Source organism: Oncorhynchus clarkii, chromosome 32 (genome assembly GCF_045791955.1).
Source record: "Oncorhynchus clarkii lewisi isolate Uvic-CL-2024 chromosome 32, UVic_Ocla_1.0, whole genome shotgun sequence".
Lineage (NCBI taxonomy): Eukaryota > Metazoa > Chordata > Actinopteri > Salmoniformes > Salmonidae > Oncorhynchus > Oncorhynchus clarkii.
This window is the reverse complement of record NC_092178.1, coordinates 12,108-156,286: the sequence shown is the minus strand read 5'-3', so window position 1 is coordinate 156,286 and position 144,179 is coordinate 12,108. Positions and strand designations below refer to the sequence as shown.

Here is a 144,179-nt window from a genome sequence, read left to right as displayed (position 1 = left end):
GACTGTCTCTATTATATTATGACAGACCAGCTACATCTACTGTCTCTATTATATTATGACAGACCAGCTAGAGCTACTGTCTCTATTATAATATGACAGACCAGCTAGATCTACCATCTCTATTATAATTTGACAGACCAGCTAGATCGACTGTCTCTATTATATTATAACAGACCAGGTAGATCTACTGTCTCTATTAAATTATGATAGACCAGCTAGATCTACTGTCTCTGTGTCTCTATTATATTATGACAGACCACCTAGATCGACTGTCTCTATTATATTATGACAGACCAGCTAGATATACTGTGTATATTATATTATGACAGACCAGCTAGATCTACTGCCCCTATTATAATATGACAAACCAGCTAGATCTACTGTCTCTGTATCTCTATTAAATTATGACAGACCAGCTAGATCTACTGTCTCTATTGAATTATGATAGAACAGCTAGATCTACTGTCTCTATTATAGTATGACAGACCAGGTAGATCTACAATCTCTAGTATATTATGACAGACCATCTAGATATACTGTCTCTATTATATTTTGACAGACCAGCTAGATCTATTGTCTCTATTATATGACAGACGAGATAGATCTACTGTCTCTATTATATTATGACAGACCATCTCGATCTGCTGTCTCTATTATATTATGACAGACCAGCTAGATCGACTGTTTCTATTATATTATGACAGACCAGCTAGATCTACCGTGTCTATTATAATATGACAGACCAGCTAGATCTACTGTGTCTAATATTTTTTTACAGACCAGATAGATCTACTGTGTCTATTATATTCTGACTGACCAGCTCGATCTGCTGTGTCTATTATATTATGACAGACCAGCTAGATCTACTGTCTCTATTGTATTATGATAGACCAGCTAGATCTACTGTCTCTATTATAGTATGACAGACCAGGTAGATCTACTGTCTCTAGTATATTATAACAGACAATCTAGATATACTGTCTCAATTATATTATGACAGACCAGCTCGATCTGCTGTCTCTATTATATTATGACAGACCAGCTAGATCGATTGTTTCTATTATATTATGACAGACCAGCTAGATATACTGTGTATATTATATTATGACAGACCAGCTAGATCTACTGTCTCTGTATCTCTATTATATTATGACAGACGAGCTAGATCTACTGTCTCTATTGTATTATGATAGACCAGCTAGATCTACTGTCTCTATTATATTATGACAGACCAGGTAGATCTACTATCTCTAGTATATTATGTCAGACCAGCTAGATCTACTGTCTCTATTATAGTATGACAGACCAGGTAGATCTACTATCTCTAGTATATTATGACAGACCATCTAGATCTACTGTCTCTATTAAATTTTGACAGACCAGCTAGATCTATTGTCTCTATTATATAATGACAGACGAGATAGATTTACTGTCTCTATTATATTATGACAGACCAGCTCGATCTGCTGTCTCTATTATATTATGACAGACCAGCTAGATCGATTGTTTCTATTATATTATGACAGACCAGCTAGATATACTGTCTATATTATATTATGACAGAAGAGCTAGATCTACTGTCTCTGTATCTCTATTATATTATGACAGACGAGCTAGATCTACTGTCTCTATTGTATTATGATAGACCAGCTAGGTCTACTGTCTCTATTATATTATGACAGACCAGGTCGATCTACTATCTCTAGTATATTATGTCAGACCAGCTAGATCTACTGTCTCTATTATATTATGACAGACAAGCTAGATCTAGTGTCTGTATTAAATTATGACAGACCAGCCAGGTCTACTGTTTCTATTATATTAAGACAGACCAGCTAGATCTATTGTCTCTATTACGATTTGTCAGACCAGCTAGATCTACTGTCTCTATTATATTATGAAAGACCAGCTAGATCTACTCTCTCTATTATATTATGACAGACAAGCAAGATCTACTGTCTATATTACAACATGATATTCCAGCTAGATCTACTGTCTCTATTATAATATGACAATCCAGCTCGATCTGCTGTCTCTATTATATTATGAAAGACCAGCTTGATCGACTGTTTCTATTATATTATGACAGACCAGCTAGATATACTGTGTATATTATATTATGACAGACCAGCTAGATCTACTGTCCCTATTATAATATGACAAACCAGCTAGATCTACTGTCTCTGTACCTCTATTAAATTATGACAGACCAGCTAGATCTACTGTCTCTATTGAATTATGATAGACCAGCTAGATCTACTGTCTCTATTATAGTATGACAGACCAGGTAGATCTACAATCTCTAGTATATTATGACAGACCATTTAGATATAATGTCTCTATTATATTATGACAGACCAGCTAGATCTACCGTGTCTATTATAATATGACAGACCAGCTAGATCTACTGTGTCTAATATTTTTTTACAGACCAGATGGATCTACTGTGTCTATTATATTCTGACAGACCAGCTCGATCTTCTGTCTCTATTATATTATGACAGACCAGCTAGATCGACTGTTTCTATTATGTTATGACAGACCAGCTAGATATACTGTGTATATTATATTATGACAGAACAGATAGATCTACTGTCCCTGTATCTCTATTATATTATGACAGACGAGCTAAATCTACTGTCTCTATTGTATTATGATAGACCAGCTAGATTTACTGTCTCTATTATATTATGACAGACCAGGTAAATCTACTATCTCTAGTATATTATGTCAGACCAGCTAGATCTACTGTCTCTATTATATTATGACAGACAAGCTAGATCTAGTGGCTGTATTAAATTATGACAGACCAGCCAGGTCTACTGTTTCTATTATATTAAGACAGACCAGCTAGATCTACTGTCTCTATTACGATTTGTCAGACCAGCTAGATCTACTGTACCTATTATATTATGAAAGACCAGCTAGATCTACTCTCTCTATAATATTATGACAGACAAGCAAGATCTACTGTCTATATTACAACATGATATTCCAGCTAGATCTACTGTCTCTATTATAATATGACAATCCAGCTAGATCTACTGTCTCTATTATAATATGACAGACCAGGTAGATCTACTGGCTCTATTATAATTTGACAGACCAGCTAGATCTACTGGCTCTATTATATTATGACAGACCAGCTAGATCTGCTGTCTCTATTATATTATGACAGACCAGCTAGAACTACTGTCTCTGTTACAATATGACAGACCAGCTAGATCTACTGTCTCTATTATATTATGACAGACCAGCTAGATCTACTGTCTCTGTGTCTCTATTATTTTATGACAGACCACCTAGATCGACTGTCTCTATTATATTATGACAGACCAGCTAGATCTACTGTCTCTATTATGTTATGACAGACCAGCTAGATCTACTGTGTCTATTATAATATGACAGACCAACTAGATCTACTGTCTATATTATAACATGATATTCCAGCTAGATCTACTGTCTCTATTATAATATGTCAATCCAGCTAGATCTACTGTCTCTATTATAATATGACAGACCAGCTCGATCTACTGTCCCTATTATAATATGACAGACCAGCTAGATCTACTATCTCTGTATCTCTATTATATTATGACAGACCAGCTAGATCGACTGTCTCTATTATATTATGACAGACCAGCTACATCTACTGTCTCTATTATATTATGACAGACCAGCTAAAGCTACTGTCTCTATTATATTATGACAGACCAGCTCGATCTGCTGTCTCTATTATATTATGACAGACCAGCTAGATCGATTGTTTCTATTATATTATGACAGACCAGCTAGATATACAGTCTATATTATATTATGACAGAAGAGCTAGATCTACTGTCTCTGTATCTCTATTATATTATGACAGACGAGCTAGATCTACAGTCTCTATTGTATTATGATAGACCAGCTAGATCTACTGTCTCTATTATATTATGACAGACCAGGTCGATCTACTATCTCTAGTATATTATGTCAGACCAGCTAGATCTACTGTCTCTATTATATTATGACAGACAAGCTAGATCTAGTGTCTGTATTAAATTATGACAGACCAGCCAGGTCTACTGTTTCTATTATATTAAGACAGACCAGCTAGATCTATTGTCTCTATTACGATTTGTCAGACCAGCTAGATCTACTGTCTCTATTATATTATGAAAGACCAGCTAGATCTACTCTCTCTATTATATTATGACAGACAAGCAAGATCTACTGTCTATATTACAACATGATATTCAAGCTAGATCTACTGTCTCTATTATAATATGACAATCCAGCTCGATCTGCTGTCTCTATTATATTATGAAAGACCAGCTTGATCGACTGTTTCTATTATATTATGACAGACCAGCTAGATATACTGTGTATATTATATTATGACAGACCAGCTAGATCTACTGTCCCTATTATAATATGACAAACCAGCTAGATCTACTGTCTCTGTACCTCTATTAAATTATGACAGACCAGCTAGATCTACTGTCTCAATTGAATTATGATAGACCAGCTAGATCTACTGTCTCTATTATATTATGACAGACCAGGTAGATCTACAATCTCTAGTATATTATGACAGACCATTTAGATATACTGTCTCTATTATATTATGACAGACCAGCTAGATCTACCGTGTCTATTATAATATGACAGACCAGCTAGATCTACTGTGTCTAATATTTTTTTACAGACCAGCTAGATCTACTGTGTCTATTATATTCTGACAGACCAGCTCGATCTGCTGTCTCTATTATATTATGACAGAACAGATAGATCTACTGTCTCTGTATCTCTATTATATTATGACAGACGATCTAAATCTACTGTCTCTATTGTATTATGATAGACCAGCTAGATTTACTGTCTCTATTATATTATGACAGACCAGGTAGATCTACTATCTCTAGTATATTATGTCAGACCAGCTAGATCTACTGTCTCTATTATATTATGACAGACAAGCTAGATCTAGTGTCTGTATTAAATTATGACAGACCAGCCAGGTCTACTGTTTCTATTATATTAAGACAGACCAGCTAGATCTACTGTCTCTATTACGATTTGTCAGACCAGCTAGAACTACTGTACCTATTATATTATGAAAGACCAGCTAGATCTACTCTCTCTATTATATTATGACAGACAAGCAAGATCTACTGTCTATATTACAACATGATATTCCAGCTAGATCTACTGTCTCTATTATAATATGACAATCCAGCTAGATCTACTGTCTCTATTATAATATGACAGACCAGGTAGATCTACTGGCTCTATTATAATTTGACAGACCAGCTAGATCTACTGGCTCTATTATATTATGACAGACCAGCTAGATCTGCTGTCTCTATTATATTATGACAGACCAGCTAGAACTACTGTCTCTGTTACAATATGACAGACCAGCTAGATCTACTGTCTCTATTATATTATGACAGACCAGCTAGATCTACTGTCTCTGTGTCTCTATTATTTTATGACAGACCACCTAGATCGACTGTCTCTATTATATTATGACAGACCAGCTAGATCTACTGTCTCTATTATGTTATGACAGACCAGCTAGATCTACTGTGTCTATTATAATATGACAGACCAACTAGATCTACTGTCTATATTATAACATGATATTCCAGCTAGATCTACTGTCTCTATTATAATATGTCAATCCAGCTAGATCTACTGTCTCTATTATAATATGACAGACCAGCTCGATCTACTGTCCCTATTATAATATGACAGACCAGCTAGATCTACTATCTCTGTATCTCTATTATATTATGACAGACCAGCTAGATCGACTGTCTCTATTATATTATGACAGACCAGCTACATCTACTGTCTCTATTATATTATGACAGACCAGCTAGAGCTACTGTCTCTATTATAATATGACAGACCAGCTAGATCTACCATCTCTATTATAATTTGACAGACCAGCTAGATCGACTGTCTCTATGATATTATAACAGACCAGGTAGATCGACTGTTTCTATTATATTATGACAGACCAGCTAGATATACTGTGTATATTATATTATGACAGAACAGATAGATCTACTGTCTCTGTATCTCTATTATATTATGACAGACGAGCTAGATCTACTGTCTCTATTGTATTATGATAGACCAGCTAGATTTACTGTCTCTATTATATTATGACAGACCAGGTAGATCTACTATCTCTAGTATATTATGTCAGACCAGCTAGATCTACTGTCTCTATTATATTATGACAGACAAGCTAGATCTAGTGTCTGTATTAAATTATGACAGACCAGCCAGTTCTACTGTTTCTATTATATTAAGACAGACCAGCTAGATCTACTGTCTCTATTACGATTTGTCAGACCAGCTAGATCTACTGTACCTATTATATTATGAAAGACCAACTAGATCTACTCTCTCTATTATATTATGACAGACAAGCAAGATCTACTGTCTATATTACAACATGATATTCCAGCTAGATCTACTGTCTCTATTATAATATGACAATCCAGCTAGATCTACTGTCTCTATTATAATATGACAGACCAGGTAGATCTACTGGCTCTATTATAATTTGACAGACCAGCTAGATCTACTGGCTCTATTATATTATGACAGACCAGCTAGATCTGCTGTCTCTATTATATTATGACAGACCAGCTAGAACTACTGTCTCTGTTACAATATGACAGACCAGCTAGATCTACTGTCTCTATTATATTATGACAGACCAGCTAGATCTACTGTCTCTGTGTCTCTATTATATTATGACAGACCACCTAGATCGACTGTCTCTATTATATTATGACAGACCAGCTAGATCTACTGTCTCTATTATGTTATGACAGACCAGCTAGATCTACTGTGTCTATTATAATATGACAGACCAACTAGATCTACTTTCTATATTATAACATGATATTCCAGCTAGATCTACTGTCTCTATTATAATATGTCAATCCAGCTAGATCTACTGTCTCTATTATAATATGACAGACCAGCTCGATCTACTGTCCCTATTATAATATGACAGACCAGCTAGATCTACTGTCTCTGTATCTCTATTATATTATGACAGACCAGCTAGATCGACTGTCTCTATTATATTATGACAGACCAGCTACATCTACTGTCTCTATTATATTATGACAGACCAGCTAGAGCTACTGTCTCTATTATAATATGACAGACCAGCTAGATCTACCATCTCTATTATAATTTGACAGACCAGCTAGATCGACTGTCTCTATTATATTATAACAGACCAGGTAGATCTACTGTCTCTATTAAATTATGATAGACCAGCTAGATCTACTGTCTCTGTGTCTCTATTATATTATGACAGACCACCTAGATCGACTGTATCTATTATATTATGACAGACCAGCTAGATATACTGTGTATATTATATTATGACAGACCAGCTAGATCTACCATCTATATTATAATTTGACAGACCAGCTAGATCGACTGTCTCTATTATATTATAACAGACCAGGTAGATCGACTGTTTCTATTATATTATGACAGACCAGCTAGATATACTGTGTATATTATATTATGACAGAACAGCTAGATCGACTGTCTCTATTATATTATAACAGACCAGGTAGATCGACTGTTTCTATTATATTATGACAGACCAGCTAGATCGACTGTCTCTATTATATTATGACAGACCAGCTACATCTACTGTCTCTATTATATTATGACAGACAAGCTAGATCTAGTGTCTGTATTAAATTATGACAGACCAGCCAGGTCTACTATTTCTATTATATTAAGACAGACCAGCTAGATCTACTGTCTCTATTACGATTTGTCAGACCAGCTAGATCTACTGTACCTATTATATTATGAAAGACCAGCTAGATCTACTCTCTCTATTATATTATGACAGACAAGCAAGATCTACTGTCTATATTACAACATGATATTCCAGCTAGATCTACTGTCTCTTTTATAATATGACAATCCAGCTAGATCTACTGTCTCTATTATAATATGACAGACCAGGTAGATCTACTGGCTCTATTATAATTTGACAGACCAGCTAGATCTACTGGCTCTATTATATTATGACAGACCAGCTAGATCTGCTGTCTCTATTATATTATGACAGACCAGCTAGAACTACTGTCTCTGTTACAATATGACAGACCAGCTAGATCTACTGTCTCTATTATATTATGACAGACCAGCTAGATCTACTGTCTCTGTGTCTCTATTATTTTATGACAGACCACCTAGATCGACTGTCTCTATTATATTATGACAGACCAGCTAGATCTACTGTCTCTATTATGTTATGACAGACCAGCTAGATCTACTGTGTCTATTATAATATGACAGACCAACTAGATCTACTGTCTATATTATAACATGATATTCCAGCTAGATCTACTGTCTCTATTATAATATGTCAATCCAGCTAGATCTACTGTCTCTATTATAATATGACAGACCAGCTCGATCTACTGTCCCTATTATAATATGACAGACCAGCTAGATCTACTATCTCTGTATCTCTATTATATTATGACAGACCAGCTAGATCGACTGTCTCTATTATATTATGACAGACCAGATACATCTACTGTCTCTATTATATTATGACAGACCAGCTAGAGCTACTGTCTCTATTATAATATGACAGACCAGCTAGATCTACCATCTCTATTATAATTTGACAGACCAGCTAGATCGACTGTCTCTATTATATTATAACAGACCAGGTAGATCGACTGTTTCTATTATATTATGACAGACCAGCTAGATATACTGTGTATATTATATTATGACAGAACAGATAGATCTACTGTCTCTGTATCTCTATTATATTATGACAGACAAGCTAGATCTACTGTCTCTATTATATTATGATAGACCAGCTAGATTTACTGTCTCTATTATATTATGACAGACCAGGTAGATCTACTATCTCTAGTATATTATGTCAGACCAGCTAGATCTACTGTCTCTATTATATTATGACAGACAAGCTAGATCTAGTGTCTGTATTAAATTATGACAGACCAGCCAGTTCTACTGTTTCTATTATATTAAGACAGACCAGCTAGATCTACTGTCTCTATTACGATTTGTCAGACCAGCTAGATCTACTGTACCTATTATATTATGAAAGACCAGCTAGATCTACTCTCTCTATTATATTATGACAGACAAGCAAGATCTACTGTCTATATTACAACATGATATTCCAGCTAGATCTACTGTCTCTATTATAATATGACAATCCAGCTAGATCTACTGTCTCTATTATAATATGACAGACCAGGTAGATCTACTGGCTCTATTATAATTTGACAGACCAGCTAGATCTACTGGCTCTATTATATTATGACAGACCAGCTAGATCTGCTGTCTCTATTATATTATGACAGACCAGCTAGAACTACTGTCTCTGTTACAATATGACAGACCAGCTAGATCTACTGTCTCTATTATTTTATGACAGACCAGCTAGATCTACTGTCTCTGTGTCTCTATTATATTATGACAGACCACCTAGATCGACTGTCTCTATTATATTATGACAGACCAGCTAGATATACTGTGTATATTATATTATGACAGACCAGCTAGATCTACTGTCCCTATTATAATATGACAAACCAGCTAGATCTACTGTCTCTGTATCTCTATTAAATTATGACAGACCAGCTAGATCTACTGTCTCTATTGAATTATGATAGACCAGCTAGATCTACTGTCTCTATTATAGTATGACAGACCAGGTAGATCTACAATCTCTAGTATATTATGACAGACCATTTAGATATACTGTCTCTATTATATTATGACAGACCAGCTAGATCTACCGTGTCTATTATAATATGACAGACCAGCTAGATCTACTGTGTCTAATATTTTTTTACAGACCAGATAGATCTACTGTGTCTATTATATTCTGACAGACCAGCTCGATCTGCTGTCTCTATTATATTATGACAGACCAGCTAGATCGACTGTTTCTATTATGTTATGACAGACCAGCTAGATATACTGTGTATATTATATTATGACAGAACAGATAGATCTACTGTCTCTGTATCTCTATTATATTATGACAGACGATCTAAATCTACTGTCTCTATTGTATTATGATAGACCAGCTAGATTTACTGTCTCTATTATATTATGACAGACCAGGTAGATCTACTATCTCTAGTATATTATGTCAGACCAGCTAGATCTACTGTCTCTATTATATTATGACAGACAAGCTAGATCTAGTGGCTGTATTAAATTATGACAGACCAGCCAGGTCTACTGTTTCTATTATATTAAGACAGACCAGCTAGATCTACTGTCTCTATTACGATTTGTCAGACCAGCTAGATCTACTGTACCTATTATATTATGAAAGACCAGCTAGATCTACTCTCTCTATTATATTATGACAGACAAGCAAGATCTACTGTCTATATTACAACATGATATTCCAGCTAGATCTACTGTCTCTATTATAATATGACAATCCAGCTAGATCTACTGTCTCTATTATAATATGACAGACCAGGTAGATCTACTGGCTCTATTATAATTTGACAGACCAGCTAGATCTACTGGCTCTATTATATTATGACAGACCAGCTAGATCTGCTGTCTCTATTATATTATGACAGACCAGCTAGAACTACTGTCTCTGTTACAATATGACAGACCAGCTAGATCTACTGTCTCTATTATATTATGACAGACCAGCTAGATCTACTGTCTCTGTGTCTCTATTATTTTATGACAGACCACCTAGATCGACTGTCTCTATTATATTATGACAGACCAGCTAGATCTACTGTCTCTATTATGTTATGACAGACCAGCTAGATCTACTGTGTCTATTATAATATGACAGACCAACTAGATCTACTGTCTATATTATAACATGATATTCCAGCTAGATCTACTGTCTCTATTATAATATGTCAATCCAGCTAGATCTACTGTCTCTATTATAATATGACAGACCAGCTCGATCTACTGTCCCTATTATAATATGACAGACCAGCTAGATCTACTATCTCTGTATCTCTATTATATTATGACAGACCAGCTAGATCGACTGTCTCTATTATATTATGACAGACCAGCTACATCTACTGTCTCTATTATATTATGACAGACCAGCTAGAGCTACTGTCTCTATTATAATATGACAGACCAGCTAGATCTACTGTCTCTGTATCTCTATTAAATTATGACAGACCAGCTAGATCTACTGTCTCTATTGAATTATGATAGACCAGCTAGATCTACTGTCTCTATTATAGTATGACAGACCAGGTAGATCTACTATCTCTAGTATATTATGACAGACCAGCTAGATCTACCGTGTCTATTATAATATGACAGACCAGCTAGATCTACTGTGTCTAATATTTTTTTACAGACCAGCTCGATCTACTGTGTCTATTATATTCTGACAGACCAGCTAGATCTGCTGTGTCTATTATAATATGACAGACCAGCTAGATCTACTGTGTCTATTATATTTTGACAGACCAGCTAGATCTACTGTCTCTATTATATAATGACAGACCAGCTAGATCTAATGTATCCATTATAATACGACATACCAGCTAGATCTACTGTCTATATTATATTATGACAGACCAGCTAAATCTACTGTCTCTATTATATTATGACAGACCAGCTAGATCTACTGTCTCTATTGTATTATGATAGACCAGCTAGATCTACTGTCTCTATTATAGTATGACAGACCAGGTAGATCTACTATCTCTAGTATATTATGTCAGACCAGCTAGATCTACTGTCTCTATTATATTATGACAGACAAGCTAGATCTAGTGTCTGTATTAAATTATGACAGACCAGCCAGGTCTACTGTTTCTATTATATTAAGACAGACCAGCTAGATCTACTGTCTCTATTACGATTTGTCAGACCAGCTAGATCTACTGTCTCTATTATATTATGAAAGACCAGCTAGATCTACTCTCGCTATTATATTATGACAGACAAGCAAGATCTACTGTCTATATTACAACATGATATTCCAGCTAGATCTACTGTCTCTATTATAATATGACAATCCAGCTAGATCTACTGTCTCTATTATAATATGACAGACCAGGTAGATCTACTGGCTCTATTATAATTTGACAGACCAGCTAGATCTACTGGCTCTATTATATTATGACAGACCAACTATATCTGCTGTCTCTATTATATTATGACAGACCAGCTAGAACTACTGTCTCTGTTACAATATGACAGACCAGCTAGATCTACTGTCTCTATTATATTATGACAGACCAGCTAGATCTACTGTCTCTGTGTCTCTATTATATTATGACAGACCACCTAGATCGACTGTCTCTATTATATTATGACAGACCAGCTAGATCTACTGTCTCTATTATGTTATGACAGACCAGCTAGATCTACTGTCTCTATTATATTTTGACAGACCAGCTAGAGCTACTGTCTCTATTATAATATGACAGACCAGCTAGATCTACCATCTCTATTATAATTTGACAGACCAGCTAGATCGACTGTCTCTATTATATTATGACAGACCAGGTAGATCTACTGTCTCTATTAAATTATGATAGACCAGCTAGATCTACTGTCTCTGTGTCTCTATTATATTATGACAGACCACCTAGATCGACTGTCTCTATTATATTATGACAGACCAGCTAGATATACTGTGTATATTATATTATGACAGACCAGCTAGATCTACTGTCTCTATTATATTATGACAGACCAGCTAGATCTACTGTCTCTATTATATTATTACAGACCAGCTGGAGCTACTGTCTTTATTATAATATGACAGACTGTTACGGTTTTCTTTCGGTGAAGGAGAGGCGGATCAAACGCAGCGTGGTTATTTTCATACATCTTTAATAATGATGAAAAACAAACAATACAAAAACAATAAACGTAACACGAAAACCTAACAGCCTATACTGGTGCAAAACAAACACAGAGACAGGAACAATCACCCACCAAACACTCAAAGAATATGGCTGCCTAAATATGGTTCCCAATCAGAGACAACGATAAACACCTGCCTCTGATTGAGAACCACTCCAGACAGCCAAAGACTATGCTAGAACACCCCACTAAGCCACAATCCCAATACCTACGAAAACCCCAAGACAAAACACACCACATAAATAAACCCATGTCACACCCTGGCCTGACCAAAATAATAAAGAAAACAAAAAATACTAAGACCAGGGCGTGACACAGACCAGCTAGATATACTGTCTCTATTATACAATGACAGACCAGCTAGATCTACTGTCTCTATTATATTATGACAGAACAGCTAGATCTACTGTCTCTATTGTATTATGATAGACCAGCTAGATCTACTGTCTCTATTATATTATGACAGACCAGCAAGATCTACTGTCTCTATTATATTATGACAGACCAGCTAGATCTACTGTCTCTATTATATTATGACAGACCAGCTAGATCTATTGTCTCTATTGTATTATGATAGACCAGCTAGATCTACTGTCTCTATTATAGTATGACAGACCAGGTAGATCTACTATCTCTAGTATCTTATGACAGACCATCTAGATATACTGTCTCTATTTTATTTTGACAGACCTGGTACTCCCTGTATATAGCCATGTTATTACCTGGTACTCCCTGTGTATAGCCAAGTTATTATCTGGTACTCCCTGTATATAGCCATGTTATTACCTGGGACTCCCTGTATATAGCCATGTTATTACCTGGTACTACCTGTAAATAACCATGTTATTACCTGGTACTCCCTGTATATAATCATGTTATTACCTGGTACTCCCTGTATATAACCATGTTATTACCTGGTACTCCCTGTATATAACCATGTTATTACCTCCCTGTATATAACCACGTTATTACCTCCCTGTATATAGCCATGTTATTACCTCCCTGTATATAACCATGTTATTACCTGGTACTCCCTGTATATAACCATGTTATTACCTGGTACTTCCTGTATATAGCCATGTTATTACCTGGTACTCCCTGTATATATCCATGTTATTACCTGGTACTCTCTGTATATAGCCATGTTATTACCCGCTACTCCCTGTATACAGCCATGTTATTACCTAGTAATCCCTGTATATAGTCATGTTATTACATCCCTGTATATAGCCATGGTATTACCTCCCTGTATATAGCCATGTTATTACCTCCCTGTATATAGCCATGTTATTACCTCCCTGTATATAGCCATGTCATTACCTGGTCCTCCCTGTATATGGCCATGTTATTACCTGGTACTCTCTGTATATAGCCATGTTTATACCCGGTACTGGTACTCCCTGTATATAGCCATGTTATTACCTGGTTCCTGAATATAACCATGTTATTACCTGGTACTCCCTGTATATAACCATGTTATTACCTCCCTGTATATAACCACATTATTACCTCCCTGTATATAGCCATGTTATTACCTCCCTGTATATAGTCATGTTATTACCTGGTACTCCCTGTATATAACCATGTTATTACCTGGTACTTCCTGTATATAGCCATGTTATTACCTGGTACTTCCTGTATATAGCCATGTTATTACCTGGTACTCCCTGTATATATCCATGTTATTACCTGGTACTCTCTGTATATAGCCATGTTATTACCCGCTACTCCCTGTATACAGCCATGTTATTACCTAGTAATACCTGTATATAGTCATGTTATTACCTCCCTGTATATAGCCATGTTATTACCTCCCTGTATATAGCCATGTTATTACCTCCCTGTATATAGCCATGTTATTACCTCCCTGTATATAGCCATGTTATTACCTCCCTGTATATAGCCATGTCATTACCTGGTCCTCCCTGTATATGGCCATGTTATTACCTGGTACTCTCTGTATATAGCCATGTTTATACCCGGTACTGGTACTCCCTGTATATAGCCATGTTATTACCTGGTACTCCCTGTATATAACCATGTTATTACCTGGTACTCCCTATATATAACCATGTTATTACCTCCCTGTATATAGCCATGTTATTACCTCCCTGTATATAGTCATGTTATTACCTGGTACTCCTGGTATATAACCATGTTATTACCTGGTACGCCATGTATATAGTCATGTTATTACCTGGTACTCCCTGTATGTAGCCATGTTATTATCTGGTACTCCCTGTATATAGCCATGTTATTACCTGGTACTCCCTGTATATAGCCATGTTATTACCTGGTACTTCCTGTATATTACCCTGTTATTACCTGGTACTCTCTGTATATAGCCATGTTATTACCTGGTACTCCCTGTATATAGCCATGTTATTACCCGGTACTCCCTGTATATAGCCATGTTATTACCCGCAACTCCCTGTATACAGCCATGTTATTACCTAGTAATCCCTGTATATAGTCATGTTATTACCTCCATGTATATAGCCATGTTATTACCTCCCTGTATATAGCCATGTTATTACCTCCCTGTATATAGCCATGTTATTACCTCCCTGTATATAGCCATGTTATTACCTCCCTGTATATAGCCATGTCATTACCTGGTACTCTCTGTATATAGCCATGTTTATACCCGGTACTGGTACTCCCTTTATATAGCCATGTTATTACCTGGTACTCCCTGTATATAACCATGTTATTACCTGGTACTCCCTATATATAACCATGTTATTACCTCCCTGTATATAGCCATGTTATTACCTCCCTGTATATAGTCATGTTATTACCTGGTACTCCCTGTATATAACCATGTTATTACCTGGTACGCCATGTATATAGCCATGTTATTACCTGGTACTCCCTGTATATAGTCATGTTATTACCTGGTACTCCCTGTATATAGCCATAGTATTACCTGGTACTCCCTGTATATAGCCATGTTATTACCTGGTACTTCCTGTATATTACCCTGTTATTACCTGGTACTTCCTGTATATAGCCATGTTATTACCTGGTACTCCCTGTATATAGCCATGTTATTACCCGGTACTCCCTGTATATAACTATGTTATTACCCGCAACTCCCTGTATACAGCCATGTTATTACCTAGTAATCCCTGTATATAGTCATGTTATTACCTCCATGTATATAGCCATGTTATTACCTCCCTGTATATAGCCATGTTATTACCTCCCTGTATATAGCCATGTTATTACCTCCCTGTATATAGCCATGTCATTACCTGGTACTCTCTGTATATAGCCATGTTTATACCCGGTACTGGTACTCCCTGTATATAGCCATGTTATTACCTGGTACTCCCTGTATATAACCATGTTATTACCTGGTACTCCCTGTATATAACCATGTTATTACCTGGTACGCCATGTATATAGCCATGTTATTACCTGGTACTCCCTGTATATAGTCATGTTATTACCTGGTACTCCCTGTATGTAGCCATGTTATTATCTGGTACTCCCTGTATATAGGCATGTTATTACCTGGTACTCCCTGTATATAGCCATGTTATTACCTGGTACTCCCTGTATATAGCCATGTTATTACCTGGTACTCCCTGTATATAGCCATGTTATTACCTGGTACTCCCTGTATATAGCCATGTTATTACCTGGTACTCCCTGTATATAACCATGTTATTACCTGGTACTCCCTGTATATAGTCATATTATTACCTGGTACTCCCTGTATATAACCATGTTATTACCTCCCTGTATATAGCCATGTTATTACCTACCTGTATATAGTCATGTTATTACCTGGTACTCCCTGTATATAGCCATGTTATTACCTGGTACTCCCTGTGTATAACCATGTTATTACCTGGTACTGCCTGTATATAACCATGTTATTACCTCCCTATATATAACCATGTTATTACCTGGTACTGCCTGTATATAACCATGTTATTACCTCCCTATATATAGCCATGTTATTACCTCCTTGTATATAGCCATGTTATTACCTGGTACTCCCTGTATATAACCATGTTATTACCTCCCTGTATATAGTCATGTTATTACCTGGTACTCCCTGTATATAACCATATAACCTCTTCTTCAAGAATGGATATTCTGTAGTGGTCATTTCCGAGCTTCATTGTGACTGAATGAAATCACTTCTCCTCTCCACTGGGATAAAGCCACATTTAAAATAGGTAATTTCATTCACAGACAGTCTGGTCATACTATATTTCTTTTTTTTTTACTTAACCTTTATTTAACTAGGCAAGTCAGTTAAGAACACATTTTTATTTTACAATGACGGCCAAACACTTCCTTAACCCGGACAAAGATGGGCCAATTGTGCGCCGCCCTATTGGACTCCCGATCACGGCCGATTGTGATTCATGTACAGTAGTCAAAGGAATTTCTCCTAATACCAACCAGTTATCACTCTGCATTATCTAAAGCCACATCAGTGGTATAAAATAACATAGACACTTATATACTGTTACAGAACGTTAATTCAGCCTGCAGGCTATGACTGGAAGCCCATCTATTTTACAATGACAATACCGCCCTCTGCTGATACAGTTTGGATATAACATTGACCCAGTCATACCAAACATTACTTACTATACAGTAGTGGTTTTCATTTAAGGGGCATTATGAGGTGTTTCGTAGTATGTTACTGGAATCTAATTTACAATTGACCAGTTGGTTTAGTTTTGATAGACTGTTAATCAGTCAGTGAATAAATCCGACCAACTGCTTGTGTCATACAGGATAGGTTGGAAAGCCATAGAAGGCTATTCTAATCTGGGGAATGATATTAATTCTAATAAATAATAATAAACTAATCGAATATATTATAATTATAATACAATTTATTCTCTTGTTTAGTAATGCCATGATACCCTACTGGGTTATATTGGACAAATAAATTGACCTTGAGAAAATATTTCATTAGAAACCAGATAAGTAGAAGATACTAATGTCAACACTGCTTAGATACTTATCTAATTAGATGATTAACCCCTGTCTGCATTATTATATGAACGCCTGCAGTACATTATTTATCGTAGAACATTCCTCAATATGGAAAACAGAGCATGAGCATGGAGGTACAGTGCCTTGCGAAAGTATTCGGCCCCCTTGAACTTTGCGACCTTTTGCCACATTTCAGGCTTCAAACATAAAGATATAAAACTGTATTTTTTTGTGAAGAATCAACAACAAGTGGGACACAATCATGAAGTGGAACGACATTTATTGGATATTTCAAACTTTTTTAACAAATCAAAAACTGAAAAATTGGGCGTGCAAAATGATTCAGCCCCCTTAAGTTAATACTTTGTAGCGCCACCTTTTGCTGCGATTACAGCTGTAAGTCGCTTGGGGTATGTCTCTATCAGTTTTGCACATTGAGAGACTGAAATGTTTTCCCATTCCTTCTTGCAAAACAGCTCGAGCTCAGTGAGGTTGGATGGAGAGCATTTGTGAACAGCAGTTTTCAGTTCGTTCCACAGATTCTCGATTGGATTCAGGTCTGGACTTTGACTTGGCCATTCTAACACCTGGATATGTTTATTTTTGAACCATTCCATTGTAGATTTTGCTTTATGTTTTGGATCATTGTCTTGTTGGAAGACAAATCTCCGTCCCAGTCTCAGGTCTTTTGCAGATTCCATCAGGTTTTCTTCCAGAATGGTCCTGTATTTGGCTCCATCCATCTTCCCATCAATTTTAACCATCTTCCCTGTCCCTGCTGAAGAAAAGCAGGCCCAAACCATGATGCTGCCACCACCATGTTTGACAGTGGGGATGGTGTGTTCAGAGTGATGAGCTGTGTTCCTTTTACGCCAAACATAACGTTTTGCATTGTTGCCAAAAAGTTCAATTTTGGTTTCATCTGACCAGAGCACCTTCTTCCACATGTTTGGTGTGTCTCCCAGGTGGCTTGTGGCAAACTTTAAACAACACTTTTTATGGATATCTTTAAGAAATGGCTTTCTTCTTGCCACTCTTCCATAAAGGCCAGATTTGTGCAATATACGACTGATTGTTGTCCTATGGACAGAGTCTCCCACCTCAGCTGTAGATCTCTGCAGTTCATCCAGAGTGATCATGGGCCTCTTGGCTGCATCTCTGATCAGTCTTCTCCTTGTATGAGCTGAAAGTTTAGAGGGACGGCCAGGTCTTGGTAGATTTGCAGTGGTCTGATACTCCTTAAATTTCAATATTATCGCTTGCACAGTGCTCCTTGGGATGTTTAAAGCTTGGGAAATCTTTTTGTATCCAAATCCGGCTTTAAACTTCTTCACAACAGTATCTCGGACCTGCCTGGTGTGTTCCTTGTTCTTCATGATGCTCTCTGCGCTTTTAACGGACCTCTGAGACTATCACAGTGCAGGTGCATTTATACGGAGACTTGATTACACACAGGTGGATTGTATTTATCATCATTAGTCATTTAGGTCAACATTGGATCATTCAGAGATCCTCACTGAACTTCTGGAGAGAGTTTGCTGCACTGAAAGTAAAGGGGCTGAATAATTTTGCACGCTCAGTTTTTGATTAGTTAAAAAAGTTTGAAATATCCAATAAATGTCATTCCACTTCATGATTGTGTCCCACTTGTTGTTGATTCTTCTCAAAAAAATACAGTTTTATATTTTTATGTTTGAAGCCTGAAATGTGGCAAAAGGTCGCAAAGTTCAAGGGGGACGAATACTTTCGCAAGGCACTGTATATTGTCTATCTGCCACCCAATCAAATCAAGATAGGGCTCTAGTGAGAGGATTCTAATAGATACAAGGACAACCATGCACACACGGCAGCAGGTAGCCTAGTGGTTAGAGTATTGGGCCGAAAGGTTGCTGGCTCGAATCCCCGAGCTGACAAGGTAAAAGTCTTGTTTCTGCCACTGAACAAGGTGGTCATGGTAAATAAGAATGTGTTCTTTATTTTTTTTCACCTTTATTTAAGCAGGTGAACAAGTTCTCATTTACAAATGCAACCTGGCCAAGATAAAGCAAAGCAGTTCGACACAGACAACAACACAGAGTTACACATGGAGTAAAACAAACATACAGTCAATAATACAATAGAAAAATAAGTCTATATACAATGTGAGCAAATGAGGTGAGATAAGGGAGGTAAAGGCAACAAATAGGTCATGGTGGCAAAGTAAATACAATATAGCAAGTAAAACACTGGAATGGTAGATTTGAAGAATGTGAAAAGTAGAAATAAAAATAATAGGTGCAAAGGAGCAAAATAAATAAATAAATACAGTAGGGGAAGGGGTAGTTGGGTTGGCTATTTATAAGATGAACTATGTACATGTGCAGTGGTCTGTGAGCTGCTCTGACAGCTGGTGCTTAAAGCTAGTGAGGGAGATAAGTGTTTCCAGTTTCAGAGATTTTTGTAGTTCGTTCTAGTCAATGGCAGCAGAGAACTGGAAGGAGAGGCGGCCAAAGGAGGAATTGGCTTCGGGGGTGACAAGTGAGATATGCCTGCTGGAACGCGTGCTACGGGTAGGTGCTGCTATGGTGACCAGTGAGCAGAGATAAGGCGGGACTTTACCTAGCAGGGTCTTGTAGATGACCTGGAGCCAGTGGGTTTGGCGACGAGTATGAAGCAAGGGCCAGCCAACGAGAGTGTACAGGTCGCAGTGGTGGGTAGTATATGGGGCATTGGTGACATAACGGATGGCACTGTGATAGACTGTATCCAATTTGTTGAGTAGGGTATTGGAGGCTATTTTGTAATTGACATCGCCGAAGTCGAGGATCGGTAAGATGGTCAATTTTACGAGGGTATGTTTGGCAGCATGGGTGAAGGATGCTTTGTTGCGAAATAGGAAGCCAATTCTAGATTTAACTTTGGATTGGAGATGTTTTATGTGAGTCTGGAAGGAGAGTTTACAGTCTAACCAGACACCTAGGTATTTGTAGTTGTCCACATATTCTAAGTCAGAACCGTCCAGAGTAGTGATGCTGGACGGGCGGGCAGGTGCAGGCAGAGATCGGTTGAAGAGCATGCATTTAGTTTTACTTGTATTTAAGAGCAGTTGGAGGCCACGGAGAAGGAGAGTTGTATGGCATTGAAGCTCGTCTGGAGGGTTGTTAACACAGTGTCCAAAGAAGGGCCAGAAGTATACAGAATGGTGTTGTCTGCGTAGAGGTGGATCAGAGACTCACCAGCAGCAAGAGCGACATCATTGATGTATACAGAGAAGAGAGTCGGCCCAAGAATTGAACCCTCTGGCACACCCATAGAGACTGCCAGAGGCCCGGACAACAGGCCTTCAGATTTGACACACTGAACTCTGTCGGAGAAGTAGTTGGTGAACCAGACGAGGCAATAATTTGAGAAACCAAGGCTGTTGAGTCTGCCAATGAGGATGTGGTGATTGACAGAGTCGAAAGCCTTGGCCAGGTCAATGAATACGGCTGCACAGTATTGTTTCTTACCGATGGCGGTTAAGATATCGTTTAGGACCTTGAGAGTGGCTGAGGTGCACCCATGACCAGCTCTGAAACCAGATTGTATAGCGGAGAAGGTGCGGTTGGATTCTAAATGGTCGGTGATCAGGCAGGGTAGGATAGAAAGGCAGGGTAGGATAGATATGTCTGTAGCAGTTTGTTTCTTAACTGACTTGCCTAGTTAAAAAAAAAAAAAAATTTTTTGATCAACCATGATTCATCGCTTTCACATTTTATTTGTTGATCATGAGAGTCTAAAGTTTTTCAACCAATCAGCATCGTAGTTGTTGAGACGCGGCAGTACAGAAACACCTCGACGTTTTTCTTAACCACATGTGACGTATGTAAGGGTATAAGTAAGACCATATTTCATATTTCCCTCCTCTAAACCCCAGCTGATAGTGCTGTGTGAACGCCAGCGCTTCCTCGCCACTTATTCCTAGAAAAAAATATATATCTAAAAAAATATATATATTTTTTAAACTTTAAAAACATATATTTTTTTTAACCAACTCGTTGAAGCAGGAGTTGATATTCGAACTGAAGTGGAACGACGAGAATGTTACGCTGCGTTTCTCTGGTTACTGTTACCATCTGCAACGGGAAAAGCAAGCAAGGACATGTTGATTTCAAGCTCTATTTTGTCAATTATATAGACATTTTAAACAACATATACGTAACGAACTGGTCGTATTTTAAACGTTTCAAATATTTATCTTCTAAATTTAAACTTCATTAGAACTTGTCAAGCTTGTTAAACTTTGCTAGCCAGCTGGTTTAGATTCAACCCTCGAGTTAGCGTAACCAGACCCTTTTTAAATTACGAACAATTTCGTCTGAAAGGTAACATTTTTTTTGTCGGATTTCGTTACGAAAATGAACCCCGGTGCTCCTACTTACCCCATGGCATCCCTGTATGTCGGTGATCTTCATCAAGATGTGACCGAAGCTCTGCTATACGAAAAATTCAGCCCCGCCGGGGCCATCCTTTCCATCCGGGTCTGCAGGGATATGATCACCCGTCGTTCCCTCGGGTACGCCTATGTCAACTTCCAACAGCCAGCTGATGGTATGTAGCGAACTGTCATGTAAATATTGTATCTATTTTAAAGGTTGTCAAAGCCAGGAAAGATGACACGGCTAGTCTGTTTCTCCTCCATGTGACAGTGAGACAGACATTGTACACGGGCATCGCTGGCTTGTCTAGTCACAAACAACTCGCTACCTACACACAGCTGTCTGTATGACTGTTCTACACTCTGATTCCACATACATTTATCACTAGTCATTGAATCATAATCGAGATGAATAGCTGCCATTCTAGAGACGGGACAATAGTTGGATTGTCTTGTTTGTTTTGGGTGGGGCATCGTGTGTAAACCATATCCCTGGATGGATTTAATATCTGACCAAATTAACTGAATTATCTTTAAATCTATCCAGGGATATGGTTTATACTACAGCCAGTTCATTTGGTCAGATATTAAATCCATCCAGGGATATGGTTTATACTACAGCCAGTTCATTTGGTCAGATATTAAATCCATCCAGGGATATGGTTTATACTACAGCCAGTTCATTTGGTCAGATATTAAATCCATCCAGGGATATGGTTTATACTACAGCCAGTTCATTTGGTCAGATATTAAATCCATCCAGGGATATGGTTTATACTACAGCCAGTTCATTTGGTCAGATATTAAATCCATCCAGGGATATGGTTTATACTACAGCCAGTTCATTTGGTCAGATATTAAATCCATCCAGGGATATGGTTTATACTACAGCCAGTTCATTTGGTCAGATATTAAATCCATCCAGGGATATGGTTTATACTACAGCCAGTTCATTTGGTCAGATATTAAATCCATCCAGGGATATGGTTTATACTACAGCCAGTTCATTTGGTCAGATATTAAATCCATCCAGGGATATGGTTTATACTACAGCCAGTTCATTTGGTCAGATCTAAACCAGTTATTTGAAGAAATAGGGAAGTAAATCTAGTATGGGGTTGAAATGTAGCGATCACTGGAGTGGGGGGGCTTATCACTGGAGTGGGGGGGCTTATCACTGGAGTGGGGGGGCTTATCACTGGAGTGGGGGGGCTTATCACTGGAGTGGGGGGGCTTATCACTGGAGTGGGGGGGCTTATCACTGGAGTGGGGGGGGGCTTTTCCCTGGGGGGGGGGGCTTTTCCCTGGAGTGGGGGGCTTATCACTGGAGTGGGGGGCTTATCACTGGAGTGGGGGGGCTTATCACTGGAGTGGGGGGGCTTATCACTGGAGTGGGGGGGCTTATCACTGGAGTGGGGGGGCTTATCACTGGAGTGGGGGGGGGCTTTTCCCTGGGGGGGGGGGCTTTTCCCTGGAGTGGGGGGCTTTTCCCTGGAGTGGGGGGCTTATCACTGGAGTGGGGGGCTTATCACTGGAGTGGGGGGGCTTATCACTGGAGTGGGGGGGGCTTATCACAGGAGGCATAATGTGTTAATATAATTCCTCTTCTCAGCTGAGAGGGCTCTAGACACCATGAACTTTGACGTGATCAAGGGTCGTCCTGTCCGCATCATGTGGTCTCAGCGTGACCCATCCCTGAGGAAGAGCGGGGTGGGCAACATCTTCATCAAGAACCTAGACAAATCTATTGACAACAAGGCCCTCTACGACACCTTTTCTGCCTTCGGCAACATCCTGTCCTGCAAGGTAATAACTCACACAACCTTTCAGCCCCAATGAGGGTGTTGTATTGGTTAGAAATGTGTTGCATGATGGGATAGTTTTTATCCTCAAGTTGACCTTAATTGTATTGCATATCTAAAACTTGTGCCAACCCTCCTTTCTCCAAGGTGGTTTGTGATGAGAATGGCTCAAAGGGCTATGGCTTTGTGCATTTTGAGACCCAGGAGGCTGCTGAAAGAGCCATTGAGAAAATGAACGGCATGCTGCTCAATGACAGGAAAGTGTAAGTGTGATCAGTAAAGGTTTCTTCTGTCGTGGCTCTTTAATGGTACTAATACAATTGTTTTAATAATAGTGTGGTTGTTTGATTTTTACAAGTTGCGTCTCTGACTGTGAACTTGGTTTCTTGCTGCAATGCCACAGTTCTACCTGGAAGTGTACATTCTGGTAACGAGGTTGTGTCGTACAGGGTTTCCCAAACTCTGTCCTGGGGCCCCTGTTTGGTGCACGTTTTGTTTTTTGCCTGATGATGAGATGGTTATTTGAATCATCTGTTTAGTGCTAGGGCAAAAAATGAAACGTGCACCCGGGTTGGGGGGGTGGGGGGATAGGACACGACTCAGTAACCAGCTCGTAGCCTACAGCTATGTGACTTGGTTGTAAATGTGTTTCTACGCCTGCATTGCTTGCTGTTTGTGGGTTTAGGCTGGGTTTCTGTACAGCACTTTGAGATATCAGCTGATGTAAGAAGGGCTTATAAATAAATTTGATTTGACAGAGTTTGGGAAAGGGGGGAGGGGTGGTAGGACAGTGTTTGGGAAGCAGGTGGGGGGGGGGGGGGGTTAGAACAGAGTTTGGGAAAGCCTTGTGTAGTAGGCTACGAGGAGCAGGTCTGGACATTTTGGTGAGGGTTTTGTCTGCCAGCTCCAACTAGTTTTTCTATCGCAGGTTTGTGGGACGATTCAAATCTCGCAAAGAACGTGAGGCTGAGCTTGGTGCCCGGGCCAAAGAGTTCACCAACGTTTACATCAAGAACTTTGGTGAAGATATGGATGATGAGAAACTGAGGGAGATCTTCAGCAAGTATGCCGAGTATGGTATGGTTATTACTTTCCACCCACACTCAGAAACCAAGTCACATAGCTGTAGGCTACGAGCTGGTTACTGGGTCGTGTCTCTAACATCTAGGCAGTGCCAGGAGTATCTGAACTGTCTCCTGTAACATCTAGGCAGTGCCAGGAGTATCTGAACTGTCTCCTGTAACATCTAGGCAGTGCCATGAGCATTTGAACTGTTTCCTCTAGAGGTCGACCGATTAATCGGAATGGCCGATTAATTGGGGCCGATTTCAAGTTTTCATAACAATCGGAAATTGGTATTTTTGGGCGCCGATTTCCATTTATTAAAAAAAAGAAAATTATACCTTTTTATTTAACTAGGCAAGTCAGTTAAGAACACAATCTTATTTTCAATGACTGCCTAGGAACAGTGGGTTAACTGCCTTGTTCAGGGGCAGAACGACAGATTTGTACCATGTCAGCCTAGGGTTTCAATCTTGCAACCGCACAGTTAACTAGTCCAACGCTCTAACCATTGCACTCCACGAGTAGCCTGCCTGTTAAGCGAATGCAGTAGAAGCCAAGGTATATTGCTAGCTAGCATTAAACTTATCTTATAAAAAAACAATCAATCATAATCACTAGTTATAACTACTAATCCAGTTTAGCAGGCAACATTAACCAGGTGAAATTGTGTCCTTTCTCTTGCGTTCATTGCACGCATAGTCAGGGTATATGCAACGTTTTGGGCCGCCTGGCTCATTGCGAACTAATTTGCCAGAATTTTACGTAATTATGACGTAACATTGAAGGTTGTGCAATGTAACAAGAATATTTAGACTTAGGGATGCCACCCGTTAGATAAAATACCAAACGGTTCCGTATTTCACTGAAATAATAAACGTTTTGTTTTCGAAATTATAGTTTCCGGATTCGATCATATTAATGACCAAAGGCTCGTATTTCTGTGTGTTAATATGTTATAATTAAGTCTGAATTGATAGAGCAGTCTGACTGAGCAGCAGCAGGCCCGTAATCATTCATTCAAACATCACTTTCGTGCGTTTTGCCAGCAGCTCTTCGCAAGCGCAGCGCTGTTTATGACTTCAAGCCTATCAGCCTAATGGCTGGTGTAACCAATGTGAAATGGCTAGCTAGTTAGCTGGGTGTGCGCTAATACGGTTTCAAACGTCACTCGCTTTTAGATTTGGAGTAGTTATTCCCCTTGCGCTGCAAGGGCTGTGGCTTTTGTGGGGCGATGGGTAACGATGCTTCGAGTGTGGCTGATGTCGATGTGTTCCTGGTTCGAGCCCAGGTAGGGGCGAGGAGAGGGACTGAAGCTATACTATAGTGCCTATAAGAACATCCAATAGTCAAAGGTATATGATATACAAATGGTATAGAGGGAAATAGTCCTATAAATACTATATTAACTACAACCTAAAACCTATTACCTGGGAATATTGAAGACTCATGTTAAAAGGAACCAACAACTTTCATATGTTCTCATGTTTTGAGCAAGGAACTGAAACGTTAGCTTTTTAACATGGCACACATTTTTACATGGCACACATTACTTTCTTCTCAACACTTTGTTTTTGCATTATTTAAACCAAATTGAACATGTTTATTTTTTTATTTGAGGCTAATTTATATTAAGTTAAAATAAGTGTTAATTCAGTATTGTTGTAATTGTCATTGTTACAAATAAATACATTTTTAAAAATTGGCCGATCAATCGGTATCGGCTTTTTTGGTCCTCCAATAATCGGTATCGGCGTTGAAAAATCAGAATCTGTCGACCTCTAGTCTCTAACATCTAGGCAGTGCCATGAGTATCTGAACTGTCTCCTCTAACATCTAGGCAGTGCCATGAGTATCTGAACTGGCTCCTGTAACATCTAGGCAGTGCCATGAGTATCTGAACTGTCTCATCTAACATCTAGGCAGTGCCATGAGTATCTGAACTGGCTCCTGTAACATGTAGGCAGTGCCATGAGTATCTGAACTGGCTCCTCTATCATCTAGGCAGTGCCATGAGTATCTGAACTGTCTCCTGTAACATCTAGGCAGTGCCATGAGTATCTGAACTGACTCCTCTATCATCTAGGCAGTGCCATGAGTATCTGAACTGTCTCCTCTATCATCTAGGCAGTGCCATGAGTATCTGAACTGTCTCCTGTAACATCTAGGCAGTGCCATGAGTATCTGAACTGACTCCTCTATCATCTAGGCAGTGCCATGAGTATCTGAACTGGCTCCTCTATCATCTAGACAGTGCCATGAGTATCTGAACTGGCTCCTGTAACATGTAGGCAGTGCCATGAGTATCTGAACTGCTCCTCTATCATCTAGGCAGTGCCATGAGTATCTGAACTTTCTCCTCTATCATCTAGGCAGTGCCATGAGTATCTGAACTGTCTCCTCTATCATCTAGGCAGTGCCATGAGTATCTGAACTGGCTCCTCTATCATCTAGGCAGTGCCATGAGTATCTGAACTGCCTCCTCTATCATCTAGGCAGTGCCATGAGTATCTGAACTGTCTCCTCTATCATCTAGGCAGTGCCATGAGTATCTGAACTGACTCCTCTATCATCTAGGCAGTGCCATGAGTATCTGAACTGGCTCCTCTATCATCTAGGCAGTGCCATGAGTATCTGAACTGCCTCCTCTATCATCTAGGCAGTGCCATGAGTATCTGAACTGTCTCCTCTATCATCTAGGCAGTGCCATGAGTATCTGAACTGGCTCCTGTAACATCTAGGCAGTGCCATGAGTATCTGAACTGGCTCTTGTAACATCTAGGCAGTGCCATGAGTATCTGAACTGCCTCCTCTATCATCTAGGCAGTGCCATGAGTATCTGAACTGTCTCTTGTAACATCTAGGCAGTGCCATGAGTATCTGAACTGTCTCTTGTAACATCTAGGCAGTGCCATGAGTATCTGAACTGTCTCCTCTATCATCTAGGCAGTGCCATGAGTATCTGAACTGGCTCTTGTAACATCTAGGCAGTGCCATGAGTATCTGAACTGCCTCCTCTATCATCTAGGCAGTGCCATGAGTATCTGAACTGTCTCTTGTAACATCTAGGCAGTGCCATGAGTATCTGAACTGTCTCCTCTATCATCTAGGCAGTGCCATGAGTATCCGCGTCATGACTGATGACAGTGGCAAATCCAGAGGCTTTGGCTTTGTGAGCTTCGAGAGGCACGAGGACGCCCAAAAGGTGAGTCATGTGTTTGAAATGGTTGGTGGCGTTTCATACGGAGGGTCTCAATCAAGGATGGGAAGGCTGATGGCCATATTGTAAAAGAGGATGTCTGTTCCAGGCTGTTGATGAGATGAATGGGAAGGAGCTGAATGGAAAGCTCATCTACGTGGGCCGCGCCCAGAAGAAGGTGGAGCGTCAGACGGAGCTGAAACGCAAGTTTGAACAGATGAAACAGGATCGCATGACGCGCTACCAGGTCACAGTGAATCAGCACTTTGTGATGTTGTGCAGTTTTTGTTGCAGCCTTGTCAAATTCCATGTTTTCTCTACAATGGACTGTACTGGCCAAAATGGCTGCCACAGTGAGTAATTCATGAGCCCCACATCCCTCTGGCATGATTGCTGGGGATAAATGTGTTCTACAGACAATTACCAGTTCATCGACGGTTAATATGTAGTCTATCAATGCAAGGTCAGAATCAAAAGGAATGTTGAATAGTATTGTTTTGTAAAAGTATGTTCTACATGTCTTCTCCAGGGTGTCAATCTCTACGTGAAGAATCTTGACGATGGAATTGATGACGAGCGCCTGCGTAAAGAATTCTCCCCATTCGGCACCATCACCAGTGCCAAGGTAAGGACCAACCTCCTGGCTGTTGGCGTGTTAAAGAGAACCAGCCTCCTGGCTGTTGGCGTGTTGAAGAGAACCAACCTCCTGGCTGTTGGCGTGTTAAAGAGAACCAGCCTCCTGGCTGTTGGCGTGTTGAAGAGAACCAACCTCCTGGCTGTTGGCGTGTTAAAGAGAACCAACCTCCTGGCTGTTGGCGTGTTAAAGAGAACCAGCCTCCTGGCTGTTGGCGTGTTGAAGAGAACCAACCTCCTGGCTGTTGGCGTGTTGAAGAGAACCAACCTCCTGGCTGTTGGCGTGTTAAAGAGAACCAGCCTGTTGGCTGTTGGCGTGTTAGAGAACCAACCTATTGGCTGTTGGCGTGTTAAAGAGAACCAGCCTGTTGGCGTGTTGAAGAGAACCAGCCTCCTGGCTGTTGGCGTGTTTAAGAGAACCAGCCTCCTGGCTGTTGGCGTGTTAAAGAGAACCAGCCTATTGGCTGTTGGCGTGTTGAAGAGAACCAGCCTGTTGGCGTGTTAAAGAGAACCAGCCTGTTGGCGTGTTAAAGAGAACCAGCCTGTTGGCGTGTTAAAGAGAACCAGCCTATTGGCGTGTTAAAGAGAACCAGCCTGTTGGCGTGTTAAAGAGAACCAGCCTGTTGGCTGTTGGCGTGTTGAAGAGAACCAGCCTGTTGGCTGTTGGCGTGTTAGAGAACCAGCCTGTTGGCGTGTTGAAGAGAACCAGCCTGTTGGCTGTTGGCTTGTTAAAGAGAACCAGCCTATTGGCTGTTGGCGTGTTAGAGAACCAGCCTGTTGGCTGTTGGCGTGTTGAAGAGAACCAGCCTGTTGGCTGTTGGCGTGTTAAAGAGAACCAGCCTGTTGGCTGTTGGCGTGTTAAAGAGAACCAGCCTATTGGCTGTTGGCGTGTTAAAGAGAACCAGCCTATTGGCTGTTGGCGTGTTAGAGAACCAACCTGTTGGCGTGTTGAAGAGAACCAGCCTCCTGGCTGTTGGCGTGTTGAAGAGAACCAGCCTGTTGGCGTGTTAAAGAGAACCAGCCTCCTGGCTGTTGGCGTGTTGAAGAGAACCAGCCTGTTGGCTGTTGGCGTGTTAAAGAGAACCAGCCTGTTGGCTGTTGGCGTGTTAAAGAGAACCAGCCTATTGGCTGTTGGCGTGTTAGAGAACCAACCTGTTGGCTGTTGGCGTGTTAAAGAGAACTGCTTTGTTCTGTTCAGCTGTGTGCTAAGAACCGTTTCCTCCCCCCTCTCCTCCATTAGGTGATGATGGAGGGTGGTCGCAGCAAGGGCTTCGGCTTTGTGTGCTTCTCCTCCCCGGAGGAGGCCACCAAGGCCGTGACGGAGATGAACGGGCGCATCGTGGCCACCAAGCCGCTGTACGTGGCGCTGGCTCAGAGGAAAGAGGAGCGTCAGGCTCACCTCACCAACCAGTACATGCAGAGGATGGCCACCGTCCGGCCCGTACCCAACCCAGTCCTCAACCCCTACCAGCCTACCCCTCCTTCTGGGTACTTCATGGCTGCCATCCCACAGGTCACCACTTGGTCAATTCAGTTCATGTCAATCAAACAATCACATTTGTCAATCAATCGATCTAGCCATTGATATTCATGGTGTTCACAGGATCACAGTTCAGTCCATGGACAAAGTGGAAGTGTGTCAGACTGGATGCTGTTGGATGTAGATAATACCTGCACTGTGTTCTCCATCCCTATAGGCTCATAACAGAGCTGCTTACTACCCTGCCAACCAGATAGCCCAGCTGAGACCCAGCCCTCGCTGGGCCACCCAGGGTGTGAGACCTCAACGTGAGTAGTACGCCCTCATAACCTCTACTACTTTACGATATGACCACTGACTTCTGCAATCATAGTTTAGTGTTAAAAGTATTCCTAAATGACATTGTTGGGACTTCAGACTTCCAGAACATGCCAGGCTCCATACGTCCTTCCACACCCAGACAGCCCAGCTTCAGCCCTATGAGGCCAACCAACCAGGTGCCTCGCATGATGTCCACGCGAAGCGTGGGTGAGTAACCTGGAGAGATACTCATTTGTGCCCCTGTCTTTGTTATATGTAGTAGTGCTTCTGCATTATGTACATGCTAATGCAGGATTTATATTGGATTTAGGTGCTTTATGACGTTACATTTGAAATAACGTCAAAATGATCTCTTCTTGCCCCTCTGCAGGCCCCCAGACCATGGGGCCCCGCGCCCCTTCGGCCCCAGTGAGTGGAGCCCCGGTGCGTGGCATGCCTCAGTATAAGTATTCCACAGGAGTCCGCAACCCACAGAACCACATTAACTCACAGCCCCAAGTCACTATGCAGCAGGTATGCCTCCTCTCTCCTATCAAATGTCAACTGAAGGCAGTATTAGAAAATAATGTGCCATTTATCAGATATTTTTATCCAAAGTTACTTACATATGTGCATACATTTTGTTTATGGGTGGTCCCGGGATTCGAACCCACTACAAGCACCATGATCTACCGTGTCAATATTACCTTGGTGTGTTCTCTCTAACCCTGTGTCTGTGTAGCCTGCTGTCCATGTGCAGGGCCAGGACCCTCTGACTGCCTCCATGCTGGCCGCTGCACCACCTCAGGAACAGAAGCAGATGTTGGGTGAGTGTAAACTCAACCCCAGACTATCTTTTAGTGGACTGAACACCAAACATTCAGATCAACACCACTGTTTCCACGGTCATGGGGCCTCAACAATGACGTGCTGAAACATAGTTGTCACTTTATGTAGCAAACGACTTTCATGACATGTTTATTTAACTAGGCAAGTCCAATTAGGAACAACGTTTTATTTACAATGACGGCCTACCGGGGAACAGTGGGTTAACTGCCTTGTTCAGGGGCAGAACCATTTTTACCTTGTTAGGTCAGGGATTCGATCCAGCAACCTTTCGGTTACTGTCCCAACGCTCTAACCACTAGGCTACCTGCCGCCCCTACATGCACCAGAAACAGGGTACGTTTTGTGACTTTCCAGAGAAATATCGGCAAACTAGGCTAGCTATTACTCAGTGGTAGAAAAAGTACCCAATTGTCATACTTGAGTATAAAAGTAAAGATGCCTTAATAGAAAATGACTCATTTAAAAGTGAGTCACCAAGGAAAATCTGACTTCAGTAAAATTATCTAAAGTAAATGTAATTGCTCAAATATACGTTATCAAAAGTAAAAGTATAAATCATTTCAAATTCCTTATATTAAGCAAACCAGACGTTTTGTTTTTTTATACATAGCCAGGGCACGCTCCAACACTCAGACGTCATTTAGAAACTAAATATCTGTTTAGTGAGTCCGCTAGATCAGAGGCAGTAGGGATGACCAGGGATGTTCTCTGTTTAGTGAGTCCTCCAGATTAGAGGCAGTAGGGATGACCAGGGATGTTCTCTGTTTAGTGAGTCCTCCAGATCAGAGGCAGTAGGGATGACCAGGGATGTTCTCTGTTTAGTGAGTCCTCCAGATCAGAGGCAGTAGGGATGACCAGGGATGTTATCTGTTTAGTGAGTCCTCCAGATTAGAGGAAGTAGGGATGACCAGGGATGTTCTCTGTTTAGTGAGTCCTCCAGATCAGAGGCAGTAGGGATGACCAGGGATGTTCTCTGTTTAGTGAGTCCTCCAGATCAGAGGCGGTAGAGATGACCAGGGATGTTCTCTGTTTAGTGAGTCCTCCAGATCAGAGGCAGTAGGGATGACCAGGGATGTTCTCTGTTTAGTGAGTCCTCCAGATCAGAGGCAGTAGGGATGACCAGGGATGTTCTCTGTTTAGTGAGTCTGTCAGATCAGAGGCAGTAGAGATGACCAGGGATCCCTACTGGGGGACAGATGTTCTCTGTTTAGTGAGTCTGTCAGATCAGAGGCAGTAGGGATGACCAGGGATGTTCTCTTAGGTGTGTGAATTAGACCATTTTCCTGTCCTGCTAAGCATTCAAAATGTACTTTTGAGTGTCATGGAAAAAGTATGGAGTAAAAAGTACATACTTTACTACATTCATAAAGAAAGTTCAAAGTTGTCAAAAATATAAATAGTAAAGTACAGATACCTCAAAACTACTTCAGTACTTACAAGTATTTTTACTTAACAACTTTACACCACTGCTATTACTGCAGCAAACACAGAACGTCAGCGCACTGTTCTCTTATTGGCTAACGGAATCCGTCTCGTCGCAAGTCTTTCACTAAGATTTGACATGCAGACATTTTTAAAGCCGTTCAGATCAAGCAAACTGCGTTATAAAACTGCATAAAATTGGGCTTAACATCCATTCAACCCACCACACTGTCAATCTTCCCTCCTGTTTCTGAGCCAGGACACTAAAACCCTGTTTGTCCCCAGGTGAGCGCTTGTTCCCGTGCATCCAGAACATGCACCCTAGCCTGGCTGGGAAGATCACTGGCATGCTGCTAGAGATAGACAACTCTGAACTGCTTCACATGCTGGAGTCTCCCGAGTCTCTCCGCTCTAAGGTCAGTTCTGCTCCCTGACCAGAATGTGTCATCAGGAGAAATTCCTTGAAGCCAGGCGAGCCCAAGTAGTCAGAGCATTTGAGGAAACTGTGTAACCCTCTGACGGATTTTAAATGTTGCAGTGTACAGATGAGTTTGTAGCTGTGGTAATAGGTGATGCTGTTATTAACCTGGTTGATGTTGCTGGTAGGTGGATGAGGCTGTGGCTGTGCTGCAGGCCCACCAGGCCAAGGAATTAGTCCAAAAGACTGTCCCCAACTCTGCTGGTGGTCCGAGTGTCTGAGCCCAGGTAGGCCTGTTTCAGGTCTAGCATTACACTCAGCATTATACATTGGTCATCTGATGCTCAGATACTTGTTGTATACCTACGATCATGACTGAATGCTTTTTCTGTCTTCACAGGGATGGGGAACCTTGGAACTTCATCTTTTAAAAAATGATAATTCTGATGAAACTTTGGAAAAAGTTAACGCCAAAACAATGCAAAAAGAGAACCTGTTCTAAAAAGGCAAGTCTTCTTTCAGCCAGGCCTAGAGAAGAGCACACTGGCTTTGGAAAAAGTTTCAAAATAAACATTTAAAGTGTTTTAGAAGAGAATTCCATATGATGGAATGAGGGCTTACAGAAAGCGTTCCCTTCTGGTGTTTTATTCCTTTTAGATGTATCAATGTTTGGGGTGTACGTGGCCAGGATGTTGAATAACCCAGCGTTGTGAAATGTACCTTTACCTTTGTTTGCTTGAATTAAACTTCTTAAAGGATTGGATGTTGTCATATTGGTTGAAGTTATAAACAATCTAAATAAAGTCACACACTCCGTGTGTAATCTTCCAGCAATGTAATGGGTACTTACCAACGTTTCCCCTGTGAGGAAGGCAACCCCCGTGATGCTGGGAGATGGCACATGGAGTGTGTGACTTTCTTTATTTTGATAGTTTATTGGATGATAGTCAGCACCTCCACCTAAACTACTATTCCGGGTGTGCGCCAGCTCATGTTTTTTTTTATCTAATATTGGTGGAAGTTGTCATTAACTGGTGGAAGACATGAAGCCTGCCAGCTGAGGTTGGCCCAATGTGTAGTCCCTAATTAGCACAGTAGGGAGCACCAAGTAGTGGTCAAGTTAAAACCATGTTTTTTCAAATGACCTGAGATGAGTGGAAATTGGTCTTAACTTTACAGAACGGCTAAATGTAACAAAGGCAGACATGAGTGTTCTATGGGATACATAGCATGTTAACCTCATATTTATAAATACAGTAAATAGTGCATTTTATTAAGGGAACAATGATCATCTGTTCCCCACAACATATAAGAGCATGAGAACGGGAACTTGCACTGTAATAAAAAAAAATGTGGAAACCCCTTCAAATTAGTGGATTCGGCTATTTCAGCCATACCTGTTGCTGACGGGTGTATAAATTTGAGCACACAGCCATACAATTTCCATAGACAAACATTGCCAGTAGAATGGCCTTACTGAAGAGCTCAGTGACTTTCAATGTTGCACCGTCATAGGATGCCACCTTTCCAACAAGTCAGTTTGTCAAATTTATGCCCTGCTAGAACTGCTCTTATTGTGCTGTTATTGTGAAGTGGAAATGTCTAGGAGAGCAACAGCTCAGCTGTGAAGTGGTAGGCCACACAAGCTCATAGAACGGGACTGCAGAGTGCTGAAGCTCGTAAAAACGCCTGTCCTCGATTGCAACACTCACTACAGAGTTCCAAACTGCCTCTGGAAGCAATGTCAGCACAAGAACTGTTCATCGGGAGCTTCATGATTTCCATGGCTGAGCAGCTGCACACAAGCCTAAGATCACCGCACAGATCCCTGACCTCAACCCCCATTGAACACCTTCGGGATGAATTGGAACGCCGACTGCGAGCCAGGCCTCATCGCCCAACATCAGTGCCCAAGTCCATGATTTTGGAATTAGATGTCCGTGCAGGTGTCCACATTATTTTGGCTGTGTAGTTTAGTGAACATGCTTGGGCACAGTGGAAGTTACCTGCTGCAGTATGTCTCCTAGTTCTGTGCTCAGTTCTTTTGCTGCCAGTTGTTCTCGGTGTATCAGCCAATGTGTCCATATGGCAGAAGGAAACACATTCATAACTAGTGCAGAGGCCTGCCCACCGCCCTGCCAAAGATGAGGCACATCTGTGCAAAAACCCACCATTTGATGGCATATGGATTCTGTTTTTCATCAATATAGCCACGCAGCACAAGGAACATCCCATATACCGTTTCATGCTCCCGAATCGTGAGACAGAACAATATGTCCTCATGAATATCATCCGGTGACCTGTTTAGCCAACAAAAGTCAATGCATGGTCATCTGGGCCCTCACAGCTAACGTCCATTTGGAGAGTATAAGCTGGGGAGTTTGAGTCGTTCCGTCCGTTTTCTCTTGATTGCTAGCAATAGCATACATTCTTTGTGTTTTCTGACAAAGGTATTGGTGTGAGTTTCTGTCCCTCTGCCTCCACACACATTGTTTTCACCATATCAATTGCAGCCGGTAATATCAAAGTCTCTGCAATAGTGTGTGGTTTCATAGTGTATCATGCCTAGTCATTCAATGATTCAACATTTCAAGTGCAATGGTCAAGTACAGCCGTTTCCCATGATCTAAGGGCGCTCATATTTTGGGGGATTTTGGAAATTCACCCGCGACTCCATTTTCATATTAAGCAATGCCACATGGGGCCGCGACCCCTAGCTGCAACAAACACTCAAACTGGACAGTTTTATCTCGTCTCTTCATTGAATGACTCAATCATGGATACGCTTACTGACAGTTGTGGCTGCTTTGCATGATGTATTGTTGTCTCTACCTTCTTGACCTTTGTGCTGTTGTCTGTGCCCAACAATGTTTAACCTGTGCTGCTACCATGTTGTTTTGCTGCCATGTTGTTGTCTTAGGTCTCTCTTTTATGTAGTGTTGTCTCTTGTTGTGATGTGTGTGTTGTCCTATATTTTTATTCAGGAGGCCTGAATAAATGTAGGAGTCCCCGCAGGAGGCCTTTTTGCCTTTTGGTAGGCCGTCACTGTAAATAAGAATTTGATCTTAACTGACTTGCATAGTTAAATAAAGGTGAAATACAATAAATTAATGAATGTCGTTAAGCCACGACTCGGTGAAACATCAGATGTTCCAGTTTTTAATGTCCCGTTGGTAGGATATACGTGATTGTAGTTTCTATTTTATTTTCCATTGATAGGTCCTATTAGCCAACGTACAATGGTAAAGGGAGATTACCCACTAGGCTTCCATGACAACCTGTTTGGATAATGGGAGATTTTGTTTTTTGCTAATCTGATGCTTCTCATGTTTTTTTGTAGAATTGCATTAATGCTTACATGGGGAATTTGTGTAATTTCCCGGGTTTCTTTTTTTGTAAAATGTGAAGTGTTCCCAACATCCCGGTTACCCATGTTAAACCCTAGCCCACACCGAGCCCAACACTTAGCCCAAAGCCAGTAGGGGGGTTTGCATGCATTCTCCACTGGCAAAAAAAAAGGAATTTCCACTGCAAAATGCATGAATTTGGAGCGCTTTGAGATGAACATTGAGAGATTAGATAATTTTCAGGTAACTTGCACCTTCCCACCTGTCACAGAAAACAGTACTCACTGTCAGATCCAACAGCAGATATCCTATTCTTCTGTCTTCTCTGGCGTGTCTCTTTAGTTTTGCAATCTGAAACGGTCAAGGGGATACTGGGGTAGCTTAACTTGTTTTGCACCTGTCTGGGTCAGTCATTCTACCAGTTGCTGCTGTTCTAAGTGCTCGACTGGCCTGCTGCTGTCACCTGTTCTCTTCATTCAGACAGGATTAGTTTTACTGGGGGAGGTCAGGTAATCAGACAGGATTAGTTTTACTGGGGGAGGTCAGGTAATCAGACAGGATTAGTTTTACTGGGGGAGGTCAGGTAATCAGACAGGATTAGTTTTACTGGGGGAGGTCAGGTAATCAGACAGGATTAGTTTTACTGGGGGAGATCAGGTAATGGAATTATGTGCACAAGCACAAAACACATCTGTAATTTTAGAATCTGACACATCAGTAGTTTTTACATGGAGAGTCACAATTCCAACCAGAATAATCTACTGTTTTTTGGCCAACTCCAAAGTCCTCTGATAATACTAGACCCGTGCAAATTGACATCCCTGTGTTTTGAGAGAGTGTCTGTGTTTGACAGGTGTTGCGCACGGTTTGAGCAAAAAAGCTAACTGATCCTGTGCTAATCGTCCTCTGGAATAACAGACATTCTGGAGTAATAATTCCATAACCAACTAGTCCTGTGCGAAATAGGGCTCCTGTCTAATCTGAAATGTAGCAAAGTAGAGCTGCAATATGTCATTAGTTAGTTTTAAAGGGCAACTACACTTCCTGATTTTGAAATGCTCGTAGCCATGACTACATTCAGACACGAGTTGATATCGGTGTGGTTTGATGTGGGTGTCTCCTGTATTTGCAGGTGGGAAGAGTTGGTCAAATTTATTTCGTCATTTAGCTTGAGCCTGGCTGGTTTGTGACCTGACTTTGAACCCTAGCTCAGGGGCTAGTTAGGGACTGTCAATAAATTACACAATGTAAATGTGACAATATTTTCATGTTGCACACCTTTTAGTTCTAATGCTTTCGATATCTGTGTATTAATTTTGGTTGGTTTGAGGTTTTTAAGTCATTGTAATTTGGAGCTATTGGATTTTTAACATATTGTCCCATATACATTGTGTAATTTACAGATGGTCCCTAAATCACGCCATAGGGATATCCAAAGTCAACCCAAGTAATGCCTGTAGTAAATTATCAGGTCATATGCAGCTGCACTCTGAATTGATGAATACTGTCCTGCCAGCTGTGGTCCTGTGGGCAGAATTTATGAATACTGTGCTGCCAGCTGTGACCATGTGGGCAGAATTGATGAATACTGTCCTGCCAGCTGTGACCATGTGGGCAGAATTGATGCCAGCTGTGGTCATGTGGGCAGAATTGATGAATACTGTCCTGCCAGCTGCGATCATGTGGGCAGAATTGATGAATACTGTCCTGCCAGCTGTGATCATGTGGGCAGAATTGATGAATACTGTCCTGCCAGCTGTGATCATGTGGGCAGAATTGATGAATACTGTGCTGCCAGCTGTGATCATGTGGGCAGAATTGATGAATACTGTCCTGCCAGCTGCAATCATGTGGGCAGAATTGATGAATACTGTCCTGCCAGCTGTGATCATGTGGGCAGAATTGATGAATACTGTCCTGCCAGCTGTGATCATGTGGGCAGAATTGATGAATACTGTGCTGCCAGCTGTGATCATGTGGGCAGAATTGATGAATACTGTCCTGCCATCTGTGATCACGTGGGCAGAATTGATGAATACTGTCCTGCCAGCTGTGGGCAGAATTGATGAATACTGTCCTGCCAGCTGTGGTCATGTGGGCATAATTGATGAATACTGTCCTGCCAGCTGTGGGCAGAATTGATGAATACTGTCCTGCCAGCTGTGGGCATAATTGATGAATACTGTCCTGCCAGCTGTGGTCATGTGGGCATAATTGATGAATACTGTCCTGCCAGCTGTGATGTGGGCAGAATTGCTGAATACTGTCCTGCCAGCTGTGATAATGTGGGCAGAATTGAAACAAACCCAACCTTCATTTACGTTATGATGCAGTCAAGGTCACACGTTTTGAACGAGACTGACTTTATTACCAAAATGATCCTATTTACACTTTGTAGGCAATTTTGACAGTAGAATAGATATTTCTGGTTCATATCGATGCCACATGGTCCATTTTCTAAATGAAAGTTGATTTTTAGGGGCAGTTGTTCTTTAAGGTTACTGTATACCGACACAAACAGGGCAACTCAACTGTAAAGAGAAATTCAAGTGTCCACATAACAGAGCAGCACAACTCCAAATATAACAGATGAGAAGCTACATAGCCCCGAGTCTATATGAATATAGAGACATGAGCCCAATAAAAATTACCTGTAGAATGTAATGATTCAATTCATCAGTTCTACCAGCTGTGAGATTTTTACATTACATAACATTTGAGGACATTTTTTAAATTTATTTTTTTCACCTTTATTTAACCAGGTAGGCTAGTTGAGAACAAGTTCTCATTTGCAACTGCGACTTGGCCAAGATAAAGCATAGCAGTGTGAACAGACAACACAGAGTTACACATGGAGTAAACAATTAACAAGTCAATAACACTGTAGGAAAAAAAATGATTTACTTATGATTTTTTTTACCTTCGATTTTTCAAAGTTTTGTTCACTTCCAATCTAAGTAGAAAGCTGACCCTTTTCCCCGGTCTTTCTGGCTGCCTTGTCCCTTCTAAGTTGAATTTGGTTTGTCATGTACACATGAAGTAGATAAATTAATACAAATAAAAGCTCAATTCAATAATTTAATCAATTTAATAATGGGCACGTTATTTTTTGTTTTTATACAAATAGTTTTAATATTGCCTATATGTAAATAACAGACATGATCCAAACATATTGACCTGCAGAATGGATTAGGTTATGACCTCTATAATTAATTGAATGTTGTCAGTTCTCCCACCTCAACACTGGTCATTTGAAACAGGGTTAAATATGTTGTAGTAAAGTTCAGTCCACAGGGGGGCACTGTGTCCCTGTCAGAAAAACTTCTCTCTTTTGGTGCCAGCCAGCCAGCCAGTAGCTACCTACAGAAACGAATCCCATCAAATACACTCGCTAGAAGTAAACACTTGACCTAATATCAACATCCTTAGCTTGCCAATTCACTAAATATATTGTTAAATAACTCTGACACCCAATAGCTTAAGGATGCTGATCGCTAACGCTAGTTTATTTGCGTTATGTTGAGGCAGGCTAGATAAAGTAGTTCTGCCCTCCACCGAATTCACTGCTGCCTCAACCAGCATGCATTTTTTTGTTGCCTTTCTTTCGTAAGAAGTTGCGTAAGAAATGTGTTTATTTGCTCTGTGCTATACTGCAGACGGAGTCACAGACGTTTTGTTGAGTGAGGACATTGACGTCTAAACGGTGGGAAGGGGTCAAGGGACGTGAGCGGTCCCGTGCGGTGTGAAATTACGACAAATCACAGCAGGCACCGGTCCCGCCAGGGGCTTCTTGCAGCACTGTCACGACTTCCGCCGAAGTAGGGTCCTCTCCTTGTTTGGGCGGTGGTCGGCGTCGCCGGTCTTCTAGCCATCATCGATCCACTTTTCATTTTCCATGTGTTTTGTCTCGTTTTTCTTCACACCTGGTTTCTATCCCCTCAATCACTTGTGTATTTAACCCCCGTCTCCCCCCATGTCTTTGTGTGGGATTGTTTATTGTACGTGATGGGTTTTTGTACCCAATATTTTGATATTTTTATGCCATTGGTTTTGCTATTAAACTGCTCCGGCTATTACCATGTTCTGCTCTCCAGCGTCTGACTTCCCTGCCACTGGTTACACACCCCTTACAGAATCCCACACCAAGACAGGGGGGTAACAGAGGGTTAAATACACAAGTGATTGAGGGAATTGAAACCAGGTGTGAGGAAAAACAAGACAAAACACATGGAAAATTAAAAGTGGATCGATGATGGCTAGAAGACTGGCGACGCCCGAACAAGGAGAGGACCCGACTTCAATGGAAGTCGTGACGAGCACGCTATATAGTATTGTACATTTTTTTTAAATACTGCATAGCTCAAGTGATGTGTGGTTATGGTAACTAATATTTGACCAACAAAACGTTCAGGGCTGGCCTAATGATGCCACTGTCCCACACCAAGCCCACGCCAGTCCAACACGGCTTAGCCCAAGCCAGTCCAACGCGGCTTAGCCCAAGCCAGTCCAACGCGGCTTAGCCCAAGCCAGTCCAACGTGGATATATGATAGTAACAACTTTGTATCAAAAAATATAATGTAACAGGCAGCTGATCCAAAAGAGTGGACTATATCAGGAGAAGTGAGGGCTGACCATATGGGGCCTGATGTACAAAGGCACATCGGCCCAATGTTGGCAGCCTACGTGGTGCCCGTGTGGACATGTTTACTGAGAAGATACACTCAACATAACATACACACTGAAGTCATGCTTCTGAGGTTTGATTAATGAAATAGAATCAGAAGTAGATGAGGATGCTATAATAATATAATAGTTAGGATTTAGAACATACTGCGTTACTGTAGTGGCCTACTGTGCCTTTAGCAGGAATGACATCATGTGAGTGGTCTTATGTCATAATAAAATAAACATTTCCTGTGTGCTTTGATAAAGTAGAGAGCTGACACGCATTATAGTGATGTCCATTGCATGCCTGTCATGGACTACTTCAAAACAACAGAAAATCAAGAGTCAAGGTTACTCAATATTTCTTCATAGCAAAAATTAGAATAGGTCAATTTGTTTTGAACCATAACGATAAGTTAGTTAAACAACACAGACCAGTCCAGTCCAGATTGTACTCAACAGCGAGCAGAAATTAGCTTTTAGTGCTTTCCACATGAGGGCCAAAATATTTGAGGCAAAACTGGTCCTGCCAAAGCTAGGGCCAGTCTGACATCTTGTAAATGTATTGGCTTAAAAATAGATCTTGGTTAAACAAAAGTCCCTTTTGAATGCCAGGTCAATCCAGGATAGTTAATCCACCGCCTGTGTTGTAACATTTGTAAATAAATGAAACAGGAATATATCTTGATTAGACAAGTTTTCAACCCCCTGACTCAATACATGTTAGAAACACCTTTGCTATTCACCTGCTATTCGTTGGGAGTGGAGATCTAATAAATGAAGATGGGGTGGAGGTGGGTCTACAAACACCACATTAATGAATGTGTGTCGACAGATATGCTTTGTTCTCTTGCACTGCCCTTTCCCACCTGGACAAAAGAAACACCTTCGTGAGAATGTTGTTCATTGACTACAGCTCAGCATTCAACACCATAGTGCCCTCAACGCTCATCACTAAGCTAAGGACCCTGGGACTAAACACCTCCCTTTGCAACTGGATCCTGGACATCCTGACGGGCCACCCCCAGGGGGTAAGAGTAGGCAACAACACGTCTGCCAAGCTGATCCTCAACACGGGAGCCTCTCGGGTGCGTGCTTAGTCCCCTCCTGTACTCCCTGTTCACCCATGACTGCGTGGCCAAGCATGACTCCAACATCATTAAGTTTGCAGACAACACAACGGTGGTAGGCCTGATCACCAACAAGAATGCGACAGCCTATGGGAGGAGGGCAGAGACAACAACCTCTCCCTCAACGTGATCAAGACAAAGAAGATGATCGTGGACTGCGGGAAAAAGAGGACTGAGCACGCCCACATTCTCATCGACGGGGCTGCAATGGAGCAGGTTGAGAGCTTCAAGTTCCTTGGTGTCCACATCAACAACAAACTAACATGGTCCAAGCACACCAAGACAGTCGTGAAGAGGGCACGACAAAACCTATTCCCCCTCAGGAGACTGAAAAGATTTGGCATGAGTCCTCAGATCATCAAAAGATTCTACAGCTGCACCATCAAGAGCATCCTGACTGGTTGCATCACTGCCTGGTATGACAACTTCTCGGCCTCCGACTGTAAGGCACTACAGAGGGTAGTGCGTACAGCCCAGTACATCACTGGGGCCAAGCTTCCTGCCATCCAGGACCTCTATATCAGGCGGTGTCAGAGGAAGGCCCTAAATTGGCCAAAGACTCCAGCCACCCTAGTCATAGACTGTTTTCTCTGCAACCGCACGGCAAACGGTACCCCAGCGCCATGTCGAGGTCCAAAAGGCTCTTCTTAACAGCTTCTACCCCCAAGCCATAAGACTCCTGAACATCTAATCAGATGGCTACCTGGGATATTTGCATTGACCCCCTCCTCCCTTTTTCTTATGCTGATGCTACTCTCGCTGTTAATTATCTATGCATAGTCACTTCATCCCTACCTACATGTACAAATTACCTCAACTAACATGTACCTCCACACATTGACTCAGTACCGGTACCCCCTGTATACAGTGGGGCAAAAAAGTATTTAGTCAGCCATCAATTGTGCAAGTTCTCCCACTTAAAAAGATGAGAGAGGCCTGTAATTTTCATCATAGGTACACTTCAACTATGACAGACAAAATGAGGGGAAAAAATCCAGAAAATCACATTATAGGATTTTTAATGAATTTATTTGCAAATTATGGTGGAAAATAAGTATTTGGTCAATAACAAAAGTTTATCTCAATACTTTGTTATATACCCTTTGTTGGCAATGACAGAGGTCAAATGTTTTCTGCAAGTCTTCACAAGGTTTTCACACACTGTTGCTGGTATTTTGGCCCATTCCTCCATGCAGATCTTACTGACAGCTGTGGATGCTTCGGGTGATGTATTGTTGTTTCTACTATTACATCCTAAGATGCTGGGTTCTTTTACTGAAGACTCCAAAGCGTACTGATAATAAACGGAACAGATTTATTTAATGTTCTCCTTAACATATTTCAATCTACTGCTCTCTACAGCCTCTTCAGCCCAACAGTCTACTGCTCTCTACAGCCTCTTCAGCCCAACAGTCTACTGCTCTCTACAGCCTCTTCAGCCCAACAGTCTACTGCTCTCTACAGCCTCTTCAGCCCAACAGTCTACTGCTCTCTACAGCCTCTTTAGCCCAACAGTCTACTGCCATCTACAGCCTCTTTAGCCCAACAGTCTACTGCTCTCTACGGCCTCTTCAGCCCAACAGTCTACTGCTCTCTACAGCCTCTTCAGCCCAACAGTCTACTGCTCTCTACAGCCTCTTCAGCCCAACAGTCTACTGCCATCTACAGCCTCTTTAGACCAACAGTCTACTGCTCTCTACGGCCTCTTCAGCCCAACAGTCTACTGCTCTCTACAGCCTCTTCAGCCCAACAGTCTACTGCTCTCTACAGCCTCTTCAGCCCAACAGTCTACTGCTCTCTACAGCCTCTTCAGCCCAACAGTCTACTGCTCTCTACAGCCTCTTTAGCCCAACAGTCTACTGCTCTCTACAGCGTCTTCAGCCCAACAGTCTACTGCTCTCTACAGCCTCTTCAGCCCAACAGTCTACTGCTCTCTACAGCCTCTTCAGCCCAACAGTCTACTGCTCTCTACAGCCTCTTCAGCCCAACAGTCTACTGCTCTCTACAGTGTCTTCAGCCCAACAGTCTACTGCCATCTACAGCCTCTTCAGCCCAACACTCGACTGCTCTCTACAGAGTCTTCATCCCAACACTCGACTGCTCTCTACAGAGTCTTCAGCCCAACAGTCGACTGCTCTCTACAGCCTCTTCAGCCCAACACTCGACTGCTCTCTACAGTGTCTTCAGCCCAACACTCGACTGCTCTCTACAGCCTCTTCAGCCCAACAGTCGACTGCCCTCTACAGCCTCTTCAGCCCAACAGTCGACTGCTCACTACAGCCTCTTCAGCCCAACAGTCTATTGCTCTCTACAGCGTCTTCAGCCCAACAGTCGACTGCTCTCTACAGCCTCTTCAGCCCAACAGTCGACTGCTCTCTACAGCCTCTTCAGCCCAACAGTCGACTGCTCTCTACAGCCTCTTCAGCCCAACACTCGACTGCTCTCTACAGCCTCTTCAGCCCAACAGTCGACTGCTCTCTACAGCCTCTTCAGCCCAACAGTCTACTGCTCTCTACAGCCTCTTCAGCCCAACAGTCTACTGCTCTCTACAGCCTCTTCAGCCCAACAGTCTACTGCTCTCTACAGCCTCTTTAGCCCAACAGTCTACTGCTCTCTACAGCGTCTTCAGCCCAACAGTCTACTGCTCTCTACAGCCTCTTCAGCCCAACAGTCTACTGCTCTCTACAGCCTCTTCAGCCCAACAGTCTACTGCTCTCTACAGCCTCTTCAGCCCAACAGTCTACTGCTCTCTACAGTGTCTTCAGCCCAACAGTCTACTGCCATCTACAGCCTCTTCAGCCCAACACTCGACTGCTCTCTACAGAGTCTTCATCCCAACACTCGACTGCTCTCTACAGAGTCTTCAGCCCAACAGTCGACTGCTCTCTACAGCCTCTTCAGCCCAACACTCGACTGCTCTCTACAGTGTCTTCAGCCCAACACTCGACTGCTCTCTACAGCCTCTTCAGCCCAACAGTCGACTGCCCTCTACAGCCTCTTCAGCCCAACAGTCGACTGCTCACTACAGCCTCTTCAGCCCAACAGTCTATTGCTCTCTACAGCGTCTTCAGCCCAACAGTCGACTGCTCTCTACAGCCTCTTCAGCCCAACAGTCGACTGCTCTCTACAGCCTCTTCAGCCCAACAGTCGACTGCTCTCTACAGCCTCTTCAGCCCAACACTCGACTGCTCTCTACAGCCTCTTCAGCCCAACAGTCGACTGCTCTCTACAGCCTCTTCAGCCCAACACTCGACTGCTCTCTACAGCCTCTTCAGCCCAACAGTCGACTGCTCTCTACAGCCTCTTCAGCCCAACACTCGACTGCTCTCTACAGCCTCTTCAGCCCAACACTCGACTGCTCTCTACAGCCTCTTCAGCCCAACTCTCCAAAACATTATTGATATTTTCCCTACCTTGCATCTCGTACTCCAATCACTTCAATGCAAGAACGGAAACCCCATTATCATTTGTTAATTCAAATAACTCAACCCCTGCATTTCAAATCCCATTGTCTATTTCTAACCATTTTACAACTAAACTCGTTAGGGTGTATTGTGAAATGTATTATGTTTTATCTACCTTTGTGCTGTTGTCTGTGCCTTGTAGTGCTGCTACCATGTTGTGCTGCTACCATGTTGTGCTTCTACCATGTTGTGTTGCTACCATGTTGTCATGTTGTGTTGCTGCCATGCTATGTTGTTGTCTTAGGTCTCTCTTTTTGTAGTGTTGTGGTGTCTGTCTTGTCGTGTGTTTTGTCCTATATTTTTAGCCCCCATCTCCGCAGGAGGCCTTTTGCCTTTTGGTAGGCCGTCATTGTAAATAAGAATGTGTTCTTAACTGACTTGCCTAGTTAAATAAAAACATAACATGTATTGCAGCCCCTTTTCCACTGTGAAGTAGGCTATAAATAGCTGTGCCATTATTAAAAATTGTAATTGTGTGCCCTCGTAATTGGAGTGGACGAAACTGTGGACACCCAAGCTATAGGCCACTGTAATTGATATATGCACTTTAGAATGTCTAAAATTTAGCCTACTCCCAATTTTTTCTCTGGTTTTTTAAAAAAATTGTATCATGTTAAATATTACCCACCATCGGGAGCCACCGTCAATACCCACATACATTTATAACTGTCACTTTAGTGTTCGTTTTCTTCCATTTGTAGCTTAGGTTTTGCATCGTGCCATTCCGTTTACCTTTATTTCCTCTGTCATGTCAGTGTAGTTGTTCCTGAGGGTAGCTAGCATTAGTGGATCACATTCGGCTAACGCAATAATTTGTGACATGTTGTCTATCATCGTTTATTGTGAATCATTATGGGACTCAGACCACATGTAGCAGGTTAAACTTGTTCACGACTGGACCGTTGTCAAACAGTTCCATGATTAGTGAGGATCAGGGGTGAGTGGATAGTAGCGGGGTGAACAGGTAGTGGCTTGGGTGGTTGTTGTCCTTGATTATCTTGTTGACCTTCCTGTGACATCGGGTGCTGTAGGTGTCCTGGAGGGCCCCGGTGATGCCCCCGGTGATGTATTGTGCAGACCTCACTACCCTCTGGAGAGCCTTGTGGTTGTGCGCAGTGCAGTTGCCGTACTAGGCAGTGATACAGCCCTACAGGATGCTCTCAATTGTGCATCTGTAAAACTTTGTCAGGGTTTTAGGTGCTAAGCCAAATGTCTTCAACCTCTTGAGGTTGAAGAGGCGCTGTTGCGTCTTCACCACATGTTTATGTGGGTGGACCAATTCAGTTTGTCTGTGATGTGTACACCCAGGAATTTAAATCTTTCCACCTTCTCCACTGCAGTCCCATCGATGTGGATAGGGGGGTGCTCCCTCTGCTGTTTCCACGATCATCTCCTTTTGTTGACGTTGAGTGAGAGGTTGTTTTCCTGGGTTCTTCACCTCCTCCCTGTAGGCTGTCTTGTTGTTGGTAATCAGGACAACTACTGTTGTGTTGTATGCAAACTTGATGATTGAGTTGGAGGCGTGCATGGACACGCAGTCATGGATGATCAGGGAGTACAGGAGGGGGCTGAGAACACACCCTTGTGGGGCCCCACTGTTGAGGATCAGTCAAGTGGAGATGTTGTTTCCTACCTTCACCAGCTGGGGGCAGCCCATCAGGAAGTCCAGGACCCAATTGCACAGGATAGGGTTCAAACCCAGGGCTTCAAGCTTACTGATGAGCTTGGAGGGTACTATAGTGTTGAATGCTGAGCTGTAGTCAATGAACAGCATTCTTACATAGGTATTCCTCTTGTCCAGATAGGATAGGGCAGTGTGTAGTGTGCATCTGTACCTATTGGGGCGGTATTCAAATTGAGGTGGGTCTTGGGTGGCAGGTAAGGTGGAGGTGATATGATCCTTGACTTGTCTCTCAAAGCACTTCATGATGACAGAAGTGAGTGCTACTAGTCATTTAGTTCAGTTACCTTTGCCTTCTTGGGTACAGGAACAATTGTGGCCATCTTGAAGCATGTGGGGACAGCATGGGATAGGGAAAGATTGAATATGTCCCCAAATACACCAGCCAGCTGGTCTGGGCATGCTCTGAGGACATGGCTAGGAATGATGTCTGGTCCGACAGCTTGCGAGGGTTAACATGTTTAAATGTCTTACTCATGTCAGCCACGGAGAAGGAGAGGGGGGGGCCGCAGTCCTTGTTAGCGGGCCACGTTGGTAGCTCTGTATTATCCTCAAAGTGGGCAAAGAAGGTGTTTATTTTGTCTGGAAGCAAGACGTCGGTGTCCGTGACGGGGCTGGTTTTCTTTTTGTTGTCTATGATTGTCTATAGACCCTGACACATACGTCGCGTGTCTGAGCCGTTGAATTGCGACTCCACTTTGTCCCTATACCGACATTTCTCTTGTTTGATTGCCTTGCGGAGGGAATAACTACACTTTTTGTATTCCACCATATTCCAAGTCACCTTACCTTGGTTAAACACGGTTCCGCCATCTATCCACGGTTTCTGTTTAGGGTAGGTTTTAATAGTGACAGTGGTTACAACATCTCCAATGCACTTCCTTATAAACTCACTCACCGGATCAGCGTATAAATCGATATCCAGCGCAGACAGAGATGGCTGTCTCGCTTCGCGTTCCTAGGAAACTATGCAGTATTTTGTTATTTCTTACATTGTTACCCCAGGAAATCTTAGGTTTTATTACATACAGCCGGGAGGAACTATTGAATATAAGAGCAACGTCAACTCACCAACATTACGACCAGGAAAACAACTTTCCTGAAGTGGATCCTCTGTTTGGCCCACCACCCAGGACAATGGATCAGATCCTCTGTTTGGCCCACCACCCAGGACAATGGATCAGATCCTCTGTTTGGACCACCACCCAGGACAATGGATCAGATCCTCTGTTTGGCCCACCACCCAGGACAATGGATCAGATCCTCTGTTTGGCCCACCACCCAGGACAATGGATCAGATCCTCTGTTTGGACCACCACCCAGGACAATGGATCGGATCCTCTGTTTGGCCCACCACCCAGGACAATGGATCAGATCCTCTGTTTGGCCCACCACCCAGGACAATGGATCAGATCCTCTGTTTGGCCCACCACCCAGGACAATGGATCAGATCCTCTGTTTGGCCCACCACCCAGGACAATGGATCAGATCCTCTGTTTGGACCACCACCCAGGACAATGGATCGGATCCCAGCCGGCGACACAAAACAACGGAGCAGCAGAAGGGGCAGACGGAGCGGTCTTCTGGACGGGCACATCGCGCACCGCTCCTGAGTATACTACTCGCCATTGTCCAGTCTCTTGACAACAAGGTAGACAAAATCCGAGCAAGGGTTGCCTTCCGGAGAGACAGAGATTGTAACATTCTCTGTTTCACGGAAACACGGCTCACTCGGGATACGTTAGAGTTGGTACAGCCACCTGGTTTCTTCACACATCGCGCTGACAGAAACAAACATCTCTCTGGAAATAAGAATGGCGGGAGTTTATGCCTTATGATTAACCATACGTGGTGTGATCATAACAACATACAGGAACTCATGTCCTTTTGTTCACCTGACTTAGAATTCCTCACAATCAAATGCAGACCGCATTATCTACCTAGAGAATTCTCTTCGATCATAATCACAGTCGTGTATATTCCCCCCCCAAGCAGACACATCGACGGCCCTGAATGAACTTCATTTGACTCTATGTAAACTGGAAACCACATATCCTGAGGGTGCATTTATTGTAGCTGGGGATTTTAACAAAGCTAATTTTAGAACAAGGCTACCTAAATTCTATCAGATATCGATTGCGCAACCCGGGCTGGCAAAACCCTGGATCATTGTTATTCTAACTTCCGCGACGCATATAAGGCCCTCCCCTGCCCTCCTTTCGGAAAAGCTGACCACGACTCCATTTTGTTGCTCCTAGCCTATAAACTGAAACTAAAACAGGAAGCACCCGTGCTCAGGTCTGTTCAACGCTGGTCCGACCAATCGGATTCCACGCTTCAAGATTGCTTCGATCACGTTCCGCATAGCGTCGAACAACAACATTGATGAAGCGTGGATTGCGATTACTCAGACCAGCGTGAATGGTTCTTGTCACGGGTACATCCTGTTTGTGTTTCTGCCTATAGGAAGGGAGGAGCAAAATGGAGTTGTGGTCAGATTTGCCGAAGGGAGGGCCTTGTATGCATCTCGGAAGTTAGAGAAGCAGTGATCCAGTGTATTGCCCACATGAGAGCTGCAATCAATATGCTGATAGAATTTAGGTAGCCTTGTTCTCAAATTTGCTTTGTTAAAATCCCCAGCTACAATAAATGCAGCCTCAGGATATATGGTCTCTAGTTTGCATAGAGTCCAGTGAAGTTCATTGAGGGCCGTTGTGGTATCTGCTTGAGGCGGGGGGGGGGGGGGGGGTGTACGCGGCTGTGAGAATAACTGATGCGAATTCTCTTCTGAGATAATATGGTCAGCATTTGATTGTGAGGAATACTAGGTCAGGTGAACAAAAGGACTTGAGTTCCTATATGTTGTTACGATTACACCATAAGTTGTTAATCATGAAACATACACCCCCGTCCTTCTTCTTCCCGGAGAGATGTTTATTCCTGTAGGCGCGACGCATAAAGAATCCAGGTGGCTGTACCGACTCTGACAACATATCCCGAGAGAGCCATGTTTCTGTAAAACAGAGTATGTTACAATGCCTGATGTCTCTCTGGAAAGCAACCCTTGCCCTAATTTTGTCTACCTCGTTATCTAGAGACTTGACATTGGCGAGTAATATACTCGGAAGTGGTGGGTGGTGTGCACACCTCTGATGTCTGACCAGAAGGCCGCTCCGTCTACCTCTTCTGCGGCGACGTTGTTTTGGGTCGGCCTTTGGATTCAGATCAAATGCCCTGGGTGGTGATGTGAACAAAGGATCAGTTTCGGGAAAGTCGTATTCCTGGTCGTAATGTTGGTAAGCTAACGTCGCTCTGATATCTAATAGTTCTTCCCGGCTGTATGTAATAACACTTAAGATTTTCTGGGCTAACAATGTAAGAAATAATACATTTAAAAAAAAACATTGCATAGTTTCCTAAGGACAAGAAGTGAGGTGACCCTCTCTATGAATAAGCCTGTGCTTAGCTCTATTCTGTTTATTTTTATCCTAATAAACTCCCCAGTCCTTAAAAATTACAAGCATACCCATAACATGATGCAGCCACCAGTATGCTTGAAAATATGGAGAGTGTGTAACATGTACTCCGGGAGTCAGAAAGCAGGGGCAGAAGGGGACTTTAATACTGAACAGATACAAAATAACAAACATGGGCCGCTTACTGAACATGAGACACGAGCAATAACACCTAAGGACTGATGACAAATGAGGGCTAAATAAATGGGGTGTAATCAGGGTAATGATAAAGTCCAGGTGTGCCTAATGATGGGGTGTGAGTAATGATAGGCTGCCAGGACCGGTGGTTAGTAAACCAGTGATGTTGAACGCCGGAGCGGGAGTAGACGTGACAGAAGGGTACTCAGTAATGTGTTGTATTGGATTTGTCCCGAACATAACACTTTGCATTCAGGACAAAAAGTTAATTTCTTTGCCACATTTTTTGCAGTATGACTTTAGTGCCTTGTTGAAAACAAGATGCATGTTTTGGAATATTTTTATTCTGTACAGGTTTCCTTATTTTCACTCTGTCATTTAGGTTAGTTTTGTGGAGTAACTACAATGTTGTTGATCCATCCTCAGTTTTCTCCTATCACAGCTATTAGACTCTGTAACTGTTTTAAAGTCACCGTTGGCCTTATGGTGAAATCCCTGAGCGGTTTCCTTCCTCTCCGGCAACTGAGTTAGGAGGACGCCTGTATCTTTGTAATTAATAACTTCACCATGCTCAAAGGGATATTCAATGTCTATTTATTTGTGTACCCATCTACCAATAGGTGCCCTTTGAGAGGCATTGTAAAACCTCCCTGGTCTTTGTGGTTTAATCTGTGTTTGAAATTCACTGCTTGACTGAGGGAGCTTACAGATAATTGTATGTGTGGGGTACAGAGATGAGGTCATTCAAAAATCAAGTTAAACACTATTATTGCACACAGAGTGAGTACATGCAACTTATTATGTGACTTGTTAATTACATTTTTACTCCTGAACTTGCTATATCAAAGTGGTGAATACTTAATGACTCAAGAAATTTCAACTTCTCATTTTAAATTACTTTGTATAAGATTCCAAAACCATAATTCCACTTTGACATTATGGGGTATTGTGTGTAGACTAGCGACAAAAAAATCTCAATTTAATCCATTTTAAATTCAGGCTGTAACACAACTTTTTTAGGAGGAAAAAGTCAGGGGGTGTGAATACCATCTGAAGGCACTGTAAAAAAAAAAATTGATGCACCCATGGACTAATCAGTGCTCAAACTGTGGCAGAATCAGTCCTCATTGGACCTCATCATGTGTTCCAAGTGGGAGAAGGAGAGAGAGCGCCGCCTATGAGGTCTCCACTATAGGTTATTGACCGAGTCGTGACCGAATCCCCATCCATTCAATCACAACTGATGTACTTTTAGAATTTCCAAATCTTCTTTTCCTCCTGGTGGCCCCAGCTGACATTCCAGGCTTCCACTGATGAAGGAATGGGGTGAATTCCTCCCTCCTTCAAGCAACCAAAACATCTGTTCAGTTTAGTCATCACAGAACTACAGTCAATCATTTTAAAAGGTGAGTCATTCCTACAATTCATTGGAAGCTTAGTGACATCTTGACGTCACACACAGAGACACTTGTCGTGACGTTGTATTGATTCATGTGACGACTGCTGCTCATCGAGTGATTAACGGTTAAAACAAAGTGATTAAATGAATGAGGTAATTATTAACTCATTAACCTGGGGCACCATGGCAAAGTTTGGTTTTATTGAGTTTCTATTTCCCAAATTAACTCAAAGAATATCAGAATATCGATTTTACAACTGTTGCTAATCAATCAATTTCCTCTACAGTCTCATTCTGAACGTTGCATAATCTGGGAATCTGCACAAACCCAAGTCTCAACAAATAAGTCCGTACAACACCAATTGAGTTGATGATTTATTTACTAACAAGCTAAAATGATAATATAAGATACAAACACACAGTCTAGGCTATTGATTAGAGCTTAGTACAACGAAACAGCTCCCTAGTGGGCCAACACAATATGACATGTGTTACACAAGATGGGGATTTAAAAGAGAGAAAGCACATTTGGAAACTAGGCCTAGTTTAACCCTAACCTTGAACCGGACTGCCGTCTCTTATGGGTCAGAATATAATAATGTAATTACGTGTCGAAAGTCTCAGACGGGGTGTCTCTTCGTGGACGAGTTTCAGCTTCTCTGATGACACACTTCTCTGGTTACAGGGTGTAACTGTCTGGTTGTCCTCACAATGTCAGTGTCCTTTGTCTTAGTGGTCTGTTTCCTCGCCCTTGTTCTGAATGGGGTCTTTTGAGAACAGCCAGCCCTGTAGCTCAGGGCTCACAGCGTAGGAACAAAAGCAGTGTAGACACACGATTCGATGGAGAGTGGTGACCGGGTGGTCCCTCTTAAACGCAACTACTCATCCGTAGCATGGATAGATAAAAGGTTCCTTTTGTCTTCAACCTCGTGTTGTGTTTTGGGGTTGTTGACTACTCAGACCTTGGCTGAAGCTCAGGTCACTTATGTAACAGTACTCGTCGGAACTCCAACATGTAGCACCAGTCATGTAGCTTTATTCTGTTAGGAACGGCACAAAATTGCACGTCATGCAATGCACGTCTCACCATCCAACTCTGCACTCACACACTGTACAAAATATATGAACCCCCCCCCACCAGACACAGTAAGTTGCTAGCTAGTACTGGCGGGAATTCTTTACAACAAAATGCACAACAAATATTCTACAAAAACCGCTGCATCTTATGTGTGATGTTCGAATAACATTTACAAACAATTTCATATAAATTGTACATTTAAATCATCACTTGAGAGTATAAAAATCACTTGATGTACAGTGCTTTGCAACCAACAACTTACCGCTGGTTTGGTGCTTGTTCACTGGGACGATTCTAACTGGAACATCCCCCCTCGTAAGCAAGCTACGCAAACCAGCCAATAAGATGCCATGTTGAGTAGGTGAAGGCAAGACAAACTCAAACCAAAAACCCATTGGCTTAACAATAAAGTGGCAAGGGGAATCACCAATATAACCCTGTTACACTTAGTCTGTAAGTTTTATACCCTCGGGTCATAAATAGGCGTTTCCGCTTTTATGGCAAGATCGTCTGGGCGTCCCTAGTCACGAGGCAAGGTCTGGATTTGACTCAGATTCGATTTAGACAACTACCTTCACATTTCATCTTTACAAAAATATTCTCTTTGATCTGGACAACGTACAATATGCAAACATCAAGCATATACTGTACTAGGAAAATTCTTAAAGTTACAATGTTTTCATTATAACGTTGTCCTTTAACTTGTAATAACATAACAAAAACAACATTACTTTTCCTATATCGTCATTACCACCATTGTGGCTGACGAATCCTATTGTGGGCTATACTCGGCCTTGTCTCAGGATGGTAAGTTGGTGGTTGAAGATATCCCGCTAGTGGTGTGGGGGCTGTGCTTTAGCAAAATGGGTGGGGTTATATCCTGCCTGTTTGGCCCTGTCCGGGGGTATCATCGGGTGGGGCCACAGTGTCTCCTGACCCCTCCTGTCTCAGCCTCCAGTATTTAAGCTGAAATAGTTTGTGTCGGGAGGCTAGGGTCAGTTTGTTATATCTGGAGTATTTCTCCTGTCTTATCTTGTGTCCTGTGTGAATTTAAGTATGCTCTCTCTAATTCTCTCTTTTGTTCTCTCTCTCAGAGGACCTGAGCCCTAGGACCATGCCTCGGGACTACCTGGCATGATGACTCCTTGCTGTCCCCAATCCACCTGGCCGTGCTGCTGCTCCAGTTTCAACTGTTCTGCCTGCGGCAATGGAACCCTGACCTGTTCACCGGACGTGCTATCTGTCCCAGACCTGCTGTTTTCAACTGTCTAGAGACAGCCGGAGCGGTAGAGATACTCTTAATGATCGGCTATGAAAAGCCAACTGACATTTACTCCTGAGGTGCTGACCTGTTGCACCCTCGACAACCACTGTAATTATTATTATTTGACCATGCATTTATGAACATTTGAACATGTTCTGTTATAATCTCCACCCAGCACAGCCAGAAGAGGACTGGCCAACCCTCATAGCCTGGTTCCTCTCTAGGTTTCTTCCTAGGTTCTGGCCTTTCTAGGGAGTTTTTCCTAGGCACCGTGCTTCTACACCTGTATTGCTTGCTGTTTGGGGTTTTAGGCTGGGTTTCTGTACAGCACTTTGAGATTTCAGCTGATGTAAGAAGGGCTTTATAAAGAAATGTGATTTTGTCCCAAAGTCCATTTATTGCATGTTAATGTTCTGAGCCCCGTTCTCCATAGTGCTGCCTTAGATTTAAAATGGGCGTGAGGTGTCATAAAACCCCCCATCTCCATCTCTTCCCCTCTGGTGTGAGAGATCTCTCTGTAGGTTTGTGGTCCACGGTAACTTGGCCCAAGCAGGCCAGTCATGACACATTGCTTTATTTAACTAGGCAAGTCAGTTCAGAACAAATTCATATTAACAATGACAGCCTACCCCGGCCACACCCTAACCTGGACGACTCTGGGCCAATTGTGTGCCACCCAATGTGATACAGCCTGGAATTGAACCAGGGTCTGTAGTGACACCTCTAACACTGAAATGCAGTGCCTTAGACTGCTGGGCCACTTGGGAGCGCAGCTTTAGGTGGCATATTGAACCGTGTAGTGTTTCCTGCTTTTGGAGGCATATTGAACTGTAATGTTTCCTGCTTTAGGAAAAATATTGAACCTTGTAGTGTGTCCTGCTTTAGGAGGCATATCGCACTGCAATGTTTCCTGCTTTAGGAGAAATATTGAACTATGTAGTGCGTCCTGCTTTAGGAGGCATTGAGCCGTGTAGTGTTTCCTTCTTTAGGAGACACATTGAACTGTAATGTTTCCTGAAAAGGTTTCACTTAATGTTTTCTTGATGGGGCAGCCTGGTCCGTGACCACAATGCAACTTTTGCCTGTACCACAATGGCCTGTCCAAAGACTTGAACAACTGTGTACGTGTCCTCGCGAGATTCCGTAGTGATCGTTTGAATCCCATCCACAAGGAACCGGTCGGTCGGTGTTTCCAATGGGAAGGGCAGAAGTCTGGAACGGAGAAGTAACCCGTTACAACGAAGAACACAAATGCCATTTTGTGATCAATCCATTTTTATACCTAAGTGACATCGGTGAATCGTTGTAGTTCCATTTCCCCCCCTTTACGGGACAAACCGTGAGGTGGATATTTGTTTTTGAAACGGTAAGTCGGAATGAAGTAGCTTCCTAAATCAATGCAACGACGGCCTGCAAGCTAACTAGTTAGCTTAGGAAAGATAATACGCTTTCAATATAACCTATTCATTTAGTTATTCGTTTTGTTCTGTAATATGTTACTAAACTCGATTCTCCTGCCTAGATAACTTCGCTAAGCTTCTGTTTTCATAACAGGAACATTTCTTTGGTAAAAACCGCCCCGATGAGTTTCGACTTCCCCGAAGTGTTGGCTGTAGCCCGCTAGCTATCGTTAGCCATCTGGATGACTAACTAGCTAACATGAAACCCCCCCCCCCCCCCCCCCTCTCCAAATGTTTGAAATAGTTTAAAATTAGATAGCGAATAGGCTCATTATATTTGCTTACAAATATGTTGCGACTGTCCTTTTGACTACTTTATAAATTGTAACGTTATACAGAAAGCCATTTAGTTGACGTTAGCTAGCGAGCAAATTGTACAAAATACATTTCAGCCAGTTTACTAGCAAACTAGACAATGGTGTTGGCATCTGACTAGCTAACTACCCAACATATTTAAATTTTACCCGGAGTTCTGATCAATTACCATTTTTAGCTAACTAGCTAGCTTTCTATTTGCGAGCTAATGTTCATGTTTGGCTTATTTGTGTTATTGTAACTACTAGCTAGCTAGCAATTTGATTTACTTTATTGCGTTTATGTTTACAGGGACAGTGCACATTAATCAACTTTACAGTAAAAGTTCTAGCGAGCCGGGTCATTTTCAACTGCAGTCCCTCAGCAGGTTATTAAAACAATAACCGTTTACACACTAAACAATCAACAGACAACATGGAAAGCGGCAGTACACAGCTAGGGATTATGTTCACAAATTAGATTGGCCTTTAGCCATGTCTTTGTTTTTTGTGAAAGTGTGATATGTGGTGCAGTTATGTGTGTCTGATGGCAGTGTATTCCAGACATGGGAAGCTCTCACAGAGAAAGTGGATTTACTAAAGGTGCTTTTCCTTAAGGGAACTATACAGTCACCTCTCATGGCAGACCTTGTGGATCTGCCGCAGTGGGTTTGGGATTTCTGTTTGATTTTAAAATATTAAGTGGAGGGTAGCCAGGCCATTTAGGATCTGGAAAGGAAACCTAGTCAGTTGTACAACAATGTATTCATCTTCGGCGCCCGGGGAACAGTAGGTTTACTGCCTTGCTCAGGGCCAGAACGACAGATTTTTGACCTAGTCAGCTAAGGGATTCGATCCAGAAACCTTTCGGTTACTGGCTCAGTGCTCCTACCTGCCAGGCTTCCTGACATGTCGTTGTATTGCACAAGATTTTCCCAATATAGGAGCTCATGCTTTCTGAGGATTTAAGTGTCTATTGGGCTTTCTATCAAGCACTTTGAGAGCCTGTTTGTAGATGCACTGAATGGGTTTTAATGTTGGTACAGCAAGCTTCCGCCCAACTAGTAAAATCAAATCTTATTTGTCACATGCGCCAAATACAGCAGTTGTAGACCTTACAGTGAAATGCTGAATACAACAGGTGTAGTAGACCTTACAGTGAAATGCTGAATACAACAGGTGTAGTAGACCTTACAGTGAAATGCTGAATACAACAGGTGTAGTAGACCTTACAGTGAAATGCTGAATACAACAGGTGTAGTATACCTTACAGTGAAATGCTGAATACAACAGGTGTAGTAGACCTTACAGTGAAATGCTGAATACAGCTGGTGTTGACCTCACAGTGAAATGCTGAATACAACAGGTGTAGTAGATCTTACAGTGAAATGCTGAATACAGCTGGTGTAGACCTCACAGTGAAATACTGAATACAACAGGTGTAGTAGACCTTACAGTGAAATGCTGAATACAGCTGTTGTCGACCTCACAGTGAAATGCTGAATACAACAGGTGTTGTCGACCTCACAGTGAAATGCTGAATACAGCTGGTGTTGACCTCACAGTGAAATGCTGAATACAACAGGTGTAGTAGACCTCACAGTGAAATGCTGAATACAACAGGTGTAGTAGACCTTACAGTGAAATGCTGAATACAACAGGTGTAGTAGACCTTACAGTGAAATGCTGAATACAACAGGTGTAGTAGACCTCACAGTGAAATGCTGAATACAACAGGTGTAGTCGACCTTACAGTGAAATGCTGAATACAACAGGTGTAGTAGACCTCACAGTGAAATGCTGAATACAACAGGTGTAGTAGACCTTACAGTGAAATGCTGAATACAACAGGTGTAGTAGACCTTACAGTGAAATGCTGAATACAACAGGTGTAGTAGACCTCACAGTGAAATGCTGAATACAACAGGTGTAGTAGACCTTACAGTGAAATGCTTAGCACCTCATGCCCGTAACCAACAATGCAGTTTTAAGAAAAAGTGATGACAAATGAACAAATGATTAAACATCAGCGGTAAAATAACAGTAGCGTGGCTTTATACAGGGGGTCAATGTGTGGAGGCGCAGGATAGACAAGGTAATTTAGGTAATATGTACATCTGGGTAGAGTTAAAGTGACTGCATAGATAATAAACAGAGTAGCGGTAGTGTAAAAGAGGGAGGGGGGGGTGCAAATAACCATTTTATTAGCTGTTCAGGAGTCTTATGGCTTGAGGGTAGAATCTGTTAAGAAGCCTCTTGGACCTAGACTTTGCGCTCCGGTTCCGCTTGCCCTGTGGTAGCTGCGTGAAGTCTGACTAGGGTGGCTGGAGTCCTTGACAATTTGTAGGGCTTTCCTCTGACACTGCCTGGTATAGAGGTACTGGATGTCAGGAAGCTTTGCCCCAGTGATGTACTGGGCCGCTCACACTACCCTGTAGTGCCTTGCGGTCGGAGGCCGAGCAGTTGCCATACCAGACAGATGCAACCAGTCAGGATGCTCTTGATGGTGCAGCTGTAGAACTTATTGAGGGTCCGAGGACACATGCCAAATCTTTTCAGTCTCCTGAGGGGGAATAGGCTTTGTCATGGCCTCTTCATGACTGTCTTGGTGTGTTTGGATGGCTTGTTGGTGATGTGGACACCAAGGAACTTTCAACCTGCTCCACTAAATGCCCTGTCAATGAGAATGTGGGCGTGCTCGGTCCTCCTTTTCCTGTAGTCCACGATCAGCTCCTTTGTCTTGATCACGTTGAGGGAGAGGTTGTTGTCCTGGCAGCACCCGGCCAGGTCTCTGACCTCCTCCCTATAGGCTGTCTCGTCGTTGTCGATGATCAGGCCTACCGCTGTTGTGTTGTCGGCAAATTTAATGATGGTGTTGGAGTTGTGCCTGGCCATGCAGTCATGAGTGAACAGGGAGTACTGGAGGGGACTGAGCACACACCCCTGAGGGGCCCTGTGTTGAGGATCAGCATGGCATATGTATTGTTACCTACCCTTACCACCTGGGGACGGCCCACCAGAAAGTCCAGGATCCAGTTGCTGGAGGAGGTGTTTAGTCCCAGAGTCCTTAGTTTAGTGATAAGCTTTGAGGGCACTATGGTGTTGAACGCTGAGCTGTAGTCAATTAACAGCATTCTCACACAGGTGTTCCTTTTGTCCAGGTGGGAAAGGGCAGTGTGAAGTGCAGTAGAGATTGCATCATCTGTGGATCTGTTGGGGCGGTATGATGATTGGAGTCGGTCTAGGGCAGGGGTGTCAAAGTCAAATGGACGGAGGGCCAAATAAAAAAATCAGCTACAAGACGAGGGCCGGACTGTTCGAATGTTCATTGAAAAATTTTTAAATGACGCATATAGTCTAGTGAACCTAATTGAACCTACTGAAAACCTAACAAATATATTACAATATGATCAGATAAATAAAGCAATATTTTCTTATGGCTCTGTCAGTAATCTTTAATTTTCAACAGACACAAAAGACAAATTTCCTTTATATAAATATCCCCATAACATGAACATTAAATGAAAGAAACCGGTATTCAAGGCACCATCAGTAGACTATATTTTCTATTTTAGCAAAAGTGGGCTAAATTTACTTCAAAGAAAAAACAATAATAGCAATTTTCTATCATCCACTCAACTGAAATATTTTTAAAATATAATTGGATTGAAATACAAAAAAATAAAGTGCAAAAATCTATTAATCAAAAACAACACTTTGTTTAAGGAGAAGTAACATGCAGTGAAAACAAATATTAAATTTTAACTTTTAAACTTGAACTGAGTAAAAACTCTAAATATGTGATTGCACAGTAATGTTCACTTGTTTGAGGTTGAGGGTGATACTTGGTGGTGTCCCATCTTTTCCACAAGTTCATCAATGTTCGGGGTAAGGCTCTGAGCTGAAGAAATCCTCAGAATTGAGTGGAGGTGTTCAGCAGTAAGTCGACTTCTGTGTGATGTTTTGTTCAGGTTCATCAAAGAAAACAGTTGTTCACACAGGTATGTGCTGCCAAACATAGACAACGTTTGAGCAGCCTGGATGCGCAGCTGGGGCATTGTGCCGGGGAGGAAACGGGCGAACTCCGCAGCACCCACTGCCGCATATTTTGCCCTCAGTGCATCATTGCATTGGAGGTCAATCAACTCCATTTGGAGGTTTGGTGGTGAGCTTTCCACGTCAACAGCAAATGGGTTACCGAGCAGTTCCAACCTGCTTTTTTGTGCTTCAAAGTCAGCAAATCGGCGTCGAAAGTCAGCGGCAAGCATACCTATTTTATCAGCCAACTGTGTGCTCGGGAACGCACTGGTAGAGAGCTTCTCTTTCATGGTCTGGCAGCTGGGAAAGTGGCTCAAATTTTCTTTCCGCATCTGCGTCTCCCACAGAGTCAGTTTGGTTTTAAATGCCTTCACTGTACTGTACATATCAGAGATGACACGATCCCGACCCTGCAGCTGCAAGTTTATTGCATTCAGATGACTCGTAATGTCACACAGAAAAGCCATTTCACACAGAAACATTTCGTCTCGGAGTTGTGTTGTGTCTTTCCCTTTGCTGTCCAAGAACAGACAAATCTCCTCACGAAGCTCGAAACATCTTTGAAGCACCTTTCCCTGGCTTAGCCATCGCACCTCTGTGTGATAAGGCAAATCACCATGCTCCGTTTCTAACTCCGTCAGAAATGCCTTGAACTGGCGGTGATTCAAACCTTTGGCTCTGATAAAGTTAACTGTGCGCGTGATGATGCTCATTACATGCTCCATTTTCAAGGCTTTACCGCACAACGCTTCCTGGTGTATGATACAATGATAAGCTGTCAGCTCACCTGTCGCGTTTTCCTCTTGCATCTTTTCCCGTATCTTCGCCACCAGTCCGCTCCTGTGTCCACACATCGCAGGTGCTCCGTCGGTTGTCAAACCCACAAGTTTTTCCCAAGGCAGCTCCATCTCATTTACACATCTTGACACCTCTTCATACAAATCATGCCCCGTAGTTGTGCCATGCATAGGACGTAAAGCCAAAAACTCCTCTGTCACGCTTAGGTTGGAGTCCACTCCGCGGATGAAAATTGACAACTGGGCAATGTCAGAAATGTCGGTGCTCTCATCCACAGCCAAGGAATATGCAATAAAATCTTTTCCCTTTTTCACAAGCTGCTCTTTTAGATTGATGGACAACTGGTCTACTCTCTCGGCAATGGTGTTTCTGCTCAGACTCACATTTAAAAAGAGTTGCCTTTTTTCTGGGCAAACTTCGTCACAAACTTTAATCATGCAGTTTTTGATGAAATCCCCCTCCGTAAATGGCCGGGCTGATTTAGCGATCTCTTCTGCCAAAATAAAACTGGCCTTGACAGCAGCCTGGCCTTGTGATTTGGCTTTTTTGAACAGAGCCTGTCGAGATTTGAGGCCTCGTTTTAATTCCTCTGCCTTTTGTAGCCTTTGTTCCATGTCCATATTCTTGTTTTTGTCCGCGTGTTTCGTTTCATAATGTCGTCTCAGATTATACTCTTTCAGTACCGCCACACTTTCTCCACACAGAAGACACACAGGTTTTCCAGCTACCTTCGTGAACATATACTCCGACTCCCACCTTGTTTGAAACCCCCGGTTCTCAGTATCCACCTTCCGTTTTGCCATTTTTGATGGGTATCTGAAAGTTAATTTTACTGTGATGCTGACGACTGCTGTGCCAATAAATATTGAAATGAAGCAGCCTACTGCTCGGTGCGTCACCTTTGCATTGTGGGAAATGTAGTATTGGTGCGTGTAAAAGATCTGCGGGCTGCCGGCTTGCTGCGGGCCGGTTCTAATAATAAATCAAGATCATCCCAGGGGCCGTAAAAAACCTTCTTGCGGGCCGGATGTGGCCCGCGGGCCTTGACTCTGACATATGTGGTCTAGGGTTTCGACATCTGGTTCAGTAGCATCGGTTGTCCTCTTTGTGAAGAACATACAGACTGTTCTTCTCCCTTGACTCATAGACATCTGGTTCAGTAGCATCGGTTGTCCTCTTTGTGAAGAACATACAGACTGTTTTTTACTTCTTACATTGAGATGGAAACATGAGTCACTGAGACCCTTGTAACATTGCTCCATCTTGGACTTCACGTTTTCCAGAAGAAAGTAGTTGGCCATTTCTGTGGAGTGGTTTGTTCTGAAGCCAAACTGCATTGCGTGTAGAAGATTTAAAGATGGGTGTTCTTATGGTTGACCTCCAGACCCTTGGACCCCCCCCCCCTAAGGTAGAGTCCAGTCCAAACATCTTTGGCTTTAGTTCATTAGAGAGCTAATCATCTTGTTCACCTCTGACTCAGAAACCTCCCTTATGGTGATGAACCTGTTGAGTGTCATTCACTGGTGCTGTGCCCAAGAAACCAGTGGCGGGGTTCTGTCCGTAAGACAAGTCACCCTGGTTGGCCTTTTTATGAGCTGTGAGGTCAAAGATATTTATGATCCGTTTTAGGATTTTCCTACAAGACTTGTCTTGATAATTCATGTTAAAATCTCCCATTTTAAGATGAACAATGTCCTGAAATGACATTTCCTTAATTAAACTGGTCAAAAACAGTGTTTTGGTGTAAAGGGGTCTGTACATTCCTGAAGGCTATTAGGCATTTGAGGAGACAGTGGATTCTTTAGGCCAATAAATTCTAGTTCATTATCACGGCCGCTCAATTTGTTTACATAGGATATGTTCTTTAATGTAAATAATCAAACCCACTCTTCCTTCCATCCTGTCTCTCCTGAAAACATTGTAGCCGGGCAGACCCCCCTCTTCCTTCCATCCGGTCTCTCCTGAAAACATTGTAGTCGGGCAGACCCCCTCTTCCTTCCATCCGGTCTCTCCTGAAAACATTGTAGCCAGGCACAGAGCAGCAGATGTAGAGTTTTTATGGAGCCATGTTTCTGAAAGGCAGTGGAAGTCAAGGTTGGAGTCTGTGAGAAGATGTTGAATTTGATCACTTTTTGGAATGACACAGCAAATGTTCAAGAACCCCCCCCCCCTCCCCCTTAGTAGTCCCTTGGGCTTAGCTCGTGGGTCTCAGATTACTTGAGTGTGATTGACAGTTTGAAAAAAACGTAACATGTTCTGACTGTTGGGTTGTTTTTGTTTTTATTGGAGGCAGTTTGGTAGTGAATTTATCTCTCTCTTGCACTGGATGCTGGGAACTAATTAAAACAGCTTGCATGCCAAAAGCACAGTCTGGGATCGCGTATAGTGACTTGGATATTTTTGGGTAGTCAAAGTTAATCTTGGAGCTTGTAAACTCGAGAGAAATCATGGGACCATAGCAGTCACCCACTGTGGCGGTGGTGATGATTTGACGATGGGGCCATCCACTGCTTTTCATTCCTTTGGGTATCAGGAGCCCAGGGTTGAGGCTGGCTCGGGGGTGTCAGGCCCAGGGTTGAGGCTGGCTCGGGGGTGTCAGGCCCAGGGTTGAGGCTGGCTCGGGGGTGTCAGGCCCAGGGTTGAGGCTGGCTCGGGGGTGTCAGGCCCAGGGTTGAGGCTGGCTCGGGGGTGTCAGGCCCAGGGTTGAGGCTGGCTCGGGGGTGTCAGGCCCGGGGTTGAGGCTGGCTCGGCGGTGTTAGGCCCGGGGTCGAGGCTGGCTCGGCGGTGTCAGGCCCGGGGTCGAGGCTGGCTCGGCGGTGTCAGGCCCGGGGTCGAGGCTGGCTCGGCGGTGTCAGGCCCGGGGTCGAGGCTGGCTCGGCGGTGTCAGGCCCGGGGTCGAGGCTGGCTCGGCGGTGTCAGGCCCGGGGTCGAGGCTGGCTCGGCGGTGTCAGGCCCGGGGTCGAGGCTGGCTCGGCGGTGTCAGGCCCGGGGTCGAGGCTGGCTCGGCGGTGTCAGGCCCGGGGTCGAGGCTGGCTCGGCGGTGTCAGGCCCGGGGTCGAGGCTGGCTCGGCGGTGTCAGGCCCGGGGTCGAGGCTGGCTCGGCGGTGTCAGGCCCGGGGTCGAGGCTGGCTCGGCGGTGTCAGGCCCGGGGTCGAGGCTGGCTCGGCGGTGTCAGGCCCGGGGTCGAGGCTGGCTCGGCGGTGTCAGGCCCGGGGTCGAGGCTGGCTCGGCGGTGTCAGGCCCGGGGTCGAGGCTGGCTCGGCGGTGTCAGGCCCGGGGTCGAGGCTGGCTCGGCCGTTTCAGGCCCGGGGTCGAGGCTGGCTCGGCCGTTTCAGGCCCGGGGTCGAGGCTGGCTCGGCCGTTTCAGGCCCGGGGTCGAGGCTGGCTCGGCAGTGTCAGGCCCGGGGTCGAGGCTGGCTCGGCAGTGTCAGGCCCGGGGTCGAGGCTGGCTCGGCAGTGTCAGGCCCGGGGTCGAGGCTGGCTCGGCAGTGTCAGGCCCGGGGTCGAGGCTGGCTCGGCAGTGTCAGGCCCGGGGTCGAGGCTGGCTCGGCAGTGTCAGGCCCGGGGTCGAGGCTGGCTCGGCGGTGTCAGGCCCGGGGTCGAGGCTGGCTCGGCGGTGTCAGGCCCGGGGTCGAGGCTGGCTCGGCGGTGTCAGGCCCAGGGAACAGGAGGGTAGTTTAGCAGTTTTTGATAGGTGTTGGAGGACTTGTTTGTTACTACCAAGCGATTCAGTCGAGCAGGGAGAGAAGTAGACTTGGCCATTATTTAGGACCGTATGATATGCTGAGTATTGCCCGCTCCCGTGGAACGGTGAACAAAGGCGTTTGTCTGGGGGGGGGTTGGCATTCCCTGACGCCAACAGTAGATTATCATCCCAGGGAGGACATACTGAGATTATCAGTAGAGCAGTTTAGAGCCGATGTGATATATCGAATTAATGCTGTTGTGTGAAATTCCAAATGTCTGTATTGCAACAATCAAGGTTTTATTATGAGCGTTTGTCTACTTGTTCTCATGTCTTCTTGTGTGCACCTTCCCAATTACACCAGAGATCTGAATACAATGAGATGCTCATGTCTCCCCCCTAACAGTGGGAGTCTTGTCCCGAAGGAAGGAGGGAAGGCAGGCGACAAGCTTGGGTTCAAAATAAGCGCATAGAAATGCATTGGGCTTATTTTAGACCGTTTTTGGTGAGAGTGAAACCTCTCGCTTCACCTCTTTCTCCCAAGCCCCTTCCCCTACAACTCACAACAACAAAGATGAGCGATCACAGTATACATGAGTTTCACTAGTGACTGATGCAACCTGAAAAAGTGTTAAAGACAGAGTTAATGAGTACTTGAGGTCACTGAGAAAGTCTGGACATGGCCTGCTCTCCCTTATGTAAGGAATTAAGTACTTTACCATGTTTACTATGTACTGTAGGCAGTAGCATAATAAACATTATATATTTTAAAATGTTTAAAAAAAAAAAAGTCTAATTCAATAATATACTTGTACCACTGTAGATGCTGTGTTTTTATTTACAGTAGTTATGTACAGCTGGAGGCATTCACAAGTGTTTGAATTCTGCAAACAACATGTCCTTGATGGGCTATCAACAGGACAATGGACTCCTTTGCCAACTTTAGGGACTTTAAATGTACAGTATCAATGGATGTTTGCGAGGCATGTCACTTCTCCCATCTCTTTTGCATAGCCCACCAAATGTTGTCTAACATCTGGATGGATCCATAAGGAATTACTATGGGAATAAATGTCACTGAATGACACAGCATGGGGACTGGTCTTTATAAATCAATCAGATGTTTATGTGGAAATGTAAGGATTATTCTGCACTATACTCACATTTTTGTTTCTCTTGGAAGAGAACAACCATAATGTTCAAATGAATGAAGCGACATTTCTAAAATCAATCCCATATAGTCTGTTCAATTCAAGGCTCCGTTTGCGTCTTGGAGCTTTAGGCCTATATCATTTCAGTAACTTAGCTTCTCAAAGATGCCCTCTGGTGGGCAAACTAGCACTAACTACCATTAATGGCAACAATGGCTGACACTTAAATAACGTGCCATAGAATTCTGCGGCAGCCATCAGAAAGTATTCAGACCCGGACGTGCTACCTGTCCCAGACCTGCTGTTTTCAACTCTAGAGACAGCAGGAGCGGTAGAGATACTCTTAATGATTGGCTATGAAAAGTCAACTGACATTTACTCCTGAGGTGCTGACTTGCTGCACCCTCTACAACAGGGGTGTCAAAGTCAAATGGACGGAGGGCCAAATAAAAAAATCAGCTACAAGACGAGGGCCGGACTGTTCGAATGTTCATTGAAAAATTTTTAAATGACGCATATAGTCTAGTGAACCTAATTGAACCTACTGAAAACCTAACAAATATATTACAATATGATCAGATAAATAAAGCAATATTTTCTTATGGCTCTGTCAGTAATCTTTAATTTTCAACAGACACAAAAGACAAATTTCCTTTATATAAATATCCCCATAACATGAACATTAAATGAAAGAAACCGGTATTCAAGGCACCATCAGTAGACTATATTTTCTATTTTAGCAAAAGTGGGCTAAATTTACTTCAAAGAAAAAACAATAATAGCAATTTTCTATCATCCACTCAACTGAAATATTTTTAAAATATAATTGGATTGAAATACAAAAAAATAAAGTGCAAAAATCTATTAATCAAAAACAACACTTTGTTTAAGGAGAAGTAACATGCAGTGAAAACAAATATTAAATTTTAACTTTTAAACTTGAACTGAGTAAAAACTCTAAATATGTGATTGCACAGTAATGTTCACTTGTTTGAGGTTGAGGGTGATACTTGGTGGTGTCCCATCTTTTCCACAAGTTCATCAATGTTCGGGGTAAGGCTCTGAGCTGAAGAAATCCTCAGAATTGAGTGGAGGTGTTCAGCAGTAAGTCGACTTCTGTGTGATGTTTTGTTCAGGTTCATCAAAGAAAACAGTTGTTCACACAGGTATGTGCTGCCAAACATAGACAACGTTTGAGCAGCCTGGATGCGCAGCTGGGGCATTGTGCCGGGGAGGAAACGGGCGAACTCCGCAGCACCCACTGCCGCATATTTTGCCCTCAGTGCATCATTGCATTGGAGGTCAATCAACTCCATTTGGAGGTTTGGTGGTGAGCTTTCCACGTCAACAGCAAATGGGTTACCGAGCAGTTCCAACCTGCTTTTTTGTGCTTCAAAGTCAGCAAATCGGCGTCGAAAGTCAGCGGCAAGCATACCTATTTTATCAGCCAACTGTGTGCTCGGGAACGCACTGGTAGAGAGCTTCTCTTTCATGGTCTGGCAGCTGGGAAAGTGGCTCAAATTTTCTTTCCGCATCTGCGTCTCCCACAGAGTCAGTTTGGTTTTAAATGCCTTCACTGTACTGTACATATCAGAGATGACACGATCCCGACCCTGCAGCTGCAAGTTTATTGCATTCAGATGACTCGTAATGTCACACAGAAAAGCCATTTCACACAGAAACATTTCGTCTCGGAGTTGTGTTGTGTCTTTCCCTTTGCTGTCCAAGAACAGACAAATCTCCTCACGAAGCTCGAAACATCTTTGAAGCACCTTTCCCTGGCTTAGCCATCGCACCTCTGTGTGATAAGGCAAATCACCATGCTCCGTTTCTAACTCCGTCAGAAATGCCTTGAACTGGCGGTGATTCAAACCTTTGGCTCTGATAAAGTTAACTGTGCGCGTGATGATGCTCATTACATGCTCCATTTTCAAGGCTTTACCGCACAACGCTTCCTGGTGTATGATACAATGATAAGCTGTCAGCTCACCTGTCGCGTTTTCCTCTTGCATCTTTTCCCGTATCTTCGCCACCAGTCCGCTCCTGTGTCCACACATCGCAGGTGCTCCGTCGGTTGTCAAACCCACGAGTTTTTCCCAAGGCAGCTCCATCTCATTTACACATCTTGACACCTCTTCATACAAATCATGCCCCGTAGTTGTGCCATGCATAGGACGTAAAGCCAAAAACTCCTCTGTCACGCTTAGGTTGGAGTCCACTCCGCGGATGAAAATTGACAACTGGGCAATGTCAGAAATGTCGGTGCTCTCATCCACAGCCAAGGAATATGCAATAAAATCTTTTCCCTTTTTCACAAGCTGCTCTTTTAGATTGATGGACAACTGGTCTACTCTCTCGGCAATGGTGTTTCTGCTCAGACTCACATTTAAAAAGAGTTGCCTTTTTTCTGGGCAAACTTCGTCACAAACTTTAATCATGCAGTTTTTGATGAAATCCCCCTCCGTAAATGGCCGGGCTGATTTAGCGATCTCTTCTGCCAAAATAAAACTGGCCTTGACAGCAGCCTGGCCTTGTGATTTGGCTTTTTTGAACAGAGCCTGTCGAGATTTGAGGCCTCGTTTTAATTCCTCTGCCTTTTGTAGCCTTTGTTCCATGTCCATATTCTTGTTTTTGTCCGCGTGTTTCGTTTCATAATGTCGTCTCAGATTATACTCTTTCAGTACCGCCACACTTTCTCCACACAGAAGACACACAGGTTTTCCAGCTACCTTCGTGAACATATACTCCGACTCCCACCTTGTTTGAAACCCCCGGTTCTCAGTATCCACCTTCCGTTTTGCCATTTTTGATGGGTATCTGAAAGTTAATTTTACTGTGATGCTGACGACTGCTGTGCCAATAAATATTGAAATGAAGCAGCCTACTGCTCGGTGCGTCACCTTTGCATTGTGGGAAATGTAGTATTGGTGCGTGTAAAAGATCTGCGGGCTGCCGGCTTGCTGCGGGCCGGTTCTAATAATAAATCAAGATCATCCCAGGGGCCGTAAAAAACCTTCTTGCGGGCCGGATGTGGCCCGCGGGCCTTGACTCTGACATATGTGCTCTACAACTACTGTGATTATTATTATTTGACCATGCTGGTCATTTATGAACATTTGAACATATTGGCCATGTTCTGTTAATCTCCACCCGGCACAGCCAGAAGAGGACTGGCCACCCCTCCATAGCCTGGTTCCTCTCTAGGTCTCTTCCTAGGTTTTAGCCTTTCTAGGGAGGTTTTCCTAGCCACTGTGCTTCTACACCTGCATTGCTTGCTTGCTGTTTGGGGTTTTAGTCTGGGTTTCTGTACAGCACTTTGAGATATCAGCTGATGTACAAAGAGCTATATAAATACATTTGATTTGATTGACTTTTTTTTGCTTTGTTACGTTACAGCTTTATTCTAACATTTATTAAATCATTTTTTTCTCTTAAATCTACACCCAATACCCCATAATGACAAAGCAAAAACAGTTTTTTAGAAATATTTGCTAATTTATTATGAATAAAAAAATGTATCACCTTTACATAAGTAATCTTCCTGGGTATGATGCTACAAGCTTGGCACACCTGTATTTGAGTTTCTCCCATTCTTCTCTACAGATCCTCTCAAGCTCTGTCAGGTTGGATGGGGTGCACCGCTGCACAGCTATTCTCAGGTCTCTCCATATTGTTCGTTCGGGTTCAAGTCCGGGCTCTGGCTGGGCCTCAAGGACATTCAGCGACTTGTCCGATAGCCAAGACAACGCAGGAGTGGCTGTGTGCTTAGGGTTGTTGTCCTGTTGGAAGGTGAACCTTCACCCCAGTCTGAGGTCCTGAGAGCTCCAGAGCACTTTTCATCAAGGATCTCTGTACTTTCCTCCGTTTGTCTTTCACTCGATCCAGACTAGGCCAGGCCCTGCCGCTGAAAAACATCCCCACGGCATGATGCTGCCACCACCATGCTTCACCGTAGAGAGGGTGCCAGGTTTCCTCTACCCTTACCAATGGCCCTGGGACGCTACCTCCGACCAATGGCCAGGCCCTGACCTGGGGCCTGTTCAGGAGGGTGTAAAATTACTGAATGAAATGTAGCTAGGCGGTTCGCGCCCAGGCTCTCGTAACCGGCCGCGACCGGGAGGTCCGTTGGGCGACGCACAATTGGCCTAGCGTCGTCCGGGTTAGGGAGGGCTTGGTCGGTAGGGATGTCCTTGTCTCATCGCACACCAGCGACTCCTGTGGCGGGCCGGGCGCAGTGCGCGCTAACCAAGGTTGCCAGGTGCACGGTGTTTCCTCCGACACATTGGTGCGGCTGGCTTCCGGGTTGGATGCGCACTGTGTTAAAAAGCAGTGCGGCTCGTTGGGTTGTGTATCGGAGGACACATGACTTTCAACCTTCGTCTCTCCCGAGCCCGTACGGGAGTTGTAGCGATGAGACAAGATAGTAGCTACTACAACAATTGGACACTACGAAATTGGGGAGAAAAGGGGGTAAAAAAAAAAAGAAGGGAAAAAAGAATTGTAGCTAGGCCTACTTTATAGAATTGATTTTCTCAGAAATGTAGAGTAGGGGATCATGTCAGTTCTATACATTACATAAGCCTACATATACAATACATTTGGAAAGTATTCAGACCCCTTCAGTTTTTCCACATTTTGTTACGTTACAGCCTTATTCTAAAATGTATTAAATATTTTTTTCCCTCTTCAATATACACACAATACCCCATAATGACAAAGCAAAAAAGGTTCACATGTTTTTGCTAATTTATAAAAAAAATTAAAATAAACTGATTGTATTTACAGAAGTAGTCCGACCCTTTACTCAGTACTTTGTTGATGCACCTTTGGCAGCCATTTACAGTCTTGAGTCTTCTTGGTTGTGATGCTAAAAACTTGGCACATCTGTATTTGTAGAGTTTCTCCCATTCTTCTCTGCAGATCCTCTCAAGCTCTCAGGTTGAATGGGAAGCGTTGCTGCACAACTATTTTAGGTCTCCATAGATGTTCGATCGAGTTCAAGTTTGGGCTCTGGCTGAGCCACTCAAGGACATTGAGGCTTGTCTCGAAGCCACTTTTGCTTTGCGTTGGCTGTGTGCTTAGGGTCGTTGTCCTGTTGGAAGGTGAACCTTCACCCATCTGAGGTTCTGAGCACTCTGGAGCAGGTTTCATCAAGGATCTCTGTACTTTGCTTCATCTTTCCCTTGATCCTGACTAGTCTCCCAGTCCCTGCAGCTGAAAAACACCCCCAAAGCATGATGCCGCCAACGCCATGCTTCACCGTAGGGATGGTGCCTGGTTTCCTCCAGACGTGATGCTGCCACCACCATGCTTCACCGTAGGGATGTTGCCAGGTTTCCTCCAGACCTGACACTGCATTCAGGCCAAAGAGTTCAGTCTTGGTTTCATCAGACCAGAGAATCTTGTTTCTCATGGTCTGAGAGTCTTTAGGTGGCTTTTGGCAAACTCCAAGTGGACTGTCATGTGCCTTTTAGTGAGGAGTGGCTTCTGTCTGGCCACTCTACCATAAAGACCTGATTGGTGGAGTGTTGCAGAGATGGTTGTCCTTCTGGAAGGTTCTCCCATCTCCACAGAGGAACTCTCGAGCTCTGTCAAGAGTGACCATCGGGTTCTTGTTCACCTCCCTGACCAAGGCCCTTCTATGTGAATTTCATCAGAAGTTGGCAGCCCTGTGAATGTGTAGACAGTGTATCAATAGCCCTGCATTTTTAGTATTATTAGCAGCTCGTCTATTTGAATATGCAGGAGTATTTCCTCTGGTCACAGGAACATCATTTTTTGCATGAAGCGGATGCGGTGACACTCCAGTGTCACCATCGGGGAGAAGACGATGTCCCATCTGGTCAGTCTCACAGGAGGAGAAGGAAAGAACCGCAAGAGACTGACCCTCTGCTTTTCTCTCCCTCCCTCCACTGAGACTGATGCAGTGTTCAAAAACCGGGAACTCGGAATACTCCGACTTCAGTGCGTTCAAGACACCTGGCAATTTAGGGGGGAAATGAGCTCCAACTGGGAAATCTTCATGGTCATCAAACTCAGTCAAGCTCTGGCATCTTTCTAGAGACCCAACTTTCCGACCAGAACATCACTGATGTCGTGATTTTTCCCAGTTGTCTTGAAAGCAACATGACCATCAGATGCAAGTAGCCTACCATCGGTCCAGTAAAATACAATTATTTGCAAATAATTTTGATTTATACTCAGCTGGCCTCACAAGGCTACACCAACTGATTCAGCGCATTAAATTAACACCTGCCACATGCAGGTAGATTTAGGAATTTGTGGGTAGAATGTTTATTTCACCAGCCACGTTGGCGGTAGCATTTCACTCATTTTTACAAATAGAGTTAGAAGTCAAGCATTAACACCTTTTTATAGCAAAATTAATTCAGCAGTAGCTTTTTTTCTAAGTTTGTGTATTTTTGTATCACTCAGACCTACAATAGCCTATATCCCACCTCACCCATTTAAAAAAAGATATATTATTTTTATTTTACCTTTTATGTAACTAGGCAAGTCAGTTAACCTCTCTGGGATCGTTCGGGGCGGTAGCGTCCCACCTCGCCACCAGCCAGTGAAATTGCAGGGCGCCAAATTCAAAACAACAAATGTCATAATTAAAATTCCTCAACCATAAAAGTATTTTACACCATTTTAAAGATACACTTCTCGTTAATCAGCAGGGTAGCCTAGTGGTTAGAGCGTTGGACTAGTAACCGAAAGGTTGCAAGTTCAAATCCCCAAGCTGACAAGTTGCAAATCTGTCGTTCTGCCCCTGAACAGGCAGTTAACCCACTGTTCCTAGGCCGTCATTGAAAATAAGAATTTGTTCCTAACTTGCCTAGTTAAATAAAGGTAAAATACATTTTAAAATTAAATAAATCCAACCACAGTGTCCGATTTCAAAAAGGCTTTTCGGCGAAAGCAGAACATATTATTGTTAGGTCAGCAACTAGTCACGGAAAGCATTCACCCATTTTCCAACCAAAGAGGTGTCACAAAAAGCAGAAATATAGCTAATATTAATCCTAACCTTTGACGATCTTCATCAGATGACACTCCCAGGACTCAATGTTACACAATACATGTATGTTTTGTTCGATCAAGTTCATATTTATATCCAAAAACCTCAGTTTACATTGGCGCCATGTTCAGAAATGCCTCAAACATCCGGAGAATTTGCAGAGAGCCACATCAAATAACAGAAATACTCATCATGTTGAAAGATACATGTTTTACATAGAATTAAAGATCAACTTGTTCTTAATGCAACCACTGTGTCAGATTTCAAAAAAGCTTTACGGCAAAAGCACAATATTAAATAATCTGATAACAGCGTTCAGCCACAAAAGCAAGCAATACAGGTACCTGCCAAGTTGTGGAGTCAACAAAAGTCATAAATAGCATTATAAATCTTCACTTACCTTTGCTGATCTTCGTCGGAATGCACTCCCAGGACTCCCACAAGAAATGGTAGTTTCGATCACGTCCAAATACCTCCGTTTTGTTTGCGCGTTTAGTTCACTATTCCAAAGGCACAATATTGAGCGCAAAATCCAGACGAAAAGTCAAGAGTTCCATTACAGTTTGTAGAAACATGTCAAATGATGTTTACAATCAATCTTTAGGGTCTTTTTATAATAAATCTTCAATAATATTCCAACCGGACAATAGCGTATTCATTACATAGGGAAAAGAAGGCACATTGCTCCAACTTGTACTTAACCGTAAACATAAATGCCTTTCTTAAAATCAATACACAGAAATATATATTTTTAAGCCTGCATATTTAGCTATAAGAAATCCAGGTTACCAGGCAATATTAACCAGGTGAAATTGTGTCACTTCTCTTGCGTTCATTGCACGTAGAGTCAGGGTATATGCAACAGTTTGTGCCGCCTGGCTCTTTACGAACTAATTTGCCAGAATTTTACGTAATTATGACATAACATTGAAGGTTGTATAATGTAACAGCAATATTTAGACTTAGGGTTGCCATCTGTTAGATAAAATGTGGAATGGTTCCTATGATGTGGAATGGTCTATGATTTGATAGAGCAGTCTGACTGAGCGGTGGTCGGCAGCAGCAGGCTCGTAAGCATTCATTCAAACAGCACTTTCCTGCATTTTGACAGCAGCTCTTCGCAATGCTTCAAGCATTGCGCTATTTATCACTTCAAGTCTATCAACTTCCGAGATTAGGCTGGTGTAACCGATGTGAAATGACTAGCTAGTTAGCGGGGTGCGTGCTAATAGCGTTTCAAACGTCACTCGCTCTAAGACTTGGAGTAGTTGTTCCCCTTGCTCTGCAATAGTCGCGGCTTTTGTGGAGTGATGGGTAACGATGCTTCGAGGGTGGCTGTTGTCGATGTGTTCCTGGTTCGAACCCAGGTAGGGGCGAGGAGAGGGACTGAAGCTATACTGTTACACTAGCAATACTAAAGTGCCTATAAGAACATCCAATAGTCAAAGGTATATGAAATACAAATCGTATAGAGAGAGTCCTATAATTCCTACAATAATTACAACCTAAAACTTCTTACCTGGGAATATTGAAGACTCATGTTAAAAGGAACGACCAGCTTTCATATGTTCTCATGTTCTGAGCAAGACCCTTAAACGTTAGCTTTCTTACACGGCACATATTGCACTTTTACTTTCTTCTCCAACACTTTGTTTTTGCATTATTTTAACCAAATTGAAAATGTTTCATTATTTAATTGAGGCTAAATTGATTTGATGTATTATATTAAGTTAAAATATGTGTTAATTCAGTATTGTTGTAATGGTCATTATTACAAATACATTTTAAAAATTGGCCGATCTGCTTTTTTTGGTCCTTCAATAGTTGGTATCGTTATCGAAAAATCATAATCGGTTGACCTCTACTCTACACTAGCTCGTTTTGTCACAAACTATTTGAATTTTAGCAACCAGGAAATGGCGGAGCTATTTCTGCATAGTGCATCTTTATAACGTTTGTCTTCGGAAAGTATTCAGACCCCATGACTTTTTCCACTTTGTTACATTACAGACTTACTCTAAAAGTGATTTAAAAAAAATCTTAACCTACATACAATACCCGATAATGAAGTGAAAACACGTTTTAGAAGATTGTAGAAAATGTTTAAAAAATAAAATACCATATTTACATAACTAGTCAGGCCCTTTGCTATGAGACTTGAAATTGAGCTCAGGTGCATCCTGTTGCTACAACTTGATTGGAGTCCACCTGGGGTAAATTCAATTGATTGGACATGATTTGGAAAGGCACACACCTGTTTATATAAAGTCACACAGTTGACAGTGCATGTCAGAGCAAAAACCAAGCTATGAGGTCAAAGGAATTGTCCTTAGAGCTCCGAGACAGGATTGTGTCGAGGCACAGATCTGGGGAAGGGTACCAACACATGTATGCAGCATTGAAGGTCCCCAAGAACACTCAATTCGACCACTTTGAACATTGAATGCACACTCAATTCGACCACTTTGAACATTGAATGCACACTCAATTCGACCACTTTGATACTTTGAGATTTTTAGCGAGCAAAATTTAAAGTAAAATTGTAATGCTGATGGTTGTGGCAGTGGCTAACCAAATCACAGATTGCGGCCTCCTTGTCCATAGGCAGCTTTCAAGGTAAGAACATCCTGCTTGCACTCCAGGAGGATTGTCCTCCCCTGAAGTTCTGGGTGTTTGAAAATGTTCTTGTTCTAGTAATTAGTTTCTCAGTCACCCAACCTTCAAAAACATTTAATGAATATCAATATTCAGGTGGTTTGTGCCTACTAGTTGAAGATCCTTGGCATCATCTTAGACACTATGATGCGTTTCAGTTGAGTCCCCCTTTCATCTCTGCCTAACGTGCACAAGGCTAAAATATAAAATTAAATTTGATTCCTGGAGCACTTAATATCCTATGCTTATTTGTATGACTTATTCAAAACTGTCCATGAATGACTGCAAAAATACATCGCCTGATATCATTCATTTTCAGACACAAGTAGCCATATCAGATTTCAAATATGTGACCCGTTTCAGGAAACTAGGCATGTCATGACTTCACAGGAGAGCCATTTAAACATGCTTTAAATTATTATTATTTTCTTTCTAAATTTGTTTTTGGGCATAAATTACTTCTGGAACATGTTAACTTTCATGTGCCTTAATAACAAACTTGTATGTCATCTGTAAATATGAATAAAATTGTTAGAGGAGAGGAGTTAGAATTGGTCTGCCATATTAGCAGTCAGTCTGTGTTAATCCTGTCGAATGCTGCTTTTTTAAAATGTGGTGTTGCTCAACTTTCTGCAGGATCAAGTTTTTAAATCAGTGGAATTAGAGTACGATAGCTACAGAGATGGAGAAAGCACCTGTCTCCGGATTCCATCTTCAAATTCAGGGCAACCGTGGCATGGCAGCCATGCATGATATATGCGGATAAGATTGTAGTTAGCTAACGCTATACTTATTTCCAGGTATTACACATTTCTAATTTTGAGTGGTTTCGTTTCAAGCTAAAGTGTGCTAAGCCCTCCTTTTCCTGTAATCCATGATCAGGTCCTTTGTCATGCTGACGTTGAGGGAGAGGTTGTTGTCCTGGCACCACACTGCCAGGTCTCTGACCTCCCGATAAGCTGTCTCGTCGTCAGTGATCAGGCCTACCACTGTCATGTCGTCTGCAAACTTGAAGATGGTGTTGGAGTCATGCGCTGCCACGTAGTCTTGGGTGATCCGGGAGTAATCAAATCACATTTTATTAGTCACATGCGCCAAATACAACCGGTATAGACCTTACAGTGAAATGCTTACTTATGAGCCCCTAACCAACAGTGCAGTTTAAAAAATACAGATAAGAATAAGAGATCAAAGTAACAAGTAATTAAAGAGGAGCAGTGAAATAACAATAGCGAGACTATATACATGGGGGTGCCGGTACAGAGTCAATATGCGGGGGCACCGGTTAGTTGAGGTAGTATGTACATGTAGGTAGAGTTATTAAAGTAACTATGCATAGATGACGGGGGGGGGGAATAATCAGAATTAGTTGGGTAACATAGATAAGATGTTTTATTTTCATGATATGCTTATGAGTTACTTCTCATCAGAATGTATCTTGTTGTACTATAGTGGTGGCCATTTGCAGTTATTTGGGCCGCAGAGAGGGGAGGGGTCAAGCTTGTCTTCATATGTAAACATATCTTTTAAATCAATTATCTTGGCTCCACAATGTCTGTGTGCCAGTCACTGTGTCTCTGTGATCTTGTCAAGGAGGGGGTATTTGATATATGCCTGTTGATAGGTTTTGTTTTATGGTTCTGAGATCGAGAAAATAACATAGTTTAGGAGACAAAGCTGAACGATAATTTATGGCCAATGCTGTCTGGCTATGTGTGTCTTTGCTATAAAGGATCTCAGTTGCAATGTGTAAGGACTCTCAGAGAATTCATTTATAGACACTGAATTGATCTGAGATTCACAGGGTTGTGCATGAGCTCATATAATTAAAGATTGACTTTATGATAACTCTGACTTGTGTGTGGTTTGCTCTCATGATTTGGTAAATACAGGAAATTTCCACGACAGGGGCAATGCAAATAGTCAGGGTAGCCATTAGATTAGATGTTCAGGAGTCTTATGGCTTGGGGGTAGAAGCTGTTTAGAAGCCTCTTGGACCTAGACTTGGCGCTCTGGTACCGCTTGCAGTGCGGAAGCAGGGAGAACAGTCCATGACTAGGGTGGCTGGAGTCTGACAATTTTTAGTGTCTTCCTCTGACACCACCTGGTATAGAGAGAGGTCCTGGATGTCAGGAAGCTTGGCCCCAGTGATGTACTGGGCCATACGCACTACCCTCTGTGTAGTGCCTTGCGGTCGGAGGCCGAGCAGTTGTCATACTAGGCAGTGATGCAATCATGCTCTTGATGGTGCAGCTGTTTAATCTTTTGAGGATCTGAGGACCCATGACAAATCTTTTCAGGCTCCTGAGGGGGAATAGGTTTTGTCGTGCCCGCTTCACGACTGTCATGGTGTGTTTGGATCATGTTAGTTTGTTGATGTGGACACCAAGGAACTTGAAGCTCTCAACCTGCTCCAATGCAGCCCAGTCAATGAGAATGGGGGCATGCTCAGTCCTCTTTTTCCTGTAGTCCACAATCATCTCCTTTGTCTTGATCACATTGAGGGAGAGGTTGTTGTCCTGGCACAACACGGCCAGGTCTCTGACCTCCTCCCAATAGGCTGTCTTGTTGTCTGTGATCATGCCTACCACAGTACAGGAGGAGACTAAGCTTGCACCCCTGAGGGTCCCCCGTGTTGAGGGTCAGTGTGGCAGATGTGTTGCCTATCCTCACCACCTGGGGACGGCCAGTAGGTCTAGGCCAATATTATTGGCACAGGGTCTACTACTCGTGTTTCAAAGTTAGGATTCCAATAGGACTAATGGAAGACTAGATCAAAATCACGTCTGTCTGGTCTGTCTGGTCTGGTCTGTCTCGGGCTTCGTTTTAAATTGGGAGCTTTGTGTTTGAGAGAAGGTGTTTGTGTTGACTGACGATTGAAGGTTTCCTAATGCAGTGTTTTCCCCTTACTGACGTGGGCATTAATATGGACTTGGACCCCACTTTTCTGCTTTAACAGCCTCTACTCTTCTGGGGAGGCTTTCCACTAGATGTTGGAACATTGCTTGCTTCCATTCAGCCACGAGCGTTAGTGAGATCGGGTACTGATGTTGGGTGATTAGGCCTGGCTCGCAGTCAACGTTACAATTTATCCCTAAGGTGTTCGATGGGGTTGAGCTCAGGGCTCTTGCAGACCTGTCAAGTTCTTCCACACCGATCTCGACAAACCATTTCTGTGTGGACCTCGCTTTGTGCACAGGTGCGTTGTCATGCTGAAACAGGAAAGGGCCTTCCCCAAGCTGTTACCACAAAGTTGGATGCACAGAATCGTCTAGAATGTCTTTGTATGCTGTAGCATTAAGGTTTCCCTTCAGTGGAACTAAGGGGCATAGCCCTACCCATGAAAAACAGCCCAGACCATTATTCCTCCTCCACCAAACTTTACAGTTGACTCTATGCATTGGGGCAGGTAGTGTTCTCCTGGGATCCACCAAAACTAGATTTGTATGTCAGACTGCCAGATGGTAAAGCGTGATTCATCACTCCAGAGAAAGCCTTTCCACTGCTCCAGAGTCCAATGGTCGGCGATCTTTACACCACTCCAGTCAACCATGCGTAATACCAAGTGTTATCTTAGGCTTGTGTGCGGCTGCTTGGCCATGGAAACCCATTACATTAACGGTTATTTTGCTGACGTTTCTTCCAGAGGCAGTTTGGAACTCTGTAGTGAGTGTTGCAATCGAGGACAGACAATCTTTACGCGCTTCAGCACTCTGCAGTCCCATTCTGTGAGCTTGTGTGGCCTACCACTTCACGGCTGACCTGTTGTTCTCCGAGATGTTTCCACTTCACAATAACAGCACTTACAGCATTCTAGCAGTTGACCGGGGCGGCTCTAGCAGTTGACCGGGGCGGCTCTAGCAGTTGACCGGGGCGGCTCTAGCAGTTGACCGGGGCGGCTCTAGCAGTTGACCGGGGCGGCTCTAGCAGTTGACCGGGGCGGCTCTAGCAGTTGACCGGGGCGGCTCTAGCAGTTGACCGGGGCGGCTCTAGCAGGGCAAACATTTGATTAACTGACTTGTTGGAAAGGTGGCATCCTATGACGGTGCCACATTGAAAGTCACTGAGCTGTTCAGTAATGCCATTATACTGCCATTGTTTGTCTATGGACATTGCATGGCTGTGCTCAATTTTTATACCCCTATCAGCAACGGGTGTGGCTGAAATAACCTAACCCACTAATTTGAAGTGGTGTCCACATACACTTCAAAAGTATCTGGATCCAACAGATGCATATCTGTATTCCCTGTCATGTGAAGTTCATAGATTAGGGCCCAATTAATTATTCAATGTAGGGATTTTCTGAACTGTAACTTTGAATATCTTTGATTTAAATATACATATATACATTTATTTATTTTCCGGTGTAGTTTCCACTTGTAGGTTGTGGTGAGTTTGTCTGTATGGCTGATGGGGTTGTACACTTCCCAGTTCTCAGCCTGGCCATTTGGATAATTGTTCCTCTGCTGACACCCTTAGCCCAGTGTGTGAATCCTTTGACGAGGTGTGTGTCGTGAAGGTGTGTTCGGAAGATATCAATTGCGTAGGCGCTTTCTCTCTATCGTCTCCTTTTCAAAACCTATTGGATTAGAAAGCCAGAGGTCTGTCCCCTCTGACCTTCTCCTCCAATGGGTTTTGAGGGGACGTGAAGACAACACCTGGATTGTACAATATTATTATTCTCTAAATTCTTCAAGCTGTCAGGTTGGTTGTTGATCATTGCCATACAACCATTTTCAGGTCTTGACATAGATTTTTAAACGAACTCGGCCACTCAGGAATATTCAGTTTATTTTTTATTTCACCTTTATTTAACCAGGTAAGCTAGTTGAGAACAAGTTCTCATTTACAACTGCGACCTGGCCAAGATAAAGCAAAGCAGTTCGAAACATACAACACACATGGAATAAACAAACAATCAGTAATATAGTAGAAAAGTCTATAATCAGCATGTATAAGGCACTGTGTTCTTGGTTAGCAACTCCATTGTAGATTTGGCCTGGTGTCATAGGTTATTGTCCTGCTGAAAGGTGAATTCATCTCCCAGTGTCTGGTTGGAAAAAAGACAACCAGTTTTCTTTCTATGATTTTGCCTGTGCTTATCTCCATTTAATTTTTTATCCTGAAATGCCTCAGTCCTTAATGATCACAAGCATACCCATAACTATGCTTGAAAATATGGAGTGGTACTCAGTGACTTATTTGATTTGTCCCGAACATAACACTTTGTATTCAGGACAAAAAGTGAATTGCTTTGCAACATTTTTTGCAGTATGACTGTTTTCAAGTCACCATTGGCCTCATGGTGAAATCCCTGAGCAGTTTCCTTCCTCTCCGGCAACTGAGTTAGGAAGGATGCCTGTATCTTTGTAGTGACTGGGTGTATTGATACACCATCCAAAGTGTAATTAGTAACTTCACCATGCTCAAAGGGATATTCAATGTCTGTTTTTAATTTGTACCAATCTACCAATAGGTGCCCTTTGTGAGACATTGTAAAACCCCCCTGGTTGTTGTGGTTTAAGCTGTGTTTGAAATTCACTGCTCAACAGAGGGGCCTTACAGATAATTGTATGTGTGGGGTACAGTGACGAGGTCATCCAGCTCTCACACAGTCCCTGCAATTTATGTGACTTGTTAAGAAATGTTTTACTCCTGAACTTATTTAGGTTTGCCTTAACAAAGGGGTTGAATACTTATTGACTCAAGACATTTAAACTTTTCATTTTTAATTAATTGTGGCCTGGAGCCATTACAGCCCTGGGGTGGCCTGGAGCCATTACAGCCCCGGGGTGGCCTGGAGCCATTACGGCCCCGGGGTGGCCTGGAGCCATTACGGCCCCGGGGTGGCCTGGAGCCATTACGGCCCCGGGGTGAACGCTCCCCTTAACATACTGTAGCACTCCTTGGGCAAACATCTGCAGTCATTTATCAGACACGGGGCTCTCCTCTCTGCAGTGTTGTTCATGCCTGAAACTGAAGCCTGCCAGCAGAAAACTCCTAATCAGGAGAGAACTTGTCTAGATTGTACAGCTGTACTAGTTTAGTATCAAGTTACATTTTATCACATGCTTGGTAAACAGGTGTAGACTAGCAGTGAAATGCTTACCTGCAGGCTTTTCCAAACAATGTAGCGAGAAGGCTAAATAATACAGTAATAATACACAATGAGTGTGCTAGTACAGACTCCATGTTCTGTTTCATATCTGTGGGCCGGAGGACCTCAGTATTGTCATAGCGTTTGCTGTCATTAAATGTGAAGATTGTTATATTATCAAATCAATTCTGTGTAATGGTTCCGTAATTAAACGAATCATGGAATAGTAATTAACTAGGTAGTCGGGGCACCACGGGAAAATGTTTATGGAGTTGCAATTTCCTGAATTTAACTCAGATATTTTCATATCTTATCGATTAGTCTTCTATTAATGCATTATTACCTAATCAGTCTCATTCTGAACGTCACCAACCCTAGCATAGATCATGAATCAGCGATATACAAATTGGCTTAATTATTTATTTACCAACTAATCAATCACAGAATTACAAACACACACAGTAGGTCATACATTGGTTACTAACATGATACAAATAATAAGTCCCTGGACAAAACCGATATGATGGCTTGGTAGACAAAGGAAAGGGGTGGGGACAGCTCGAGCAGGAAACTCGGTGGACCCGCTGTAATACAGTTGATAACTACACTCATGGAAATGCTAATACTTTGAAAATGAACAGCCGCTCATTCAAAAATAAATAGCATTTTATGTATTTGTGAGCGTATGCCTTTGTTGTCCCTCTGTGATTGCATGTCCGCCTACTGGATGATAGTTCGTTAGTCTCTCGTTGCGTTCCCCAGAAGTCTTTTGTGGTTGTAGTTTTCTCAGTGGGCTGTGTCTGTTGATCTGTTAGAATAGATGCTTCAGTGGTATCCTCGTCCTAGACTTACGCACATTTTCAGCTGCAGGCGGGTAAGGGGCATCTAGGATTTGCTCCTTTTGTAGTAATCTATTGGTCTCCCTTTTTCTAACCATTCGTGATGTCCGTCTCCTTGGTTTGTAGAGATTTAAATTCCAACCATTTCAATATGTAGCTACCGCTTCATGCTTTCTGGTCGGAAGTTTTTGTATTGGAGTAGAGGGGAGGGGGGGCATTCCATGACGCCGATGTAAATGTCTGTGCTTACGAGGGTGTCGCTACTGACTGATCATAAGTTACTATGAAAAACAATTCTCATTTAGTACACTAACATTACATCTGTAGTTCTGTATCTCAAATGGTGTGTTCTGTAGTTCTGTATCTCCAATGGAGTGTTCTGTATCTCCAATGGAGTGTTCTGTATCTCCAATGGAGTGTTCTGTATCTCCAATGGAGTGTTCCGTATCTCCAACGGAGTGTTCCGTATCTCCAACGGAGTGTTCCGTATCTCCAACGGAGTGTTCCGTATCTCCAACGGAGTGTTCCGTATCTCCAACGGAGTGTTCCGTTACTCCAACGGAGTGTTCCGTTACTCCAACGGAGTGTTCCGTATCTCCAACGGAGTGTTCCGTATCTCCAACGGAGTGTTCCGTATCTCCAACGGAGTGTTCCGTATCTCCAACGGAGTGTTCCGTATCTCCAACGGAACTCCGTATCTCCAACGGAGTGTTTCGTATCTCCAACGGAGTGTTTCGTATCTCACACGGAGTGTTTCGTATCTCACACGGTGTGTTCCGTATCTCACACGGTGACACCGTATCTCACACGGTGTGTTCAGTAGTTCTGTATCTCATACGGTGTGTTCAGTAGTTCTGTATCTCATACAGTGTGTTCTGTATCTCAGACGGTGTGTTCTGTATCTCAGATGGTGTGTTCTGTAGTTCTGTGTCTTGATGTGATTACTGGTACTGCACCTTTGACTTGCTCTTTGATGAACCCAACACACGTGTCATGTTTCACCAGGAAGTAGTATAATTATCTTGTTTCAGTGCTCCAATACTCCTTACTGTATATCTTTTTCAGCACCCACTTAGATGTTTCATGACATTAACTAGCCTATGTCCCAGAACACTTCTCTGACCACACATTAGATAGTATCTATTGATATTAGTAAACTGTTGAGGAATATTTCCAGTGTTGCACATGTTTTCCGTACTAAATGAGGAAATGTCTTCTCTAACTGAAACAGTGAGAACACTTCCCTTGACCGAAACGTCTGTCTCTGACCCTGTTTCTGTGTTCAGTCACTGACCCACTCCTTCTCTCCCTCCAGGTAGTGTGTGGTGTCCAGAACAGATCCAGCCCTGTGGGCCATACGAGACCAGACCTGGAGAGCAGGCCCAGGCCGCCACCAGAGACCACCACCATGTCTTACCAGCCTGCGCCTGCTCCTTAACACCCTGTCCCCCCAGCCCCTCTCACCATCCCCCTCCCTCCCTGTGGATGCCCCCCTGCCTGGTGGAGGAGGAGCCTCCTCTGGTGGGGAGATGAGCCTGCAGCAGCTGAGGGGGGATCGGGGGGGTTCTGGGTCTGAGAGGGACCTCCACTCAGCAGCCTCCTCCATCAGCCTGCCCTCTGTCAGGAAGGCCCCCAAGAAGAGACGCCTCTCCCTGCGCTCGCTGTTCAGCCGGCGCCACCGTGGGGATCGAGACCCCAAGAGGAAATCACAGGACTTACAGGGTGGCGGTGTGGATGGGATCGCCAGCGTGGAGAGCATCCATTCAGAGATATGTCATGGAGACAAGACCTCAACGCTCTCCGCCCCCGTTGTGGCCTCTTCCTCCTCTGAGTTCCTGGAGTGTCCTCTCTGTCTCCTCCGCCACGCCAGAGACCGTTTCCCTGACATCATGACCTGCCACCACCGCTCCTGTGCGGATTGCCTGCGCCAGTACTTACGAATAGAGATCAGTGAGTCGCGCGTCAACATCAGCTGTCCAGAGTGCTCTGAGCGGTTCAACCCCCACGACATCCGCATCATCCTGGGAGACCAGCCCCTCATGGAGAAGTACGAGGAGTTCATGTTGAGACGATGGCTGGTGGCTGACCCTGACTGCCGCTGGTGCCCCGCCCCCGACTGCGGGTAAGAGACACACACCTCACGGCAATAGGCAGAGTTCATTATCAGTCATTACGGTTCATTTGTATTTCTATTTATTATGCCAAGGCAGCAGCAGCTACTCTTCCTGGGGTCTGGCAAATTAAAACGGTTATATATGATGAAGTCAATCTCTCCTCTACTTTGAGCCAGGAGAGATTGACATGTATATTATTGTTAGCTCTATGTGTACATCTATGGGCCAGCCATGCTGCATACATAGACAATTTACTCAAAGCCAGTGGCATGTCTTTAGTAAAGATTGAAAAAAGTAAGGGGCCTAGACAGCTGCCCTGGGGAATTCCTGATTCTACCTGGATTATGTTGGAGAGGCTTCCATTAAAGAACACCCTCTGTGTTCTGTTAGACAGGTAACTCTTTATCCACATTGAATGTCCTTCCCTATAAGCGTGCTGAAAGTCTGTTGTCAATTTTAATTACTGTAAAATAGCATTGTAACTGATCAAACCATTTTTTCCAGAAGTTTACTAAGGGTTGGTAACAGGCTGATTGGTCGGCTATTTGAGCGCGTAAAGGGGGCTTTACTATTCTTAGGTAGTGGAATGACTTTAGCTTCCCTCCAGTTCTGAGGGCACACACTTTCTAATAGGATGAAATTGAAGATATGGCAAATAGTGGCAATATCGTCCACTATTATCCTCAGTAATTTTCCATCCAAGTTGTCAGACCCCGGTCGGTGGCTTGTCATTGTTAATAGAGAACAATAATGTTTTTCACCTCTTCCACACTCACTTTATGGAATTGAAAATTACAATTCTTTCATAATTTGGTCAGATATACTTGAATGTGTAGTGTCAGCGTTTGTTGCTGGCATGTCATGTCTAAGTTTTCTAATGAAAACTTCTTTAAAGTAGAAATATCCATCGTTTTTGTGATGAATGAGCCATCTGATTCAATGAATGATGGAACTGAGTTTGCCTTTTTTCCCAAAATTGAATTGAAGGTGCTCCAAAGCTTTTTACTATATTTTGTTGTCACTTATCTTTGTTTCATAGTGTAGTTTCTTCTTGGGTGCATGTTTATTAGTAACTGGGATAAGCAATTAGATAACTGTGTGAAGTTGTAACGTCTGGTTGCTCATTACACCACGGACCAACAGATATTCTTTCATCAACATATGAATCACTACAAAACTTATTGTATGACCTCTTATACACTATATTAGGCCCAGCCTGACCTCTTATACACTATATTAGGCCCAGCCTTTGGAACTTTGGTTTTCATAGATATTGCTATACTATATTGTGATCACTACTTCTGATGGATCTGGATACTGCTTTCAATCATATTTCTGCAGTATTATTAAAGATGTGATCAATACATGTTGATGATTTCCTTCCTGTGCTGTTTGTAACTACCCTGGTAGGTTTACTGATAACCTGAACCAGGTTGCAGGCACTGGTTACAGTTTGAAGGTTTTTCTTGAGTGGGCAGCTTGATGAAAGCCAGTCAATATTTAAGGTACATGTTTTAACAACTTTTCTGGGATGCTTGCTTGTTTTCATAGCAGAAGTAGACATTCTCATGTTATTTATGTTTGTGCAGAGTGAGCTGCACACAGTGGACTTCCTACTAGGGCACACCGCCTCAGTGCTAACAGTATACATCTGGTTCATATGCACATTATTACTGTATACAATAGCTGTAGGATCAGTAGAGGCATTCAGGGCAGTTAGAGGGACATAAATTAGGTTACTTACATTGTCTACCAATGCCACTGGTATAATGTACATTTTGCTGAAGCATTATGATGACTCAGCGACACAATGGTAGGGATTAACTGAGCTGGGCTTGGGTCATTGATAAGTCATTGTCTGAATGGTAGGCCAGGTGTACCGAGTAACCAGATCAACAGGTGAAAGTTTAAAAAAAAATAGGTTGTGTTTCTGATGAGTTTGTGTGATATTAAGCTCCAGTGGTAAAATGTATTTTTGTATTTCAGAAGTGCAACACTGGATAATATTAGTGTCCTGCCTGCCGAGCCCTATCCTGTCACATGCTACTCCCATGTTATCACTGAGTTTTTAAACCCAGAGGCACAACATCGCCACACTTCCCAGAATGCCTGTGAAACAGACCAGGCCGGTGTTGGGAGTTTGAGAAGTCATTGAGAGAATCTGAAGGCACAACCTAGATTCAAGACAATGTCTTACAGCTGTAATATGCACCTTTTCAGACAACCTGACCAAATTCACCTAGAAATGGGAGTCTTTCCATGACATGACCAGGTGACGGCTATGATCCCTTATTGATGTCACTTGTTAAATCCACTCAAATCAGTGTAGATGAAGGTGAGGAGACAAGTTAAAGGATTTGTAAGCCTAGAGAGAATGTAGACTTGGATTGCGTATGTGTGTCATTCAGTGGGTGAATGGGCAAGGCAAAAGATTTAAGTTCCTTTTTGAATGGGTTATGGTAGTAGGTGCACCTGTGTGTCAATGCTGCTGGATTTTTTACGCTTAGGTTTCCTCTGTGTATCAAGAATGGTCCACCACCCAAAGGACATCCAGTCTACTTAACAGAGCTGTGGGAAACGTTGGAGTCAAACATGAGCCAGCATCGCTGTGGAGCGCTTTGGACACCTTGTAGAGTCAACATGAGCCAGCATCGCTGTGGAGCGCTTTGGACACCTTGTAGAGTCAACATGGGCCAGCATCGCTGTGGAGCGCTTTGAACACCTTGTAGAGTCAACATGAGCCAGCAAGCGGAGAATCTGTTCTATCAATGAGAATGACAGATCTATAACAAATAGCCAGTCTAAGAAGTGGAAATGTCATTCTCATTGATAGAACAGATTCTCCACTTCTTAGACTGGCTTTCAATGAGAATGACAGATTTACACTGAGTGTACAAAACATTAGGAACAAGTTCCTAATATTGAGTTGAACCCCCTTTTGCCCTCAGAACAGCCTCAAATCGTCTGGGATGGACTCTACAAGGTGTCGAAAGCGCTCCACAGCGATGTTGGCCCATGTTGTGAAACATCTTTCCACCACTCCCCTGGATAACCACCAAGCCTCGGGGTGATATAGAACATGGTCATGCTCTGATCCCATATCTCTCCTATTGTTCTATACTAGTTGTCTTTATTATCCCAGCAGCACCTATGTTTTTAAGGATCTGCGTATGACCACAAACTTTGGAGATCCCATATCTCCATAGTTTTGTGAACGGGAAATTCCCTGCTGCAGTATATCAGAGTTCTGTGCTCAGCTCTTTTGCTGCCAGTTGTTCTCGGTGTATCATCCAACGTGTCCATATAGCAGAAAGAAACACATTCATAACTAGTGCAGAGGCCTAATCATCCCCTGTGCCGTTTCATGCTCCCGAATCGTGAGACGGAACAATATGTCCTCATGAATAGCATCCGGTGACCTGTTTAGCCAACAAAAGTCAATGCATGGTCATCTGGGCCCTCACAGCTAACGTCCATTTGGAGAGTATAAGCTGGGGAGTTTGAGTCGTTCCGTCCGTTTTCTCTTGATTGCTAGCAATAGCATACATTCTTTGTGTTTTCTGACAAAGGTATTGGTGTGAGTTTCTGTCCCTCTGCCTCCACACACATTGTTTTCACCATATCAATTGCAGCCGGTAATAGGTAGGCTGTCATTGTAAATAAGAATGTGTTCTTAACTGTCTTGCTTAGTTAAATAACATTAAAAAAGTCTCTGCAATATCGTGTAGTTTCATAGTGTAGCTAGTGATTCACCATGGGAATGATTTAGTGATTCACCATGGGAATGATTTAGTGATTCACCATGGGAATGATTCAAGTGAAATGGTCAAGTGCAGTCTTTTCCCATGATCTCCGGGTTCTCTGTTTGAGTTTTATTCAAATGTAAAAGATGATTTAGATTTAAGGTTAACCACGTTTCATTGATTTTGAGGTAGAAAGACGATATAGATATAACGTTACACCAAAGTATGTGGACACATCTTGAAATTAGTGGATTTGGCTATTTTAGTCCCCTCAGCAATATTCCAACACAGTTCTACTTTTCCTGGTTGTCCTGTAAAGGAAATGGTAAAACACTTGATACTGGAGGTCGACCGATTTAGGATTTTTCAACGCCGATACCGATTATTGGAGGACAAAAAAAAGCTGATACCGATTAATCGGCCGATTTTTAAAATGCAGACATTTTTATACTCATTTTTGTAATAATGACAATTGCAACAATATTGAATGAACAATTTTATTTTAACTTAATATGATACATATGGGCTTTTGGATGGGTGTTCTTAAGGTGATTCCACAGGTTGGTGGTATTTTTTATTTAGCCGTTGCTTACATCTTTATCACAAATAAGACACCTTGCTTTCCCTGGTGCCAATTCCATGTAATAGTCCCACACTGGTGCTCTGCTTTTCTCTGCCATCTGTAAACACACACACAGCTCTGAAGTGACAATGGTACTGTTCAAGTTACCTGTGATGAATGTTGAAAACAAAAACTGTCATTTCTATATGCAAGAAATCCTATTTTAATAATGGACATGGTAAGAATTGACTACCAAAGTGCGAGTCATAATTCCCATGACACCTTCTAGCAAAATCTGAAAAGCGGTTCCTTCATTCATTTATTCCATAGGATATTTTTTAGATTCACTTAAAATATGGTCTGTTTCATGTAGGCTTACACCACCTTGCCAATTTTATAACTGTGTAGATTAGATATCCATCAATCAATATTGATTGATCAATATTGGCTAAATATAAGCGAAGATCATTTTTTTTGTAGAGTGGATTTATGAAAATATTTTGACAAACCTTACCTTAATATATGTTACCTTAATAAACGTTACCTTATCCTAGTGATATTTACACGGGTATCAAAACACAGAGGTGGTTTAAACCTGCACCCTAACGTGCACCCTAACGTGCACCCTAACCTGCACGAAACACAGACCTTATTTGAAGTAGATCAAGACACTCTATGGAAGACATGAACAGAGGTGGTTTAAACCTGCACGAAACACAGACCTTATTGGAAGTAGATCAAGACATTCTCTATGGAAGACATGAACAGAGGCAGTTTAAACCTGCACCCTAACCTGCACGAAACACAGACCTTATTTGAAGTAGATCAAGACATTCTCTATGGAAGACATGAACAGAGATGGTTTAAGCACGAAACACAGACCTTATTGGAAGTAGATCAAGACATTCTCTATGGAAGACATGAACAGTAAAATAACGAAGGAACCCCTTTCAAGTTCAGCCGCAAGTTATTACAGGAATTATAACGCGTCGACTATTTCTCTCTAAACCATATACCTTTGACTATTACGAGCCTGCTGCTGCCTACCACCCCTCAGTCAGACTGCTATATCAAATACTAGCCTTGGGCCAAATCCGAAAACTATCACCTCGAAAACAAAATGTTTATTCTGTTCCGTATTTTATCTAACGGGTGGCATCCATGAGTCTAAATATTCCTGTTACATTGCACAACCTTCAATGTTATGTCATAATTACGTAAAATTCTGGCAAATTATTTCATAAAGAGCCAGGCGGCCCAAACTGTTGCATATACCCTGACTCTGCGTGTAATGAACGCAAGAGAAGTGACACAATTTCACCTGGTTAATATTGCCTGGTAACCTGGATTTATTTTAGCTAAATATGCAGGTTTAAAAATATATACTTGTGTATTGATTTTAAGAGAGGCATTGATGTTTATGGTTAAGTACATATTGGAGCAATGACAGTCGTTGATTTGTTTTTATAAAATAAGTTTAATGCTAGCTAGCAACTTACCTTGGCTTACTGCATTCGCGTAACAGGCAGCCTCCTCGTGAGGCAGGTGATTAGAGCGTTCGACTAGTTAACTGTAGGGTTGCAAGATTGGATCCCCCGAACTGACAAGGTAAAAATCTGTCGTTCTTCCTCATTCCTAGGCCGTGATTGAAAATAAATAAGAATGTGTTAACTGACTTGCCTAAAGATAAAATAGAGGTGTAAAAAAATTGGCCCTAATTAATCGGCCATTACGATTAATCGGTCGACCTCTACTTGATACGTACATAAATGAAGCGATTATTTTTGCTGGGGTCTCGGGACCAATGGGGTTAAGAGGCTGTAAATAGGGTAACTTCAATTTGATGTAAATGGGTAAACCTGTGTGTTTCTCCTCGCCAGATCAATATATTTTTTACCCCCCCCCCCCCCCCCCCCCCTTTCTCCCCAATTTCAATTTTGTCGCATTGCTGCAATTCCCCAACGGGCTTAGGAGGCGAAGGTCGAGTCATGCGTCTTCTGTAACATGACCAGCTAAACTGCGCTTATTAACACCCTCTTGCTTAACCCCAAGCCAGCCTCACCAATGTGTCGGAGGAAACACCGTTTACCTGACGACCGAGGTCAGCCCTGCCCGCCACAAGGAGTCGCTAGAGTGCGATGAGCCAAATAAAGCCCCCCCCCCCCCCCCCCCCATCGCCCCTGGTGTCCTTCTGCAGTACTGATTCTAACCGAAACCTCTGGGACTAATGGCCACCATTTTTGTTTTTGTTCTCCTTTCCCCAGGTATGCAGTCATTGCCTTTGGCTGTGCCAGCTGTCCTAAGATCACGTGTGGACGTGAGGGGTGTGGCACAGAGTTCTGTTACCACTGTAAACAGCTGTGGCACCCCAACCAGACGTGTGATGCTGCCCGACAGCAGAGAGCCCAGAGCCTGAGGCTACGCACCTTCCGTTCTTCATCTCTCAACTACAGCCAGGAGAGTGGTGCTGCAGGTAACACACACACACGGCTCATACCGCTTCACAGCTCATACGTCCTCACGGCTCATACGTCCTCACGGCTCATACGTCCTCACGGCTCATATCAGTTCACACAGAGGATGAATCTGATCTGTCCGTTCCTTCTCTCTCACCGTCACCAGCTGATGACATCAAGCCGTGTCCACGCTGCGCTGCTTACATCATCAAGATGAACGACGGCAGCTGTAACCACATGACTTGTGCCGTGTGCGGCTGTGAGTTCTGCTGGCTCTGCATGAAGGAGATCTCTGACCTGCACTACCTGAGGTGAGGGGCTGACAAACAACAACCATGTCTTCAACTAACTCTCACACTTGTCTTGCCTGTACGGATCGAGTTTTATTTGTAATGCCTGTGATATGTGGTTGTTTTACCTACCTCATAGGCATTACATTCAATTAAGTCACTTTGGATCAGAGCGTTTGATAAATGTCCATTGTTAGAACCACTAAACACGCTGATTGGTACCTATGCTTTTCTGTTGCTCATTTTTTACCAGAATGAGTCCAAGATAACTCAAGACATCTGTAATAAATGTTGGAAATTTTTGTCGGATGTTTTAGTTGAGCAGTTTGACATCTAACTAAGGTGTTTGATGCAGTATTTCTCAACCTGTTGGCCAGAAACAAAGATGGGTGGGTCTGTCTATTGGATCGAGAGCAAACACTGCAGCTGCTCTCCCCATGTTAGTGGGCAAATGGACCCAACATTCATTTACATATACGCACGGATGTTCCAAACTCCATTTTAGACGAGACAGACTTTATGACAAAGGATCCTATTTACACTTTGTAGTACATTTTTACCCTAGAATAACTTTCTGACTCATATTGATGCCACATGGGCTGTTTTCAAAGAGATTTGTTGCTTTTTAAAGGCAGCTGCTCTTTAATGTAAATGTCTATAACACATCGCTTTTTTCATTGAGGGAAGGGATATGATTGGTTTGCACACTGCTTTTTTCATTGAGGGAAGGGATATGATTGGTTTGCACACATTGCTTTTCTAACCTGCTCTGACAGTGAAAGTAAAGTAACAAATCTCCCCCCAACCCGTCAGGATGGTGTTGTAATGTCCTCTCTCTCTCCCCCCAGCCCGTCAGGATGGTGTTGTAATGTCCTCTCTCTCTCCCCCCAGCCCATCAGGATGGTGTTGTAATGTCCTCTCTCTCTCTCCCCCCAGCCCATCAGGATGGTGTTGTAATGTCCTCTCTCTCTCTCCCCCCAGCCCATCAGGATGGTGTTGTAATGTCCTCTCTCTCCGTCCCCCCAGCCCGTCAGGATGGTGTTGTAATGTCCTCTCTCTCTCCGTCCCCCCAGCCCGTCAGGATGGTGTTGTAATGTCCTCTCTCTCTCCCCCCAGCCCGTCAGGATGGTGTTGTAATGTCCTCTCTCTCTCCCCCCAGCCCGTCAGGATGGTGTTGTAATGTCCTCTCTCTCCGTCCCCCCAGCCCGTCAGGATGGTGTTGTAATGTCCTCTCTCTCTCCCCCCAGCCCGTCAGGATGGTGTTGTAATGTCCTCTCTCTCACCCCCCAGCCTGTCAGGATGGTGTTGTAATGTCCTCTCTCTCTCCCCCCCAGCCCGTCAGGATGGTGTTGTAATGTCCTCTCTCTTACCCCCCAGCCTGTCAGGATGGTGTTGTAATGTCCTCTCTCTCTCCCCCCCAGCCCGTCAGGATGGTGTTGTAATGTCCTCTCTCTCTCCCCCCCCCAGCCCATCAGGATGGTGTTGTAATGTCCTCTCATCCCCCCCCCCCAGCCCGTCAGGATGGTGTTGTAATGTCCTCTCTCTCTCCCCCCCAGCCCGTCAGGATGGTGTTGTAATGTCCTCTCTCTCTCCCCCCCCAGCCCATCAGGATGGTGTTGTAATGTCCTCTCATCCCCCCCCCAGCCCGTCAGGATGGTGTTGTAATGTCCTCTCTCTCTCCCCCCCAGCCCGTCAGGATGGTGTTGTAATGTCCTCTCTCTCTCCCCCCCCAGCCCATCAGGATGGTGTTGTAATGTCCTCTCATCCCCCCCCCCCAGCCCGTCAGGATGGTGTTGTAATGTCCTCTCTCTCCCCCCAGCCCGTCAGGATGGTGTTGTAATGTCCTCTCTCTCTCCCCCCAGCCCGTCAGGATGGTGTTGTAATGTCCTCTCTCTCCCCAACCCAGCCCATCAAGATGGTGTTGTAATGTCCTCTCTCTCCCCCAGCCCGTCAGGATGGTGTTGTAATGTCCTCTCTCTCTCCCCCCAGCCCGTCAGGATGGTGTTGTAATGTCCTCTCTCTCACCCCCAGCCTGTCAGGATGGTGTTGTAATGTCCTCTCTCCCCCCCAGCCCGTCAGATGGTGTTGTAATGTCCTCTCTCCCCCCCCCCCAGCCCGTCAGGATGGTGTTGTAATGTCCTCTCTCCCCCCCCCCCAGCCCGTCAGGATGGTGTTGTAATATCCTCTCTCTCTCCCCCCAGCCCGTCAGGATGGTGTTGTAATGTCCTCTCTCTCCCCCCCCAGCCCGTCAGGATGGTGTTGTAATGTCCTCTCATCCCCCCCCCCCAGCCCGTCAGGATGGTGTTGTAATGTCCTCTCTCTCTCCCCCCCAGCCCGTCAGGATGGTGTTGTAATGTCCTCTCTCTCTCCCCCCCCAGCCCATCAGGATGGTGTTGTAATGTCCTCTCATCCCCCCCCCCAGCCCGTCAGGATGGTGTTGTAATGTCCTCTCTCTCTCCCCCCCAGCCCGTCAGGATGGTGTTGTAATGTCCTCTCTCTCTCCCCCCCCCAGCCCGTCAGGATGGTGTTGTAATGTCCTCTCTCTCCCCCCAGCCCGTCAGGATGGTGTTGTAATGTCCTCTCTCTCTCCCCCCAGCCCGTCAGGATGGTGTTGTAATGTCCTCTCTCTCCCCAACCCAGCCCATCAAGATGGTGTTGTAATGTCCTCTCTCTCCCCCAGCCCGTCAGGATGGTGTTGTAATGTCCTCTCTCTCTCCCCCCAGCCCGTCAGGATGGTGTTGTAATGTCCTCTCTCTCACCCCCAGCCTGTCAGGATGGTGTTGTAATGTCCTCTCTCACCCCCCAGCCTGTCAGGATGGTGTTGTAATGTCCTCTCTCTCTCCCCCCCAGCCCGTCAGATGGTGTTGTAATGTCCTCTCTCCCCCCCCCCCAGCCCGTCAGGATGGTGTTGTAATATCCTCTCTCTCTCCCCCCAGCCCGTCAGGATGGTGTTGTAATGTCCTCTCTCTCACCCCCCAGCCTGTCAGAATGGTGTTGTAATGTCCTCTCTCTCTCCCCCCAGCCCATCAGGATGGTGTTGTAATGTCCTCTCATCCCCCCCCCAGCCTGTCAGGATGGTGTTGTAATGTCCTCTCTCTCTCTCCCCCAGCCCGTCAGGATGGTGTTGTAATGTCCTCTCTCTCCCCCCCCAGCCCGTCAGGATGGTGTTGTAATGTCCTCTCTCTCTCCCCCCAGCCCGTCAGGATGGTGTTGTAATGTCCTCTCTCTCACCCCCCAGCCCGTCAGGATGTACCTTCTGGGGTAAGAAGCCATGGAGCAGGAAGAAGAAGATTCTGTGGCAGCTGGGCACGCTGGTGGGCGCACCGGTGGGCATCGCTCTGATCGCTGGCATCGCCATCCCCGCCATGATCATAGGCATCCCTGTCTACGTGGGGAGGAAGGTGAGTTTGGACACAGGAATAGTTTAGAACCTTTTTTTTTTTATAGGAATGTGTATAGATGACCCTCAAAAGCCACTGACACGACACGCACGGCTACAAACAGTTAAATGAATCTGATTGTACTAGTAGCACATTGAAAACAGAGGGAAACAGGGAGGTATTTCATACTGCTGTTGCTGCCAATGCTACTGCTGTTTTAAAGAGAATCCTTAATTGCGATGTACATTATTGGACTTATAAATGTATTATATACAGTACCTTCAGAAAGTGTTCACACCCCCTAACTTTTTCCACATTTTGTTGTTTCAGCCTGGATTAAAGAGATGTCTCACCCATCTATAACACAATACCCCATAATGAGAAAGTGAAAACATGTTTTTAGACATTTTTGCTAATTTTATTGAAAATGAAATGCAGAAATATCTCATTTACGTAAGTATTCACACGCCTGGGTCAATAATGTTAAAATGACCTTCGGTAGCGATTTAATGAGGTGTTTTTCTGGGTAAGTCTCAGAGCATTGTAGATCTGGGGCCTCATTTATCAATATTGAGTAATGCTACTTACAAAAGATTTTAGAATGGTCGTACGCATAGAAAAAGTGTCCTATGAGAGCCATACGCACACCGGTAGCAGAGAACCATTGAAATACCAATTGTTCTCAGCCTCAGTGCTCATGCACAGCCTTGGCTTTTTGCATTTCAAAATGCCCCAAATGTAAGCATATGGTCAAAATCATCCCTTTAAATTATGTTGGGAATATACAACGCCGTTTCATTAATTCTTTATTTTATGAAACTGAAATAGAGGCGCTAGTGTCAGAGGTTGAGTCTCGCTCAGTTGTGGCTTGACCAGTAGAAATAAAACCATAGCTACAACGTAGTTCCACCTGGCCACCACATTCAGCCAAAGCTACAACGTAGTTCCACCTGGCCACCACATTCAGCCAAAGCTACAACGTAGTTCCACCTGGCCACCACATTCAGCCAAAGCTACAACGTAGTTCCACCTGGCCACCACATTCAGCCAAAGCTACAACGTAGTTCCACCTGGCCACCACATTCAGCCAAAGCTACAGCGTAGTTCCACCTGGCCACCACATTCAGCCAAAGCTACAGCGTAGTTCCACCTGGCCACCACATTCAGCCAAAGCTACAACGTAGTTCCACCTGGCCACCACATTCAGCCAAAGCTACAGCGTAGTTCCACCTGGCCACCACATTCAGCCAAAGCTACAACGTAGTTCCACCTGGCCACCACATTCAGCCAAAGCTACAGCGTAGTTCCACCTGGCCACCACATTCAGCCAAAGCTACAACGTAGTTCCACCTGGCCACCACATTCAACCAAAGCTACAACGTAGTTCCACATGATGCAGCCACCACTATGCTTGAAATATGGAGTGTGGTTCTCAGTGACTATGCACCTTCAGTGTTGGATGTGTCCCAAACAGAACACTTTGTATTCAGGACAAAAAGTTTATTGCTTTGCCACATTTTTTTGCAGTGTGACTTTAGTGCCTTGTTGCAAACAGGATTCATATTTTGGAATATTTTTATTCTGTACAGGCTTCCTTTTCACTCTGTCATTAATATTGGGGCGTAACTGTTGTTAATCCATCTTCAGATTTCTCCTATCACTGCCATTAAACTCTGTTTTAAAGTCACCATTGGCCTCATGGTGAAATCCCCAATGGGTTTCCTTCCTCTCCGGCAACTGAGTTAGAAAGGACGCCTGTATCTTTATATTGACTGGGTGTATTGACACACCATCCATTCCCAGTTCTGGGAAAGTCATGTGACTGTCCAACTACATCAGTCTCCAGATGGTTCTACTGTCTGCTCAGCCTAAGTCTGTTTTTTTGCCATTTTAGGAGATGAGATTAGAGCCATTGATTAGATAAAGTATTCTACACCAGGGTTCTGAGACTCAGTCTAGAATCTATGACGTTGAGTAGTGTCCTACGGCAGACTGTCTATGGTGGGAGTAATGGCCGACATGGTGTAGGATGCACCTGCAGAGCACTACGGGGGGGGTTGAAACCGAACCAGTGTATGGGATCCAACCAGGGTTGGTGCTGGACAACGTGACCGGCAAGATTTTTAATTGACCGGACATTTGAGAAATTGACCAGACATCCATATGCATTGGATGGGTAAAACATTAGAGCATCCAGCCACGGTTCTCAATCGCATTTAGGGTTATTGTAAATCATCTTAAAATAATAGAATATAGGGTCTTATTGAAAAGCATAACATTGCCCATTGCATCTTCATCCCTGCTATAAATCATAAACGATTATCACTTAAAGGGAAAACATTCAGCTTAGAAGAACAAGTCACCTACACTGTAATAAAACATGACCTAGAAATATATTTGTATAATATAACTTGTGAACGACCTGTCCTATAAACCATCTGTATGAACATTTTAAGAAATAAATAACAAAACAGCTGTTTTCAAATTCAATCTAGGCCTGTCATTTAATGTAGCCTAGGCATGAACATGTTAAATGAGGCCTAATAAATTAAACTGTAAATGAACGCCAGGGCCGGACGGTCATGGCTAGCAGGGATCCAGCTTTTGTCAAATTAACGTCAGATTTGAGTTTTCGTAGCAGGCAAGGAAAAGGGTTAGGTTTAGCTAAATTAATTTGAACTGCCGTGTCATGTGATACACAGTTGAAGTCGGAAGTTGACATACACTTAGGTTGGAGTCATTAAAACTTGTTTTTCAACCACTCCACACATTTCTTGTTAACAAACTATAGTTTTGGCAAGTCGGTTAGGAGATCTACTTTGTGCATGACACACGTCATTTTTCTAACAATTATTTACAGACAGATTATTTCACCTATAATTCACTGTATCACAATTCCAGTGGGTCAGAAGTTTACATACATTAAGTTGACTGTGCCTTTAAACAGCTTGGAAAATTCCAGGAAATTATGTCATGGCTTTAGAAGCTTCTGATAGGCTAATTGACATCATTTGAGTCAATTGGAGGTGTACCTGTGGATGTATTTCAAGGCCTAACTTCAAAGTCAGTTCCTCTTTGCTTGACATCATGGGAAAATCAAAAGAAATCAACGATATTTCGTTTCCAAGCTCAACTGAAATGCACCAATTGTGCATGATACACATTACTTACGCTAATCTATCAATCCACTCCATCCTACCTAGTGGTTAGAGCGTTGGGCTAGTAACTGAAAGGTTGCAAGTTCAAATCCCCGAGCTGACAAGGTACAAATCTGTGGTTCTGCCCCTGAACAAGGCAGTTAACCCACTGTTCCTAGGCCGTCATTGAAACTAAGAATTTGTTCTTAACTGACTTGCCTAGTTAAATAAAGGTAAAATAAAAACCTGACACATGTTGATCTTATCCAGGGAGGCAGCATAACTGCTAGGACGTGCCTGACCAACACAATTTGCCTCTAATTTACTTGCGTTTACTTACGGTGGAACTTTGTCTGCTCAAAGTTGTCCGGGAAGTCAAAACGGGAAACTCCTTGGAGCAGCTTGATGCTCATCAGCCTCGCTACATTGTCCTCCAGGAGTGATCTGGAGGCAGTCTTTACTCTGTTTTGGTGAAGAATCCCCTCTCGGGAGGCACACTGCAAACGGATAATCAGCACAATCTTACCCAGTAGGGGTACACTTAGCTGAAGTCCTTTTATGAGGACCTCACCTAACCTCTTCTGCATGAGTAAAAATAGAAGCACACACACCTGCAGCTTGAGGATTTATCCTATGAAGAATATCATCCACTGCTATTTCTGACAGTTTGGCTGGCAACCATTGTATTTATTGTCAAAAACAGCATTTACCAGTTAACGGAACCCTGCAACAAACATGTTGGCAACATATGATTACAAAAATAATGATCCACTGTCTAACTTTAGCTGAGCTCTAGTTGGAAGTAGGAGCTTAGTTGTTCATTAAGATCAGGGTCATCCTTAATGAGGCTTTTAGTTTGGTTTGGATGGGTTTGGGGGCTGCTGCAGTCCGTAATCCCCCTGTGTTAAAGTCTGTGACGTCCCTGTTACTGACATATCCTCTCTTTCCTCTCCTCCTTTACCCTCACCACCTCCCCCCTCTCCTCCTCTTGTCTCGTCATCCATCTCCTTCCTCTTCATCCCTCTCCTCCTCCTTCATCCCTCTTCTTCCTACCTCTCCACTTTCTCTTCTTCCTCCAACTCCTCTTCTCTTCCTCCTCCATCTCCTCTCAGATTCACAATCGCTATGAAGGAAAGGACATCTCCAAACATAAGAGGAACTTGGTGATAGCGGGTGGCGTGACCTTATCTGTCATTGTCTCCCCCGTGGTGGCAGCAGTTACTGTTGGTAAGTCCCTCTCCCTAGTGCTCTTATCATATCTAGAGGTTAGTTTAGTTAAAATGTTAACTGGTCTCTATACAAGACAAGCCATCTTCAATATCCTCTGTCACTCCCAGGGGACCGTTGTATGATACTCTTCTTTAGTATGTCATTCAGATCCACCATTAGCAGGATCTTCTGTGTTTTCTGATTGTCTCCAGGTGTCGGCGTGCCCATCATGCTGGCATACGTCTACGGGGTGGTGCCCATCTCTCTGTGTCGCAGCGGTGGGTGTGGCGTCTCCGCCGGTAACGGGAAAGGGGTCCGCATCGATTTTGATGACGAGAATGAGATGAACGTCGGAAGTGCAGCGGCTGCAACTGGTGAGTTATCATAATCACCACTCACCTCCACCGCCACTCACCTCCACCGCCACTCACCTCCACCGCCACTCACCTCCACCGCCACTCACCTCCACCGCCACTCACCTCCACCGCCACTCACCTCCACCACCACTCACCTCCACCACCACTCACCTCCACCACCACTCACCTCCACCACCACTCACCTCCACCACCACTCACCTCCACCACCACTCACCTCCACCACCACTCACCTCCACCACCACTCACCTCCACCACCACTCACCTCCACCACCACTCACCTCCACCACCACTCACCTCCACCACCACTCACCTCCACCACCACTCACCTCCACCACCACTCACCTCCACCTCCACTCACCTCCACCACCACTCACCTCCACCACCACTCACCTCCACCACCACTCACCTCCACCACCACTCACCTCCACCTCCACCACCACTCACCTCCACCACCACTCACCTCCACCACCACTCACCTCCACCTCCACCGCCACTCACCTCCACCGCCACTCACCTCCACCGCCACTCACCTCCACCGCCACTCACCTCCACCGCCACTCACCTCCACCGCCACTCACCTCCACCGCCACTCACCTCCACCGCCACTCACCTCCACCGCCACTCACCTCCACCGCCACTCACCTCCACCGCCACTCACCTCCACCGCCACTCACCTCCACCGCCACTCACCTCCACCGCCACTCACCTCCACTCACCTCCACCGCCACTCACCTCCACCGCCACTCACCTCCACCGCCACTCACCTCCACCGCCACTCACCTCCACCGCCACTCACCTCCACCGCCACTCACCTCCACCGCCACTCACCTCCCCCGCCACTCACCTCCCCCGCCACTCACCTCCCCCGCCACTCACCTCCCCCGCCACTCACCTCCCCCGCCACTCACCTCCCCCGCCACTCACCTCCCCCGCCACTCACCTCCCCCGCCACTCACCTCCCCCGCCACTCACCTCCACCGCCACTCACCTCCACCGCCACTCACCACCATCACCCACCGCCACTCACCACCATCACCCACCGCCACTCACCACCATCACCCACCGCCACTCACCACCATCACCCACCACCCCTCGCCTCCACCACCACCCCTCGCCTCCTCCACCACCACCCCTCGCCTCCACCACCACCACTCGCCTCCACCACCACCACTCGCCTCCACCACCACCACTCGCCTCCACCACCACCACTCGCCTCCACCACCACCACTCGCCTCCACCACCACCACTCGCCTCCACCACCACCACTCGCCTCCACCACCACCCCTCGCCTCCACCACCACCCCTCGCCTCCACCACCACCCCTCGCCTCCACCACCACCACTCGCCTCCACCACCACCACTCGCCTCCACCACCACCACTCGCCTCCACCACCACCACTCGCCTCCACCACCACCACTCGCCTCCACCACCACTACTCGCCTCCACCACCACCACTCGCCTCCACCACCACCACTCGCCTCCACCACCACCACTCGCCTCCACCACCACCACTCGCCTCCACCACCACCACTCGCCTCCACCACCACCATTCGCCTCCACCACCACTCGCCTCCACCACCACTCGCCTCCACCACCACTCGCCTCCACCACCACCACTCGCCTCCACCACCACCACTCGCCTCCACCACTCGCCTCCACCACTCACCACCACTCGCCTCCACCACTCACCACCACTCGCCTCCACCACTCACCACCACTCGCCTCCACCACTCACCACCACTCGCCTCCACCACTCACCACCACTCGCCTCCACCACTCGCCTCCACCACTCGCCTCCACCACTCGCCTCCACCACTCGCCTCCACCACTCGCCACCACTCGCCTCCACCACTCGCCACCACTCGCCACCACTCGCCTCCACCACTCGCCTCCACCACTCGCCTCCACCACTCGCCACCACCACTCGCCACCACCACTCGCCTCCACCACCAACCACCACTCGCCTCCACCACCAACCACCACTCGCCTCCACCACCAACCACCACTCGCCTCCACCACTCGCCTCCACCACCAACCACCACTCGCCTCCACCACCACACACACCTCATCACCACTCATCTCCTCCACCACCACCTCATCTCCACCACCACCACCTCATCGCCACTCACCTCCACCACCACTCCCCTCCACCACCACCACTCACCTCTCACCTTCTCCACCACTTATCTCCTCCAAAATCAAATAAAATGTATTTATATAGTCCTTCGTACATCAGCTGATATCTCAAAGTGCTGTACAGAAACCCAGCCTAAAATCCCAAACAGCAAGCAATGCAGGTGTAGAAGCACGGTGGCTAGGAAAAACTCCCTAGAAAGGCCAAAACCTAGGAAGAAACCTAGAGAGGAACCCAGCTGTGTGGGGTGGCCAGTCCTCTTCTGGCTGTGCCGGGTGGAGATTATAACAGAACATGGCCAAGATGTTCAAATGTTCATAAATGACCAGAATGGTCCAATAATAATAAGGCAGAACAGTGTAAACTGGAGCAGCAGCACGGCCAGGTGGACTGGTGACAGCAAGGAGTCATCATGTCAGGTAGTCCTGGGGAATGGTCCTAGGGCTCATGTCCTCCGAGAGAGAGAAAGAAAGAGAATTAGAGAGAGCATACTTAAATTCACACAGGACACCGAATAAGACAGGAGAAGTACTCGAGATATAACAAACTGACCCTAGCCCCCCGAGACACAAACTTCTGCAGCATAAATACTGGAGGCTGAGACAGGAGGGGTCAGGAGACACTGTGGCCCCATCCAAGGACACCCCCGGACAGGGCCAAACAGGAAGGATATAACCCCACCCACTTTGCCAAAGCACAACCCCCACACCACTAGAGGGATATCTTCAACCACCAACTTACCATCCTGAGACAAGGCCGAGTATAGCCCACCTCCACCACCTCATCACCTCCACCACCACTCACCTCCACCACCACCACTCACCTCTCACCTTCTCCACCACTTATCTCCTCCACCACCCACCTTCACCACCACTCACCTCCATCGCCACTCACCTCTCACCTTCTCCACCACCACTCACCTCTCACCTTCTCCACCACCACTCACCACTCATCTTCTCCACCACCACTCACCACTCATCTCCTCCACCACCACTCACCACTCATCTCCTCCACCACCTCATCACCACTCATCTTCTCCTCCACCACTCACCATCATCTCCACTCATCTCATCCACCACTCACCTCCATCACCACTCATCTCATCCACCACTCACCTCCATCACCACCATCTCCACTCATCTCATCCACCACCTCATCACCACTCATCTCATCCACCACTCACCTCCATCACCACTCATCTCATCCACCACTCACCTCCATCACCACCATCACCACTCATCTCATCCACCACCTCATCTCCTCCACCACCTCATCACCACTCATTTCCTCCTCCACCACCTCATCACCTGATCAGGTGATGGTGAAAAATCTATCTTTGATAATGAATAGAGCAGACGTAATCTCTTATTACATGTCAGAGGAATATGTTACTGAGAACAAACGTCCTTCTGAACATTATCCACAATGTTGTGTCCTGCTGAACATGGCCCTGTGTTCTGTGGCATCTGAAGTGACATGTATTATATTATTCTCCTCAGACGCCACATCGGTGGCAGAGACTAGACACAACCCCAGCATCGGAGAGGGCAGTGTGGGGGGCATGACAGGCAGTCTGAGTGCCAGCGGGAGCCACATGGACCGGATGGGCGCCATGAGGGACAACCTGAGTGAGAATGCCTCCACCATGGCTCTGGCTGGGGCCAGCATCACCGGATCTCTGTCTGGCAGCGCCATGGTCAACTGTTATAACAGGTAGGGTACTAGAGTGGAGAAGCCGTTCGGTAGTCATTACTACGCTAGGTGAGTCAGGGTGCCGTTCAGTAGTCATTACTACGCTAGGCAAGCAGGGGACACAGCGTTCAGAAAAGCTAACAGGCTGGGGCTAGTAGATGGTTCTTCAGCGACATTGTTAGAGAATAGCCTGTTGAGACCACATCGGGCGATCATGTCGGCAGTCCAGTCGTGATGGATCGGCGGGGCTCCGTGCCGACAATAAAGGGTCCAGGCCAATTGGCAAAGGAGTTATTGTAGCCCTAGAATTAGTTGGTATATGGGCCTGGCTCGAGGCTCGCTCAAGGCTAACTGGTGCTTGCTTCGGGACAGAAGCGTTAGTGAACAGTAGCCACTCGTTTGCAGCTAGCTAGCTGCGATGATCCGGTGTAATGATCCAGAGCGGCAGGAATCCGGTGATGTGGTAGAGAGAAGCAGTCCGATATGGTCTGGGTTGATATCGCACTGTGCAGACTGGCTGGTGTTTTCCAAGCTAAGGCTGGCTGAGGACGGGGTAAAAAGGAGAGGACTGCTTGCCGTGGCTAACAAAGACTATTAGCTAGTTAGCTGGCTAGAGGACCGCTAGCCATGGCTAATAAAGACTAGGTGCTAGTTAGCTGGCTAGAGGACCGCTAGCCATGGCTAATAAAGACTAGGTACTAGTTAGCTGGCTAGAGGACCGCTAGCCATGGCTAATAAAGACTAGGTGCTAGTTAGCTGGCTAGAGGACCGCTAGCCAAGGCTAATAAAGACTAGGTACTAGTTAGCTGGCTAGAGGACCGCTAGCCATGGCTAATAAAGACTAGGTGCTAGTTAGCTGGCTAGAGGACCGCTAGCCATGGCTAATAAAGACTAGGTTCTAGTTAGCTGGCTAGAGGACCGCTAGCCATGGCTAATACAGACTAGGTTCTAGTTAGCTGGCTAGCACCTGATGGAAGTTCCAGTTATAAGGAATGAAAATAGCAGATCCGTACCACATTGAGTGAGGAAAGTATAATTCGTTCTTAGATAGCAAGTGTGATTAAGATATATATGCGAAAGACTGGCTATTTACAAACACACACGTCCTACTGCAGCGCCATCTTGGATTTTTTTAAATGTAAAGTTCTGGAATGGCCTAGTGAAAGACTTAAACCCGATTTGAGATGTTGTGGCCTCTATCTGTCCTTCCTCCTCACAACACTATCTCTGTCCTTCCTCCTCACAACACTATCTCTGTCCTTCCTGCTCACAACACTGTATATCTCTGATGTTTATCTCCTTCTCTACCCAGGTTGGAGGTCCAGGCTGACGTTCAGAAGGAGCAGGGTAGTCTGAGTGGGGAGTCGGCCAATGTCAGCTTGGGGACCATCAGTGACAACACTAGCACCAAAGCAATGGCTGGATCCATTCTCAACTACATGCCTCTGGACAGGTCAGCACCCTCCGTAGCACTGGTTCAGTTCTGGTAGTTGACATTGTTGTCGTCTTCACCACTAGATGATTTTGCACAGTCACCAAATACTACTGTCCCTATATGATCACCAATCACCAACCTGTTAGCATGTCTTGTTGTCATGGTTACATAGAACCGTCTGGAGGTGGTGTTAACATGTCTTGTTGTCATGGTTACAGAGAGGGTAATCTGGAGGTGGACATGGAGGGGAAGCAGGAGAAGAAACTACATCACCATAGCAACAGCAGCAGCCTGGACGACGCCAGCGGCGAGGGAAGAGGGGTTGGAGTGTGTCCCTCCGGCTGCCCCCATGAGTCTCGCTCCTCCAAATGGGTGAAGGATCCCTCTTCCTCGGGGGGCAAGAAGAGCAAGGGCAAGCTGAGGACTAAGAAGACCAGCGGAGGAACTAAGATCCAGGAGACCCGTGAGGACATGGATGCTCAGCTCCTAGAGCAGCGCAGCACTAACTCCTCAGAGTTCGACTCCCTCAGCGGCTCCCTGCCCTCCGTAGCAGACTCCCACTGCAGCCACTTATCAGAGTTCAGCTGCTCTGATCCGGAGACCTCCAGACCTCCTCTCACCCCCTGCTGCATTGACCTCCACCCCCAGCGCCCCCTCACCTCCCTGGGAACAGACCTGGTCACCGTCACCCCCCTGCCGGAGGTGGAGAACGACCATCTGGAGAACTGTCCCGCTGCATCCTCCTCCTCCTCACCTTCCTCCGCGGCCCCCGTCTACACAGAAGGAGGAGTAGGAGGAGGTATGCTCCTCTACATCGCCGAGGAGAGCTTAGGGCTGATGAGGACGACGCAGGAGGAGCTGGACTCCCTCGCGGTGGAGGAGGTCCTGAAGGAGACCAATAACAACATGTTGGACGGAGGTGTCGTATCCCAGCAGCCTTCCAGCCCTGTGAGGAGTGGCTGCATTCAGACTGAGATATAAACTCTCCTGGCTGGTTGACTGACTGGCTGGCTGGCTGACTCCAGAGCTACTACTACAGACTGACCTAATGTTTAAGCCAGCTTTTTTCACAGCTAGCCTGAACTCCACTTCTGTTTACTGAGTGGGCAAGCTCGTTTTACGGAAGAGTAGAGAGAAAGACAGGACAGCAGAGGAGGAAAGGTGTTTTATCCATGTCTGCTAATATGGAAGATAAAATCATGTGATGGTTGAGGGTAGACTGGGTGGTGATACAGGTGGAGGGATAAGGTAGACTGGGTGGTGATACAGGTGGAGGAATAAGGTAGACTGGGTGGTGATACAGGTGGAGGGATAAGGTAGACTGGAACAAGGTAGACTGGGTAGTGATACAGGTGGAGGAATAAGGTAGACTGGAATAAGGTAGGTTGGGTGGTGATACAGGTGGAGGAATAAGGTAGACTGGAATAAGGTAGGTTGGGTAGTGATACAGGTGGAGGAATAAGGTAGACTGGGTAGTGATACAGGTGGAGGAATAAGGTAGACTGGAACAAGGTAGACTGGGTGGTGATACATATGGAGGAATAAGGTAGACTGGGTGGTGATACAGGTGGAGGAATAAGGTAGACTGGGTAGTGATACAGGTGGAGGAATAAGGTAGACTGGAACAAGGTAGACTGGGTGGTGATACATATGGAGGAATAAGGTAGACTGGGTGGTGATACAGGTGGAGGAATAAGGTAGACTGGGTAGTGATACAGGTGGAGGAATAAGGTAGACTGGGTGGTGATACAGGTGGAGGAATAAGGTAGACTGGAATAAGGTAGACTGGGTGGTGATACAGGTGGAGGAATAAGGTAGTCTGGGTAGTGATACATGTGGAGGAATAAGGTAGACTGGGTGGTGATACAGGTGGAGGAATAAGGTAGGTTGGGTAGTGATACAGGTGGAGGAATAAGGTAGACTGGGTGGTGATACAGGTGGAGGAATAAGGTAGACTGGGTGGTGATACAGGTGGAGGAATAAGGTAGTCTGGGTAGTGATACAGGTGGAGGAATAAGGTAGACTGGAACAAGGTAGACTGGGTAGTGATACAGGTGGAGGAATAAGGTAGTCTGGGTAGTGATACAGGTGGAGGAATAAGGTAGACTGGAACAAGGTAGACTGGGTGGTGATACAGGTGGAGGAATAAGGTAGTCTGGGTAGTGATACAGGTGGAGGAATAAGGTAGACTGGGTGGTAATACAGGTGGAGGAATAAGGTAGACTGGGTAGTGATACAGGTGGAGGAATAAGGTAGACTGGGTAGTGATACAGGTGGAGGAATAAGGTAGACTGGGTAGTGATACAGGTGGAGGAATAAGGTAGACTGGGTGGTGATACAGGTGGAGGAATAAGGTAGACTGGGTAGTGATACAGGTGGAGGAATAAGGTATAGGGAGGGAGAAAGCTCTCCTACTGGTTTAAGGGGTTTATTCATATAGAAGAGACGTTGGCAGTCTGGATGGGAAGTCTTGATTAAATATCATGTCCGGAGTGTGTTTGGTCGGTGGTAACATTTAGATGTACCAAGGCCCATGGAAAGTTCCAGTTAAATGTACAAGGACAGAGGACGAGGTGTATGGCCGGTGTATCAGTGGGGTGATGATGTAGCAGTGTTCTATACTAGCCTTCACATGGGGGACAGATTCTCCAGAAGGCCACACGACTGTCCATCCAGGAAGCTCCTATGGATCCGACTCAAAACAAACCCTGTCTCAGGTGGCATCATATTCACCATGTATTGCGTTACTAGATGAGTACGGTTCCATTTGAGACACAGACTTCTATGTCTGTGGTGAACAGTCAGCCAGCCAGTCAGCCAGCCAGTCAGTCAGCCGCATCACACCGCAGCGTAAAGGATTGTCAAGCTTCAGTTCTAATATGAACCGGTCAAAGAAAAGATCAAACTGACCTAAGAGGGACCAGTCAATAAGTCATTTTTATTTTTTCCATGATTCTATAAAAAAAATGAATATTACTTTTAAGATGTTGATGAATATTGTTCTGTAGTTTTAGTATTTTCCATGTTGAGCCCTGTGGGGTCAGATCCTGTGTTAGGGGAGGCCAGGGGGGGTTGGGGTGAGCAGAGGGAAGGAAGAGTCAACTAATTTAACCCTTTGTCTTCTTAAACAACACAGATTTTAACTGTCAGGATTGGATTTACAATATAAGTAAATATTCCAGAAAGAATCAGGCCTCAGAGTTGAGCTGGCCCATCATCAGTAGGAGGACAACAGCGGTTGTTTGGTATAAAGGGAGCGATAAGAGGTTGACTCTCTTTTCATTCTGTTATAGATCTACATCACTTCTAATTAAAAGGCTATGGTGATTTAAGCCTGAGTTCATGATCTGTGCTGTCTTCAACTCGTAGGCCATTATCACCAGTTGGAGGGGACAAGCCAGGCTAACGGTGATGCATTCAGGTCAAACACCTCTCCATTGGAACCATGCAAATGAGGATTTTTCTACCTATGTTGCCTTTTTGAAAAAGCTGCTTCTGTCTGTTTGCACCTCATCCTGTCTCTTCAATAGACACAGGACTGTGTCCCATTCCCTGTGTAGTGCACTACTATGGGCCCTGGTCACTATATAGAGAATAGGGTGCCATCTGGGACGCAACCAAAGAAATGTAGAGAAAAGCAGAATGTCTAAGTGTTGTTATCGCTACAGATTCTATCTAACCATCCCGTCATTGTGTTTAGCAAGTCAAGAGATGCTAACCATCCCGTCATTGTGTTTAGCAAGTCAAGGGATGCTAACCATCCCGTCATTGTGTTTAGCAAGTCAAGAGATGCTAACCATCCCGTCATTGTGTTTAGCAAGTCAAGATGCTAACCATCCCGTCATTGTGTTTAGCAAGTCAAGATGCTAATCATCCCGTCATTGTGTTTAACAAGTCGAGAGATGCTAACCATCCCATCATCATTGTGTTTAGCAAGTCAAGATGCTAACCATCCCGTCATCATTGTGTTTAGCAAGTCAAGATGCTAACCATCCCGTCATCATTGTGTTTAGCAAGTCAAGAGATGCTAACCATCCCGTCATTGTGTTTAGCAAGTCAAGAGATGCTAACCATCCCGTCATTGTGTTTAGCAAGTCAAGATGCTAACCATCCCGTCATTGTGTTTAGCAAGTCAAGATGCTAATCATCCCGTCATTGTGTTTAACAAGTCGAGAGATGCTAACCATCCCATCATCATTGTGTTTAGCAAGTCAAGATGCTAACCATCCCGTCATCATTGTGTTTAGCAAGTCAAGAGATGCTAACCATCCCGTCATCAATGTGTTTAGCAAGTCAAGATGCTAACCATCCCGTCATTGTGTTTAGCAAGTCAAGATGCTAACCATCCCATCATCATTGTGTTTAGCAAGTCAAGATGCTAACCATCCCATCATCATTGTGTTTAACAAGTCCAGAGATGCTAATGGACACACCAATCTGGTAACCACCTAGCCTACCAAAGACAGAACAGGCTACTGTGGTTGAACCCTCACTCCTAAGGACCCCTGATGAGGGGTGTAGTGTTGCTCTGCAGAGCAGCCCGAGTCGGTGTCCAATGGAGCCCTATTCCCTATATAGTGTAGCATTTAAGACAAACCTTCTGCCAAGCGGTCCATGATCTGATTTATTGAGTAACATTCACCTATAGCTTAGTGTTTATTTGAAGGATTTGGGGGGGAAACGCTTCAGCTGTACAGTTCCCTTCCACTTCTTCACTGTAACAAAGGTCTGACAACAGTCTTGGGTACACTCAACACTGTGACAACAGTCTTGGGTACAGTCAACACTGTGACAACAGTCTTGGGTACAGTCAACACTGACAACAGTCTTGGGTACAGTCAACACTGTGACAACAGTCTTGGGTACAGTCAACACTGTGACAACAGTCTTGGGTACAGTCAACACTGTGACAACAGTCTTGGGTACAGTCAACACTGTGACAACAGTCTTGGGTACAGTCAACACTGTGACAACAGTCTTGGGTACAGTCAACACTGTGACAACAGTCTTGGGTACAGTCAACACTGTGACAACAGTCTTGGGTACAGTCAACACTGTGACAACAGTCTTGGGTACAGTCAACACTGTGACAACAGTCTTGGGTACAGTCAACACTGTGACAACAGTCTTGGGTACAGTCAAGTGGTTCAACGTCAAAGGCTATGGTTTCATCAAGAATGAGACGTCTTCGGGGGGGGGGGGGGTATTTTTTGGCGTGTTAGTACATGTTCAAACGAAACGATTCATCTTTGAACACAGAAAGCGTTAGAGTTGAGGCTACGTTCATGTACCTGTGATTCTCAGAGTGCATGGATGTGTGCTCTAAACCAGGGATATTCAACTCTTACCCTACGAGGTCTGTAGCCTGCTGGTTTCCTGTTCTATATGATAATTAATTGCACCCATCTGGTGTCCCAGATCTAAATCAGGCCCTGACTAGAGGGGAATCACCCACCTGGCGTCCCAGGTCTAAACCAGTTCCTGATTAGAGGGGAACTGGTTTGGGGGGGGCTGGCTTGTCAGTCCAGAGTTAAATTCTCTAAACTAAAGGTTGACCCTAAACTGTTCATTTATCTACTGTTGTGGTGCTGTGCAACTATCAGTCTGGATTGATAATATGATTCTGTATGATACTTTGAAGACTAGTGCCAGGCCTCATGTAGAGAGGAGTTTATGCTATTTCAAGTGCTAGAGGCGTCACTACAGACCCTGGTTCAGAGGTCTAAGACACTGCATCTCAGTGCTAGAGGCGTCACTACAGACCCTGGTTCAGCGGTCTAAGACACTGCATCTCAGTGCTAGAGGCGTCACTACAGACCCTGGTTCAATTCCAGGCTGTATCACAACCGCCGTGATTGGGAGTCCCATAGGGCGGCGCAGAATTGGCCCAGCGTTGTCCAGGTTAGGGTTTGGCCAGGGTGGGCTGTCATTGTAAATAAGAATTTGTTCATAACTGACTTGCCTAATTAAATAAAAAACTGTACACTTATGTTACAATTATATCTGAAAAATCTATCTGTCTTCATTGATTACACATTTTATGGAAATCATAGGTTTTCTGTCAGTTTAGCTGGGTAATCTACAGCAACATAACTCGTGACCTCTAAGGGTGATTTGAAACACGTCTCTTGCGTTGTTTGCTATTGGTTTAACTGATAGTTAAACCGAATACAGTGAAAATATATTATGTTTTGGTGATTTAAACCAATGTTCATTACATTTCACATTAATGGTTCTGTGGGGAGATGTTTACAATCCAAAATGAATGCACAATGACAGGTTTTGAATGAAAGACTGGCTGCGTTACAAGTGTGACCAGTTTGGAGTTTTGTGCTGAGTTGTGATAAAAATAAGTAGGCAACAGTGCCCAGTAATGGTTCACATGACTCAATACAGGTCCTCATGTAAAATAGTCTGCAGTGTATGTTATATATATATATACACACAAGGATGTTATTTCTCTGAGGTTCAGATTACAATTCCCCAATATATGGTTGAACTTGAATCTCGATAAGGCACACCACATATCTCCCACATTGTGTTTCTAGAGCCTCTGCATAATCTGCAGTTTAGTGGAAACAAATCAAATAATTTGGCAAGAAATCTAGTCACTCGCAGCTTCTGAGATTTTGGGAATGCATCCCAAATCGCACCCTATTACTTACATAGTGCACTACATTTGATTAAAGCCCTATGGACCCTGGTTAATAGTGCACTACATTTTATTAAAGCCCTATGGACCCTGGTCAATAGTGCAGTTTATGGAGTCTGACCTCCTTTCTCTACAGTGTGTTGCTGCATGGAGTCTGAGCACGCCAAGGTACAGAATTAACTAACCAAGTCGCTCTGGATGAGTCAAATGTAAGTGTAAGAAGCTGCATTGCATCTAGAGTCTCCAGAATGGAAATGAAGGAAGCAGCTGCCTGCCCTGTGTTACTGAACGCTCCGCCGTTGTCCACACAATGCTTTTGATGCTCTTTGGAGTCAGATGGCGTCAGAACCGGCCAGAGCCCAACATCCAGCATAGTTCATGTCAACTCTGAGGCCTGAACAGCCTTCCCAGGTCTTCATAAGCCTCCTATACAGTCTTCTGTGGCATCAAACCTGAGGTGGAGTAGACTTCTCATCTCTGACTGGTTGGTTGGGATCAATCTGGTAGAGGGATGACATCACATCAAACTTTATTTGTCACATGCGGCGAATACAACAAGTTTACCGTGAAATGCTGACTTACAAGCCCTTCACCAACAGTGCAGTTCAAGAAGAAGAAAAGATTTACCAAGTAGACTAAAATAAAAAAGAGGTGGATCAGGGAATCGCCCGCAGCAACAGCAACATCATTGATATATATACAGAGAAAAGAGTTGGCCCGAGAATTGAACCCTGTGGTACCCCCATAGACTGCCAGAGGACCGGACAACATGCCCTCCAATTTGACACACTGAACTCTGTCTGCAAAGTAGTTGGTGAGCCAGGCAAGGCAGTCATTAGAAAAACAGAGGCTATAGGTACTACCCCTGAACAAGGCAGTTAACCCACTGTTCCTAGGCCGTCATTGAAAATAAGAATTAGTTCTTAACGGACTTGCCCAGTTAAATAATCACACAACACAATGCACTTGAGTTGCCAATCTGATCTCCCTGGTAGAAATAGTTTGAAGTTGTATTAGTTGTTCAGTATACCATGCGTATCAGGAAAATGCATTGTCCAACGAGATGCTTACTAGCAGGTTCCTTCAATTACAATAAGAAAATATAAGAAGAAGAACATAAAAAGTAAATGGCTCAGTTTAATAGAATAAACATTTTAACTTAATTATAATATCAGAAGGATCCCCCATCCACGTGTAAATATTGGACTATAAATTGTGCAGTGTGTTAAGGCTGGTAGCACAGAATAAGTTAGAGGAAAAATAAATGGAGGAACTTAATTCAAGAAACATCCAGTGTAATATATTATCAAATAACGCAAACTGGATGGGATATGGCGAAAAATGCATCAAATTATGTTTTGATCTTCAATATAGAAATGCTACAAATGGAGTCATGCATGAATCAACCGAATTATATTTTGAAAGAGGAAGTAAAGTACTTTAAGAATATGTTTTCGTTTCAGTCTCCTCCATCTCCACTAACTGAAACTAATTATATGGATTTTTTTCCTAATAATAATATAAAATTAATATCTGTACAGAAAGACTCATGTGAAGGCCAAATTACAGAGGAGGAACTTCTTGATGCAATTGGGGCCTTTAAGGAAAACTGCAGGGCTGGATGGCATACCAGCGGATGTTTACACAACTTGTTTTGATATACTCAGAGGACCATTATTAGCATGTTTTAACCACACCTATATAAATGGTAGATTATCGGACACGCAAGAAGAAGGTCTGATATTATTACTGAAACAGGACCCGTGTTATTACATACAGTTGAAGTCAGAAGTTTACAAACCCTTTGGGAGAAATACATTTCAACTCAGTTTTTCACAATTCCTGACATTTAATTATAGTAAAAATTCCCTGTCTTAGGTCAGTTAGGATCACCACTTTATTTTAAGAATGTGAGTTGTCAGAATAATAGTAGAGAGTGATTTATTTCAGCTTTTATTTATTTCATCACAGTCCCAGTGTGTCAGAATTTTACATACACTCAATTAGTATTTGGTAGCATTGCCTTTAAATTGTTTAACTTGGGGCAAACATTTTGGGTAGCTTTCCACAAGTGATTTTTCCAATACCTTGACTTTGTTGTCCTTAAGCCATTTTGCCACAACTTTGGAAGTATGCTTGGGATCATTGTCCATTTGGAAGACCCATTTGCGACCAAGATTTAACTTCCTGACTGATGTCTTGAGATGTTGCTTCAATATATTTATATCTATTGTCCTGCCACATGATTCCATCTATTTTGTGAAGTGCACCAGTCCCTCCTGCAGTAAAGCACCCCCACAACATGCTGCTGCCACCCCAGTGCTTCACGGTTGGGATGGTGTTCTTCGGCTTGCAAGCATCCTCCTTTATCCTCCAAACATAATGATGGTCATTACGGCCAAACAGTTCTAATTTTGTTTCATCAGACCAGAGGACATTTCTCCAAAAAGTATGATCTTTGTCCCCATGTCTCATGGTGTTTATATTTGCGTACTATTGTTTGTACACATGAACGTGGTACCTTCAGGCATTTTGAAATTGCTCCCAAGGATGAATCAGACTTGTGGAGGTCTACCATTTTTTTTCTGAGCCCTTGGCTGATTTCTTTAGATTTTCCCATGATGTCAAGCAAAGAGGCACTGAGTTTGAAGGTAGTCCTTGAAATACATCCACAGGTACACCTCCAATTGACTCAAATGATGTCAATTAGCCTATCAGAAGCTTCTAAAGCCACAACATAATTTTCTGGAATTGTCCAAGCTGTTTAAAGGCACAGTCAACTTAGTGTATGTAAACTTCTGACCCACTGGAATTGTGATACAGTGAATTATAAGTGAAATAATCTGCCTGTAAACAATTGTTGGAAAAATTACTTGTCACGCACAAAGTAGATGTCCTAACCGACTTGCCAAAACTATAGTTTAACAAGAAATTTGTGGAGTGGTTGAAAAACGAGTTTTAATGACTCCAACCTAAGTATGTAAACTTAAGACTTCAACTGTTTATGGAACTCTATTCCACATCAAGTAACTGATGCAGTAGAATCAGATTTTTTAATTACCTTATGGAACAGCGGGGGACTGTGAAGAGACACACGGGCACAGACTCATACACTGACACGGGTACTGTATTGTAGATGTGTGATAGTCGTGGTCTGAGGGAACACAAAGTGTTGTGAAGTGTAATATTTTAAACTGTAGATACAGTGCAGTCGGAAAGAATTCAGACCCATTCACCTTTTGTTATGTTACAGCCTTATTCTAAAATGGATTAGATAAAGAATTGTCCTCCTCAATCTACACAATACCCATAATGACAGAACAGGTTTTTAGAAATGTTTAAAAAACAATGTAATACTTTATTTACATAATTATTCAGACCCTTTTATGAGACTCAGGTGCCTCCTGTTCCCATTGATCATCCTTGAGATGTTTCTACAACTAGGAGTCCACCTGTGGTATATTCAATTGATTTGACATTGTTTGAAAGTGCATGTCAGAGCAAAAACCAAGCCATGAAGTTGAAGGAAGTTCAGGCTCCGATCTGGGGAAGGGTACCAAAAATGTCTGCAGCATTGAAGGTCCTCAAGAACACAGTAGCCTCCATCATTCTGAAATGTAAGAAGTTTGGACCCTGCTGATAAGTTACAAATGATTCTCTAAAGGGGGTGACTCCTCACTGCAGAAATAAATAGGGGGGGGGGGGGGGGGGGGGGGTGCATCAGGACCACATGTGGCCAGGGCAATAAATTGCAATGTCCGTACTGTGAGACGCCTAAGACAGCGCTACAGGGAGACAGGACGGACAGTCCTCACGTAACAACACCTGCACAGGATCGGTACATTCGAACATCACACCTGCGGGACAGGTACAGGATGGCAACAACTGCCTGAGTTACACAAGGAATGCACAATCCCTCCATCAGTGTTCAGACTGTCCGCAATAGGCTGAGAGAGGCTGGACTGAGGGCTTGTAGGCCTGTTGTAAGGTAGGTCCTCGCAAGACACCAGACAGGAATATTAGTGTTCTGCCATAGCCAGCGAAGAGCCCGGATCGCAATCCCATTGAGCACGTCTGGGACCTGTTGGATCGGAGGGTGAGGACTAGGGCCATTCCCCCCCAGAAATGTCTGGGAACTTGCAGGTGCCTTGGTGGAAGAGTGGGGTAACATCTCAAAGCAAGAACTGGCAAATCTGGTGCAGTCCATGAGGAGGAGATACTGTTAGTTTTGACCCTTCCCCCTTTGTTCAGGGACAACTTATTCAATTTCTGTTAGTCACATGTCTGTGAAACTTGTTCAGTTGTTGAATCTTTTGTTAAGTTTGCTGAAAATCAACGCAGTTGACAGAGGACGTTTCGATATCGTTTGAAAAAAATATATTAAGGCCATATCGCCCAGCCCTACACAAGATAAAACTAGAGTCTGCAGGACTTGCTTTTTGGAGTGTGGTGTCAAAAAAGCAGAGGCTCTTTATTACAGACAGACCTCTCCCCATCTGTCCAAGCATTGAATCTGTGTGTTTTGACCATGACAGTTTACAATCTAAGGTAGCATCAAGTAATTTGGTCTGCTCAACTTGTTCAACAGCAACACCATTCATTTCCAGATTCAGCTGAGATCTAGAACTTAAGGAAGGATCTGTACCAAATACAATGTTCTTAGTTTTAGAAATGTTCCAAGACCAGTTTATTACTGGCCACCCATTCCAAAACAGACTGCAACTCTAAGGGTTTCAGTGACTTCATTAGCTGTGGTTGCTGATGGGTATATGGTTGAATTATCAGCATACATGGACACACCTACTTAGTTGAATGCCAGTGGCAAGTCATGGGTAAAAATAGAAAAGAGTAGAGGGCCTAGAGAGCTGCCCTGTGGTACACCACACCCTTCATGTTCGACAGAGAAGCTTCCAGTAACACAAATCCTCAGTTCTATTAGATATATACCTCTGTAAACAGGTTATGGTCAATAATATCAAAGGTTGCACTGAAATCTAACAGCTCCTAGAATATTTTTTATCCATTTCTGTCAACTAGTCAGTGTCAGTGCAGTACACGTGGAGTGCCCTTCTTTATAAGCCTTCTGAAAGTTTGCAAAGAGCTGATAGGTCATCTGTTAGAACCAGTAAAGGCTGCTTTACCATTCTTGGGTAGCAGAATTACTTTGGCTTTCATTCCAGGCCTGAGGATAAACACTTTCCTCTTGGTTCATATTAAAGCTATGACATACAGTGTATTCGGAAAGTATTCAGACCCCTTCACTTTCCACATTGTTACGTTACAGCCTTATTCTAAAAATGATGAAATACTTTTACTATACACAATACCCCATAATGACAAAGTGAAAACGGGATTAGACATTTTTGCAAATGTATTAAAAATAACACAGAAATACCTTATTTACATAAGTATTTAGACCCTTTGCTATGGGACTAGAAATTGAGCTCCTGTATCATCAAATGAATTATCTAAGGGAGTCTCAGAAATGACTAATATGAATGTTATCTGATGTTAGCAAGTTATTGATTTGATTAACCTTATTTCTAAGGCTGCATATATTAATATGGGCTGTTTTCAGCCCTTTCCTGGGTAGCTTATCAGAGGTAGACATAATACTGAAAAGAGCAAACAAAGCAAGAGAAAAATATGTATTCAGCAGTCCATTAATCAGTTGGTGTGTGCTGTGGGGTTGAAGCTACGAACCCATAGGCTTGGCCCTCTCATCCCACAGCTTCCCAAGCCTGTCAAAGGTGGAATTTCTTAGAAAGATTAAAGAGTTGGTGACTTGTAAATCAAATTTATTTACACTGTGACACCCTAAAAACAAACATAATAAAAATGTGCCTAGCCAATGTTGTCGTCGTCAACTTCACCGAGCGTCAAACACAACCACTGGAGTCAGAGTCAAGGAATGCAGTTTTGGCTTGTGTTGGAATCGGAACGGCTCATAGGAGCAGGATCCTACATCCTGTTTATGTTGCGTGAGGCAGCTTGAGCCCCTAGACAGGACGCTAGTCTATTTCAGGGCATTTTTCTATAATGTACACTAATGATTCCAGGGATTTGTCTGCCAAAGAAACCATTGGGCTGGCCGCCTAAGTGTTTCTTCGGCCGCCCAAGTCCAAATTGTAAGAAAAGTATTTATACACACTGAACAGAAATATAAAACATGTAAAGTCTTGGTCCCATGTATCATAAACTGAAGAAAATCCCAGACATTTGTGCAAAAATGTGTTTACATCTCTGGTAGTGAGCATTTCTCCTTTGCCAAGATAATCCATCCACCTAACAGGTGTGGCATATCAAGAAGCTGATTAAGCAGTATGATCATTACACAGGTGCACCTTGTGCTGGCGACAATGAAAGACCACTTTAAAATGCACTGTGTTTTCACAACACTGCCACAGATGTCTCTAGCTTTGAGTGTGCAATTGGCATGCTAACTGCAGGAATGTCAACCAGAGCTTTCACCAGAGAATGTAATGTTCGATTCTCTACTCCAACATCGTTTTAGAGAATTCTGTAGTACGTCCAACCGGCCTCACAAAAGCAGACCATGTGTAACCACGCCAGCCCAGAACCTCCACATGCAGGTTTGTATGAGGGTGGGGGGCCTATATATTTTTTGTAATATAATCTTTGAGAACTAACAATCAATAAAATCTAGACAGTCAGGAGAATTGTTAATTCATTTAAAAGTATTGATTTTGATAAGTTTGATCTAAAGCACAGCATTAGCCATGGCAAACTGCATAGAATTGCAGGAAATTCTCTTTAAAACTGCAATATTTTCTCTCAGCTTCTTGGCAAAATGTGTAGAATAGCAGGAAATTAACTTCACAACTGCAAAAATGTATCTCGGCTCCATTGAAATTTGAATGGCAAGAAATTGGCTTTAAAAAATGCAACGAAACAAAAGATAAGGGTCTTCAGATTCTCTAAAATTCAGCCGCGCCGACCGTGCCCATTGCCAAACCCCCCCACCTTTTGATCCATAAAACCCTGGATTTATTCCTAGAGGTTTCAGCACCTATTTAAAACCTTAATATAGTTCAAAGGATACATCTCTTTGTTCTCTTCTTGTGCATGATTCTGTATCCACACTCTCTGCATCTGATTGGATCACGGGCCTTAATTTCATTTTCAGTGTGGCATTCTGTTAGGAGAAAAACATTTCAGCAGCTACTACATCACAGACATACTGGTAATCATTCTGTAAGGCAGGAGCTGCAGTAGTACATCAAACATTCTGTAACATGCTGACCACACCGCTTGCGTTACATGCGCGAGCGTTGCAAAATAAATTTACACATGTTATTCAATCACTTCATCCAAACTGCTTGCGCGAATCGACGAGCGTTTGCGTAGCCAGGCGATAAAATAGAACTGTTTTCTTATTTTTTTTTAGGCTTGATGTGCTGCAAGTCCCGCCTCTCACATCTCCTCATTGGTTTTTAGGAGCATATACCTACGTGGGTGATTGGAAGCTGAAATGAAGTCCACACTACAGTCCAGTTGGTAGTAATGCACCTTAAAGTTGGGTGCCAACCTCCATTTAAAGTCCAAAGAAAAAATAATTAGAAGCCTGGGGGACAGAATGCTTAGAAACAAACTCTGTTTACCCTTTTATCTGTGGATTAATTGTCGGAGTAGAGGACCTTGTGCATTTCAGGTAAAATAACAACCCAATGTTTATTTCCCAGGACAAATGACCTAGCAACAGCAAGCTAGCTAAATGGCCATGAATATTTCTTATGTATCGACCTGTCCCCAAATTAAAACAGTTGGTTAAGAGATTGTTTTGATATTTCAACCTGCACGTCCTGGTCGTATCTGGTTTGGATGGACAAAATCAACATGTTTGTGATGGCGCTAAGGAAGCACGCACACTTGCCCAGTCTAGTCAGCATGTAAGGCAGGCGCTGCAATAGTACATCAATCATGTAACTACATATGTAGATATGGGTGAACAAAACAAGGGTACTGAAGGGCATGTTATGAAAAGTCACTAACAGTCTTAGTTACAGTACAAAGACAAAGCATGGATTTTAGAAACAATGGTCAAATAGCACCTCAAACACACTGTGCCATGTACAATATTACAGCTTCCGAACAGAAGACATTACCCCCACATATGTAGATCATAGGCTGTTGCTTGGGGGGTTGCACGTCTTTTTGAGTGTCCATGCTTGAATCTGGAGAAAATCAGATAACATTTTCAGTACCGTTTGAGACAGTGTAACCAATTTATGTGCAACACCCGACACTGCATGGCTTATAAATGATGTTATGACTATCTAACATAACTGGTTTGCTAAGTGACCCAAAAGCATAATTATCTCAGCCATTTAGCCAAATATTACGATATCTAACTCCTGTCATCTGTGATTTAGCCTTAGCTAGCTGCTAACTACATGTGAATGGTTTCCTGTCTAGCGTAAACTACCTAGCTAAAGTTAGCTAAGAGCAGCAAACAGAACAACTACCCACAGATAACCACTTTAAAATACCATAAAAAAATAACTGGGAAATATTATAGCATGTTTAAACCCAATTCAGTATGAAATAGATAACCCACCAGTTTAAAAAAAAAAAAAGTTACTAAAGATGTGTATTTGTTTCTCTCATGCCAGCGTGCGTCGAAACAACGTGATTCTTCTTCTCTGGATTTGGGTTGGCGGACCGACCTTTAACATCGCCACCTACTGGACTGAAGTGTTAGGCCAGTCACGGCCTACCGACATTCAATTATTTAATTATTCCTGTTCCTCTGAGAAGGTCAAATAGAGCCCTAGACACCAAAAGATCGAACCCTTTTGCTTGATCAAGGACGTGATTATTCTTCTTAGGTTAGGGTTTAACCAACGTTTTGGTGCGTTATAACGGGGCGGCAGGTAGCCTAGTGGTTGGAGAATTGGGACAGTAACCTAAAGGTTGGTGTTGTCGAATCCCCAGAGCTGACAAGGTAAACATCTGTCATTCTGCCCCTGAACGAGGCAGTTACCACTGTTCCTAGGCCGCCATTGTAAATAAGAATGTGTTCTTAACTGACTTGCTTAGTTAAAAAAAAATTTAAATGTATTGCCACCCACTGGAGTGTAGGCCAGCCCCGTTGGGTTTTAAAAATATATATAATTTAATTTAATGACGTTCTACTCAATATACTCTTTAAACTAATTCCCTGTATCCCCACCTCCACTGCCTGCTTCATTTTCTCATACCCACACTATGAGCACCTCCCACAGCCGTCAATCTTATCGGACTCATCGCCCCAACTCCCTCTTCCTCCCTAAATGTCAAATCAAATCAAATCAACATGTATTGGTCACATACACATGGTTAGCAGATGTTAATGCAAAATGCTTGTGCTTCTAGTTCCGACCGTGCAGTAATATCTACCAAGTAATCAAACAATTCACCAACAACTACTTAATACACACATCTAAAGGGGTGAATGAGAATATGTACATAGGCAAGAATCCCTTTATGCTCCTCCTCACGTCCTTGCCCTTCCTCGGCCCTCTCTACCGCCGAACTGCCGCTAGCGTTGGAAACTGTTGCTCTCCTCAAACTTCCTTTCTGACCTCTAGCTCCCCTTCAAATCCCAAACTCAATTTCTCTCCCGCTTTCTTTTTCCTCTTTCCTGCTCCTTACTCGCTTCACTTTCTTCTCCATCCCCATCTCTGACCAATCACAGCACAGCCGTGCCGAACCGCCGCCACACCGAGTCTGATTGTTCACTAGCCACAGCGTTCAGATTCTCCCTTACGTCTATCACCATCCTACCGTGATCCGTGATTGGTTACCTACTCCTCCATTGTAATTGGTCCATTGTGGGTCGATGCTATCTGGAATCCTTGGGACGTCCCTACTCCACTGAAGTTGAAATTGAAAATGGTTAATTAAGGCAAGGGTTAGGTAATGTTTATGGTTATGGTTAAGGTATATAATAGCCATATCTAGAAAAGCCAAAGTTCCAAAGCCTGGACCTAAAATTGTGTATAAGCCATCATACAAAAGGTTTTGCAATGATTCCTATGTCAAAGATGTGGGGGGAAAAAATTGTTGGTCTGATGTATGTAACGAAGAACAACCTGACTCCACACTTGAAGCATTCAAGAAACCTACTGTTAGAACGGCCAAATCCCCATGGATAGATGATGAATGGAAAAACGGTATGGTTGAAAAGGATGAGGCTAAGAGAATAGTCTGACAACACAGCAGACTGGCAAACATGCAGTCAATTGAGAAATCACGTAACTAAACAAAAAAAAGAAGAAACTATACTGTGGAACAAAGATAAATATAAAGAACGATAATAAAAAGCAAACTCGGCTCTTTCCTTCATTGAGGCAGATGGCTTGTTTATAACACGGGGTGCCCTAGTGGTGCAGTGGTCTAAGACACTGCATTGAGGCAGATGGCTTGTTTATAACACGGGGTGCCCTAGTGGTGCAGTGGTCTAAGACACTTCATTGAGGCAGATGGCTTGTTTATAACACGGGGTGCCCTAGTGGTGCAGTGGTCTAAGACACTTCATTGAGGCAGATGGCTTGTTTATAACACGGGGTGCCCGAGTGGTGCAGTGGTCTAAGACACTTCATTGAGGCAGATGGCTTGTTTATAACACGGGGTGCCCGAGTGGTGCAGTGGTCTAAGACACTTCATTGAGGCAGATGGCTTGTTTATAACACGGGGTGCCCTAGTGGTGCAGTGGTCTAAGACACTTCATTGAGGCAGATGGCTTGTTTATAACACGGGGTGCCCTAGTGGTGCAGTGGTCTAAGACACTGCATTGAGGCAGATGGCTTGTTTATAACACGGGGTGCCCGAGTGGTGCAGTGGTCTAAGACACTTCATTGAGGCAGATGGCTTGTTTATAACACGGGGTGCCCGAGTGGTGCAGTGGTCTAAGACACTTCATTGAGGCAGATGGCTTGTTTATTACACGGGGTGCCCGAGTGGTGCAGTGGTCTAAGACACTTCATTGAGGCAGATGGCTTGTTTATAACACGAGGTGCCCGAGTGGTGCAGTGGTCTAAGACACTGCATTGAGGCAGATGGCTTGTTTATAACACGGGGTGCCCTAGTGGTGCAGTGGTCTAAGACACTGCATTGAGGCAGATGGCTTGTTTATAACACGGGGTGCCCTAGTGGTGCAGTGGTCTAAGACACTGCATTGAGGCAGATGGCTTGTTTATAACACGGGGTGCCCGAGTGGTGCAGTGGTCTAAGACACTGCATTGAGGCAGATGGCTTGTTTATAACACGGGGTGCCCTAGTGGTGCAGTGGTCTAAGACACTGCATTGAGGCAGATGGCTTGTTTATAACACGGGGTGCCCGAGTGGTGCAGTGGTCTAAGACACTGCATTGAGGCAGATGGCTTGTTTATAACACGGGGTGCCCGAGTGGTGCAGTGGTCTAAGACACTGCATTGAGGCAGATGGCTTGTTTATAACACGGGGTGCCCGAGTGGTGCAGTGGTCTAAGACACTGCATTTCAATGCAAGAGAAGTCACTGTGGTTCGAATCCAGGCTGCATCATATCCGGCTGTGATTGGGAGTCACATAGCGTGGGTGTAACGGTTTTCTTTATGAGAAGGAGAGTCGGACCAAAATGCAGCGTGTAGATTGCGATCCATGTTTTAATGAACAAACGTAAAACACGAATCAATGCAAACACTACAAAATAAAGAACGTGATGAACGTAACGAAAACCTAAAACAGCCTATCTGGTGAAAAACACATAGACAGGAACAATCACCCACAAACACACAGTGAAACCCAGGCTACCTAAATATGGTTCCCAATCAGAGACAATGACGAACACCTGCCTCTGATTGAGAACCATATCAGGCCGAACATAGAACTGGACAAACTAGACATGTAACATAGAATGCCCACTCAGATCACACCCTGACCAACCAAAACATAGAAAATACAAAGTAAACTATGGTCAGGGCGTGACAGTACCCCCCCCCCAAGGTGCGGACTCCGGCCGCAAAACCTGAACCTATAGGGGAGGGTCTGGGTGGGCATCTGTCCGCGGTGGCGGCTCTGGCGCTGGACGTGGACCCCACTCCATGACAGTTTTAATCCCCCTCCTAAACGTCCCTAAATAGGTTACCCACCACAATGATAACATGGGACAGAGGGACAGCTCGGGACAGAGGTAACTCGGGACAGATGGGTAGCTCAGCACTGAGAGGAAGCTCAGCACTGAGAAGAAGCTCAGCACTGAGAGGAAGCCCAGGCAGGTAGTAGAAACTACCAGAACCTGGCTGGCTGGCGGTTTCAGCAGATCCTGGTCGACTAGCAGATCTGGGAGAATCTGGTCGACTGGCGGATCTGGGAGAATCTGGTCGACTGGCGGATCTGGGAGAATCTGGTCGACTGGCGGATCTGGGAGAATCTGGTCGACTGGCGGATCTGGGAGAATCTGGTCGACTGGCGGATCTGGGAGAATCTGGTCGACTGGCGGATCTGGGAGAATCTGGTCGACTGGCGGATCTGGGAGAATCTGGTCGACTGGCGGATCTGGGAGAATCTGGTCGACTGGCAGATCTGGGAGAATCTGGTCGACTGGCAGATCTGGGAGAATCTGGTCGACTGGCAGATCTGGAAGAGTCTGGTCGACTGGCAGATCTGGAAGAGTCTGGACGACTGGCAGATCTGGAAGAGTCTGGTCGACTGGCAGATCTGGAAGAGTCTGGTCGACTGGCAGATCTGGAAGAGTCTGGACGACTGGCAGATCTGGAAGAGTCTGGACGACTGGCAGATCTGGAAGAGTCTGGACGACTGGCAGATCTGGAAGAGTCTGGACGACTGGCAGATCTGGAAGAGTCTGGACGACTGGCAGATCTGGAAGAGTCTGGACGACTGGCAGATCTGGAAGAGTCTGGACGACTGGCAGATCTGGAAGAGTCTGGACGACTGGCAGATCTGGAAGAGTCTGGACGACTGGCAGCTCTGGCTGCTCCATGCTGACTGGCTGCTCCATGATGACTGGTAGCTCTGGCTGCTCCATGCTGACTGGCTGCTCCATGCTGACTGGCAGCTCTGGCTGCTCCATGCTGACTGGCTGCTCCATGCTGACTGGCAGCTCTGGCTGCTCCATGCTGACTGGCTGCTCTGGCTGCTCCATGCTGACTGGCTGCTCCATGCTGACTGGCTGCTCCATGCTGACTGGCGGCCCTGGCTGCTCCATGCTGACTGGCGGCCCTGGCTGCTCCATGCTGACTGGCGGCCCTGGCTGCTCCATGCTGACTGGCGGCCCTGGCTGCTCCATGCTAACTGGCAGCTCTGGCGGCTCCTTGCAGACTGGCAGCTCTGGCGGCTCCTTGCAGACTGGCAGCTCTGGCGGCATCCTGCAGACAGGCAGCTCTGGCGGCTCCTTGCAGACTGGCAGCTCCATGCAGACTGGCAGCTCTATGCAGACTGGCAGCTCCTTGCAGACTGGCAGCTCCTTGCAGACTGGCAGCTCCTTGCTAACTGGCAGCTCCTTGCTAACTGGCAGCTCTATGCTAACTGGCAGCTCTATGCTAACTGGCAGTTCTGAACAGGCGGGAGACTCCGGCAGCGCTGTAGAGGCGGAAAGCTCTGACAGCGCTAAACAGGCGGGAGACTCCGACAGCGCTGGAGAGGAGGAGGGCTCCGACAGCGCTGGACAGGCGAGGCGCACTGTAGGCTTGATGCGTGGTGCTGGCACTGGTGGTACTGGGCCGAGGACACGCACAGGAAGCCTGGTGCGGGGAGCTGCTACCGGAGGGCTGGGGTGTGGAGGTGGTACTGGAAAAACCGGACCGTGCAGGCGCACTGGAGCTCTTGAGCACCGAGCCTGCCCAACCTTACCTGGTTGAATGCTCACGGTCGCCCTGCCAGTGCGGCGAGGTGGAATAGCCCGCACTGGACTATGCAGGCGAACCGGAGACACCGAGCGCAAGGCTGGTGCCATGTAAGCCGGCCCAAGGAGACGCACTGGGGACCAGCTGCGTAGAGCCGGCTTCATGGCATTAGGCTCGACGCTCAATCTAGCCCGGCAGACACGCGGAGCTGGAATATACCGCACCGGGCTATGCACCCGCACTGGAGACACCGTGCGCACAACTGCATAGCACGGTGCCTGTCCGGTCTCTCTAGCCCCCCGGTAAGCACAGGGAGTCTGCCCAGGTCTCCTACCTGGCGTAGCCATACTCCCTGTTAGCCCCCCCCCAAGAAATTTTTGGGGCTGCCTCTCGGGCTTCCTTGCCAGCCGTGTTCCCTCATATCGCCGGCTCTTCTCTCCGGCTGCCTCAGCTCTCCTAAGTGCCTCCACCTGTTCCCATGGGAGGCGATCTCTTCCAGCCAGTATCTCCTCCCAAGTGTAACAGCCCTTGCCATCCAAAACGTCCTCCCATGTCCATTCCTCCTTACGCTGCTGTTGCTGCCTGTTGACACGCTGCTTGGTCCGTTGGTGGTGGGTGATTCTGTAACGGTTTTCTTTATGAGAAGGAGAGTCGGACCAAAATGCAGCGTGTAGATTGCGATCCATGTTTTAATGAACAAACGTAAAACACGAATCAATGCAAACACTACAAAATAAAGAACGTGATGAACGTAACGAAAACCTAAAACAGCCTATCTGGTGAAAAACACATAGACAGGAACAATCACCCACAAACACACAGTGAAACCCAGGCTACCTAAATATGGTTCCCAATCAGAGACAATGACGAACACCTGCCTCTGATTGAGAACCATATCAGGCCGAACATAGAACTGGACAAACTAGACATGTAACATAGAATGCCCACTCAGATCACACCCTGACCAACCAAAACATAGAAAATACAAAGTAAACTATGGTCAGGGCGTGACAGTGGGGCACAATTGGCCCAGGATATTGGCCGTCAATGTAAATAAGAATTTGTTCTTAACTGACTTGCCTAGTTAAATTATTATTATTTTAATAACAAAACCCTTTGATATTTCCAATCACTTTAATAACTTTTTTGTTGACGAGATTAGCAAACTTGTATGACGTACGACATATGACACTTGTATGACATACAACATATGACACTTGTATGACATACAAACAACAAATGCTGAGCCTTCATATTTATGCATATCGGACCAAATCATTCTAGACTGTAGTTTTGAGTTCCACAAAGTGGGTGTGGAAGAGGTGAAACCATTGTTGCTGTCTATAAATAAGGACAACCCACCTGGTACCGGCAACGTGGATGGTCAATTACTGAGGTTGGTAGAGGAATACATTATGACTCCTGTTTGCCACATCTTCAATTTAAGGCTAGAAGACGGTGTGTGCCCTCAGACATGGAGGGAGTCAAAGGTCATTCAGCTATCCAAGAATAGCAGAGCAGCCTTTAATGGTTCAAAGAGCCGACCAATCAGCCTGTTGCTGGTGCATCGCAAACTTTTGGAGATTATTATTTTTTTTACCAAATTCAAAGTTATTTTACAGAAAACAAATAAACAACAGGCTTTAAGCACGCTTATAGGGAAGGGCACTCAACATGCTTAGCACTGACACACATGACTGATGATTGGCTGAAATAAATTGATAGTAGGATAGTGGGAGCCGGTTTTGTTAGACTTCAGTGCAGCTTTCGGTATCATTGATCATAACCTATTGCTGATTGAGAGTTACCTATCTAAGAGAACACAGAGGTTTTTTCTTTAATGGAAGCCTCTCTAATGCAAATTCAATTGAGTGTGGTGTACCGCAGGGCAGCTGGCTAGTGCCATGATTGTTTTCTGTTTTTACCAATGACCTTCCACTGACCTTGAATAAAGCCTGTGTGTCTGTGTACCCTGATGACTTGACAGTATATACGTTGGCTATAACAGTCAAATAAATAAATTATACTGTTAACACAGAGCTCCAGTCAGTTATAGAATGGGTAACTAGCAATAGGCTTAACACAGAGCTCCAGTCAGTTTTAGAATGGGTAACTAGCAATAGGCTTAACACAGAGCTCCAGTCAGTTATAGAATGGGTAACTAGCAATAGGCTTAACACAGAGCTCCAGTCAGTTTTAGAATGGGTAACTAGCAATAGGCTTAACACAGAGCTCCAGTCAGTTTTAGAATAGGTAACTAGCAATAGGCTTAACACAGAGCTCCAGTCAGTTTTAGAATGGGTACCTAGCAATAGGCTTAACACAGAGCTCCAGTCAGTTTTAGAATGGGTAACTAGCAATAGGCTTAACACAGAGCTCCAGTCAGTTTTAGAATGGGTACCTAGCAATAGGCTTAACACAGAGCTCCAGTCAGTTATAGAATGGGTAACTAGCAATAGGCTTAACACAGAGCTCCAGTCAGTTATAGAATGGGTAACTAGCAATAGGCTTAGCACAGAGCTCCAGTCAGTTTTAGAATGGGTACCTAGCAATAGGCTTAACACAGAGCTCCAGTCAGTTATAGAATAGGTAACTAGCAATAGGCTTAACACAGAGCTCCAGTCAGTTATAGAATGGGTAACTAGCAATAGGCTTAACACAGAGCTCCAGTTTTTTTAGTTATAGAATGGGTAACTAGCAATAGGCTTAACACAGAGCTCCAGTCAGTTATAGAATGGGCAATAGTCTTAACACAGAGCTCCAGTCAGTTATAGAATGGGTAACTAGCAATAGGCTTAACACAGAGCTCCAGTCAGTTATAGAATAGGCAATAGGCTTAACACAGAGCTCCAGTCAGTTATAGAATGGGTAACTAGCAATAGGCTTAACACAGAGCTCCAGTCAGTTATAGAATGGGCAATAGGCTTAACACAGAGCTCCAGTCAGTTATAGAATGGGCAATAGGCTTAACACAGAGCTCCAGTCAGTTATAGAATGGGTAACTAGCAATAGGCTTAACACAGAGCTCCAGTCAGTTATAGAATGGGCAATAGGCTTAACACAGAGCTCCAGTCAGTTATAGAATGGGTAACTAGCAATAGGCTTAACACAGAGCTCCAGTCAGTTATAGAATGGGTAACTAGCAATAGGCTTAACACAGAGCTCCAGTCAGTTATAGAATGGGCAATAGGCTGGTGGTGTTAAATATATATTTTTTAAACTGAAAGCATAGTTTTTTAATGACAAATCACTGCTCAACCCTAAACCTCATCTAGATATATTATTGGAAGACAAGATAGCAAGCTGAGGAGACTAAACTGCTGGGTGTTACCGTAGATAGCAAGCTGAGGAGACTAAACTGCTGGGTGTTACCCAAGATAGCAAGCTGAGGAGACTAAACTGCTGGGTGTTACCGTAGATAGCAAGCTGTCATGGCCAAAACATATAGACTCAATGGTTGCTAAAATGGGAAGAGGTCTGTCCGTGATAAGGCGTTGCTCTGCCTTCTTGACATCTCAGTTGACCAGACAGGTCCTATACAGGCCCTAGTTTTGTTGCACCTGGACTACTGCCCAGCTGTGTGGTCATGTAAAGTGAAGAAGAACATAGGTGAATTGCAGTTGGTCCAGAACAGAGCAGCACGTATTGAACTTAGATGTACACAGAGGGTGAATGTCAGTAACATGCATGTCAGTGTCTCCTGGCTCAAAGTTGAGGAGAGACTGACTGCATCACTATTGAGGTATTGATGTGTTGAAGGTACTGAACTGTCTGTTCAAGCAGTTGGCACACAGTTCAGACTCTCATCGGTACAACACAAGACATGCAACCAGAGGTCTCTTCACAGTCCCCAGGTCCAGAACAGAGGCTGAGTATTAAATAGAGCTTTGACTACATGTAATTCTCTGCCATCCCAGGTAACTCAAGCTAGCAATTCTACCAGTTAAAAAAATAAAAGAACACCCTACGGCACAACAGGGACTGTGAAGAGACAAAGCCATTTTGATATATTTTGTATTGTAATTTTCACTGTATTATGTAGGTGGTTGGCCGGAACGAGCCTTGGCTTGTGCGAGCTGGAATGGCTCATAGGGCAGGAGTCATCTCCTGTTTCTGAAGTGTGAGACAGAGGCAGGAGATAATGTAGTGTTATGTAGTATTATGTAGTGCTATGTTATTATATATTATATTTGTTGTGTTTTGTTTCCTGTTTGGCAGCGGCTAATTGGGGATCCCAATAAATACTACTAATAAGGTTAGGGTAGGAGTTAAGGTTATGTTTAAAGACAATTTATGCTTGCTCTGGAATGTGAACCTGAGGCTCACTAAAAGAGGGTGTGACTGTCACGATCGTCATGGGAAGAAGTGGACCAAAGCGCAGCGTCTTCATTCTATTTATTTAATAATGAACAGCGACAAAAACAAAACAAATACGAACGTGACGTTCTGCAGGGAAAAATAACAACCAATACAAAAATAAGATCCCACAAATAAAAGAGGGGAAAAAGGACTGCCTAAGTATGATTCCCAATCAGAGACAACGATAGACAGCTGTCCCTGATTGAGAATCATACCCGGCCAAAACAACGAAATAGAAAGCATAGACTTCCCACCCGAGTCACACCCTGACCTAACAAACATAGAGAAAATAGTATCTCTAAGGTCAGGGCGTGACAGTGACTCAATTGCAGCGCCTCTGTAGACTTGCAGCGCCTCTGTAGACTTGCAGAGGCCAAATTGAGCTCCGTAACGCATCGCCGTGCGCCTCCCAAATTTGTAACAATGAGGAGGGCTCCGTATAGCTCCACATTGACATAATTGGTTGACGGTAGGTGGGGGTGGGAGGTCCTGTATAGACACAAACTCACTTCCTTGACAACAGCGCCGCTCCGCAAAGCTCAAGAAGTATGAATGCCCTGACTTCTGCAGAGGCCGTATCACAGAAAATGCTGTATGGCCACTGCAGATGACGGATTGACCATACAGAGCATTTGTTTAGGGTAGGGACGTCCCAAGGATTCCGGATAGCACTAACCTTCCATCCTGCTTGGCTATTGCTGCTTTATTTGAATTATTGGACAACGGAGTCAATGTGCAGGGGCAATGGTTAGTCAAGGTAATTGAGGTAATATGTACATGTAGGTTGAGTTATTAAAGTGACTCTGCATAGATAATAACAGAGAGTAGCAGTGGCGTAAAAGAGGGGGTGGGAAATGCAAACAGTCAGGATAGAGCCTTGTCTTGGATTAGATGTTCAGGAGTCTTATGGCTTTGGGGTAGAAGCTGTTTAGAAGCCTCTCGGACGTAGACTTGGCGCTCCGGTACCGCTTGCCGTGTGGTTGCAGAGAGAACAGTCCATGACTAGGGTGGCTGAAGTCTTTGACAATTTTTAGGGCCTTCCTCTGACACCACTTGGTATAGAGGTCCTGGATGGCAGGAAGCTTGGCCCTGGTGATGTACTGGGCCGTACGCACTACCCTCTGTAATGCCTTACTGTCGGAGTCCGAGCAGTTGCCATACCAGGCAGTGACGCAACCGGTCACGATGCTCTCGATGGTGCAGCTGTAGAAACTTTTGAGGAACTGAGGACCCATGCCAAATCTTTTCTTTTCCTGTTTGATGGTTTGTCAGAGGGCATAGTGGGATTTCTTATAAGCTTCCGGGTTAGAGTCTTGCTCCTTGAAAGTGGCAGCTCTAGCCTTTAGCTCAGTGAGGATGTTGCCTGTAATCTATGGCTTCTGGTTGGGGTATGTACGTACGGTCACTGTGGGGACGACGTCATCGATGCGCTTATTGATGAAGCAAATTACTGATGTGGTGTACTCCTCAATGCCATCGGAAGAATCCCAGAACATATTCCAATCTGTGCTAGCAAAACAGTCCTGTAGCTTAGCATCTACTTCATCTGACCACTTTTTTATTGACCGAGTCACTGCTTTAATATTTGCTTGTAAACAGGAATGAGGAGGATAGAATTATGGTCAGATTTGCCAAATGGAGGGCGAGGGAGAGCTTTGTGCAGTATGTGTCTCTGAGTGGGAGTAAAGGTGGTCTAGAGTATTTTTCCCTCTGGTTGCACATTTAACATGCTGAGTAATTTGGTAAAACTGATTTGTTTCCCTGTATTAAAGTCCCCGGCCACTAGGAGCGCCGCCTCTGGGTGAGCTTTTTCCTGTTTGCTTATGGCGGTATGCAGCTCATTGAGTGCGGTTTTAGTGCCAGCATCGGCTTGTTATGGTATGTAGACAGCTACGAAAAATACAGATGCAAACTCTCTAGGTAGATAGTGTGGTCTACAACTTATCAAGAGATACTCTACCTTAGGCGTGCAAAACCTTGAGACTTCCTTAGATATAGTGCACCAGCTGTTTACAATATATAGTCGGCCCCCCTTGTCTTACCAGACGCTGCTGTTCTGTCCTGCCGATACAGCATATAGCCAGCCAACTGTATGTTGATAATGTCATCGTTCAGCCACAAGATAAGATAAGATAGTAACGTTTTTAATGTCCCATTGGTAGTTTAATCTTCCTCGAAGGTCGTCGATTTTATTTTCCAATGATTGCATGTTAGCTAATAGAATGGAAGGCAGTGGGGGTTTATTAATTTTTATTTTTATTTTTTTATTATTTCACCTTTATTTAACCAGGTAGGCATTTACAATTGCAACCTGGCCAAGATAAAGCAAAGCAGTTAGACACAGACAACAACACAGAGTTACACATGGAGTAAAACAAACATACAGTCAATCATACAGTAGAAAAATAAGTCTATATACAATGTGAGCAAGTGAGGTGAGATAAGGGAGGTAAAGGCAACAAATAGGCCATAGTGGCGAATTAAATACAATATAGCAAGTAAAACACTGGAATGGTTGATTTGCAGTGCTACAGGGTGTGATTAGTGATGGCGTCCCATCCTTTCAGGCTGTTGGCCTGAAGTAGGACTAAATAGATTTAAATTGTGGAGTATGGTATTTATTATTCTTTTGTGAGTGTAGTGTTAAATGGTAGGGTATTTATTATTCTTTTGTGAGTGTAGTGTTAAATGGTAGGGTATTTATTATTCTTTTGTGAGTGTAGTGTTAAATGGTAGGGTATTTATTATTCCTTTTGTGAGTGTAGTGTTAAATGGTAGGGTATTTATTATTCCTTTGTGAGTGTAGTGTTAAATGGTAGGGTATTTATTATTCCTTTGTGAGTGTAGTGTTAAATGGTAGGGTATTTATTATTCCTTTGTGAGTGTAGTGTTAAATGGTAGGGTATTTATTATTCCTTTGTGAGTGTAGTGTTAAATGGTAGGGTATTTATTATTCCTTTGTGAGTGTAGTGTTAAATGGTAGGGTATTTATTATTCCTTTGTGAGTGTAGTGTTAAATGGTAGGGTATTTATTATTCCTTTGTGAGTGTAGTGTTAAATGGTAGGGTATTTATTATTCCTTTGTGAGTGTAGTGTTAAATGGTAGGGTATTTATTATTCCTTTGTGAGTGTAGTGTTAAATGGTAGGGTATTTATTATTCCTTTGTGAGTGTAGTGTTAAATGGTAGGGTATTTATTATTCCTTTGTGAGTGTAGTGTTAAATGGTAGGGTATTTATTATTCCTTTGTGAGTGTAGTGTTAAATGGTAGGGTATTTCTTATTCCTTTGTGAGTGTAGTGTTAAATGGTAGGGTATTTATTATTCCTTTGTGAGTGTAGTGTTAAATGGTAGGGTATTTATTATTCCTTTGTGAGTGTAGTGTTAAATGGTAGGGTATTTTGTTGTTCTTTTTTGTTGGTTTTTGATCATAAAAATGTTTAATAAGTATAAGGTTGTTATACTCCAGAGTACTAGGGGGCGTTAATGCAACATTTACTGGATGCCAACCGCGTTTAAATCTCTTCGAAGAAGAAAAAGGTAAGCGCCATGACACATCGCACAGCTGCCTGAAACAACGACAGCAAAGAATGAAAATATTATTTTGATTTGGTTTTATTTCAGCGTTTGTAAATTCAAAGGAGATTGTCTTTAGTTTTGCACCATGGAGCCGACAGCGCCCAAAAGGTATGTGTACGTTTGATTCGATTGGAAAAGTACAAGTTATGTATGTTAGTTAGCTCGCTAAATTAGCCTCGACAGCTAACGTTATATCAAATATTTTTCAATCTGTAGCTGTAGGTAACCGGTTAGCCACGTTAGCAAGTTTGTTAACAATATTTGTAATTTCTTATAAGATAACGTTAGCTTCACCACTTTGACTTGTAACGTTAGTTATCTAGCTAGTTAACAGTAGATGTTTAACTTCATTTAACTAAATGCTAGCTGGCTACCGTTAGCTAGTTGTTTAGCTTGACAGCATCTGTTTAATATTAGCTGATTTGTGTGTTCTTGTAATGTTAACTTTTTTGCCTAAAAAGATAGTTACTTCAGCATAAGTTATATAAAACTCCCTGTGTACCCAGTTCCACAATTCTTGTCGTGTTGTTGATGCCATAGAAATAGAATGAATAGAACAGACTTGGAACCTCTAGCCACAGAGGGAACAATGACAGATATTTTTACCGGATGTATAAGTGTGAAGCATCCGGTTGACGTTTCCACTCACTAGCAAATAATGGTGGTGAGTGGAAGCCCAATGTCCGGCCGTGGTAGGAGATGGATTTTGGACAACATACTACTAATTTTCTCATTGAGGAAAGAGTTGACCAATATAGTTTTCTGTTTCGAAAAACAGAGTGGACTAAGTTTAAAAAAACTAAAAAATGTAGTCTTTAACCTTTGCCAAACTTTCAAAAAAGTGTGTTGTTTAGTAGTGCAAGAGTGAATTTAGTTATTGCACACTCACACTTCACAGAGTAGGTGTTTATATCGAAAATAAGTTAATACCCCTTTCTTGTTCTGCCTACTGTGATTAATTTGCTCCGATTGGTAACAACAAGCTGTGGTCTGTCTTGGGTTAGATATAAACATCTTTGCTTGAACCCTGGGAAGTTCACTGGTAAACTCAAGGATACACTCGCAATGACTGCCTATTTCCATGGTCATTTGAATTGGCCTATCAACTGATGCTGGATTTCCATGGTAATGTAGAATGTTCATTCAAATGTCAGCTGATGTAGCTCATGTGATGGAATGTATTTTTTTGTCTAATGTAAGTTGAGTTGACTCAACAAATCACAGCACAGATTGAAGGGTACACTTCCTGCTTTTACTTCCTGCCATGGGTACACTCAAAATGGCTGGCAGCCCAACAATTATTCCATCATTGACTTGAATGGGGATTCCCGTTCTATTTATTTCTGTGGTTGATTCTCTTCCTCCACAGCAAGCTGAAGAAACTGAGTGAAGACAGTCTAACAAAACAACCAGAGGAGGTCTTTGATGTTCTGGAAAAACTTGGTGAAGGGTGAGTATTAATTCATTTTACATCATTAAAACCTGAATAACATTTCTAATGAAAATAGATGTTTGTGTACATTGACATTATGATAATGACTAGATTTATGAAATGGCTGATGGAACCACTAATATGTTATACAGGATCCTGGTCTTTGGTACTTTCTGCATAATTTCCACTGTCTTGATTCATCTCCTCCAGGTCCTATGGCAGTGTGTTTAAAGCCATCCATAAGGAGTCAGGCCAGGTGGTGGCTATCAAACAGGTGCCTGTTGAGTCAGACCTCCAGGAGATCATCAAGGAGATATCCATCATGCAGCAGTGTGACAGGTATTCTGTATGTAAGAGAGGAAAGACTCTCTGGCCCAGACTTTCATCAGGCAGAGCTAGCATGGCTCCAGAGGCTAGTGAGAGGAGAACGGTCTCCTCCTCTACAATCACATAACCAGTACCACACACACTACCCCACACTCTGTTACTATAACCAGTACCCCACACTCTGTTACTATAACCAGTACCCCACACTCTGTTACTATAACCAGTACCCCACACTCTGTTACTATAACCAGTACCACACACTCTGTTACTATAACCAGTACCACACACTCTGTTACTATAACCAGTACCCCGCACTCTGTTACTATAACCAGTACCCCACACTCTGTTACTATAACCAGTACCCCACACTCTGTTACTATAACCAGTACCCCACACTCTGTTACTATAACCAGTACCCCACACTCTGTTACTATAACCAGTACCCCACACTCTGTTACTATAACCAGTACCCCACACTCTGTTACTATAACCAGTACCACACACTCTGTTTGCTCACCTTTCATCAATAATTGTTTGTTCTGTCTCTCCTCCTGTCCAGTCCCTATGTGGTGAAGTACTATGGCAGCTACTTTAAGAACACAGACCTGTGGATAGTGATGGAGTACTGTGGAGCCGGCTCTGTTTCAGACATCATCAGACTACGCAATAAGACGGTCAGTATATTTACGACGTTTGACAATGAAGATGACCTTTGGTGCTTCGGTAACCTTTTACATTAATTGGTCGTGATTTTAATGTGTATTCATAGACTACTGAATCATCAGAATTAATCATTTATACCATCTCCTCTTGTAAAGCTCACAGAGGATGAGATAGCCACCATCCTCAAGTCCACATTGAAAGGTCTGGAGTATCTGCATTTCATGAGGAAGATCCACAGAGACATCAAGGCAGGCAACATTCTCCTCAACACAGAGGGCCATGCCAAACTGGCTGACTTTGGAGTAGCGGGACAACTCACGGTCTGTCTACCTGTCTGTGTCTACCTGTCTGTGTCTGCCTGTCTGTGTCTGCCTGTCTGTGTCTGCCTGTCTGTGTCTGCCTGTCTGTGTCTGCCTGTCTGTGTCTGCCTGTCTGTGTCTGCCTGTCTGTGTCTGCCTGTCTGTGTCTGCCTGTCTGTGTCTGTCTGCCTGTCTGTGTCTGCCTGTCTGTGTCTGTCTGCCTGTCTGTGTCTGCCTGTCTGCCTGTCTGTGTCTGCCTGTCTGTGTCTGCCTGTCTGTGTCTGCCTGTCTGTGTCTACCTGTCTGTGTCTGCCTGTCTGTGTCTACCTGTCTGTGTCTGTCTGCCTGTCTGCCTGTCTGTGTCTGCCTGTCTGTGTCTGCCTGTCTGTGTCTGCCTGTCTGTGTCTGCCTGTCTGTGTCTGCCTGTCTGTCTTCAACTCTTTCCGTCTCGCTGAAGTAAATTCTGACTGTGTCTAACAATGTAATCTGGTGTCAGTTTTATCAGGCGTTCTTATTATCCTTGACTTTATTGTAGTGATTGTAGCAGTGAATCACAGAAGTTTATATATAGATGAGACTAATGCTCGTATTATTCTGTCCCTGTCTAGGACACGATGGCAAAGCGGAACACAGTGATCGGGACTCCGTTCTGGATGGCTCCAGAGGTCATCCAGGAGATAGGATATAACTGTGTGGCAGACATCTGGTCCCTGGGCATCACCTCTATAGAGATGGCTGAGGGCAAACCTCCCTACGCTGATATACATCCCATGAGGGTGAGTCTAACCTCTAACCCTGGGCATCACCTCTATAGAGATGGCTGAGGGCAAACCTCCCTACGCTGATATACATCCCATGAGGGTGAGTCTAACCTCTAACCCTGGGAATCACCTTTATAGAGATGGCTGAGGGCAAACCTGTGTGGTTGGGAATCACCTTTATAGATGTAGTGTGTGGTTGGAGATGTAGTGCAGTTTGGCTGCATGTTGATGCTCTTAATTGGGAAAGGGGGATACCTAGTCAGTTGCACAACTGAATGCATTCAACCGAAATGTGTCTTCTGCATTTAACCCAACCCCTCTGAATCAGAGAGGTGGGGGGTGGCCTTCATGAATCCACGTTTTAGCTAATGACTCGTTGGCGGCTATAGCTGAAAAATAAGGAATCTGGAATACTCCAGACAATACTCCAATACTCAATACAATACTCCAGACAACTTTGAATCTGAGAGATCCAGATGTTGATCAAATCCCCTCCCAAAAATGTGATTTGTCACATGCTTGATAAACAACAGATGTAGACTAACAGTGAAATGCTTCCGGGTCCTTTTCACACTAAGCAGAGTTAAAGATAAATATAGGGACACGAGGAATAAATACAGTGAATTACAATAACAGGTAATAACATGGCTATATACAGGGAGGTAATAACATGGTTATATACAGGGAGGTAATAACATGACTATATACAGGGAAGTAATAACATGGCTATATACAGGGAGGTAATAACATGGCTATATACAGGAAGTACCAGGTAATAACATGGCTATATACAGGGAGGTAATAACATGGCTATATACAGGGAGGTAATAACATGACTATATACAGGGAAGTAATAACATGGCTATATACAGGGAGGTAATAACATGGCTATATACAAAGAGTACCAGGTAATAACATGGCTATATACAGGGAGGTAATAACATGGCTATATACAGGGAGGTAATAACATGGCTATATACAGGAAGTACCAGGTAATAACATGGCTATATACAAGGAGTACCAGGTAATAACATGGTTATATACAGGGAGGTAATAACATGGCTATATACAGGGAGGTAATAACATGGCTATATACAGGAAGTACCAGGTAATAACATGGCTATATACAGGGAGGTAATAACATGGTTATATACAGGGAGGTAATAACATGGCTATATACAGGGAGGTAATAACATGGTTATATACAGGGAGGTAATAACATGGTTATATACAGGAAGTACCAGGTAATAACATGGCTATATACAGGGAGGTAATAACATGGTTATATACAGGGAGGTAATAACATGGTTATATACAGGAAGTACCAGGTAATAACATGGCTATATACAGGGAGGTAATAACATGGTTATATACAGGGAGGTAATAACATGGCTATATACAGGGAGGTAATAACATGGCTATATACAGGGAGGTAATAACATGGCTATATACAAGGAGTACCAGGTAATAACATGGCTATATACAGGGAGGTAATAACATGGCTATATACAGGGAGGTAATAACATGGCTATATACAGGAAGTACCAGGTAATAACATGGCTATATACAAGGAGTACCAGGTAATAACATGGTTATATACAGGGAGGTAATAACATGGCTATATACAGGGAGGTAATAACATGGTTATATACAGGAAGTACCAGGTAATAACATGGCTATATACAGGGAGGTAATAACATGGTTATATACAGGGAGGTAATAACATGACTATATACAGGGAAGTAATAACATGACTATATACAGGGAAGTAATAACATGGCTATATACAGGAAGTACCAGGTAATAACATGGCTATATACAGGGAGGTAATAACATGGCTATATACAGGGAGGTAATAACATGACTATATACAGGGAAGTAATAACATGGCTATATACAGGGAGGTAATAACATGGCTATATACAAAGAGTACCAGGTAATAACATGGCTATATACAGGGAGGTAATAACATGGCTATATACAGGGAGGTAATAACATGGCTATATACAGGAAGTACCAGGTAATAACATGGCTATATACAAGGAGTACCAGGTAATAACATGGTTATATACAGGGAGGTAATAACATGGCTATATACAGGGAGGTAATAACATGGCTATATACAGGAAGTACCAGGTAATAACATGGCTATATACAGGGAGGTAATAACATGGTTATATACAGGGAGGTAATAACATGGCTATATACAGGGAGGTAATAACATGGTTATATACAGGGAGGTAATAACATGGTTATATACAGGGAGGTAATAACATGGTTATATACAGGAAGTACCAGGTAATAACATGGCTATATACAGGGAGGTAATAACATGGTTATATACAGGGAGGTAATAACATGGTTATATACAGGAAGTACCAGGTAATAACATGGCTATATACAGGGAGGTAATAACATGGTTATATACAGGGAGGTAATAACATGGCTATATACAGGGAGGTAATAACATGGCTATATACAGGGAGGTAATAACATGGCTATATACAAGGAGTACCAGGTAATAACATGGCTATATACAGGGAGGTAATAACATGGCTATATACAGGGAGGTAATAACATGGCTATATACAGGAAGTACCAGGTAATAACATGGCTATATACAAGGAGTACCAGGTAATAACATGGTTATATACAGGGAGGTAATAACATGGCTATATACAGGGAGGTAATAACATGGTTATATACAGGAAGTACCAGGTAATAACATGGCTATATACAGGGAGGTAATAACATGGTTATATACAGGGAGGTAATAACATGGCTATATACAGGGAGGTAATAACATGGCTATATACAGGGAGGTAATAACATGGCTATATACAAGGAGTACCAGGTAATAACATGGCTATATACAGGGAGGTAATAACATGGCTATATACAGGGAGGTAATAACATGGCTATATACAGGAAGTACCAGGTAATAACATGGCTATATACAAGGAGTACCAGGTAATAACATGGTTATATACAGGGAGGTAATAACATGGCTATATACAGGGAGGTAATAACATGGTTATATACAGGAAGTACCAGGTAATAACATGGCTATATACAGGGAGGTAATAACATGGTTATATACAGGGAGGTAATAACATGGCTATATACAGGGAGGTAATAACATGGCTATATACATGGAGTACCAGGTAATAACATGGCTATATACAGGGAGGTAATAACATGGTTATATACAGGGAGGTAATGACATGGTTATATACAGGGAGTACCAGGTAATAACATGGCTATATACAGGAAGTACCAGGTAATAACATGGCTATATACAGGAAGTACCAGGTAATAACATGGCTATATACAGGAAGTACCAGGTAATAACATGGCTATATACAGGAAGTACCAGGTAATAACATGGCTATATACAGGGAGTACCAGGTAATGACATGGCTATATACAGGGAGTACCAGGTAATAACATGACTATATACAGGGAGGTAATAACATGGCTATATACAGGGAGTACCAGGTAATAACATGACTATATACAGGAAGTACCAGGTAATAACATGACTATATACAGGGAGTACCAGGTAATAACATGGCTATATACAGGGAGTACCAGGTAATAACATGGCTATATACAGGGAGGTAATAACATGGCTATATACAGGGAGTACCAGGTAATAACATGGCTATATACAGGGAGGTAATAACATGACTATATACAGGGAGTACCAGGTAATAACATGGCTATATACAGGGAGTACCAGGTAATAACATGGCTATATACAGGGAGGTAATAACATGACTATATACAGGGAGTACCAGGTAATAACATGGCTATATACAGGGAGTACCAGGTAATAACATGGCTATATACAGGGAGGTAATAACATGGTTATATACAGGGAGTACCAGGTAATAGCTATTTGATTAGCTATTTATCAGTCTTGTTTAGCAGTCTTAAGGCTTGGGGTTAGAAGCTGTTCATGGTCCTGTTGGTTCCAGGCTTGGTGCATCGGTACTGCTTGCTGTGCGGTAGCAGAGAGAACAGTCTATGGTTTGGGGGTAGAAGCTGGTCAGGGTCCTGTTGGTTCCAGACAAGGTGCATCGGTACTGCTTGCTGTGCGGTAGCAGAGAGAACAGTCTATGGTTTGGGGGTAGAAGCTGGTCAGGGTCCTGTTGGTTCCAGACTTGGTGCATCGGTACTGCTTGCTGTGCGGTAGCAAAGAGAACAGTCTATGGTTTGGGGGTAGAAGCTGGTCAGGGTCCTGTTGGTTCCAGACAAGGTGCATCGGTACTGCTTGCCGTGTGGTAGCAGAGAGAACAGTCTATGGTTTGGGGGTAGAAGCTGGTCAGGGTCCTGTTGGTTCCAGACAAGGTGCATCGGTACTGCTTGCCGTGTGGTAGCAGAGAGAACAGTCTATGGTTTGTGGGTAGAAGCTGGTCAGGGTCCTGTTGGTTCCAGACAAGGTGCATCGGTACTGCTTGCCGTGTGGTAGCAGAGAGAACAGTCTATGGTTTGGGGGTAGAAGCTGGTCAGGGTCCTGTTGGTTCCAGACAAGGTGCATCGGTACTGCTTGCTGTGTGGTAGCAGAGAGAACAGTCTATGGTTTGGGGGTAGAAGCTGGTCAGGGTCCTGTTGGTTCCAGACTTGGTGCATCGGTACTGCTTGCCGTGTGGTAGCAGAGAGAACAGTCTATGGTTTGGGGGTAGAAGCTGGTCAGGGTCCTGTTGGTTCCAGACAAGGTGCATCGGTACTGCTTGCTGTGCGGTAGCAGAGAGAACAGTCTATGGTTTGGGGGTAGAAGCTGGTCAGGGTCCTGTTGGTTCCAGACAAGGTGCATCGGTACTGCTTGCCGTGTGGTAGCAGAGAGAACAGTCTATGGTTTGGGGGTAGAAGCTGGTCAGGGTCCTGTTGGTTCCAGACTTGGTGCATCGGTACTGCTTGCCGTGTGGTAGCAGAGAGAACAGTCTATGGTTTGGGGGTAGAAGCTGGTCAGGGTCCTGTTGGTTCCAGACAAGGTGCATCGGTACTGCTTGCTGTGCGGTAGCAGAGAGAACAGTCTATGGTTTGGGGGTAGAAGCTGGTCAGGGTCCTGTTGGTTCCAGACAAGGTGCATCGGTACTGCTTGCCGTTTTGGTAGCAGAGAGAACAGTCTATGGTTTGGGGGTAGAAGCTGGTCAGGGTCCTGTTGGTTCCAGACAAGGTGCATCGGTACTGCTTGCTGTGTGGTAGCAGAGAGAACAGTCTATGATTTGGGTGACTGGAGTCTTTAACAATTCTTTAGGCTTCCCTCTGACACCGCCTGGTATAGAGGTCCTGGATGGCAGGGAGCTCGTCCCCAGTGATGTACTGGGCTGTGTGCACTTCCCTCTGACACCGCCTGGTATAGAGGTCCTGGATGGCAGGGAGCTCGTCCCCAGTGATGTACTGGGCTGTGTGCACTTCCCTCTGACACCGCCTGGTATAGAGGTCCTGGATGGCAGGGAGCTCGTCCCCAGTGATGTACTGGGCTGTGTGCACTTCCCTCTGACACCGCCTGGTATAGAGGTCCTGGATGGCAGGGAGCTCGTCCCCAGTGATGTACTGGGCTGTGTGCACTTCCCTCTGGCACCGCCTGGTATAGAGGTCCTGGATGGCAGGGAGCTCGTCCCCAGTAATGTACTGGGCTGTGTGCACTTCCCTCTGACACCGCCTCGTATAGAGGTCCTGGATGGCAGGGAGCTCGTCCCCAGTGATGTACTGGGCTGTGTGCACTTCCCTCTGACACCGCCTGGTATAGAGGTCCTGGATGGCAGGGAGCTCGTCCCCAGTAATGTACTGGGCTGTGTGCACTTCCCTCTGACACCGCCTGGTATAGAGGTCCTGGATGGCAGGGAGATCGTCCCCAGTGATGTACTGGGCTGTGTGCACTTCCCTCATACACCGCCTGGTATAGAGGTCCTGGATGGCAGCGAGCTCGTCCCCAGTGATGTACTGGGCTGTGTGCACTTCCCTCTGACACCGCCTGGTATAGAGGTCCTGGATGGCAGGGAGCTCGTCCCCAGTGATGTACTGGGCTGTGTGCACTTCCCTCTGACACCGCCTGGTATATAGGTCCTGGATGGCAGGGAGCTCGTCCCCAGTGATGTACTGGGCTGTGTGCACTTCCCTCTGACACCGCCTGGTATATAGGTCCTGGATGGCAGGGAGCTCGTCCCCAGTGATGTACTGGGCTGTGTGCACTTCCCTCTGACACCGCCTGGTATAGAGGTCCTGGATGGCAGCGAGCTCGTCCCCAGTGATGTACTTGGCTGTACGCACTTCCCTCTGTAGCACCTTACGGTCGGGGGCCTTGCGGTTGCCGTACCAAGCGGTCTATAGACATTCATTAGGGTTTACAGAGAGGTTCCGTACCAACTGGTCTATAGACATTCATTAGGGTTTACAGAGGGGTTCCGTACCAACTGGTCTATAGACATTCATTAGGGTTTACAGAGAGGTTCCGTACCAACTGGTCTATAGACATTCATTAGGGTTTACAGAGAGGTTCCGTACCAACTGGTCTATAGACATTCATTAGGGTTTACAGAGAGGTTCC

General features: G+C 44.0%; 4 protein-coding genes and 1 non-coding gene across 21 annotated transcripts in view; 4 read left to right on the top strand and 1 right to left on the bottom strand.

The window, feature by feature from the left end:
• Nucleotides 1–21,776: 21,776 nt before the first annotated feature.
• Nucleotides 21,777–34,216, top strand: LOC139392231 (poly A binding protein, cytoplasmic 1 b). The gene is made up of 15 exons (XM_071140069.1): nucleotides 21,777–22,464; nucleotides 23,904–24,097; nucleotides 24,241–24,356; nucleotides 25,022–25,170; nucleotides 28,266–28,360; nucleotides 28,464–28,601; nucleotides 28,884–28,979; nucleotides 30,228–30,500; nucleotides 30,685–30,775; nucleotides 30,885–30,995; nucleotides 31,159–31,301; nucleotides 31,510–31,594; nucleotides 33,324–33,454; nucleotides 33,645–33,743; nucleotides 33,857–34,216. The coding sequence occupies exons 1-14, from the start codon at nucleotides 22,272–22,274 to the stop codon at nucleotides 33,735–33,737; spliced, it is 1,908 nt and encodes a 635-aa protein (XP_070996170.1). The 5' UTR covers nucleotides 21,777–22,271; the 3' UTR covers nucleotides 33,738–33,743; nucleotides 33,857–34,216.
• LOC139392475 (small nucleolar RNA SNORA5) lies at nucleotides 28,644–28,776 on the top strand. Its single transcript, XR_011629686.1, has one exon. It is a non-coding gene; the product is annotated as a small nucleolar RNA SNORA5 (small nucleolar RNA).
• Nucleotides 34,217–56,265: 22,049 nt separating the features above from the next.
• LOC139391829 (ring finger protein 19A, RBR E3 ubiquitin protein ligase) lies at nucleotides 56,266–112,065 on the top strand. 9 transcript variants are annotated; one of them, XR_011629611.1, is made up of 11 exons: nucleotides 56,317–56,504; nucleotides 84,494–85,300; nucleotides 91,862–92,070; nucleotides 92,220–92,364; nucleotides 95,582–95,744; nucleotides 99,973–100,087; nucleotides 100,282–100,443; nucleotides 104,081–104,294; nucleotides 105,586–105,726; nucleotides 105,927–107,092; nucleotides 107,176–112,065. XR_011629611.1 is itself a non-coding variant. In XM_071139413.1 (10 exons), exons 2-10 carry the CDS (start codon nucleotides 84,708–84,710, stop codon nucleotides 106,687–106,689), a joined length of 2,505 nt encoding a protein of 834 aa, XP_070995514.1. In that variant the 5' UTR covers nucleotides 56,266–56,504; nucleotides 84,494–84,707; the 3' UTR covers nucleotides 106,690–112,065. The 9 variants fall into 9 exon arrangements, 1 of the variants encoding a protein (XP_070995514.1); XR_011629613.1 differs by having other exon boundaries at nucleotides 105,927–107,220; nucleotides 107,255–112,065; XR_011629618.1 differs by having other exon boundaries at nucleotides 105,927–107,337; nucleotides 107,406–112,065.
• A 6,078-nt stretch (nucleotides 112,066–118,143) lies between these two features.
• LOC139391978 (DNA-directed RNA polymerases I, II, and III subunit RPABC4-like) lies at nucleotides 118,144–121,021 on the bottom strand. Of its 2 annotated transcripts, XM_071139590.1 has the most exons (4): nucleotides 120,939–121,021; nucleotides 120,487–120,555; nucleotides 119,424–119,516; nucleotides 118,144–118,252 (listed from the first exon to the last, which is right to left on the bottom strand). In XM_071139590.1, the coding sequence occupies exons 2-4, from the start codon at nucleotides 120,545–120,547 to the stop codon at nucleotides 118,230–118,232; spliced, it is 177 nt and encodes a 58-aa protein (XP_070995691.1). In that variant the 5' UTR covers nucleotides 120,548–120,555; nucleotides 120,939–121,021; the 3' UTR covers nucleotides 118,144–118,229. The 2 variants fall into 2 exon arrangements, with proteins under 2 accessions (XP_070995691.1, XP_070995690.1); XM_071139589.1 differs by lacking the exon at nucleotides 120,939–121,021 and having other exon boundaries at nucleotides 120,487–120,559.
• Nucleotides 121,022–134,083: 13,062 nt separating this feature from the next.
• The window catches only part of LOC139391665 (serine/threonine-protein kinase 3-like), a 22,183-nt gene continuing 12,087 nt past the window's right edge, over nucleotides 134,084–144,179 (top strand). For all 8 annotated transcript variants that reach the window (XR_011629590.1, XR_011629589.1, XR_011629594.1 and 5 more), the window contains exons 1-6: nucleotides 134,084–134,249; nucleotides 135,511–135,591; nucleotides 135,784–135,912; nucleotides 136,460–136,574; nucleotides 136,719–136,883; nucleotides 137,471–137,638. Coding sequence is in view for 2 of the 8 variants with exons in the window: in XM_071139080.1 (XP_070995181.1) it covers nucleotides 134,227–134,249; nucleotides 135,511–135,591; nucleotides 135,784–135,912; nucleotides 136,460–136,574; nucleotides 136,719–136,883; nucleotides 137,471–137,638 (681 nt within the window). In the remaining 6 variants the exon portion in view is untranslated. The remainder of the gene's footprint in view (nucleotides 134,250–135,510; nucleotides 135,592–135,783; nucleotides 135,913–136,459; nucleotides 136,575–136,718; nucleotides 136,884–137,470; nucleotides 137,639–144,179) is intronic.

What these genes read in the sequence shown, in the direction of transcription:
- LOC139392231 (XM_071140069.1), top strand. Translation starts at nt 22,272, where the DNA reads ATGAACCCCGGTGCTCCTACTTACCCCATGGCATCCCTGTATGTCGGT. An exon ending in GGCACGAGGACGCCCAAAAG is followed by an intron (nt 28,361 to 28,463) that starts GTGAGTCATGTG and finishes TGTCTGTTCCAG; the next exon opens with GCTGTTGATGAGATGAATGG. An exon ending in GCACCATCACCAGTGCCAAG is followed by an intron (nt 28,980 to 30,227) that starts GTAAGGACCAAC and finishes CTCCTCCATTAG; the next exon opens with GTGATGATGGAGGGTGGTCG.
- LOC139391829 (XM_071139413.1), top strand. Translation starts at nt 84,708, where the DNA reads ATGAGCCTGCAGCAGCTGAGGGGGGATCGGGGGGGTTCTGGGTCTGAG. An exon ending in GGTGGCAGCAGTTACTGTTG is followed by an intron (nt 100,088 to 100,281) that starts GTAAGTCCCTCT and finishes GATTGTCTCCAG; the next exon opens with GTGTCGGCGTGCCCATCATG. An exon ending in AAGTGCAGCGGCTGCAACTG is followed by an intron (nt 100,444 to 104,080) that starts GTGAGTTATCAT and finishes TATTCTCCTCAG; the next exon opens with ACGCCACATCGGTGGCAGAG.
- LOC139391978 (XM_071139590.1), bottom strand. Translation starts at nt 120,547, where the DNA reads ATGGACACTCAAAAAGACGTGCAACCCCCCAAGCAACAGCCTATGATC. An exon ending in TATGATCTACATATGTGGGG is followed by an intron (nt 119,517 to 120,486) that starts GTAATGTCTTCT and finishes TTCTCCTAACAG; the next exon opens with AATGCCACACTGAAAATGAA. An exon ending in CAAGAAGAGAACAAAGAGAT is followed by an intron (nt 118,253 to 119,423) that starts GTATCCTTTGAA and finishes CTCTGACTCCAG; the next exon opens with TGGTTGTGTTTGACGCTCGG.